Source organism: Trachemys scripta, chromosome 7, assembly GCF_013100865.1.
Source record: "Trachemys scripta elegans isolate TJP31775 chromosome 7, CAS_Tse_1.0, whole genome shotgun sequence".
In the NCBI taxonomy this organism is placed as follows: Eukaryota; Metazoa; Chordata; order Testudines; family Emydidae; genus Trachemys; species Trachemys scripta.
This window is the reverse complement of record NC_048304.1, coordinates 92,792,350-92,916,050: the sequence shown is the minus strand read 5'-3', so window position 1 is coordinate 92,916,050 and position 123,701 is coordinate 92,792,350. Positions and strand designations below refer to the sequence as shown.

General features: G+C 41.9%; 1 protein-coding gene across 1 annotated transcript; it reads right to left on the bottom strand.

Annotated features, from left to right (window-relative positions):
- Positions 1 to 46,925: 46,925 nt before the first annotated feature.
- On the bottom strand, positions 46,926 to 122,636 carry KIF20B (kinesin family member 20B). Its single transcript, XM_034776859.1, has 31 exons — positions 122,546 to 122,636; positions 121,925 to 122,035; positions 115,819 to 116,003; positions 112,234 to 112,288; positions 111,173 to 111,367; positions 109,458 to 109,569; positions 108,820 to 108,891; positions 108,582 to 108,728; positions 107,145 to 107,307; positions 105,868 to 106,185; positions 104,894 to 105,033; positions 103,409 to 103,559; positions 101,982 to 102,207; positions 96,799 to 96,860; positions 89,103 to 89,222; positions 86,217 to 86,382; positions 81,401 to 82,619; positions 77,831 to 77,969; positions 76,864 to 76,986; positions 76,267 to 76,327; positions 74,752 to 74,877; positions 74,319 to 74,455; positions 71,878 to 72,033; positions 69,333 to 69,509; positions 64,889 to 65,050; positions 62,001 to 62,126; positions 60,462 to 60,665; positions 57,782 to 57,880; positions 55,817 to 55,964; positions 48,547 to 48,689; positions 46,926 to 47,114 (listed from the first exon to the last, which is right to left on the bottom strand). Exons 1-31 carry the CDS (start codon positions 122,634 to 122,636, stop codon positions 47,037 to 47,039), a joined length of 5,412 nt encoding a protein of 1,803 aa, XP_034632750.1. The 3' UTR covers positions 46,926 to 47,036.
- Between the last annotated feature and the right edge of the window lie 1,065 nt (positions 122,637 to 123,701).

The window sequence follows — 123,701 nt, the reverse complement described above, 5'->3', positions numbered from 1 at the left end:
GGCGGGGGGGGGGGGGGGGGGGGGGCGCAAGGTGGAAGTTTCGCCTAGGGCGCGAAGCTTCCTTGCACCGGCCCTGCAGAGAGAGAGAGAGAGAGAGAGAGAGAGAGAATATAATGTATTAATTCACATAGACCGTGAACTGATTTCCATGAGAAATTACCTCTTTAAATAGTACTTTCCAAAACTCTCGCATGTCAGTCTTGGATTTATAGTAAAATAAAGTCTTTACAAGTACAATACATAGTAATTCATTGGTCACAGCAGGGAAGAAAATTATACAGTGTTCCTGAAGTTATTAGCATAAGTATCTCCAAAACTATTGTTATCTACCAAACAATAGCTTCTATTTCAAGCAAATACCAAGACATTTTTTATTCAGACTGTTTCAAAAAAACAAACAATGATGCATCCCAAGAAAAGCATAAAGGCCTTACACTTGTATCTATTAGTGTGATTTTCCAACTAAAATCAGCTATACAAGTTTCTGCTGTATTCAGCCACAGTACAAACCAGGTTCTAAGGAGTATCAAAAAAAGAAAACCAAAATCCTTGGGGGAAAAAGGGTTTGGAATAAGTGTAGGAGCAATGTATGGCAAGTGTTGCTGTTTAGAAGCTGCTGAGGGCTCAGATCAGATGGCGGTTTGATAGTCACAGACTCATAAGAGTTAGATATAGAAGAGTTTCTTCAGATCAGTAGACTGGTCTACCCATGCCAGATTGTTCAACAGGGAACTATTACCAGTATTAAATTGAGGCTGGAGAGCAGAAGTCCAGTCTAGTATTAAATGACCACCATGATAGAGGTAAGAGATGTCACGGTCAAAGATTTATGCAACAGGGCAAGTTTTCCCATTTCTTAATTTCATCCTAACCTCTTGTACCACCCAAATAGATAGAAATTGTAATAACCAATTAATCATGCACTACATATGTAAATCTTAACCATTTCTTGTTCCAAAACACTAGTACTTAAATCAACATCCAATTTCAGTCATACTAGAGCTACCACAGATACTATTGCTTCCCTGTGGGCCCCAGAATTTTCTCCCTGTGAAGAGAACAGGAGTACTTGTGGCACCTCAGAGACTAAAATTTATTTGAGCATAAGCTTTCGTGGGCTACATCCCACTTCTTCGGATGCATAGAAGTGAACATATATTGAGGAGATTTTTATATATATATATATATATATATATATATACACACACACACACACAGAGCATGAACAGGTAGGAGTTGTCTTACCAACTCTGAGAGGCCAATTAAGTAAGAGGGGGAAAAAAAAAAAACCACACACCCCACACAACTTTTGAAGTGATAATCAAGATAGCCCCGTACAGACAGGTTGATAAGTGTGAGAGTACTTACATGGGGAGATAGATTCAATGTTTGTAATGGCTCAGCCATTCCCAGTCTTTATTCAAACCTAAATTCATTGTGTCTAATTTGCATATCAATTTGAGTTCAGCAGTTTCTCCTTGGAGTCTATTTTTGAAGCTTTTCTGTTTAAAATAGCCACCTGCAGGTCTGTCATTGAATGACCAGACAGGTTAAAGTGTTCTCCCACTGGTTTTTGAGTATTATGATTCCTGATGTCAGATTTGTATCCATTAATTCTTTTGCGGAGAGACTGTCTGGTTTGGCCAATGTACATGGCAGAGGGGCATTGCTGGCATATATCACATTGGTAGATGCTCCCTGTGAAGGTACTTGTACAGTAGCCTCACGGGCTTCTGATAACCTAAACAGATTGACTTTTCAAAGCTCACTCTCCAGCCTTTGAATTGTGTGTGGCTTTTTTCTGCACTCTAAAACTGATGTCAGGGAGGGTGTGGCAATTGGAGAATGTGGATACCAGTACTCTCTGCAGTATTCCAGCACTGGTCTCACCAATGCCACATAGTTAATAGGAGCAAGGAGGTGACTGGCCTAACATCTGTATATAGCAGTGGTAATCTCCTTACTCACCATATGGCAATGGTGAGAACAATGCTGGAATACTGCATGCGATTCTCCTGTTTATGTATTGAAGCTTTACATCAGCACTGAAAGCTCATGTTGAGTAGTGTCCATTATTGAAATCCTGTTCAAAGTCACTGCTATCCCTCATTCTGTAGGTATGGCCTGGATTTCTTGTTTCTAAATGTACAGCTTTGTAGTTGGGTGGATTAAAATGCATTTTGTTTGAATAGGCTCAGTTTATCAAGCAACTGAGATTGCCCTAGTCTCATTGCTACTTACCACTCCACCAAACTCTGTCTAAGTCGTTACAGCAGTGATTTTATAATTACTTCCCAGCAAATTGATATAAAAAAAAGTTGAATCATGTTGAGACTAGAACCAGTCCCTGCAGAACCCCATGAGAAACTTTTCATATTTGATTCCCCACTTATAGCTATTTTTTGAGATGGCATAGCCAGTTTTTAATCCATTTAACATGTGATTTAGTACTACTTTAATTTTGTCAGTGGTGCAGTATTTTCACTTGATAATTCCCCTTCACCTTCAGGAAACCAACCATTTCCTAAAATGTTATCTAAGGGCTGGCTAATTTCAAGAGCTCTGTCATGCATTTTGTCAGGTTTCTCCTCTAACTTCATTGTTGCTTAGCACTTGTGATCTAAACAAACAACTTGTGAGTGGACACAATGCCAGCTGAACACATGGACAGGATGTAAAGCAGTGAATAAATTATTCTGGCTATGAATATTAAGGTTGATTAGTAAGTCAGGAGTCCAAGGTAAGAACATACGCTTCTCACTTAGGTTAAGGTACTCACAACCCTGGGTTTAGCAGGCCAATGCTCAAACCACTGAGCTATCCCTCCCCCTCTTAGGTTAAGGTATGCATCTTTGGTTAAAACACTCAATTACCAACCAAATTCCTTGGCTAGATTAAAAAAATAAAATAAATCACAGACAGCTTCCACAGTGACAGGAGACAGTTTTTTTACCTGGCACAACAAAATGCAAGAGTGTTAGGGGGCTCTGGAAGGGGGGGGGGGGACAAAACAAAAAAAACAAAAAACAACCACCACCACCACACTAGCTCTTTTATACTCCATAAAAGAAAGTCTCCTTCTCAGGGTAATGTCCTATTATATAGTAGAGTATGTGGGTGTAGAATAAGCCCATTTGTAGATTTAGGCATACAGCAGACCTAAGACCACCTTACATAATAAACCCAAAAATTACACACTGAGTACTGCTTATCTCTTCAGCTACAGCTTATGCTTTGCTATTACACTATGGAGTTCTGCAGACATTGACAGATCACAGGCCTTTCTTACAATTTATATTTCCTGGCAATGGAAGATTTAGATCTGAGGGATCTACCATGCTTATAGCTAAGAACAATCAGGTCCAGCTCCAGGCACCAGCTAAAGAAGCAGGTGCTTGGGGCGGCCAATACCAAGGGGCGGCACTCCGGCCGATATTGGGGCAGTACGTCCGGGTCTTCAGCGGCGGGTTCCTCAGTCCCTCTCAGAGCAAAGGACCTGCCGCTGAAGAGTGGAGCGGTGCAATCGCGCTGCCTCAGCTTTTTTTGGAGGGGAGGGGGGGAGTGGGGAAAGGGGGGCGCTTGGGGCAGCAGAAAACCTGGAGCCGGCCCTGAGAACAATGGATGTACAAGTCAAAGGTCTATCACCTTGAGTAATGAGGAGCATCCAGGAAAATGGAGATCAAAACGGCCTGTAACAAGCTAGATTTGGAGACAGGATGGTGGGGAAGCCTCCATAGGGTAGTTGTGGGACAACAGCATGGGGGACAGATTATAGCATTTGCTCCAGACAATATACCTGATTAAATAATCCTCTGAAAGTATTGCTGTAACCTCACCCATATACAATAATGAACAACTGGACTTGATAAGTAGGTAGGTGAGGGACAAATTTCTTTTGGGTGATAAGAAGAGGCACCAGGTGGATTTTAGATGCAGGGTTATTTCCTCTAACTAAGCTAACAAAGCCTATCTCCTTGGGCTTTGCAAAACATTCAGATGAGGGAATGTGATAGTTTATTTTACTAGTATTTAGCACCCAGAAGAGACAAGAATCTGTCTCTAGAGACACATTCAAAAGTAAAGGAGAGCTGAAGCCTCACCCCCACCCTCAAGATCACAGCTGGATGGGGGACGGGCAGAGCTGTTCTTGCCCCATGAGGTATTAATGCAAAGGGCTGTGGCAGGCAGACAAAAAGGCAGAAGACCAAGGAGGAGATGGAAGTAGGCAGGGGTACAGTACAAGGTAAGAGCCACATCACATATAGCAAAGCACATAATTGTACATCTTCTGTAGGCCTAACAGGTTGCGGTACACACCACTAGATGGTGCTGCCTCCTGAGGATTCTTGGGATTAGCTCAGTCAAGCCAGTGCCCCTTTCAGCATTTACACCCTGTCAGTTTCTCTCTCTCTCTCTCTCTCTCTCTCACACACACACGAACTGCAGTTGTCCTCTTCATGATGCAGCCCTGTAGCCAAGTCACCATTGTGGTCTCCCTTTCTGAGGGGGAATGGAGTGCATAGAGGTTCTCTCTCTCCAGCAGTCTCAGGGAGTCTTCTCTTCACAGCCTGACAGTGCCATTCCCACTGTGGCTAGCAGGCCCATTCTCTTCTCGGGGTTCTGGGACCCTCTAAACAGCAGCAAAGTCCATCCCCTGCACCTTACTGCTTTTCCCTTACCTGCTTCCATACCTCCCAGCCACCCCCCTCCTCTGGGTTTGCCAGTCTCTTCACTCCCTCCTCCCTGGGAGGGACTTTAAGCAACTTGTCTCTGCAGTCCCTCAAACAATCTAGCTGTCTCCTACCACCTCTTCTTCTTCCCATTTCCTGACTTTTGTAGAAGCCCTGCCTGTCCCTCACAGGAGAGCTTCTCTCTAATTAGCTGCCTCCAGCCTAAGACTCCCCCCTTTGCAGCCTAACTGGCTGATTGGGTCCACCTGGCCTAATTCGACTCTTGTAGGGCTAGTGTGGGGAGCACACTGAATCAGAGGGCCCTTCAAAGAAAATTACATAGTCATCTGAGACTTTTAGCATATTTTTCTAGCAAAAGATACAATGAACATGAAAGGGGTTTTCCAGCCAGAATAAAGAACATTAAAAAATCAATAGAAAAGAAACAGAACAAATAATTACATGTTATGGGAACAAGGTATATGCAGGTTATGATCTCAAATGTTTATTTTGGAAGAGTTTGTCTGCTTAGTTTCCTCTGTTTTTCCACTTCTGTCTGTTTAAAGTGCACTAGAAGTAAGGTTAGTTTGAGTCAGTTACCTGCATTTCCAATGGCACAGAGACTTTGTCAGAGACAGACAGCGCAGAGAGCAAAAATGCAATTTGCAAAAGGCCATTTTATATGGAATGAAAAGAAATATCTGTATTCTTCCTCTGCCAGCTTTGCATGATATGGGCTCCTTTGTACTCAGTTTTGGCCAACTGTTACCAGGTGTGCTCCACAGGACAATGAGTAGATCTTTGACATTGAAACCAACAGAAACCCACACAGAGCATATTATACAAACACTCACATGGTCTCCACATAACTCACCTTTTCTGCAGCAGGTACCAATCTCAAGTGATTTTGCAGGGGAAGGACCAATTGTACACAGGGATATTGTCTTAGATCCAATTGAGCCAAAATCAGCAACAGTGCAATACTGTATATAACGAGGTATAGAGGTTAAGGAAAACGAGTTATGGATGTTAAGGGCAGGAAGCTTGGCAAGAATATCTATAATCATCCTCTTAACCAAGTAAATTGCAAAACAGAACTAGAGCCTGAGTCCCAATCTAGCTGCTTCAGATCTGGCTCCTGGGTGTTCCTTCACTTCCCATTCCATTCCTCCTAATGGGAAGGGAAATCCCTTGATGATATAGGCTGGTAGAGCCAAGCCCCACCCCAGTCACAGCCTTGGTAGGCAGCATGTCCAAGGGAAAGTGAGTTTAGCCCCGCCACCACTGGCCGTCACCTACTGGGGCTGTGGTAGCTGGGCATAATTTAGGTCGGCCCTAAAGCTGCTCTAAGTTATGCTGGTAGGTCAGATATCCCCAGAGTCATGGTACCAGAGAGGTGGCCTAAAGCCAGGTGAACATTAAAGGGATGTTAGACACTTGAGTCAAGGTGTACTTCCTGATATACTCAGTACTGAGACCATAACTATGCTAAAACTGAAGTCCATAAAATATTTAGAAAAACAAAACAAAATCCACATTGTTAAAGGCCCTACCGATTGCCGTGTTCTCAGAACTAACTTCAGTACTATGAGAACTGTAACATTTTCAGCAGTAACTTTCCTCCCTCGCTTTCACATCTTCAAGTGTGAAAGGAAGAACACAGAATTGATATTAAAAAACCTCACAACTTGGATTCTCCCAGACTCTTCAAAGCTGGTCTCAGGAGGTATCATATAAAGCAACTATGAACTAATTAATAAAGATAAAGATCCTTTTGAGTCTGGCACTTTCATGCCATGATGCACCCCCTGTAACACTTCCCAAACAAAAACACTAAAAGGAGTTTGGTTACAGAAGTAGAATTTTTCTATGTTTTCTAGTCGCTAGATGTTCAACTTGTATGCAGGGCTGACATACAAGTTGTACATCGGGGGGGAGGAGGGGGAGGGAGGGCGCGGTAAGCTGGTACAAATTACCAGGGCCTGTCCGTCCAGAAGAGGGCCCAAGGCCCGGCTTCACCCCCAACCCCCTCGTTGGCCCTGTTTAGCCGGTCCACCCTTGCTGGGGGGCTCGAAAAAAAATTTTCACCGGGGCCTGAACCTGCTCTCAGCGGCCCTGCTTGTATGCACTGAGTTAGAGTTAAAGTGAAGCTAAAAGGCTCAGACTCCATCTTGCTGTAAGGCAGAGATAAAGTAGACATTGACAGGTAAAATTGTTTGTACCATTACCCTATTTTATACCAGCCAGTGCGGGAAAAGGGAAATCAAGCTAGTTAAGATAAAGGAAGTGTCATATGATCTCTGGCAGAGTATTACTTGAGAAAGTGGGCCAGATTCAGACTTAGATTACAGTATACTCGTACAACTTCATTTAACCAATGGGATGTGCTCCAATGTAAGTGGGCAGAGATTGTTATTTTGTATTTCTAACCCCAAACACTGATTAAATGACCACACTCATGACCTTTATTGCATAGGATGTCAGCAATATAACTACTGTGTTCTGTTATTTTAAAATAGCTGGAAGACTTATCCTTTGCAGAACTCAACAGGATATCCACCTCTTCCCACACACAAGTTTGATGGCTCAAGAGACCATTCTTAAGCTGTGGACAATGTAAATCAAGCAAAAGCCACCCCCACTCAACCCCAATATGCTGCTCATAATCACATTTGTCAGATTCCAAATACACAGTCAGCAAGACACTAGAAAACAGGCAATTGCCACTTACTGTATCAAGAAGAATGTCCCTTGGGTGTCTAACTATTCAGAGACTATTAGTTACTCAGACATGAGTATTCTAGAGAGTACATGGCTACTCTAGAGAGCTTACAGTGGCAACGTAAGCAGCTGTGTCGCTGTAAGCTCTCTAGTGTAGCTGCTTTAAGCTGACAGGAGAGAGCTCTCCCGTTCATTTAATGTATCCACTCTCAATGAGTGGCAGCAGCTATGTTGGTGGGAGAAGCTCTCCCGTTAACATAGGCTTGTCCACACTGGTGCTTAGGTCAGTGTAACTTATGTTGTTCAGGGGGGTGGCTTATTCACACCCCTGAGCAACATAAGTTATACTGACATCACTGGTGGTGTTGACATGGTCTCCATGCTCATTTGGTTTCCACAACATTGTTTATATCAACTTTCGCCTTGTCAAGGACCAGAGAGAAACTATTTAAATCTGCATTCTTCAGGGCATAAGCCAGCCACCTACTGCCTGGGTTCAGAAAGACTCTTCTAACTATGCATAGGACCTATGTATTCGGCAACTGCACAGCCATGGAATTTATTGTAAAAGTTATCCCTTTCCACAGGTCTGTGCTCCAGAACCTACCTCCCCTCATAATGAAGCTTCTAGTCCTTATTATGAAGATTACACTCAATTTACATTTTAAGATAAACTGAGGCTGTGTAGTCTACATGAGTCTGCAGACAGCCTGCAACAGCTCTAAGAGACGTGTCTTGCCCCATTTATCTCTTTAGGTTTCAGAGTTAACGGTTCAAGTAGCAACACTGTAGCTATTTCACTGCTGCTCAGTTTAGCAGAAACATCCTGCTAATGTTCTTGTTCCACAGTCCCAAATTGCTCCCACTGGTTCCCAAAGCACCACAGACACAACTGTTCATTTCACAGCAGCAAAACTCTCAGTTTCTGCTCTGCCAACCCCATGACACAGTTTGATTTATACAAAAATCTGAGGCATACAGAAAACTGAACCTGCTAGGACAGCAAAAAATAGATTAACATCAGAATATGTAACACTGGGGCTACTGCACTCATTGTACTTGGCATTTCCATATTCAAATTGGTTACATTAGTCTCTTTTTCCATTTTAAAAGAAACTGCTGTGCCAGGTTATCTCAGGTGCCAAGATAGAGAGGTACAAAGACAGAAAAGAAATCCAGGGACAGTTGGCCACAGATTAGATGGGGGCCTTGCCTATGGGCAGCCTATTGCTTTTTTAGAGTCTTCCTCTACAACATCTGGTGCTGGCCATTGGCAGAGGTCATCTGCCAGATAGAGACTCTTAAACCAATTCTGAGTGGCATTTTTTAACCTAGCTCTTCTATGCCACTTTTCATCCCTAGATTGTATGGCACTTTACAAAAGGAGATAAGCATCATTATCCCCATTTTCACAGAGTAGAAAGTTGAGGCATAGGGAGGTGAAGTCACTTTTGCAAGGTCACTCAACAATCCAGTGACAGAACTGAGGACAGAAGCCACATCACCCATGTCTAAGTCCAGTGTTCTACCCACTAGGCCATGTTGGTTCTCTGGATTGTTCACTGACATTCAGCAATATTACTCTCAATTCTCAATGACAGGAGAACAGTGAAAGGTTTATCCTTTTAAAGAATAAGCTAGCACATAACTCCCAAAGCCTGCTTTATAATGAGCACAAGATTCTACATGTCTTGATCCTCATTTTACCCAGCTGAAGTATGACATTTTTGCTCTGCCAACTCCTGTTAATCAGCCTCTCTTCCACTGAGGACAAGCCCACAGGGAGGTGGAGAATTCCATTTGGGGGATCTCAAGATCCACAGAGGAGGGGGTTCGCTGTAAGCTGCTGTGAAATTGCATTAAGTCCCCTCTGAATGTTCCAGCAAGGGAATGGGGAAGAGACCTGCCATTGAGAAAATTTAGTCCTGAAACAAGAGGAGGGGGGATGGGAAAGCTGTATCACTCTGCTGGCTTCAAACCCAACAAAGAGAGGATAGAAGGCAGGAAGAAGGGGTCTGTAATCGGATTCACTCACCACTCCAGTACCTCACCATGGCCAATACAGGAATTAGCTCTGGCAGCCAGTGCGCCCTGCTCTGGTGGAGCGCCGCCTATCACTTCTACTCCTGGACCCACCTCCCTCTAAGGAGCACGATATCCACTTCAGTGGCACAGCCCTCCAGCTATGCCACACTCTATGCTCTCCCCACTTCCAGGAGACATCTCTGCAATCCCTGTCCAGCCACTTCTCTCAGTGGCAACTGCAATCTACTGTCTAGCCACTTCCCTAGTGGCAAGAGAGAAACCATGTAGAAAGCCACTGCTTGCTGCACCCCCTCTGACTTCTCAGTAGATTTCCCTGGGCCACTTCCCCACACCCTCTTTGCCCTTGGCTCAGTCTACAGATCCCTGCAGCCCACCAGGAACTGCTATTAGCTCCCTAGGTCTTTGCCTGCAGCACTGCTCTATCCAGGGTGCTAGCTATCTTCAGCCTGTAAAACAGCCAGCCAGCCCGCCCGCCCATCCTCATCCTTCCTCAAGCTCCAGAGAGTGACTAAAGCTACTTTCCCCTGCAGATCCTCTTATAGGAGCCTGCTGGGCCCCGATTGGCTGCTCCCCTCAGCCCTTCTCTGATTGGCTGCCTCCATAGGCTCTATTAACCCCTTAGAGCCAGGTGTGGGGCAGGTGCCCCATCACAGGATCATGGGGCAATTCAGATTCAGAACTCAGAGATTGCAGTGTCAGGGCACCATGAGATCTTTATTCCAAAATATCTTCCTTTTGGAATACCACAGCAAAGACAGGACATAAATCTGTGAGATATTCACCATTAAGAAGGCATCTGAGTTCTTATCAGAAGCTGTTCTTTGCATACATGGTACATAGGCTGTTGATTGAGATTTTTCAAGTGAGTAACACTACTAGCCAGAACTGCTGTTAATGAAGTGGAAGTTCAATGTGTTGTCAGAAAACATGTGGGTACACTGTTTGCTGAATGTTTATCACTTTCTGTTAAAATGAACATTCATCTTAAGTTTTATCTGCTAGCATTAGACAACTGACTAAAACAGTTTGCAATGATTTTTATATACAGTTATATTTAGTTTTACACAGAATGAGAAATTCACCTCATGATCAAGTGATTGTTTATGCTCATTTACAAATTATGTGTAGTGTTTTATACATCACAGGGGAATTTGGAATCAACATTATTTCCCTGAACTTTTCCTCATAAGTACATAAAACTCAGACTACATAGGAGAAATACTTCTCTCAGAGAAATACTTTTAAACTTCTACTGAAAGATCAAAGGCTTTGATTAAGCAGAAAAGTTACCTTATCCAACTTTAAAAATCATGTTAGCCAGGCCTGGCAACCCTCAGATGATATGATTCTCCTCATGCCTTCATTAGCTTGTTCTAGCTTCCTCACACCTTTTAGGGAGAAGACACTCTTGGTATAGGGCCTCTATTGTTAAAGAAGCCTCATCTATTCCACAATTAAAATAATTTTCTCCAAAAGCCAATTTAGACAGGCATATAAAACATTCCTAATATATGCTGTGCTGCAAGAATACTACACCCTCTTCCAGAATCTCCTACTATGACAGAATTACTAGAGCCATATATCTCTCAAAGGACAAAGCAAAGAAACTCCATGATCTTGCAAGACAGCTTCAGTCATCTGATCTCCACCTTTCCCATTGCATTTCTATTAGGGATTCATTGAGATACCATGCACAAAATTAAAAGTTGTTTGACATTTATTTTTTTCAGGATGCTTAACACCTACATGATTCAATTTAGCATGTATTCTTTTGCAAATGAACATGGCCTTTTGCCACCTCAGTAAAGATACATCTTTCCACAGTAGAAAAGGTAAGCAACCGCTCACCCCAAAAGGAGTTTGTGAGAGAAGAAATCAATTTCTGATGCAGAGCCCATTTTAACAGTTTCTTCCGCAAAGACGTAAAACTTAACGGATCACATCTAAAGCCTCAACAGTTTGGAAGAGGGCCATTTTGTTTAATTATCCCTAATAAACATCACACCTTAATGCCAAGATATTTTCAGTCTTTTTGAACTCATTTAAGTTTGAAGGGGGAAACATAGCAGGTTAAACTCACATTAATATTAAAACCTCTGTTTTCAATCAGTTTAATGTAGAACTGGAAAATACACCAAGATCCTCCATGAATCTGAGTAGAAAGGATCACTTCAAGCAATAATTTGCAGGCAGCTTTGCTATAGAAGAGATAAGGTTGAAAGTGCATTTCAGTTTCAGTAGGGTCCAGCTATCACCCCAAACTCTTTATATTAAACTCTTTATACTAGTTTCTACACTTTTTAAAGCTCCAAGCAGAAGAACATTTGGAAATGAACTGCTATAAGGTATCCAATCTCCTCCTCATGCTGCCTTACCATTCCAATTTACATTACCCCAGCAAAGACAATTTTGCTCCTTGAAGTTTGCAAAAATATATGCAAAGATTAGAATAAAAACTGAGCAGGCGAATCCTTGAATAGGGAAAGGGAAATGTATACCCTTCTACCTGGGCTAGGCAATCTCTTTCCTTTCCCATCAAGACTCCTCCCTCTGTATGCCACTGGCTCCTTTTTATAACCCTGCTTTAATTACACCCCTAGTTAGCCCCTTCCCTGCCTACCTTATTGTGGTGTGTCACAAGCTGTTTGGTCTTTTCATTATATAGCTCTAATTTCTAATTCTAATTGCAGCTTCTTAATGCACCTACCCACCCACCCATATGCTCTCTAAGAGTATGTCTACATTGCACTCGTGGCTGGCCAATGCCTGCTGACTTGGTTTCATGGGGCTCGGGCTAAAGGGCTGTTTAAGTGCAGTGTAATCGTTTGGGCACGGGCTGGAGCCTGAGCTCTGGGATGTCACTAGGGAGGTGGCTCCCAGAGCCCAGGCTGCAGCCTGAGCCCAAACATCTACACTGCAATTTAACAACCCCTTAGCCCAAACCAAGTCACCTGGCATGGAGCAGCCATGGATTTTTAATTGCAGTATAGACATACCCTAAGAGGCATTTCCCAAACACCAAAACAAGTGTGGAGTTTCTAAGCCAAGTTGTTTCCTGATTTGTACAAAGCGTCACAGAAAAATATCTACCCTGGTTTGAAACACGACATAGGAAAGGTTGGTTGTTTTGGGGGAGAATTTGTGGAGGCAGGAAGGAAAATGGGTTGAAAGGCAGGCTAACAGAGGGAAGTTAGCTCCAGCCTAAGCTATGATACACTATTCTTTGTGCTCCAGTAATCTTACTCCTATTGAGGGTCACACCTAAGTGCTCTGCGGGAGACTGCAGAGGCTGTAATGAGGAAATTATTTCCCATCGCTATTTTAAGAAAAATATGAAGTTAAATAAAAATGAGAAATTCTTCTCGATGATGGGCTAGCTCAGCCAATCACTGCCTGGGACTTGGATCATTCCCCTCTGCACCAAACCTTCCCCACTTTCCTTTGTTCAACCTCAGGGCCACATTGTTAAGCTGGGTCAAAGGCTACCATTAACAGAAGTAACTTTAGGCCCTAGAATAGTAACATAAATGAAGAGGCAGAGATAAGGTAGTTTGGGTGCTCTGTGTGGTTTCTTGGGTCCAGATCCTCAAAAGTATTTAGGTGCCTAATTCCCATTGATTTCAATGGGAGATAGGTGGCTAAATACTTTTGTGGCTCTGGGCTTCTGTTCCCAAATAGGTTGATGCTACAACCTTGAATAAGATGAAGTTAACACTAGTTTGTTGACGCAAGATCATGGAACTGTGTTGTACATTATTTGGATACTGAAGATGAGGGAGGAGGTTATTTTCCTTTTGTGTCATGGTTTTGCTTAATTCATTTTGGTTTTCATACCTATATATCTGTTCAGAGGGGAATAAAGAAATACAGACATTTAAATGTTTGTGGCGCGTTTAACCTTTACATTTTTACTGATAGAGAACACAAAATTCACATATAATTTCTTAAATTTCAACACAGAACTTTCTGTAGTTCACATCTCCTTCAGTAGTCCAAGAAGTATCACTTTGCTTATGAATGCAAATTATTATGAAATTGTAGGGTCCAATTCTGCCCTACATGCAACTGCCACTGAAGAAAACCAAGCTTGTGCAATTCCATTTGAGGACAGACTTTGGTCTATTGTGTGTTGATCATTATAGCAGTTGTTAGTGCAACTTGAGTAATTTGGCAGCTAATATACATAAAGCAGCAGGGAACACATTCTGTTTATCATACAAACACTGTTTATTCCAATTCAGTTTACAAACTAAATCTGTCTTCAGGCTGTAATACAATTCTTTGTCAATAAGTTAGCACTCACATCAAAGTGATGTAACCTTCTCTTTCCACTTCAAGTCTTTAGTATATATATATGATTCACAGTATTAGAAAGCCAAAGCTCAAGTCATGAAAAATAACTATGTTGTACAGAACTAATAATTGTTACACCCTGTAATCAGCATTCTTTCTGCAATTCTAATGTTCCAGTATAATGATCCAAGTACACAATGTTCTACGGCATGTCTTATTTTTAAACATATTTTTGATTCTCAGTACGTTTGATTGTATCATGAACTGTTCCAAATTTGCTGTAATTAGTCTTACTATTATGTAGGCTCTCATTAACAAGCATCTACAGTTTATATAAACAACATTTTGACCAGGGCTGGCGCCAGGTTTTCTGCCGCCCCAGGCGGCAAAAAAAAAAAAAAAGCCGCAGCAGTGCGACTGCGCTGCTCCACTCTTCAGTGGCAATTTGGCAGCAGGTCCTTCATTCCGAGAGCGAGTGAGGGACCCGCCACCGAACTGCCGAAGACCCAGATGTACCGCCCCAATAGCGGCCGGAGTGCCGCCCCTTGGTATTGGCTGCCCCAAGCACCTGCTTCTTTAGCTGGTGCCTGGAGCCAGCCCTGATTTTGACAATGAATCATATATACATCAAGAATATCTGCCTTTAAGAGAATATTGTAAAAGGCAGTTTCAAAATTCTATGTCCATAGTAAATACATCTTCCAGAAAATAATAGTTAATTGGTTTTCATTCCGTTGAAGATTGAGATTTTAAAAAAATCATACTTAGTGGGTCATTGTATCTGATGCATGTAGATTTTTGTGTGTGTTTGATTTCAATTTGATCTTTTAAGAATGATCTTGTTTTACACCCATTGCATTCAACAAAATTTGAAAAGAGGTGTTCAAAACAAAAGAAGAGAGAACTGCCTTTGTGCAATAAGATTTCTGTAGATAAAGTTAAAATTATCAAGGCTGGTTCTTCTGGTCTTCCACCGAATAGGCTGGGGCAAGAACCCTAAAGTGCAAAAGGATAACTGACAGTCTTCATACTATTCAAAGAGAGGTAGATAAAATGTTACGGCTCTCTCTAGTGTTTTGATGCAAGACCATGCTTTCTTAGACTGTAAAACTGAAATACTGGTGAATAGTATAGCCCACAATGAGAGTGCAAATAGGGAATGTCCTATAGAAGATATTGCCTCTTTATCGAAAGCTATGATGAATTAACAAAATTAAGGTTCTCGTGAGAGTGCTGAAAGACTTTTGTAGCTTTTTGAATCGAACATAAATATTGATCTCTCTTAGGATTTTCTATTGAGCAAATCACTGCAATACCTAAGTGTGACATTATGAGTTTAATAATGAGTTTCATTGAAAGGTTTCAGAGTAGCAGCCGTGTTAGTCTGTATCTGCAAAAAGAACAGGATACTTGTGGCACCTTAGAGACTAACAAATTTATTAGAGCATAAGCTTTCGTGGACTACAGCCCACTTCTTTGGATGCATAGTCCATGAAAGCTTATGCTCTAATAAATTTGTTAGTCTCTAAGGTGCCACAAGTACTCCTGTTCTTTTTTCATTGAAAGGTGACACAGGGCCAGAAAGAGTTAATTAACTCACAGACTAACATGACCTATGGCCGAACTTTAAAGACTTGTTAGGAAGATATGTAAATAAATAGAGCTTTGAAATGCAAGCCTGCATTGTTAGAGATAGAAGGGTAGATGTTTGCTCGGGTCTTGTGATGTAAGCAAACAATTCTTGTCTATTACTATGGCTTTGATTCAAAGATCAAAAAAGGAGTATTAACATTTAGGAAGACGCTTGAGTGAAATAGTATTATTGTCTATATATCTCTTTGAAGGTTGTGGTAACATGTATCTGAACTGTTTAATAGATAAATTACCCTATGCTAATTGCCACAATGTTTGGGAGACAGAAAGTTAAGCTTATTGTTTTCTCAGGCCAAGAGGCTGCTGGAAATGTATAAAAACCTTGGGACACAATCCTTCTTCATCTCAGATCTGCTTTGGGTTTCAAGAAGGAGAAACTCTAAGCCATAAGAATTGAGATCTCCAGTCACTGACTGGAGTCACCCTGAATATGTACATTGAACTATAACCTATGGACTATTTCTAAAAACTTTTGGCAACTACAAATGCACCATCTCTGCTATGTAACTGAACCTCAAGAAATTGAACTCAAGTATGTATGTATATTGATCTATTTTATTTTCTAATACATTTTAATTTAGTTACTAAGAATTGGCTATAAGCATGTATTTTGGGTAAGATCTAAATTATCATTTGACCTGGGTCTGGGGCTTGGTCCTTTGGGATCAGGAGAAACTTTTTTCTTTCACTGGGGTATCGGTTTTCATAACCAGTCATCCCCATAACGAGTGGCACTGGTGGTGATACTGGGAAATTGGAGTGTCTAAGGGAATTGCTTGTATGACTTATGGTTAGCCAGTGGGGTGAGACCAAAGTCCTCTCTGTTTGGCTAGTTTGATGTGCCTCAGAGTTGGAGAACCACCAGCCTGGGGCTGTGACTGCCCTGCTCTAAGCAATTTGTCCTGAATTAATACTCTCAGTTGTGTCCCACCAAAGGCAGCATCGTTACACTTAAGTTCTCTTCAGAAAAATAGCTCTACATGGTAAGGTCCCTACTGGATATTATGGAGTTTTCTGTTCTTCCCCATCCCTCCTTTCTGCTTGTTGATGATTATCACTTTGAAGAATGCAGGTTTCTTGACTGGTGGTTCTGTTGATAGGTTGCAGGGTCAGATTTGTGCCTCAATAACCAGCCACAGGTAGGGCAGATGTATTGTTGTCTTGGGTGTGGCTGGATTAATGGGCCTCTATCACACCAATATTCATTCTAAATAGTTTCTCTCCATTTACTGTTCATTGTTAATTAGCCTAACTGACAACTAACATTAATTCCCAATATTTGCCAGTTATTCTTTTTTTCAGAGGTTACTCACTCACTCCCTCTTTCTACGACAGCAGGAAATAATATTGTATATACAGCATGTTCCCATTCCTCCTCCCCATCAACAGGTGTAAAGGGCCCTGAACAGAGTGAATCCAGTGGTCCTACTGCCTGGGTAGAGAGAGGCGGGATTTGGGATACCCATAAAAAGGTCTGTAACCCACCCCCCTCTCACACACACACACACACACACACACACCCCTCCCTCCCTCCCTTAGAGCTTTTGCTTGGTGAGGTCTCCCTGCTCATTAGTGTGCAGAGAAGATTTAGGCAGGGGAGGATTAGTGAATATATGGTTATTCAGCTCAATCAGACTTTTTCCTGACTTGGAGAAGGGACATAGCAGTTATGGAGACTACTTCAGCCCTTAGTCCATAGAAGCTATTGCTTGCTGCAAGTGGACAGAATTTCTGAGCACAAGTCATAGCCTGGTTACTCAAGACAGTGCTGCAAACAGTATTTGACCAGTGGACTGACTTCTTGGAGACTGAAACACAGCCAAGAGATCAAATGCTATAGGCCAGATGTGTAAATCTATCTGATGTGGTGTAAACTGGTGCAGTATCATTGACTTTGATTACACCAGCTGAGGATCTGACCTTAGAAGTCTTAAGGAAATAAAATAGTAAATCTCAGGGCTGATCTTGAGCCACTAATTTTACTTAAATCCACTTTAAAACTGCAGCCACATTTTCCCACAAAAATAAAGGCATTTTAAAGTTATATGTAACATTGTTAAATGTGGTGCTATCCCAGTTGGAGTTTTCATCCATTATTTATATCACACTGACCCAGATAATCAAGAACGGCAATTTAACTAGTTAGAAAAAAAAATAAGCAACTAAGCTACTTCAAAATGCCTCACAGTAATGTAACTGCATGTGGGTTTGAATGCATTGTTTTTTTAAATTGTCTCATCTTTTCCATGGTTGGGGGGGGGGAAATGTTTGTGTAAATCCTGTTCCCTAAGACTTTTATATCTGTGACATAACCTTTCCCAAATTAACCTATCAAATTCAAGTCATATTGCAGCTTCAATTTAATATATACTATTTATTCTGCTAGGTCTCTGAAGTCCCCTTCCAAAACCATTACCCTCCACCTCATTTAGCTTTTATTCTCACATGGTGCCATTTCCCTTTGCTATGGCTCCTCTTCTTCCTCCACAAACCCTCTCTCTTGTTCTGATTGATTTGTGCCGTTTTGCTCCTTTCACTATGGAGGAACAGGCCTATTTCTTTCTCCTGCATTTGCTATATAATTCACATTGTATGGCAGAAAAGTGGGTCAGACTATCATCAGCTTCAGGCACCTGGGAGCAACATTCTGGTCCTTAAATAACAGCGCTTTTTGTTTATCGCTACAATGGAGCACTCTCTCCTTAGCTGGTGAACTACAAAACATTTCGCTCCGTGAGCAGGATCAGGGGATTTTTTTCCAAGCCTTATTTTGGTCCAAATATATAGATAAATAAAGCTTTCGGTGATAATGAACATTAAACATTTTTTATTAGCAAAGTGTGGAAAAAACTTCAAAGTCTGCTGAAGCGTTGAAAAAAATAGGAAGGGGGCTGTTTTGCAGCTTTCAACTACTGTAAGTATTCACACTTATCCAACTGCTTTAAAAGCAGAGTGCATTTACATAAAGAGCACGTGTGAACCTTGAGTGCAGTTCAATGACACTAAGGCCCAAATCCTCAAAGGTATTTAGGTGCCCAGCTCCCACTGATTTCAACAGGGTCAGAGTTGAATGCCTAAATATCTTTGAGGATCTGGGCTTAAGTCACTAGAAGATTAGGATGGCTGAATGTCTAACCTTTCAGTTGTTAAAAATTAAAGCTGGCTGAAGAAAAACAAACACTCAGCTCTTCTCGGTAATAAAAGTATTGAGTTAGTTGCACTACAATTCGTGCAGTCACATAACTCCCAACTATTTGAATGTGTGCTGTGTGCCAGGGAAAACATTCATGGGTTATGGAATTTGTTATGAATTTAAACATTAAATAATGTATTCATCCAAAAAATTGCACCAGCAATTCTCAAGTTCTTTGTGATATTTCTGTTCAAAATGTTTGCCATCCAATTGGGATAGAGAAACAATACCATATGATTCAGGTAACTAATCAGAAAAAAATATGAAAAATGAATAATCAACATGAGCAGTTTGCAAACAGCCCAAAGCCTGAAAATTATTCATCAATACTATTGATCAACTAAATATATTAGAGAGACAAGGTGGGTGAGGTAATATCTTTTATTGGATCAACTTCTGTTGGTGAAGGAGACAAGCGATTAATGAATATTGTTTTAAACATTAGTTCCACCAGCTTTATTTAAATCTTTATTTTGAGAATTACTTAAAAATGTGGTTTTTTTAAGCAGTGTGCAAGAAATTGGCTCTTTACAACATATCTGCTTTAAAGTAGCCTCTATTGAGAGGAGCAGAGTAAAGAATCCACTTCCGCTGAAAGGACCAGCCTGGCAGATAGGCCAAACTTTTTGGGCCAAGAGCCACATCTGGGTGGGGAAATTATATGCAGGGCCGGGGCAGGTGGTTGGGGTGCGGGAGGGAGTGCGCGGTGTGGGAGGAGGTGCGGTGTGCAGGAAGGGGCTCAGGGAAAGGGATTGGAGCAGAGGAGGGGTGCGAGGTGTATGAGGGGGCTCAGGGAAAGAGGTTGGGGTGCAGGAGGGGTGCGGAGTACAGGAGGCAGCTCAGAACAGGGGTGCAGGAGAGGTGCAGGGTGCGGCAGGGAGCTCAGGGCAGGGGGTTGGGGTGTAGGAGGGGTACAAGGTGCGGCAGGGGGCTCAGGGCAGGGGGTTGGGGTGTACAGGGATGCAGGGTGCAGCAGGGAGCTCAGGGCAGGGGGTCGGGGTGTAGGAGGGTTGCGGACTGTGGGAGGGGGCTCAGGGCAGGGGCTTGGGGTGCAGGAGGGGTGCAGGGTGCAGCAGGGAGCTCAGGGCAGGGGTTTGGGGTGCAGGAAGGGTGCGGGGTGCAGGCAGGGGGCTTAGGGCAGGGAGTTGGGGGAAGAGGTGCAGGAGGGATTTGGGTCCTGGAGCCGCTTTAAGTGGCTCCGGGGTGGCAGTGGCACGCACCTCCCTGCCTGCCCTGTCCCCGGCCCCGCACCCGCTCCAGAAAGCGCTGCGGCCCCTGGGGGAGGAGGAGAGGAGGGCTTTGTGTTCACTGCCCTTGCCGCGCCTCCAGGTACCTCCCCCAAAGCTCCCATTGTCCGCGGCTCCCTGTTCCTAGCCAATGGGAGCTGCAGAGGGTGGTGCCTGGAGGCAAGGCCAACGCACCACATCCGGTGCCAGATGCTTCTGAAAGCAGCGTGGGGCCCACGGCGCCATGGGGGGCAATCCCGCAGGCTGGATCCAAAGCCCCGAGGGGCCGGATCCAGCTCACAGGCCATAGTTTGCCCACGCCTGAGATAGGCCCTCAGCTCCACGCAAGCCTCTGCCAACACAGGCAAAACTGCCGACACAAAATTTAAACCTATAAATATAACCCTGATCAAAGCTAGGCAAGCCCTGCTGACAAACAAAAGAGCTGAAAGAGTTCAAATGACCAAATTTGAGTTTAAAAAATATGAGATATATTAAATTAACACTGGTTAGCTAAGCTACCTCATTATTATCATGAGATTGAATTGTTATCTATAGACGTTTGTTAACAGCAACTTTTAATTCCAAGAAACCAAGTCTCCTTCAAGACAAACTGAGGACATTTTAACATTTAAATGCTGCTTCATTGCAAATACACCAAGCTAGAGCTTCTCTCTCTCTCTCTCTCATTTCCAGTAGTGTGTAACACACACATTTATCAATTTATGTAAGAGACAGGAGCACGTATCTATGTATAGAACAGAGCAAGAGCACAGGGAGAGGATGATATCCCCCTCACACCCCAAGCCAGTGTACTAGGAAAATCATTTCAGTGGGGAAATGTAAAAGGTCTAGGGTCACCTCAGCCCTCATTTGTCAGGGAGACAGATGCTCAGCTGGAGGAGCCCAAGTGAGGGAGAGAGACAGGAGGATGAAGACAAAACTAGGGAAAAAAATCTCGTATGACCCACAAGCCAACTAGAGACCACAGCCAACTAGGCACGTATGACCAGCACTGGACAAGAATATGCATGGGAGATCATGCCTTCTACTTTCCACCAGCCTAGTGGAAGAAAGGTGGGGACTTTTGCATTCCCCTCCCCACTACTACACACATACTTTTGCCATAATTTATCCCTATAACTTTTACCAACATAATTTATCCCTAAATAATTTTATTTAGAAGATCTGTGTTTAAGTGTTTTCTCTCTAAACCAAAAGTATTGTGAAATTAATTTATTTCGGGTAATTCTGCACTATTCTCTTTTCCTATTAAGTTTGTATTTGATTTGGAAATGCAAGGACTAAATCAGGGAATGTTGTCAGATAAAAAAAGCATGTGTGCCATGTTGATTTTGTATTGTTCTAGTTTCTTAATCAAAATACCATGCGGTACAAATCAAATGCCTTATGGAAGTCCAAGTATATTATATTAGCACTATTACCATTATCAACCGAATATCATTTGTAATAATATAAAAAATGTGTATCAAGTTAGTTTGACAATATTTACTTTTCATAAACCTATGTTAATTAGCATTAATTACATTATCCTCCTTACATTGTTTATTTTAAATGTCCTTAGTCAGCCATTCCACTGTTTTGCCCAGGATTGATGTCAGACTGAGAGACTTATAATTTCCTGGGTCATCTCATTTAACCTTGTTAAATATTGATACAACATTAGTTTTCTTGCAGTTCTTTGGAACTTCCCCAGTGATCCAAAATTTATTTAAAACCAACATTATCAATCTAGACAGATTGGTCAGCTCTTTTAAAATAGTTGGCTATTAGTTCTCTGGACCTGCTGATTTAAAATATCTAACTTTAGTAGCTGCTGTTTAATATCTTTCTGAGTTACTGTTGGAATGGAAAGTATTTTGTCATCATCATTGTATGATATGGTTACCTGATTTGTCTTTTTCCCAAATACAGATTAGAAATATTTATTGAACATTTTTGCCTTTTCTGCATTATTACTGACCATTCTATCATTTCCATCCACTAATGGACTAATGGATCATTGTAAAGGTTTCTTTTGTTTTTAATGTACTGTAAAACTCCTTATTGTGCTTAAGTTTCTGGCCAGAGATTCCTCAGTGTCCAGTTGCCGTTTTGCTTCCCATATCAACTTTCTACAATTCCTAGCTTCTAATTTACATCTATTGATATCAACATCCCTTTCTCCCTCCTCCCCCAATTGTTATATACATTTAATAGCTGCTTTCACTTCCCCTCTAACTCATGCTGTTTAAAAACAAACAAAAACAAACTAGAGTTGCTTGCTTTTTCAGTTGTGCTTTTCTCCACAAGGATTTTTACACATGTAGTAAAATGTTCTTAATAGTTCTCAATCATCATTCATAGTCTGTTTAAATTCTTTCTTCCAGCTGATTTGACTTATAGTTGGAGAGCTTTGTAAAGTTGGCCCTTTTAAAACACTAATTGTATATATTATTAGTTTGGACTTTATTCAGTTTGCTCATAATAAATATAGACAAGAATGATTACTTTCACCTAAGCAACCGCTAATTTTTAGTTTTGTGATCTATTCGTCTTGATCTAAGGAGACCAGACTGCAGAATTCCCACCATGTTGGCAGAATGCAGAATTCCCACCATGTTGGATACAACACTTGTTTAGATAGGAAACTGACATCTATAACTTTTAAAAATTCAAAGGATGTTTCAGTACTGGCAGCACGAGACCTCCATTATATGTAACACAGACCAAATTACACTAACCCCGTGATATTTTCTTCCCCTCACTGTGATATTGCACTTTTATTCCTACACATGATTGGTGCTTAAGGAGACAGTCATTCTGGTTCCTATTATGGTTTGATGGCCTATAGCAGGCAAAAACTAGTACAGTACTCTATCTTGTGCTTTATGTGTTAGAGCTATGTGGAGAACAGAAATTCTGTTTTGAGGAGGATTTTGAGATTTGTACATTTGTTTTCATTCTGATTCTAAATGAAACCTGAAAATTTTGAAATTCTCTATGATCAAATATTCTGAAAAAATTCATTTCAAATCAGTTGAAAAGTTTAGACAAAATCAAAAGTGCACCTAGCCCTCTTGGGTTGTTCCATTCTTATTTCAACTTTTTTTAAATTGTATATGATAGAATATTATACAATTTTAAAAAATAATTGTAATGAAAAGTTTTTTTCAAAGAGACATCTAAACATCTTATTCCAAAAATGCTGAAATGGTCTTTCCCCTCTCTCTCTCCCCCAGAAACAAAATTGGAATCAAACATGATTTTGCAAAGCATTTCAATTTTGATGAAATTGCCTCTGATGAAAAATTGTTCTGCTGAAGTTTTCCCAACAAGTTCTACTTAGTGGAGTAGTCAAAAAACCCTACTTTGGACAGGCTGCTAGAAAGTATTCTGCTTCATTTGAGTTGTGGCTAAGTTTATGAAATTTAATTTGCTAAGATGAGAAGGATAACTTTCCTCTTTGACCATTTATATGCTATTAACAGAGAACTCTCAAATGAAATACTGTGTGCCAACACATACACACACTGGGCCCCATCCTTCAGTTTTTACTCAAGGAGAATTCACTGGACTTCAACAATAGTTGTGCCTGAGTGATGGTCCATAGATTCAAGCACATTGTCAATTGCCTCTTCATAACCAAGAAGCTCAACAGTCAGTGTTTCCAAAGCCATTTTTCCAGTCTTAAGGTGGGGTCTTGCAAGGTGCTAAGCATCTTTAACTGAAGTCAGTGGGAACTGAGGCTATGCAGTATCTTGCATGTTGAGCCCTTAATTTGGCACTATGTTCTTAAAAAGATTAGGTAGATATTATTCAGAGTGTTTACTTCAGAATTTTTGTTCAAAATGTCTTAAGATTAAAAAAAGCAATAATTGTAGTAATGGAACAATTTTGTGTATTTTTTAAAATCTGTATGTCGATCTTTAAGAATTCTCAATAACTTTGTCAGAAGTCCTGTAAGTCACAACTGGTAAAAAAAAAAAAGGCTGTAAAAACTGAAAAGTTGTGTATGTTAACAAGTTTCAATTACTTTTTTTGAAGTGAATCTTTTTTTCCTTGACATTACATTCTGAACTATGAAGCTGCAAACACATAAGTCAAATCTAAGACCATCCAAACATTGCATGTGACATTTTCCAAATGTCAGTGTTGCAGCAGCAGTATACCATATTAAGATTGTTATAGTAAACATACTGGTACATTTTTCTTCACAAAAAAAGTCAATGATTAGATAGGTGTCATGAAAAGACAAGTTACTTTTAAAAAGAGTAACTTCAAGAGGTAACAACATTTGTGTTGTGAAAAGGTATTTTTGCTTGATGAAAACTGCATTTATGCCTGCTTGGACAAATTGTGCAACATCCTCCCTCCTATGCGCTTGCCTCTAATGGCACAAGGGTCAATATCGCCAAGTCTTCTAGCACGGCAATATCTCCTCTGCAAATTATAGTTATTCAAGGTCAGCTTCAACTTGTGCACTCAACATTTTAAACTATTTTCTGTTTTATTTTTGCAGTCATACAATCTGTTCACAAGGGATTCTGCTCTATTTTTGATGCATGCACCATTGACATTGGAAGGGGAGAGCAGACCTTATTAGATTGGATTCTTCTCTCTCTTTATACAGCCATCTCCACCGTGAACATCCATACCCCTTTCCTTGCCAGTTACATGCCCCACTCCTTCCCCCAAAAGGTACCTGAATGCTAGTTATCATTAATACTGTAGGAGAGCTGCATTTAAGCACTTGGTTTTTGTAATATTTTTGCAGAAACATAACTGGGTAGATCATGGATGCAGTGCCTAATACTGATTTCTGAAAATAATTAGTTCATACAATGTATGTTCATACAGTTTGTATGAAGGGGACTAACCAGCAGTAAGGACTACATGGTCAAACACAGGTGGCTGGAAGTCAGCCCTCTAACTTGTATATTTAGAAGTGGCCTGACCTTGGTGGGAGCTACAAATGCTCAGCACTTCTGAAAATAAGTCCACACATTTAGATGTCTAAATATGGATTGGGCTGGCTAATTTTAGGCACTTAAACTTCCAAAGGATGGCCAGAGTTTTGCGAGAGCTCCTTGAAGATGAATAGAAAGCATTTGTGAAGTTTTTTTTAAAGTCTAAGATTCTAAACAATTAACAAAATAGATGTAAACTTAATTAGACACGTGTTTCTTTTGATATTTTTCCCCAAATAATTTGTCCAGAGACATGAGTCTTTGGTAACTAGACGGGTGAAAGGTATTTGTATTACAATGAACGCCATACTTTGCCTTCCTCCAGTAAGTATAATTGTAACTGTCCTACCTGGCTATTTTTAATGTAGCCACACTCACTTGATTAGCTTTTTATAAGTTTTCATCCTTTCAGCAATTGTTTACGTCTATATGAGATGCTGGACAAGATGTTATGTTGGAGCACATTGCCAGATGTCAATCATCCAATTTGCTTTGCTGGATATGGATTGTGGAATGGTTTTAAGAGCTGGGGTCAGGGTGTTAATTGAATATCATTTGGTTTTATGTAGACCCTATCTAATTGGATATATTGCTGCTTCAAGGCACTAACAGATGCTAAAGCAGAGTTACCATTTTTAAGAACTGTTGACCCTTGTCTCTTTCTCTAACAGAAGTTGGTCCAACAAACAATGATGATATTACCTCACACAGCTTGTCTCTCTAATATCCTGGGTCCAACATCACTACAACACTTCAAACAACATGTTAATTTTATATTGTTCTAGATTTTAATCAAAATGTCATGCAGTGCCAAGTCAAATACCTTACAGAAGTTTAAGTATACCACATCAATAGTATTGCCTTTATCAACCAAACTTGTAATATCATCCAAAAAAAAAAGATATTCGTCTCTCAGAATAATTTGGTGGTTAAGGAGAAGTGTTTAGGCGCCATCTTGTGGGGCTTTACTGACACCTGAAAAGATCATACATAGACTAGGTTGTCTGGAGGGTTAGCAATATTCATATTAGCCTGAGTAAGTACATTTCATTAAGCCCATGAAAGAAGAAAAATTGAATGGGTTTAACTAGCAGGTTTCAGAAAGACCAGAGTGCATGTACATGGCTCTCATCAGTAAAAAAAAAATTCTGTACTTTCCCTCTGGTGAAAAATGCCCCTACATGCTCTGCTCCCATCTCTCATTGTCCCCCTCAGAAGTTCTCAAACTGTAGTTATGGAGTACCCTCTTGTGGTCTGTAGTGAGGTAGCTGGTCACATGATCCTAATTCACCTCCCTGTTTCCACTTACTAAAGTGCCTTAAAAGAAAAAGAGGTTACTCACTGTGTACAGTAACTGGTTCTTCAAGATGTGTGTCCCTATGAGTGATCCACTTCAGGTGCGCATGTACCTCTCAAGCCCTTGATTGGAGATTTTTCCATTAGCAGTGTCTGTTTGGCCTGTGCATGCGCCTCATGCCTCCTTGTGCTCAATACCAAGGCTATATAGGGGTGTACAGATGAACTGACCTCAGTTCTTTCACCACACAAACGTCCTGTAAGAAACAGTCTGAAGCAGAGGGGAAGGAGGACACATCTCAAAGAACTGCAGGTACTGCACAAAGTGAATAATCTCTTCTTCTTTGAGTAGCATCCCTATGGAAGTCTCCCAAAGAGGAGCACCCAAGCAGTATCTCCAGATGAAGGAGGGAACTTTGGAATAGAGTCTGGAACTGAGTATAGTAATGCAGAACCAAGTGCCACATTGGATGTGACAGCATGGATCAGGTAATTGTAACGTTTCGACTGGAAAAGGGCAAATATAGTGCCCATCTATAAAAAGGGAAATAAGAACAATCCGGAGAATTACAGACCAGTCAGTTTAATTTCAGTACCCAGAAAAATAATGGAGCAAATAATTAAGCAATCAATTTGTGACACCTAAAAGATATTAAAGTGATAAGTAACAGCATGGACTTGTCAAGAACAAATCATGTCAAACCAAACTAATAGCTTTCTTTGACAGAGTAACAAGCATGGGCGGCAGGTATAATAGGCCAGGAAAAGCCTTGCCTGACCTGGTGCTGCCGCTGAACCGCTTCAGGACACCTGGACCATGGTGGCCCCAGCCCTTCCCCAAGACGCCCACCACCTCCTCCACTCCACACACCCCCGTCCCCGCTGCTTGCCACGTCCCTTCTCCTCGGGTGTTGGGGCTGGCGGCTCGGTGGGGCCTTCAGGAGTGGGAGGGCTGGCGCTGGAGGATGGACTGGTGCTAGGGGGCTAGCAGCTTGGCCTGGCAGGCATTCACGGGCCAGGGAGGTTGGCGGCTCAGTCTGGCGCTGGGGGAGGATGGTGGCTCAACGCAGCCCAGCGCTGGGGCCGGCCCGGCGCTGTTGGTGGGGGGGCAATGGCTCGGTTTGGCCGGTGCTGGGGGGGGGGGCAGTGGCTCGGTTCAGTGCTCAGGGAGGATGGCGACTCAGCCTTACCCGGTGCTGGGAGAGGCTGGCAGCTCAGCCCAGTGCTTGGGAAGGCCTGAAGCTTGGCCCGACTCTGGCAGGTGCAAGGGCAGTCGGGGGGCAGGGTTGGTAGCTCGGCCTGGCAGTCGGGGGGAGCAGTGGGTCAGGGGGCCATCAGCAGCAGCTTGGCCTGATGTGGCTGGGGCGGGCAGGTCAGGGTTCCTCCCGTCACGGAGGCCCCTCAAAGTCAGGGCTTCTCCTTTTACAGCATGGGGGGGGGGGTTCGGGGCTCTTGCATCTGGGGGGCGGAGCCTTGGGTGGAAGGGGCAGGGCCGGTGAGCTTGCTTCCCCAAAGCAGGGTTCACCCGCCGCCCATGATAACAAGCCTTGTGGATAGGGTGGAAGAGGTAGATGTGGTATATCTTGGCTTGACCTTCTCATAAACAACTGGGGAAATACAACCTAGATGGAGAGACTATAAGGTAAGGGCATAACTGGTTGGAAAACCACTCCCAGAGAATAGTTATCAGTGATTCACAGTCATGCTGGAAGGACATAGCGAGTATGGTCTGGCAGGGATCAGTTCTGGGTCTGGTTTTCTTCAATATCTTCATCAATGATTTTGATAATGGCATAGAGAGTACACTTGTAAAGTTTGCAGATGATACCAAGCTGTGAGGGACTGCAAGTGCTTTGAAGGATAGGATTAAAATTCAAAATGATCTGGACAAACTAAAGAAATGGTCTGAAGAAAATAGGAAGAAATTCAATAAGGACAAATGCGAAGTACTCCACTTAGGAAGGAGCAATCAGTTGCATACATACAAAATGGGAAATGACTGTCTAAGAAGGAGTATTGCGGAAAGGAATCTGGGGTCATAGTGGATCACAAGCTAAATATGAGTCAATGGTATAATACTTGCAAAAAAGCAAACATTCTTGGATGTATTAGTAGGAGTGTTGTAAGCAAGACATGAAAATTAATTCTTCTGCTCTACTCCACGCTGATTAGGCCTCAACTGGAGTATTGTGTCCAATTCTGAGTACCACATTTCAGGAAAGATGTGGAGAAATTGCAGAAAGTCCAGAGAAGAACAACAAAAATGATTAAAGGTCTAGAAAACATGACCTATCAGGGAAGACTGAAAAAATTGGGTTTGTTTAGTCTGGAGAAGAGAAGACTGAGAGGAGATATGAGAACAGTTTTCAACTACATAAAGGTTGTTACAAGGAAGAGGGAGAAAAATTATTCTCCTTACCTCTGAGGATAGGACAAGAAGCAATGGGTTTAAATTGCAGCAAGGGCGGTTTAGGCTGGACATTAGGAAAAACTTCCTGTCAGAGTGGTTAAACACTGGAATAAATTGCCCAGGGAGGTTGTGAAATCTCCATCGTTGGGAGATTTTTAAGAGCAGGTTAGACAAACACCTGTCAGGGATGGTCTAGATAACACTTAGTCCTGCCTTGAGTGCAGGGGACTGGACTAGATAACATCTTGAGGTTCTACAATTCTATGAAAAATTGTGTATTAAAATCCATGTAGCAGCCCTACACATTTCACATATTGGTACACTCTTCAGTAATGCCATAGATGGTGGCTGTGATCTGGTTAAAAGAGCTTTCACCCTTTGAGTGGTAATGAATGCCGACAGCATCATAAATTGATTAATACATCCAGATATGCATCACAATGGTCTCTGAGTAGAGATTGAGGATCCTGAGGATCTATCCACAAAAAGAAATGAAGAGCCTAGGAGATTTCCTAAATTGATTAGTCCTATCTAAATAGAAGGCCAAAGCCCTTCTAACATCCAGGGTATGTAAACAGGACTCCTGTAGAGAACTGTGTGGCTTCAGGAAAAACACTGGTAGATGAATGGATTGATTAAGATGGAACTCTGAAGGAACCTTACGTAAGTATTTAGGGTGTAGACATAAAGAGACCTTGTCTTTAAAAAACACCATAAAGGGGTGATCGACCATCAAGGCTCCAATCTCCCAGACTCTATGGGTTGACATAATGGATACTAAACAGTGATCGCCATAGATAAATGCAACAGAGAACATGGTTCCATTGGTTTGAATGGAGGTCTCACAAGGTAATTGAGTACTAGATTAGCCATAGTCACCAATGCACAGAACCCAGTCACAGTAGGGTGAGATACTAGTTAAGCAGTCATAGGATAAGAGGGAAGGTCCTCTCATGAATCAATAACTGGTTAAAAGATAGGAAACAAAGGGTATGAATAACTAGTCAGTTTTCATAATGGAGAGAGATACATAACAAGGTTCCCCAAGGATCTGTACTGGAACCTATGCTGTTCAACATATCCATTAATGTTCTAGAAAAGGGGGTGAACTGTGAGGTGGCAGAATTTGCAGATGATAAGACGGTTACTCACCGTTGTAACTGTTGTTCTTCGAGATGTGTTGCTCATATCCATTCCATTAGGTGTGCGCGCGCCGCGTGCACGATCGTCGGAAGATTTTCTACCCTAGCAACACCGGCGGGTCGGCTGTGGAGCCCCCTAGAGTGGCGCCTTCATGGCGCTGAATATATACCCCAGCCGACCCGGCGCCCCCTCAGTTCCTTCTTGCCGGCTACTCCGACAGTGGGGACGGGGGGCGGGTTTGGAATGGATATGAGCAACACATCTCGAAGAACAACAGTTACAACGGTGAGTAACCGTCTTTTCTTCTTCGAGTGCTTGCTCATATCCATTCCATTAGGTGACTCCCAAGCCCAACTTAGGTGGTGGGGTCGGAGTGAGACATTGCTGTGTGCAAAACCGCTGATCCGAATGCAGCATCGTCCCTGGACTGCTGCACTAGTGCATAGTGAGCTGTAAACTTGTGGACTGATGACCAAACCGCCGCTCTACAAATGTCCTGTATCGGAACATGTGCCAGGAAAGCAGTCGAGGAGGCTTGGGCCCTCGTGGAGTGAGCGGTGAGGTGCGGTGCTGAGACACCTGCCAGGTCATAGCAAGTCCGGATGCAAGACGTAATCCAGGAGGATAGGCGTTGTGAGGAGACCGGTGAGCCTTTCATTCGGTCGGCCACTGCCACGAAGAGTTGCGTCGTCTTTCTAAAGTGCTTTGTGCGGTCAATATAGAAGGCCAGGGCCCTTCGTACGTCCAGGGAATGCAAACGTTGATCCTGTCGAGTGGCATGTGGTTTAGGATGAAAGACCGGGAGAAATATGTCCTGGTTGATATGAAAAGGAGAAACCACCTTAGGGAGAAAGGCAGGATGTGGACGAAGCTGCACTTTATCCTTATGAAAAACTGTGTAAGGGGGTTCAGAGGTAAGCGCCCTGAGTTCAGAAACGCGCCTTGCTGAGGTGATGGCTACGAGGAAAGCTGTCTTCCAGGATAGGTACAGAAGTGAACAGGTGGCCAGTGGCTCGAATGGAGGACCTGTGAGCTTGGAGAGAACCAGGTTGAGGTCCCACGTCGGGACGGGCTGACGTTGTTGAGGGTACGTCCGGTCTAAGCCCTTGAGGAATCTAACGACCATCGGGTTAGAGAATACCGAGGACGCGAGTTCCCCTGGGTGAAAGGCCGATATAGCGGCCAGGTGAACTCTAATGGAAGATATCGCCAACCCCTGTTGTTTTAGGGAGAGGAGATAGTCCAAAATGAGAGGAATGGGTGCCTGCAACGGGGATGTGGCTCGTTGTTCGCACCAACAGGAGAACCGCTTCCACTTGGCCAGGTACGTGGTCCGTGTTGAGGGCTTCCTACTGCTCAGCAGAATCTGTTGTACAGAGTGCGAGCATTGCTGCTCTGCCTGGGTGAACCATGGAGCAGCCACGCCGTGAGGTGGAGTGATTGCAGGTCGGGGTGACGCAACCGGCCGTGGTCCTGAGAGATGAGATCCGGACACAACGGAAGCGGGATCGGTGTCTGAACCGAGAGTTCCAACAGTGTGGAGTACCAATGTTGTCTCGGCCACGCTGGAGCGATCAGAATTACCTGTGCCTGGTCTCTGCGCAGTTTGAGCAGAACCTTGTGGACCAGAGGAAACGGAGGGAATGCATAAAACAGGTGGTCTTTCCAGGGAAGTAGAAAGGCATCCGAGAGGGAGCCCGGAGCTCGACCTTGTAGGGAGCAGAATACATGGCACTTCCTGTTGTCTCGAGATGCAAACAGGTCTATCTGGGGAAACCCCCACCTCTGGAAGATGGAATGTATGATGTCCGGACGGATAGACCACTCGTGCGTCTGGAAGGACCTGCTGAGTCGGTCCGCTAGAGTGTTCTGGACTCCAGGGAGGAACGATGCCGTGAGATGGATTGAGTGGGCGATGCAGAAGTCCCACAGGCGAGTGGCCTCTTGGCATAGAATTGACGAACGTGCTCCTCCTTGCTTGTTGATGTAAAACATGGCCGTGGTGTTGTCGATGAGAACTAACACACAGCGGCCACGTAGGAGATTGAGGAATGCCTGGCACGCCAGGCGTACCGCCATCAGTTCCCGAACATTGATGTGCAGGGCTAACTGGGGTGCAGTCCACAGGCCCTGGGTATGATGTTCGTTGAGATGGGCACCCCAACCCAGAGATGACGCGTCTGTGACCAGGTGCAGAGAGGGTTGTGGGGCGTGAAATGGCATCCCCTCGCAGACTACATTGTGATCTAGCCACCAGGTGAGGGAGGCCAGGACCGAGTTCGGGACCGTGACCACCATGTTCAGGCTGTCCCGATGTGGACGGTATATTGATGACACCCAGGTTTGAAGCGGGCGAAGCCGAAGTCTGGCATGCCTGGTTACGTACGTGCAGGAAGCCATGTGACCCAGCAGGGTCAGGCACGACCTCACCGTGGTAGTTGGGAAGGCCTTGAGCCCTTGAATGAAGTTCGTGATGGTGCCAAAGCGGTTGTCTGGCAGGATGGCTTGTGCACGTCTGGAGTCTAGAACTGCGCCGATGAATTCTATTCTCTGGGTAGGCTCTAGAGTGGATTTGTCCTTGTTGAGTAGGATGCCCAACTCGTTGAATGTGTGCACTATTCTGTGGACATGAGCTTGAACTTGCTCCTTGGTGCGACCGCGCACCAGCCAGTCGTCTAGGTACGGGAACACCTGTACCCCTTGCCGACGAAGGTACGCTGCCACGACAGCCATACATTTCGTGAACACTCTTGGGGCCGAGGATAGGCCGAAGGGAAGGACTGCAAATTGGTAGTGCACCGTGTTTACCACGAATCGCAGGAAGCGTCTGTGAGGCGGGTAAATTGCGATATGAAAGTAAGCGTCTTTCATGTCGAGGGCGGCGAACCAGTCTCCAGGATCGAGGGAAGGGATAATGGCCCCCAAAGAGACCATGCGGAACTTCAACTTTACTACGAATTTGTTGAGTCTGCGCAAGTCCAAGATGGGCCGCAGACCTCCTTTGGACTTGGGGATCAGGAAGTAACGGGAATAAAATCCCCTGCCCCTTAACTCTATCGGAACCTCCTCTATGGCCCCCATGGCAAGGAGCGTAGAAACCTCCTGTATAAGAAATTGCTCGTGAGAAGGGTCCCTGAAGAGGGACGGGGAAGGGGGGTGGGAGGGGGGGATAGAAGAAAACTGGATAGCGTATCCCCTCTCCACCGTGCGGAGGACCCAACGGTCCGAAGTTATAAGGGACCAAGCACGGTGGAAGTGGGAGAGGCGATCCCGAAAGGAGGGAGCTGGATCCTGGGGGATGACTGGGGCGCCGTCCTCGACCGCACCTTCAAAAGTTCTGTCTAGGACCTGAAGGTGGTCTTGGTGGCCCTTGGTTCTGACCGGGTTGAGGGCCAGCCCATCTTCTCCTACCACCTCGCCCTCGCCTTCTGGCAGGGTCCTGTCTCTGACGAGGTGGAGGGGGGTAAAAACGTTGAGGCTGGGGCCTAAATGGTCTGCGCTGGGGACCCGCAACATGCATCCCCAAGGAGCGCATGATTGTCCTGGAGTCTTTGAGGCTCTGCAATCGAGAGTCCGTCTTCTCCGAGAACAACCCCTGTCCTTCAAAGGGCAAATCCTGTAGGGTCTGCTGTAATTCAGGGGGCAAACCCGAAACTTGGAGCCAGGAGGTCCTGCGCATAGCGATACCTGCGGCCAGGGTTCTTGCGGCCGAGTCCGCTATGTCCAGGGAGGCCTGTAAGGAGGTCCGAGCCACCTTCTTACCCTCCTCAACCAAGGCCCCAAACTCTTCCCTGGACTCTTGGGGAACCAATTCCTTGAACTTCCCCATGGAGTTCCAGGAATTAAAGTTGTAGCGGCTCAGGAGCGCCTGCTGGTTAGCCGCTCTAAGTTGCAGCCCTCCAGCTGAATAAACTTTACGGCCAAACAAATCGAGCCGCTTAGCCTCCTTTGATTTGGGCGCTGCAGCTTGTTGACCGTGGCGCTCCCTAGCATTCACTGATGACACCACCAGTGAACACGGTTGGGGATGAGTATACAAGTACTCGTAGTCTTTGGAGGGGACAAAGTACTTTCTTTCCACCCCTCTCGCTGTAGGTGGGATAGAGGCCGGGGTTTGCCATATCGTAGTTGCGTTCGCCTGGATCGTGCGGATCAGGGGCAACGCCACTCTTGATGGGACATCCGCCGCGAGGATATTTACAATGGGGTCCTGCACCTCCACTATCTCCTCCGTCTGCAGGTCCATGTTACGGGCCATCCTACGTAACAGGTCCTGATGAGCCCGAAGATCTATCGGGGGTGGACCTGTGCACGACGTGCCCGCCACTGCCTCATCCGGAGAGGAAGAGGAAGATGCCTCAGGTGGTACAGGATCCAGGGGAGGATCCTGGTCTCCCTGTTCCTGGGTCGGAGCATCACCTGCCCTTGGGTCCGGAACGTCAGGTGGTGTGGATGCAGAGGCCTCCATGCCCCCTGGAGGAGGGTGAGAGATGGTGGACTCTGGGGCCCTTGTATCAGAGTGACCCGAGCGAGAGGTTGTTGGAGCCCCTTGCGCCTGGTGGTATGCCCACGGGGTCCAGAATGACCAGTGAGATGGGCCCTGGTCAGGGTCCTCTGCTCCCTCTTGCCAATGGCCTAAATCTCGCTCCCTGGCTTGTCCCTGAGGGGGGTATGCCGATCTTGGCAGGTCCTCAGAGGAGCGAGACACCGATCTCGATGGCCATGGCGGTGCCGACTGCGTCGAGACGAATCCCGTAGGATACGGTGCCGTCCGGTGCCGATCTAGAGATGTTCTGTCTCTACGCGGTGCCGGTGATCGGTGCCGAGATCGCGATCGGTGCCGATGGCCTCGCCGGTGCCGGGAGTCGGACCTGGATCGAGACGATGACCTAGAGTAAGCCCGGTGCCGGGAGCGGCCTCTCGAAGTCGAGCGTCGATCGTACCGGTGCCGAGAGCTACGTCTCGACGTTGATCGGTGTCGACGATCATAACGGTGTCGAGATGTAGAGCGGTGCCGCGATGATCTTGGCCGCGAGTACGACCGGTGCCGAGGTGATATTCGGTGCCGGGACTGCGAGCGGCGTGGGGACCTGCTTCGGGACCTGGATCGGTGCCGAGGTTCCAGCCCTTGCGATGGAGGGCGCATCAAGGCAGGTTTTCCCCTAGAGTGGACCGGGCGAGTCAACGGTGCCGACGGTGCCGGTGGTTGTGGCGGTGCCGGCTCCGTGAGGGCGATCAGGTCTCTCGCCGTCGCGAAAGTCTCCGGTGTCGACGGGAGGCACTGTATCACCGCCGGTCACGGTGGTGACTCTGTCTGCACCGGACTCAACGGCCTTGGAGCCGGAGTCGACGGTGCTGGAGGCACCTGTTTCCGGTGCTCTACAGGTGGACGCGGCTCTACCCCCGGCACCGGGGGAGCCGGCGTCTTCGGCACTGAGGTCCCCGCCTTATGGGATTTTTTATGTCCCGGGGATGATGAACGGCGCCGAGGCACTTGTTGTGAGTGCGGTGCCGATGAGGTCCGGTGCCGTGGAGGCTTGTCTGCCGTGGTCGGCATGGTCGGTGCCGCTGGGGCACTACGCACCGAGGTGCTAGGTGCCGGGGCCTGGCGCGCCGATGGAGCGTCCGGGCTAAGTGCTGCCTCCATAAGGAGTTGCCGGAGTCGAAAGTCCCGCTCCTTCTTGGTCCTCGGTTTGAAGGCCTTACAGATCTTGCACTTATCTGTTTGATGGGACTCTCCCAGGCACTTCAAACACGAGTCGTGCGGGTCGCTCGTTGGCATAGGCTTAGCGCAGGAGGCGCACTGTTTGAAGCCGGGAGCCTTGGGCATGAGCCCGACCACGCGGCCGGGGAAAAAGGGGGGAGATAACCCCCTTAATCCCCCTTTTTAACTATATAACAACTATAAACAAGTGAATAACCAACTATATAACTATAAACAACTAGAACTACAACTATAACTGTGAATAACTGGATAAGCTAGGGAGAGTGGAGAACAGCTACGCCGCTCCACAGTTCCAACGACCGTCAGGGGCGGTAAGAAGGAACTGAGGGGGCGCCGGGTCGGCTGGGGTATATATTCAGCGCCATGAAGGCGCCACTCTAGGGGGCTCCACAGCCGACCCGCCGGTGTTGCTAGGGTAGAAAATCTTCCGACGATCGTGCACGCGGTGCGCGCACACCTAATGGAATGGATATGAGCAAGCACTCGAAGAAGAAACAAAATTACTCAAGATAGTTAAGTCCAAAGCTGATTGCGAAGAGTTACCAAGGGATCTCACAAAACTGGGTGACAGGACAACAAAATGGCAGATGAAATACAACATCAATAAGTGTAAAGTAATTGTCACAGGGTCCAGTCACTGCTAGGGCACATCCTCCTGGCTGCTCTGGGGATTAGCTCTTTCCAGGTCTGATGCCCCCTTCTGCCACTCATTCACATGACCTGCCACCTCTCTCTCTCTTCATGGGTTGGCCTTCTGGGTTGACCCTCCAGCCAGGTCACTACGAGTTTTTCTCCTTCCAGGGTATCAAAGACATTCTCTAGAAACTGTGTCACTGTCCAGATGGGGACACTTTCCCAGTGGCTGGTAGGGAACCTGGGCTCACCCTCTACTCTGAGTTCCAGCTCAGGGACCCTAATTAGCAGCTAAACATCTGCACCATCTTAAACCTTGCTGCCATTTCCCTGAGTCTTTTCCTCCACCCTCTCCCCACAGATTTCCTTCCTTCCCTCTCTGATGTCCGAGAGAGGCTACAGGCTCCCTCGCTGCAGTCTCTTTCTGCTGCCAGCTTCCTGGCTTCCTCCCCCTCCCCCCCATCCCCCTTCCTTCTCAGCTTGGCTCCATCATCATTTAGGGGATGGGTTGATGTAATGGATACTAAACAGCTATCACCATAAATAAATGCAACAGAGAACGTGGTTCCATTAGTTTGAATGGAGGTCTCACAAGGTAATTGAGTACCAGATTAGCCCTAGTCACCACTGCACAGAACCCAGTCACAGTGAGGTGAGATACTAATTAAGCAGTCATAGGATAAGAGGATAATTCCACTCAGCTATGGCCTATCCAGTTAATTGGCCCCTTCTCAGCCTCATTAACCCTGTCTAGGCTAGTGTGGGGTGAACACCCTATCACAGTAATGCACATTGAAAAACATAATCCCAACTATACTGATAAATGTTGGGGTCTAAATTAGCTATTTTCACTCAAGACAGAGATCTTTGAGTCATTGTGGATAATTCTCTGAAAACATCAGCTCAATGTGCAAGGGCAGTCAAAAATACTAATAGAATGTTAGGAACTGTTAGGAAAAGGATAGGTAATAAGCCAGAAAATATCATAATGCTGCTATATAAATCCATGGTACATCCACATCTTGAATACTGTGTTTAGTTCTGGTCACCTCATCAAACAAAAAAAGTTACTTTAAACTTCAAAAAGATGAAGAGAAGGGCAACAAAAAGTATTAGGGGTATGGAACAGGGACATTAAAAAGTCTGGGACAGTTCATCTTAGAAAAGAGAGAATATGATAGAAGTCTATAAAATAATGAATAGTGAGGAGAAAGTGAATAAGGAAGTGTTATTTACCATTTCACATAAACACAAAATTAGAGTGACAGGTTTCAGAGTGGTAGCCATTTTAGTCTGTACCAGCAAAAAGAATGAGGAGTACTTGTGGCACCTTAGAGACTAACACATTTCTTTGGGCATAAGCTTTCGTGGGCTAAAACCCACTTCATCAGATGCACACAGTGGAAAATACAGTAGGAAGATATATATATACAGAATGTTCTCTGTGTGTATATATATATATACACACACACACACACATCTTCCTACTGTATTTTCCACTGCACGTATCTGATGAAGTGGGTTTTAGCCCACGAAAGCTTATGCCCAAATAAATGTGTTAGTCTCTAAGGTGCCACAAGTACTCCTCATTCTTTTTTACAAAATTAGAGGTCACCCAATGAAATTAATAGGCAGCAGGTTTAAAACCAACAAAGGAAGTTCTTGACACAATGCCCAATCGTGGAACTTGTGGCCAAGGGATGTTGTGAAAGTCAAAAGTATAACTGGGTTCAAAATGTATTAGATAAGCTCATAGAGGATATATCCATCAATGGCTATTAGCCAAGATAGTCAGGTGCACAACCCTATGCTCTGAGTGTCTCTAAACCTCTCCCTGCCAGAAGCTGGGACTGGACTACAGGGGATGGATCACTTGGTAATTGCTCTATTCTGTTCATTCCTTCTGAAGCATCTGGCACTGACCACTGTCAAAAACAGTGAGCTAGATGGACTATTGGTCTGACCAAGTATAGGCAAGTATTTTTAAATGGCAAATATTAGAACTCCCTAAATGAGACATCCTACACACATGCCTCTAATAAATTAAGGTTAAAAAGCTCTAGACTAAGACTTACCAAGACCTCAAGTGTCAGTAGAAGCCAGCAGGAGTAGTCTTCTTGGCTCTAATGTGTTCACTTCCATGGAAGACTTGAGATTTTATATTCTCAACATCTCAACCTTGGAGTGTTTTAAAGCAGTAGAAGTATCAGAGTGGTATATTATCCAGATAAAATGCTTAGGGTCCTGCTGGAGAAGAGCAGCAGGGATAACAGCAAGCTGCCTCCAGCCTGGATTTTGGTCTGATTTAAGAGGATTCCCACAAAGAAGTGAGGTGAGAGTGGATGTTTGGAAGTAGATAATTATTTCACTGTCTGCTTTTAACAGATACGTAAAACATTAATTAAATTCTAACAGTAAAATTATCACTGCTCACATTTTATCAAAACAAACCCAGCAGACCTTTTTCCACACAGGAAAGTATTACATTCAAATTGTATTATCATAGTCTGTCATGAAGAGAAACCTGAAGCATGTGGGGTTGCTAGGTACTCTCACACACTGTCTTACAGCAGTCCAAGAGCAGCTGGAAGAGCTCTGGAGTCTCTTTCATTTTGTAAAGCCTTTGAAGCATAGAGGAACAAAACAAAATTAGTTTAAACACCAACAAGCCTTATTGCTTTACTTAGTATATTTTTCTATTTATTTTTCAAACAATATATAATATATATAATTTTTAAAAGATAATTATTGTACTTTTATTCTTATATTGGAAGTAGAGTTGGCTGAAGATTTTTTCATGAAAACACTTTCATCAAAAACTGAGGTTTTAATGACTTTTTACAGAAAATTTTCATTTTCATAAACATTTTTCATTTGTTGATAAAATTTTGCAACAAAATGTCTACAAAAAAATTCTTCTTTTTTGTTTCAAATGGAGGGGGGGAGAGAACCATTTTCTTTCACTTAAAAAAAAAATTCCTCATCCTTTTTAAAATAAAAAGACAGGATCTTTTCCCCACCACAACACAATGGAAAAATTAAAAAAAAATGTTTAGAATTTTTTCTTTGAAAAATAAATGTCAATGAAAAATATAGTCTGTACAACTGCTGATGTGTGCAATCCCCTCTCGGGGGTTGTACTGATAGCAGCAATACCCACAGTAACAATTTCCAGAAAGAACCGTTTTTCATATACTGTCCCAAATATATTGAACAAAACTGATGAACTCTAGCCATAAATATGAAAAGACTTTAACCATTCAAGTCAGAGGCTGGGAATATGGAATAACATACAGCTGAGTAGCTTGACTGTATACAGGTTTGCACTGACCTAAAACTAAATTGTCATTTTCCCCCCACTGAGCAACGAATTAAATTAAAATCTTTAACACACACATGTTGCTGTCCCTTTAGTCGAATACTCTTTCATGGTATCATTAGTTACTCACTTTGAAATTTTATATTAAAGAGGGAGAGTGGATTAAATGGTCTTGATCAATCAGCAGTTTAACAAAAATGTCACATGGCTGAAGTATGAGACATTTCTATCATTTTCTATATATTTGAATCCACAAAGAAATCAAGCATAGAACAATCAAGTAATCCAGCATCTTTTCAATACTGCATTTACCTTGCAAATGATTTTGAAGAAGAGCCATAGGCCCATTTGATGATTTAATGATAAGCAATCAAACTGTCATTCACAGCAGCATGATGGCATATGAAATTCAATGTAGTCAAGTGCAAGATTATGCACAATGGAAGGAACAATTTGAACTAAGCATATGCAGTGCTTGATTCTAAAAATTAACTGAAAGCACTCAAAAAAAACCCAAACCTAGGGGTCATTGTGGACATCTGAATGAAAATACCTGCTGAACGTGCAAAAGAGGTGTGAAAAAGCAAACAAGATGTTAGGCTGTATTAAGAGATGGATAGAAAATGATACTGAAAACACTATACTATATATATATATATATATATATATATATATATATATATATATATATNTATATATATATATATATATATATATATATATATATATATATATATATATATATATATATTGTACCCCCTCTCCTGGTGTATGAGGTCAGATCTTCGAATGGCATTATCTGTGTAGGCCATTTACTTCACTTACACCAGCTGATGAAGCCCACTAAGTTCATTTGTGGTTATCCCATCTTGCAAAGTATATAGCAGAAACAGAAAAAGTCTAGAGAATGAAGATGAAGATGTTTAGAGGTAAGGACAGATTTTATGAAGAGGAATTAGAATGATTAGGATTATTTGATTTACAACAGAGACAAAAATAAGAGGTGACGGGAAAGATTTATCTCAATTATAAAATGAAAAGTGAGAGAAAAGGTCATTTTGCTCCTAATTTCACTCTCAAAGTAGAAAAGAGCTATCCAATAAAATTAAAAGGCAAAAGATGTGAAGCTAATTAAAAGGGAAAGAAACCATCCCAATGCAGGCAAGGTTTGCAAGAGGAATGTATGGGTGAATGCTGTAGTCAGTTGAACCTTTAGTTTGAGAGTCACAGCCCTGTGTGGCAGGACTCCACAGTGTGGTACATACATGCACACTATACCCTAAAACACTTAAGTCATACATGCTGAGAATGTGTCACGATATCTATCGGATCTGGAAATATTATGAAACAGATTAAAAGCTCTTAAGAGGTTTGATTTATGTTTGAAAAATACCTTCTCCTGCACTATGTCCTTGCACTAGATTTCTAAATGAGAAAAAAAAGGACAGAATTAAAGAAGTCATGCAGTAAAATAAGTGTCTCTCACCTTGCTAATTGTTTCCTGACTGTATGATGTAACAACACTAGTATGGCTAAATGGTAAGTCCTCCTCAGTCAGTCAGGGAGTAGCCAATCTAGAAACAGGGTTTTTGCGCCGAGTTTCTCCTCCTCACAGCACACAGGGGAGACTTCCCCAGTTTAGAACTTTTTCAGAGTTGGAAAAAGTTAGATGTAGTCTACACTAGCTGGTCACTGGGCTAGGCCTGATTGTCCACTGGGTGTGTTGGAAGAGTATCCAAAGTGCCCATATTGAGAGGGAGTTAAGACAAATTAGATTTTCTGTGATATGGCTGCCACTAGCATCTATCTAAGGTATTTATACGGCCCCTGGCACTGTAGCACCTCAATCATGTATTTTTATTCTCAACACCCACGAGGAAGGGCAGGGCTATTATCCCCTCTTTGCAGATAGAAAACTGAGGCACAGAGTGGACTAAGTGACTTGCCCAAGCTCACAAATGAAGTCTATGGCAGAGCAGGGAATGGAACGCTGGTCTCTCAAGTGCTAGGCTTGTGCCCTAAACCTGCCTCTCTAGTCACCTTGCTCATAATTTCCTGCCTCTCTTACAATTAGCATGAACAAATGGCTCTGACTAGCAGTTACCACATCCAAGAAGTGAAATACACCTCTACCCCAATAAAACACGACCCGATATAACACGAATTCGGATATAATGTGGTAAAGCAGTGCTCTGGGGAGGGGGGGAGGGGGGCTGCGCACTGCGGTGGATCAAAGCAAGTTCGATATAACGCGGTTTCACCTATAACACGGTAAGATTTTTTGGCTCCCGAGGACAGCGTTATATCGAGGTAGAGGTGTAGTAACTATGATAAAACTAAGATGAGTGAAGCTGAAGAACTGGAAGAGGAGAACAGCTTAGGGCAGAGGTGGGCAAACTATGGCCCACGAGCTACAGCTGGCCCGCGGGGCCCTCCTGCCCGGCCCCTGAGCCTCTGGTAGCTAGCCCCCGGCCCCTCCCCTGCTGTTCTCCCTCCCCCGCAGCCTCAGCTCACTGTGCCGCTGGTGCAATGCTCTGGGTGGCAGGGCTGCGAGCTTTGCTGGGTAGTGCAGCTGCAGAGCCGCGGCCTGACTCGATCTCTGTGCTGCATGGTGGTGTGGCTGGCTCCAGCCGGGCGGTGCAGCTGCCTGTCCTGGTGCTCTGGACGGCGTGGCTGTAGCGCTGTCCACCACTGGTGCTCCAGGCACTGTGGTGAGGGAGCAGGGGAGTTCGGGGTGGTGGTCAGGGGGCGGGGATGTGGATAGGGGTCAGGGCGATCAGAAGGCAGGGAACAGGGGGGTTGAATGGGGGCAGGGGTCCCGGGGGGGAGCAGTCAGGAATGAGAGGAGGGGTTGAATGGGGCAGCAGGGGGGCATTCAGGGGCAGGGGTCCAGGGGCGGTCAGGGGCTCCAGGGGGGCTATCAGGGGGTGAAAAGCAGGAGGGATGAGATAGGGGGCAGGGCTGGGCCACACCTGGCTGTTTGGGGAGGCACAGTCTCCCCTAACTGGCCGTCCATACAATTTCAGAAACCTGATGTGGCCCTTAGGCCAAAAAGTTTGCCCGCCCCTGGCTTAGGGCTTGTTGAGCTCTTCCCCTAGAGAGACCTTTCCAAGAACTTGTCAACCAAAGGAGATATATTCAAATGCAGCTGACAGTGCTGCAAGGTTTGGACCAATTGCCAGGTGATGGGCTGGCAGAGCTCATCCCTGAAAGCCTTTCCATGCTCTGCTCAGGAAGTAGTTACTACTTGGTTAGAGTGAGCTTCTCTAGGCAGGAGAGTCCTGGAAAGCATGTATACGGACACATTCTTCCCATTGCAAGGCCCTTAAAATAACTCACAAGGAGGCTAGACTTGGAAGGGTTTAGTCTGGGGTAGGTAGATTATAAGCAGATATACAGGAAAGAAAAGTGAGCCTTAAGTCTGGTCTTGGTGCTAGGGTAAAAGCTGAGGAGCAAGATCTCCTGATTAAAGTAGAAGGCTTAGACTACAAGGGCACTGCACTAATTATCTTACTGCACCGGGTCATGTCTCTTGTCTAAATTTCCCCTTCTTGGCTCCATGATGAATGTACCCCCACCCACCTGGTTTAAATAACATCCCCTGCTTAAGGTCTGGTTCATTTGAGACCCAGTAAGTACCAGCAGTTCCTCTTCTTGGACAACAGGCTTAGTCCTTTCTTTCCCATGGTCTCAGGAACCTCTAGCCCCCAATAAACTGTTCTCTCTCTCTCTCACCTAGTGCAGTGTCACAGTCTCCTCCACCCTCGCGTTCTGTAAACCATCAGCCCTATGGTAAGCTTGACTCAAATAGGCTCTCAACATCTGATACAGAGTTCTCTGCAACCCTCTTCCTAGGGTTCATAATGCAGCCACTCTCTGGGCTTTATAATTCACTAACAGTCGATCTGGCTACTACAGGGACTTCACTACTTTGACACCCTGCCCATCCACCTGGCCCCCAAAGAGAACACATGCCCAGCTCCTTCCTGGAGCCTGGTGACCTGTCTGCTGCTTCTGCCTGAGAGTCAGGAAGCCTTAGATCTGGTTTCCTTTAAGTCACATGTGTACTCCTAGTCATGTGACCTGCAACTATAGCTTCCAATGTTAAGAGGCCAGGATCTATGACAGATGCACAGGGAGCTTGCACGCATGCACTCAAGGACCAGTCCTTTGTTCAAGGACACAGTAGTTCTCAAAAATGCCTGTAATAAAAAAAGTTATTCACAAAAAAGGGAGTCAAGTCAGGGCAGAGAGTTTCCCACGTCCCTGAGCTAATGTGGTGGCCGCCTTTCATCCAGGACAGACAAGAACATGGAACAATGATGATGGTTTCATTTAGGTTCAGAGACTAATTGCTCTTCGGGAGAGCATGAAACTTAAACAGGAGGCTTAAGGACAGAGATTGCTTTAAAGAACCTAGTTATGAGGTGATGAAACTCCAGTGGCAACCCCTCGACCCTAAAGGAAATGGAGGCCTTTCTCAGTTTCATCCTGGAATAATTTAAGAATGAGAGGATAATGTATTTCCTGTCTGAGTTCCGGTAGGATCTGTGCCAAGACTAAAAGATAGATCACAGTGTAAAGAGAAAAACATCTCCTTTCTTTTGGGAATGGGACAAACACCACAAGGACCTGGGCAGAAATTCCCACACAGTTCCATAAGGGGGAGGAAAGAAAGTCCTTTGTTTCTGGTAGGTGGAGACTGAAATGCTGAGATAGCTGTAGGTATGTAAATTAGACCAGCTTTAGCCAGTCAGGAGCTAGGAGAATCAAAACACAGATTCCTTTTTCTCTTCCTTCAGAGCCTGCCATATCTGGGTAAATTGCATTTTCAATGTATTATATTTTTCAATTAAAGATAGCAACAATAATTTAGAAAGTCACATTTTATGTTCAAGATCTCGGATTTTTAATATCTTCTCTCTAATGCTTACTGAAAGGTGTAAATCCTCTTGGACATCACATCTGATGTTTATTATGCTAATACAACAGAAGACAAAATAGTAACAAGGGAGAAAGAATTAGGACAGTGTTATGTATAAAAGTAGTAGTCACATTTGAAAGGCCGTAAGATTACAGTATGTAGCTTCAAAAGGAAGAAAAGTTAGCTGGCTGGGAAGTCTGAATCTTGCACTCTTCAGAGCTTAGTTACTGTTCTGATGGGCTAGCAGTGATTTGAATGACAAGATGTTCCTTTCTCTGCTAGAATTTGAGAGGATACCTTCTAAAACATTGCCTACCCCTCATGTCTCAGGCTGAGAACAAGACACCAAGGCAATCCCCTCGTCAACTTATTCCTGCATCTTGTGAAGCTTTCCTAGAATTCTTCCATTGAGAAAGGAGGGGAGGGATAGACCTGGGAAGGATTTGATTCCCCACAATGTTGGCCAAGTATTCTACTCCTTAAGCCCAAGAAGCTTAGATGATCCACAGGCCATCCACATGAAGGCCTTTTGTCTCTGCACTGCTATTGGCCTCCACAGCTACCCCCAAGGAAGGAACTGGGAGTTTGCCAAACTGTGGAGGGATAAATAGGCAAGTCAACAGTAATTTACCAAATGACTCTCAGATTCAGGAGGAAAAACCACCTCCTCTGTGGACATCCTCCAGCTCCCAACCCTAGATCCTCCATGTTGTGGATCAGTCAGAAGGATTTTCAAGAATTCAGGGAACAGGAGATGGAGAATGCCACTTCTGTGATATTTCCTCCCACATACATCCCCGGGTCAGCATCTGTTGAATCCCAGGCCCCTCACCTAAGGATGAGGATAGTAGCAATAAGACCCCAAGTTTGGAAGTCAAACTAGTGTCTCCTGCAGCACTGAACTTACCAGTAATTAACAAATTTTCTCTTGTTGAGCCAGCGCTAATACAGTTGGTTATAGATGGAGTACTAAAAAGGTCAGAGTGTCTTTCAAAAACTAACCTCTCTTGCTTTATCTATCATGCAGACCGGTTTCTCCTTGACCAGGAGCAACAGACCATGTGGAATTTTTGAAAGAGCTAAAGGAATTTTCCCCACATCTCTGATGTTTCTCAAGGGATTTTCAAATTTGGTTTTCAATTTTACTTGGCCATTCTCTTTGATCCTGCTCCATAAATCTGTGTTTGTAACATCACTGTAACATGTAATCATGGAAATAATTAGGATACATAGTAGCTGCTAGCCAGTTTCCAACAACCTCTTCCTCCCCACATACTAGCCTAGTCCTGAGGAGTGGTGAAGGAGGTGGTTGCTCTGGGATGGGCACAATGTGACCACGTGTAGTGGGGTGGTTACCCCACTCCGGCCTGAGGGGTTTAAAACAGCCCTGGCAGAGGGCTGGGGCAAAGGGAAAAGCTACTGGGCTGATTGGGGAAGTAGCCCCAGCTGGGCCACGCCCCAATCAGGCCCCAGCTGGCCTGTATAAGAAGGCTGGGAGTCAAGAGGTCAGCAGTCTCTCTCTGCCTTCAGAGGGAGAAGGGCCTGGCTGCAGCAAGCTTGAGACAGGGTACCTGTAGTGGAGCAGGGCTGGGGAAAGGCTGAGGAGCTCCAGCCTATGCCCTAGTAGGAGACCAAGGGGTATGGGGGTTGCAGAGGACAGCAGGTCCAAACCCAACCTTGCTGATGATGAGTGGCCTATACTGCAGTCTGCCCCAGAGAGTGGGGGCTAGTTGGTGACTGGCAGTGGCCTTATTGTGAGGTGGGGTTAGTGGGTGGGGGTTCCCCTGGGAGGGGAGACCTAGCATGTGGGTGGGTACTGCCAGGGGGGAGCACCCAGAGCAAGGGGCACTGGGGTCCTGAGAGGGACACAGGGGCCAGAAGTAGGGACAAGGTGTATCACCAGCCTGCAGAGGGTGCTCCAGAGGCTGGTGAGCTAATTCCCAGAAGTGACCAGCAGGAGGCGCTGCCGCAGGGGTGAGTCCGCTCCTCTACACCAGGAGATTCCTTTAGTTTGGTTTAGGAGTCAGGGAAAAGGTTATCATCCAAGTCTGAGAATGCCTTCTATTGGCTTCTGGCATATGCTAAGAATGCAGGGGAAAGACAGAATAAGGAGAAAATGTGTTATGAATTAGTGAATAGTAAGGCATATGGAGCTGGGTGTATGCAACATTAATTTGTAGCATACTGAGCACTATCTTGGCACAAACAGTAAAACTTTGAAAATTGCTTAAGTGACTGAAAAGAGTAAAGATTCTTCAGTGTATTGTGCTTATACCTTATAGAGGTTGTGTGTGTGTGTGTGTGGTTTTTTTTTTTTTTTTAATATATATATATATATATAAAACACACATAGGGATTACATGGTTGAGTACCAGATATACTCCCTATATAACTTGTCTTTCCCAGAAGCTGGGAATAGGTGATTGGGGAAGGATTACTTGATTGCCTGTTCATTCTCTCTGAAGCACCTGGCATTGGTGACTGTCATAAGACGGCATATTGGGCTAGATGGACTATTGGTCTGACCCAGTGTGGCCGTTCTTATGTTCACTTAAGAGTGGCATTCCTGGACCCTTTTAAAAAGACATCGAGTTATAAAACAAGTCACAGATGTGTAAACTTTTTTGAACTACATTTCAGCTTTAATGGATTTGTGATTTTATACAGTACTTCTGAAGGTTTAAAACAAAACTATACAGAGGGAATGAGAGTACAATAAAGGAGCTACAATTTATTATATACAATCAACTGAAAATAATACAATAGAAATATGACCTGATTAAGAATTATATAAACATGCTTCTACATGACCATTTATCTTGCTGTTTTTGACCGCAGTCGTCGCTTGATGATTAGATGATCGCTTTCCTTTTCCTTTTGATCCATAACAATCTAAAAAAACCGAGACATTTTGAAAGTTATTTTTGCTTTTCCTCAGATAAATGTTTAATATGGAATCATATGTCAATGTCATTCATGCAGTTAGTTGCATAAAACACCCACCAATTTTCTAGTGTCCCTGAGCTGTATTCATAATAAATTGCACAATATTGCTACTAAACTTTTTTTAAAGGATCCATTGTAGTCTTAGGTCAATGTACAGAACTCCCCATAAATTTCATGGGGGGGGGGGAGGAGAATTCCCAGCAAAGACTAGGATGTGTCAGACTATGTTTGCATAGAAATTAATGTGAGACTAAATTGTGAAACCATTCTGATTGGAAACAATTTCCATTCCTAAACTTCGAGTACTAACGCACCAAAAAAAAAAAAGTGAGACGCGGTGAGTGAAGTATTACCAACCACCTTGTCTCTCTAATACCCTGGGACTGACTTGGCTATACCACCACTGCATACAATATGTAAAACAAAAAAGTTTAATCTTCCCTTGACCTTCCCTGGGTTGTCCAGTGTCTTGGATCCTATGCAGTCTAGTTTCTGTGCCCCTCTTCCCCCCCCCTTCAGACTGCTCTCACTAAAGTTAATGGGATTACTCATTTGCATCAGAATTTGTAGGATTGAGACATAAGAATGAGATCCTCACTCCCTGCTCTGGCCCCTTCACAATGGGGAAAAGGACCAGAGCAGAATAAAGGGGTCTTAAAAGCCCTGCTTCCAGCTGGTGGAGCATTCTTCCAGTGCAAGAACTTCAGAGAGCCATATGACTATCCTCCAAGGACACTCTTGCAAGCCTTGGCATATGGGACATGTCAGGGACTGCACTAGGAGGGATGTGTCCGTGTGGTGCCCAGCATGCAAGGCTGTGGAGCTTCTAGGTATTGCTCCAAATCACAGGGCAGCTCCAGGAGACTTCCATAGCTTGGACAGGCCTGTGGTCTTAGTGATGCAGCACAGAATCTTATCCTCAGGGTTTAAATCAAGCATTTTCCTTATTCATTAATTAGTTATAGGTATCCATTTCCATTTATCATTTTCCTTTTACATTTAAATTGATGCAGTCAATTGAAAACAAAAATATCTTCTTGTTAACTACAATAGCTGAAAACATTTCTGTTGCCCTACCCCAAAACGATTATGACTAGAGAAAGGAATGGGTCAGTTTGTGCATTTGGCAGCACTTTCACTATATCCCCTGTAGAGCAACTCAGCTTCTCCCATTTATATAGATCTTACAAACAGCTGCCAAGAGAGGAGAGTCAAGAGGAGAAAAAAGATGCGTCTGTAAAACCATGAAGATTGGCAAAGTGGAGTTGGGGGAACTGAAGTATGTGTCACTATTTTTAACTCATTTTTGTAAATTGACTATATCTCAGGTTGACTTAACTTATCTCACTGCAGCGTGTGTGGAAAGTATGTCACTTACCACATCACCAGGAATGTCTAAAGGAAAGGAAATGTCAGTTGAGTACAGCTTTCGCTTAGTTCGTTTCGGCTTGAGCTCCTTTGCTTTGTGAGTTTCCACTTCTGTAGTTTTGGGGGAGCTTATTGTTGCAATCAGCTTCTTTGCTACAAGACATTTTATTTTGATCAATATTATTTTTAAACAAAAAGAGCATTTATTAGAAGGAATCAAGGGAATATTTAAAAAGCTATAATATATTCCTCTAATCACAGCTGAAAAGGTTTTTAAAGAGGAAATAGTTTGAATAAAACCTTGCTTTACTATATACACATTTGATTTTTAAGAGATTTAGAAAATATGGATTACAGCATACCTGCATGTGCCAAATAAATTAAGCGAAATTAAGTAACTTTTTCACTTCCTAGGAAGGGACAGATTCGGAGTTTGAGTCCGCTGTCAATTGTACAGCAATCCCATTGACTTCCTTGAAATTACTCTTACCTATCCAGGTGAAATAAATTTCAGAATCATGCCCTATTATAAACTTAATTCAAAATGGTGAGCATTATTGTTCTGAAAAATTTATGCACATGCAGAATTTTTTTTTCCAATGTAGACTCTCTTTTTAAAGCACTTAAAAAAAAAATCCCTTAGAGGACTCAGAATAATGTAATGACATTAGAGTACAAAAAGTTAGAAGTTTATAACTGCTCAAACACAAGTTGTCAAAATCACACATCAAAATATAAACCAAGTAAATAGCCTTAAAATCAAACCCTAATAAGTTCTCAAGCTGCATTTTTCTTATTTTGCCTATCTGTAAATTTCGATTATCAGCAAAAGAACTATTTTGTCTGTTTGCATTTGTACGGTGAAATCAATGTTTACTGACATTTATCGATACAAATCTAATCCTTCCAAGCCTAGTTATAATCTTGTCCTCCCACCACACTGTTTATCTGTTACATTTTTACTGAATCTTAGATTGAGAGTTCCCTGGGGCAGAGACTGTCTTTTTTGTTTGTACATTGCCTAATAAAATAAGCGCTGATCACAACTACTATAAGAAAAAAACAACAAAGAATGGCAAATACTTTATTCATCTTACGATGCTTTATTGGGCAGTAATTCTGTTTTTAAACTAGAAAAGCTAAAATAAAACAATAGTTGTGCTTTTCATTTACATCCAACACAGCCAAACATAGGATAGGCTGATAAAGTATGCTCAAGAGAACAGAAAATTTCCTACCAAAAGTTTCCTTTCTGCAAGCAGCGTCTCCCACAATTCTGGATGTCTGGGCTGCTCTCCTTTCTCTGCAATTTACAGAGGCAGATCAGCATTCTGGCACTACATGGTCTGGCCATGCCTTCTCTGCTACTGTTTGCTGCCAGATGAGTTATTCCCGAACTATAAAATTTGCATAACATTAACAAATATTCCAGAGATAAAACTACTATGTACATTAGACCAAAGAAGATGGTCATATGCTAACCCTTCCAATACCTCACCCTTGACTCATGAGCCGTCCAGCGTTGGCAGTATTGTGGAAGATGCTGCTAGCAGAATGGAAAATCATCAAGAAGAAATTTATTTTGCTTCCCAGCATCTCCCACACTTCTGGATGTTTGGGGAGACGCAAGCAGTAAAACAGATGTAGAGAGGGTTATGAAACAAAAGTTGGTAGGAAAGAAATACTCCTTTTTGTCAGCTTGTTCAAGAGTCTGTATTATTTCTGGGCCACCACCTGCAGCACCTTCCTGCCAAAGGAGGCCTCTGTAGAAGACAGAAGGTCCACCTTGTAGTTCTTAATGCTGGAGACGAAGTGGCAGTTTTCAAATTTCTGAAGTGACACACTTGCTCGTTTTGCTCTTGAGGTTGTTAAGGATCTTGTGGAGTGTGCCTTGATCCTTGCAAGGACAGAAGCCTCTGGTGATTTGTAGGCTTCCACAATAGGACTTAGAATCTGAGTCCCTGGCATTTCGGATCGAAAGATACAAATAGGGAACCTGATTTTTCTCATGGATTCTGTTTACTTCAGATAGACTTCTGACATCTAAGGTGTGCCATGCCTTTTTCAGTTGGATATTGTGGTTTTGGGCAGAACAACGGAAGCACAACTTCTTGAAGTGTGGATGGAGGAATTTACCTTCAGAAGAAAGGATTCTGATGTCAAAAGCACCACTTTTACTCATAGAACATGTGTACGGTTCTTGTATAGATGTCTGCCATCTCCAATACTTGCCTGGCAGACAGGACAGCTACTAAGAAACCAGCCTTAATGGATAAATTAAAGGCCTACACTGAAGTCAGAAGCGTGAAGGGATGGCTTGTCAGGGCCCTCAAAGCTAGCAGAAGATCCCATTGCAGATCTGGCTACTTTGCTTGAAGGAATCTGGTTACCTGTGGACTGTTTGCCAGGGACCCAGAGGATCCTGAAAACACACTACTAAAAGCAGACATCTCATGCGCAATGGTCCTGGGCTGAAGGCCTCTGACTCTTCCTTCTTGAAGAATGTCCAGAATGGTTGGAATTCCTGGATTTCTGGGATTTGCATTGTGCTCTTGGCACCAGTTGTTGAATCTGGACCAGAGAGAAGAGTATGCTTTTAGTGTGGATACTCTCCTAGACTAAAGCAATATTTTAATGACACTGGAGGACAGACAGAGACCTTCTAGTGATTCCCTCTCAATAGCCAGGCTATTAGTTGAAATCATTTTGAGTTTGGATGAAGAAGAGGACCTTATGAGAGGACATCTGATCTTCACAGAAGGTGGAGTTTCAGCTCCATCAGGTCTGAGAACCAAGATCTTTGACCAATGAGGAGTTACCAGTGTTACCGTTGCCTGTTCTTGTTTTAATATTTGGACTTCCTTTCCTAGTAGTGGAAAAGAGTGAAAATGTGTAAAGTACGACCTGTGGTCAACTGTGTCATAAGGCATCTGTCCCCATGGATCTGGGGTCTGCCTCCCTTGTGAAGTATTTTGGCCTGTTTGCATTTTATACAGTTTGCGAGCAGGTTGGGGAGGCCGAACATCTGAAGGATGAAATTGAAAACCTCCTGATTCAGGCACCACTTGGAGTTGTTAATCCTGGGCTGGCAGAGCCAGTCTGCCTTTTGGTTCAGGTTAGTTTGATGTGGATCACTCGAGGGAAAGGAGGAATTGTTCCACCCACCCCATTAATTTCCATTGCTTCTGCGTGTAATGCTGGACTCCTTGTTCGTCCTTGGGTATTTAAATAGGTGACCGTAGTCATTGTCTGATTGAATCAGGTAATGGTTCCCCATTAAGGTGGGCTGGAACGTCTGCAGAATTAGCTTAATTACTCTCAGCTCTAGGAACTTTATGTTGTGAGCCTTTTCCTCCTCACTCTAGATGCCCTGGGCTGTTTGGGTCTCCAAATGAGCGCCCGAGCCCTCCAGGCTGGCATTGGTTCCAAGGATTAAAGGATCTAGAAGGCAGACGGGCATGCTTTTACAGTCACTGTTATAAGGCAACCAACATTATAAGAAGTCGAACATCTGTGTTAGAACCTGTACTTGATGTTCTGGGGTATGGTCCCACATCTTTAGAAGCTTTCAAGCATTCATACTAATGCGTGATTGTGCCCATGGAGCGTCCCTATGCACAACACCAGGAATCATAGCAGTTGGAGGAATAGTGCTCTAGTAGGCCTCCTGCAGCTCGGGAGTAAGAAAACAAATTCCTGGATGGAACCAGAGAACTTCTGTTGGCACTGATGAAGCCATGCTCCTGGAAAATCCTGTGCACTGCTGACTGTGATGGAGCTCAGATCATGTAGTCATCAAGGGTACTGGTGAATTCCCTGCAACCTGAGTCTCGCTATTGCCACCACCACTCCCACCTTTTTAAAAACCCTGGGGGACGAACACTCCTACTTGGCCTGTACTCCGTACTGTTAATATTTCCTGCTGCAGGTGAACCTCAGAAATCTGTGGTGACAGTCTGATGGGGATATGGAGATATGTGTCAGTTACATCTACTGAAATCAAGAAGTGCTCCTGGGACAAGGATGAGACCATAGCCAGGGTCTCCATCTGAAACTTTATTTTGTTCCTCCACTTGAGACTTTTGAGGTCGAGAATGGCTCTGACACCTCCCCACCCCCTGTACTTCTGTACAATGAAGTAGATGGAGTAGAACCTGGGGAATCTTTCTTCTGAGGGAACACTATAACTCCCATATCCAGAAGCGGATATATTTTGTTCTGGATCAGATTGTTTTACAGGGTCGTTGAAGCTGGGTGACTGCAAGAAGGAAAAGATGGAGTGGAGCCTGCAGCTCGATGGTGTATCCCTGGCTCACTATCTCCCTGACCCACTTGTCAGTGATGTATGAAAACCATTCCGCTAGGAAATGGGAAATCAGTCCCCTTAGCTTCAGCTCTGGGAGGAAGCCTATGTGATCTGTCAAAGTGGATTTTATGTGTGGCGGACGTTCATCTGGACTTTCCCCCGGACTGTGATTCCACTGTTGTCCCTTTGGAAATCTGTTGCCCCTTTGCTGGCACTTCTGTGCTGACAAGGGAAGGATCTCATCTGTTTGAAGGCTGGACTATAGTGTCTCCCGAGGATGCTTAGTGGTGAGGAGAGAGATTGTCTGGATTTGCTGCATTGTTAACCACCACTGTATCCGAGCTTTTTTCCTAAAGGAGGGAGCCTGTAAACTTGGCCAAGCTTGGGACCTGCTTAGAGTGAATATCCACACTCCGAAGTGGAAGCCATGGCTCAGTTGGAGAACTTCATTGTATCCATTGAGGCTTCAGCTACAAATGCTGTGGGTGCTAGAGAGACTCTCTTTAAAGTGGAGCTGAAGTTAAGGAGAAAGATCACCCTAAGGCTTTGAGATCTTCTAGCCAGAAATGAGAAGCTTCTGCAAAGCAGGTTGCTGCCAGGGACACACAGGAGGGTAGTGAAGGTGGCTTCAGAGCCCTTTTCAAGAGTGGGTTTCATCTTTCTATCCATGGGTTCCTTAGGGTAGAACTCCCCTTCGGAAGGAATAATAATGTCCCTGGTCAGGGATGCTATAGGAGCATCAACCTTTGGTGTCTCAGCAATAGAGCTCTTCGGTTCTTGAATTTTATAGACCCTGAGATTGCTCTTGTTAATAGGCTTGCCTTTATCCGTCTGGTTCTTTGAAGGAGGAGTGAAGGGATACTGCAGCCTAAGGGGAGGATTTTGAGAGGAGAAATTTACACTGAGGCTTACAGAAGGCTGTTCAGGTTTCTGAGCCAGGTAACTTGCCTTCCTCAGTAGAGGAGAGGGAGGAGTCAAAGGACTCGTAGCTCTGGATTATTTGGGTTTTTGCTTTCCCTTTTTAGTTTTTAATAATCTTATTTGCGTGCTTTGGGAATGCAGAAGGTCTCTATGGCTTTGGTGAGGCCTCTTGTGGCTTTACCTTCTCTAGGGCCTAGAGTCCTCTCAAGAGGTCTGTCTCAGAATCCTCCCCTGCTGGGAGGGGAGTGGGAATTCATTATCCAAGCCATCCTGGCTGACTTGGGAGGGAGGTTGATTAAAAGACCTGTGTGTTTTTTGTGTGGTGTGTTTTCCCCCCACCCCCCCCAGAATGCTCAGGACCCACTTTAAGACTTGAGGTGGGAGGGAATTGTGGCCCCACAAGCCTCCCCTCTTTATTCTGCAGGGGTCCCCTGGGACATACTTCCTGAGATAAGACAGTTACCTTTTCGTAACTGGTGTTCTTTGAGATGTGTTGCTCATGTCTATGCCACAATAGGTGTGCATGCTCACCACGTGCACTGGTGCCAGAAGTTTTTTCCCTAGCAGTACCCGTGGGGGAGCGTCCCCCGCATCCCCTGGAGTGGCAACTGCCTGCCACAGTATAAGGGGAACTGTGCAGTCCCCCCACCCTCAGTTCCTTCTTGCCAGATAACTCCAATAGAGAGGAAGGAGGGCAGGATGTGGAATAGACATGAGCAACACATCTCGAAGAACACCAGTTACCTTTTTGTAACTGTCTTTTCTTCTTCGAGTGATTGCTCATGTGTATTCCACAATAGGTGATTGCAAGTGCTACCGTCCGGAGGTGGGTAGGAGTTCACAAGTTCTCGGGACGAAGTACAGCCCTGCCGAACCTGGCATCATCCCTGATTTGGGAGACTATCGTACAGTACGAGGTGAACGTGTGAACCAAAGACCACGTGGCAGCCCTACAGATGTCCTGTATAGGGATGTGGGTGACTAAGGCAGCCGACGAGGCCTGCGCCCGGGGTCGAGTGCGCCCTCACAATGGGCGGTGAGGGGACACCTGCCAGCTCATAACAGGAGCAGATGCATGAAGTGATCCAGTTGGAAAGCCGCTGAGTGGAAATCTACTGGCCTCTCGGGCGCTCAGCCGAGGCGACGAACAGTTGCGAGTACTTTCTGAACAGCTTGGTCCGCTCGAGGTAGAAAGCCAGAGCCCGCCTCACATCGAGTGTGTGGAGATGGCGCTCCTCACTAGTCGCATGAAGCTTGGTGCAGAGGACTGGTAGAAAAGTGTCCTGACCCATGTGGTAGGTGGAGACCACCTTTGGGAGGAATGCAGGATGTGGGCGGAGCTGGACTTGTCCTTATGAAAGACTGTATACGGCGGCTGCCTTGGTGTGTAGGGGACTCCGCCCGCCTGCCTGCCTCACAGCCCTGGGACCTAGCGGAGTTAGGGACGGAAGGTTGAGTACAGGCTGGGCACAATTTGGTTTCTGCCAAGCCTGGGAAGGGTTCCTCACATATAGAGCACCGCTAGGATTTAACTCAGTACTTTCTTGGCTGCTCTGCCATGCCTGTGAGGGGCAGAGAAGCCAGAAGGGAGACACTGCAGCAGAGGCTCAGGGAGGATTAAACCCCTGAATGGTTAACTGACCCAGGGAGAAGGAGGAATATCAAGGAGGGAGAACAACTGCTCCCCACTGCCCAAAAATCTGGACAGAAAAGTTAAATTAGAAGAAGGGCAAGAGCAAAAGAAACTGTCACTGTCCACTGCTGCGGCAGCAGAGAATCTAGCAGCAAGCAGGAGCAGAGAGGGTATGGCCAGACCATGCCCAAAATGTTGCTCAACCTTTGTGAGCTGCAGAGAGAGAGGAACGTGGCCCAGATGTCCAGAATTGTGGAAGAACCTGGGCTGCAAAACAAACAGCTATACATTGCATTTGTGAAGCAGTTACTATGCCACATTTGCAAGCCAATATATTACATTAGCCACTTGGCCTCTTTCTACATTTTTCTAACAGGAATCACAGAAAAAGAGAGGTCTTCTAGTTTGCTCTATACAAACCTTTGGAGTGAATAATTGTAGGAGAACTTTGAAAGAAATCTCCAAGCTTTTGTAGGGTTCCATCTTTTTTCTGAGTTGACTTTGTACTTGAAGTTGATACTTGTTTTCTTAAGGGGTATTCCTTTCTAAATGATTGTGTAGTGGCCATCTAAACAGAAATACTAGTTAATATTTTAAGTAGAGAACCACAATTTCACTTATCTTTTAGTCCACAAATTAAGTTTGATAATCAGGTGGCTCATTTTTACTTTAACATTACATATGGACTGCAGTTATTAATTTATACCTAACCCTGTACCCTTTGAGGGCTAAGGACACTCGTGTATGTACTAATATGCATAGCAAAGTCAATCTGAATATTCAGGCTGCAACAGCGTTTAACAAAACAATGTTTTGCAACACAAAAATCCACCAAGGTATAAACATTACAAAAACCAGGGGTCCTGGCCTCACTGAAATCAGTGGCAAAATTCCCATTGACTTCAAAGGGGCCAGGATTTCACTCCATGTATTGTGTGCATGTTGATACTTACTCTGTGAAAGCTTTAAAACTACACAATTTTGTTGCACTTCAGAGGATTTCAAAGTATCTTCCAAACAATTTTTGGGACATACATGGATTGTTTCACCCTTATATATGGTGGGAAATGGTGGCAGTTTAATAGCACTCAGCAACATTAAACGATTGTAAGGCAGAACTTAAAATAAATAAATCACACTTGTCTGGAATTACCTGCTCAACTATGACTGAAAGATTCAAGGAAGTTATTTGTCTGCTATTTTACTGTTATTGGGTATTAGGCAGCATTGTGCCTAGTTAGTTTCAGGGTTTCCTCTGAACAGAACATTCCCCTCTTTTCTCATTTGTTGTTTCTTGACTTAATTTAGGCCCGGATTCTTCTATAGGATCATTTAGGCACACCTTTGTGTCCATGGGATCCCTTTTAAAATCAGTGGGGCTCTTGCTACGTAGCTACAAAGGTTGGTCTACACAAATCCAGGACTAGGTGTGACCATGTATAACTATGCCTTTGCACAGCACCTACCTCAAATGCTCCTAGCTTGACATGATTTGGGCCAGTAGATGATACTTCATTACAAATACCATTACTAATTTAGCCAACCAGTTTCCTCTGTTTATGAGAATTCTTAGCACAGCAACAGTGGAGAGAAACTCATTTTATAAACAGAAAAAATTGATAGGAGAATCACAAAAATTGTCAGAGGTACTGAGGGGCATGTGTCAGCTGGCTGGCCACAGGCAGGGCAAATTCACCCTCTGTAAAACCTGTAAGTGCTGCCTCATGTCAGGGGCACTGCTTAGATTTAAGTCAGATGTTTGCAGGACAGCTCTGCCATGCCTGAGTAAGGGCAGAGGACTCTGAAAAGGTGGTGCTCCAGCTGCAGATCCAGGTGTTTTAAATCATTATGCTGCTATTTACCCAATCCAGGAAAGGAGGAGGATTAAAATCACAACTGCACAAAAATGAATAAAAACAAAGGTTTTAAAACCAAGTGGCTGGGAGAAACTGAACCACCAACTTGTGCCACCATTGGAGGCAGAAAATCTGGAGGGGCCTGAGCTGAAGGACAGAGCCTAGTCCTGGAACCTCTAGCAACAAGACTGGACCACCTCCAAGTTCCACAGGTGAGGGGCATTAGCCCACGAGTAATGAATGAGGAGAGAAGCTGTGCAACAGAATCACCTACACCACTACCTGTAGCATCCAGGTATTCCTTAAAGATCTCCCTGCCTAATACATATTTACCATCTTTAACTAACTTGCAGAATCTAATGGGATGGCACCATAAGCTGGTATGGAGGCCAGACAAGTATATACATAAAGTGAAAATACTGCTTAGGAAAACCAAAAAAGTTCCTTTTCAAAGCCCCTTAATTATTTGCATATATCTATATTCACATAAAAATGTCCAAACCAACTTGAAGAACAGAATAAAACAAACCATTTTCTTCTTGTTGATTTTAGCAGAACCGGACTTTATAGGTGAACTAACATCAGCTGTAGGTGTGGCATTTTTCTTGTTTTCACTCTTGACAAAGTCCTAAGAAAATGAAGTATATGTAAACTTCAACTGCAATTTGTATCTAGGTTACAAAATTTCTTCTGGGAGAAGTAGCAGTGTTATGCATATTAAAGAAGCAACCAACATCTGAAGTGCTATAGTCAGACATTAATGAGCTACTAGCCAGCATTTCCTGAGTGGTACATAATAGAGAGATTTATTCACACCTAAATCAAAGTCTAAATCTTCTGAATTAAAGGCAACTGGAAATAATGGTAGTTATCCCATTCTGACATTTGCTATTTTTCTTCTCCCCCATTTCATCTGTATGGGTGCTCTTTTGTCAAATATCTTAAAACTAAAGTTGGAAGTCACTCAATAAATGAATGTAAATTTAGCTTTCTGATGTAAATTCAGCATTTTACCATTGTTGAGCTGTCAGTGTTAAGGCATCTTCTATTTTGGGATGTGATGTCACTTCCATGTATAATAAACTTTTCTTTAAAGATCTGTGTAAAGCAAGATTGCACGCTGACAGTTCAACCAAAAGATATAATCAAATATAGTAGTTGAAAATCCTGGCATGGGATTTTGATAACACTTACTTGTGGCTGGGTTCTTTTAGAAAGAGAGAACACATAGGAGTGATTTCAGGTACATGGGCTGTCAAGCAAACCTAATTGTGCAGGGAACGAAGGGCTAATAAGGTGAAGAACGAAGTTACTGAATTAAACATGGAATCCTCTGTTAAACGGTTAAATTTGAAATGTTAAACCTGCTAAATAAGTATCAACTAAAACCAACCCTCACACATGCACTTTTTAGGTGTCTAAAGAGTTTTTTCCTTCTCCTCCTCTAGTCTTAGTGCTGAAAATATGTTACCACCAGTTATGCCTGACATTTATCCACTAATTTCAACCTTGTGTCTTGAAAGACATAGTTTGGAAGTTTCAGAAAAATATAAACAAAATAATTCAGTACTTTTAACTCTGATATTCAGGTTTGTTGAAGACTCTTTTTTGGTTATGTTTTCCTCTGTGGTCTGTGTCCAATTTAGGGAAAAAAAATTGAAGTATATTAGAATAGAAAATTGTCCAGACTTAAAAAAAATAGGTGGTAATAAAATTCAGATAAGAAAATAGTCCTAGAAGGTACTAATTTTAGTTCAGTGGCATTGCAATGTTATTGTGACTTATCTAAACGCTAAATGGGGTATGAAGAGGGAGTATTTCAGTATAAAAGTATCTCTAAAGTACTCATCTACAGCACAAACAACTGTTAGATGAAACCTGCTCATCTATCCCAGACAAAGAGGTTCAATACCTGACCAAGGCCTTCAGAAGTATGCTTATTTCTACATCTGCTTTTCCAGCAGCTTGAAAGCATATTGCTCTTGAAGAAAATTGGTTGAAGAAACAGAAGTCATTTTAATAGACAATTGTGGATGTTCTCTTTCCCAAAATACTTTATAATGCAGAATTCCTGTTCAATGTTCAGTTATACAGTCTTCAACAGTTACTTTTTGCACTTAACTTTTGAAAACAACAAAATACAGAAATTGTGATTTTTAATACCATTTCCAAGGTCGCTGAACTGAAGTCTCTACTTTCCTTACCTACTTCTCAGTGTGCTGAAACAAGCATTTTGAGATTCTTGGATGAAAGGTTCTAATGAAGCACAAAGTTTTCTCTTTTTTCAGGAAAAAAGCCTGCTTCCACCCACAGCCATATTTTATGAGTGGTGCCCCTCCTGCCCACCAGTCAATCCCAAGACTCTTTAGAAGTGCTGAGAGAGACCTACATCAAACTCACAAGAAAGGGCTGCCACTGGCTGACGGGTACCAGGATATTGCCCCAGGGGTGTGTGGCCTGGCTCTCATATTACAATCTGGCACTAGCTTTAACAGACGGACTCTTCCATTTTGGCATTATTTCACAATTGCTTCCGACTAAAGTCAGAAAGGAAAAAGGCAGGTTGGTTTCAGGAAATGAAAGTCGGGTCAAGCCACCACTCTCAGGCTTTAAGTAAATGAAGAACAGAGTCAAATACTTATACAAAACAAAGGACACTTTTGTGTAGCTGATCTGCATAGCTAGAGACCATTTTTATTTTTTGTTCCACCCGAGAAGATAAGCCGCCACAAAGGATGCTCATCCAGAGCACTAGATACCGTTGACATATTTTTAAAGCCACAGTATCGGAGCTACAAAAAAAACAAACAAAAACCACAATCCAAAGCAGTAACACCTCTCCTTACCACCCATTTAATCACCAGTCGTGTGTACCATACAGTTTTAAATCACCACTGCACTTCCCCACCAGACAGAAATCCCACCATCAACTGCCTCAGCATAGCTAATAGGAGTTATACAGTACACAAAGATTTTTAACACCATGTTACACATTTAAAGTCATGTTTTGGGCTAAATATATCAAAACGTACAATTAAGAATATTTTTAGCTGGCTCTAATACGAATCAGATACACAAGGGACAATGTGTTTCAGTTTTAAGATAGGATTCCACTGCCAGTACAGTAAGGTACACAAAAATCGATCACGGTAATAGGTCAAATTGTGTACTGTAAATTTTAAAAAGCTTGTGTTCAGTTTAGGACTTACCTCATCTAGCTCATTACTCTTCCTTTTCCTTCTTGTCTTGGGCATTTTAACGGTCACTGGTAAGGCACTGCCCTGGTGTTTCACTTCCATTTTATTGGGATGCAGAGGTGTGAACTGAATCTCCATCTCAGGTTTAGGAAACCTGCTACCTCTCCCATTTTCTGTAGATACTTCAGAAGAGTCCAGAACAGTGTCTGAATGGTCCTGAAGACACATGGGGTGAATTAAAGAGAATAAAAATATTGTTGAACAAGCTTTAAAATAACTTTGATATGAAAATTAAAAAATTAACATAGCCCTTGAAAAAAATCTACACACTCAGTAGCTATTGGCATTTGGGAAACTTGCCATGGCATGTGAGGGAGCCTACATCTTCAACTGTTGTAAATTGTAAGTTGTGTTTTTTTTTTAAACAAAAAAATTGTTTCTAGCCTTCATGGTTGTGAATATATTTCCAAATATGAACCCCATGCAGTGCTTTCTTACTGAGTCATCTCCTCGGGGATACAGACAACTCCAGCTTTGCTCTATAGCTGCTTACTGCTTTCCGAAGCAATAGTAGAGAACAAGTAATATCATTGGAAAGTTTGTGCTGCTGATGCTCAAAATCCTGCGGGCAGCAGCAAAGCTCATTGGAATCACATCAATTTCACTCTACTGCTACTTGGAAATTAGCCAAGGACAGGGGCTATTTAGGGATAGGACAAGCTGAAAACAGGCTAGAGAAGGGATAGAGTAGCAAACCCTTCCACACCTCTATATTAGCAAAGATGGTAGAGGTGTAGGGTACTGAGACCTTGCTCCCACTCCAGCAGCAAGAAAGCCCAGAGGTTGAGGAAAAGAAGGAAGACAGTTAAAACTCCTTCTTTCTAACAGCTCCCACTAGAAAATGGAGCACACATCCAGGAACAGTAGTCTAGTGAGAATCCCTGTACCGTCTCATTTCCAAAGCTAGGGGTGGATCTATAATGATATCACTCATCATGTAGATGTCATGTTAGTAAAGAGTTCGCAGTTTAAAGGGTCAAGTTAAATGAGAGTTGGGACTTTACCCAGCTTATAGACCTTCACAGGGAGCTCTGATCTGAAGAAGGCATATCAAACTTGCCTTAAGGGTAGCCCATTTAAAGTGCCTTTAATAAATAAAAAGTCTCATCTAAGACTCACTCATTTTGCAAACTTAGATCCCATGAAGTAGGATCTTCTTTTATAGACGTGCAAAGGGGTAACGGGATTCACTAAGTCAGCGGCAGAGCCGGGAGACTGCCCACCACCACATCTTTCCCTCCCTTTAGCATGGCTCTTTTTATTGCTTTTTCCAGTACAGCAACAGACATTAGTGAAAAGCCTGGGTACCTCTGAAGCAGCTAGAAACAAAGAACCAGCACCAAGTGACCTGTCAGTTCTCCGCAAGCCACCAGGAAGAGGCCTGTGGACTACAGTTTGAGAACTGTACAGATAATTTCTTTAGCTTTACTGTGTCCATTAGACAAAAGCTTTATCATCACATTATCACCTAAAAGAAAGTTATATACCAACCTCAGTTTCATCTAATGAAGACACACTGCTTGGACATTTTGATAATAGATTGTCTTTAACTTCATTGCAGCTTATTGGGATACTTTGTCCAGCTATAGGATTATTCTCTCTCTGTTTTTCCTTAAACTGTAAAAGATTTAGAATGAGTCAAAACAATGCTAGAGTGGAAGCTTCAAAATTAGGTTTGAGCTACCTACATGTTCCAATATAAAAGCTCAATACATTTAAGTTCATGAATGTTGTGCAGGAAGACAATATTAAACCATTTCAAAAGACCCATGCAGTTAATATCCAAAGATACTTATTTTTGTAAGAAACATTTCACTATTACTATACCATGAAAATATTCAGACCTGATAATTTTCTGTTAGCAGCTTCTCCCCTCATTCATAACAAATGGGACTGGCACCTGGGGAATTTGGAGGTGGTTTTATGTTGTTGCTGGAAGGTCCAGGACTGAGTCCTGCTTTTCAGCTCATGCTACTAGAAAAGTTCTTCCAAAGGTGTAGATTCACGCCAGCAACCAATTAATAGCAATAAGACAAGAACTTGAAATTACTGAAACCAACTTTAGAGCAACTGTACGTGAGAGTCTCCCTTCAGAGGAAAAATAATATTATTTTTACAAGTTGTTTTACAATCATTTACCAAACAGATTGGATTCAATGAACCAGAAGCTGGTAACAAAAAGAAAATAATCAGGTAAGAAATTTCTCATTCTGCTGCCGAGCTTCACTCCTCATTTAAACCAAATGGACTGTAGCAAGCAGCAATGCACAGAAGTAGAGAGGGTTAGTGAGTGGAAGGATAAAGCAGAATTTAAACTATTGTTATGGTAGGCAGAAATAGGAAGGAACAGGAAGTTTCCATGATATAAAGTGAAAGCTTTGTAACTTAAAGAATTATTTCGGAACAAACCAGTAGCACCTTCATATCAAAGGATGCCTCTGCAGAGGTATGGAAACCTGCTTTGCAAGTCTCCCTCAGATGAGGCTCAGACACTTTCTTCCCATAGTGCAACTGGAGGGAACCTTGATTCCCTCAGTGAATGGTTTCCCAGATGAGTAGCGTGCCAACTGGTGCAGGATTTTACCATTTTGCCTGTGGCAACTTTGAGGTCCTAAGGCATTTTGGATATAATCATGAAAAGGGTACAACTGGCATATGTACCTGCATGCCTGAGATATATCATCTTTAGAGCTCTAAGAATACCTTCTTATGATACAATCTTCAAAAGGGGTGTTCAAGATTGGAACAAAATGATGGGTGAACTCATATTTCCTATGAATTGTGGGAAGAAGAACTTGCCCTGGGCCAAAGGTTTCTGAAGTTATCAGAATAAGCGTTTCCTTAATAGAGTGGTTCTTATATAGACTGAGGAACTAATTTCAAAATTGGTCTTTTAGAAGTAATGGCAACTAGAAAAGCTGACCCCAGGCTTATCTAATCTGAGAGTTCTGATAAATCTTGGTACCCGAGGGTACTCAGTTGGGAAGTCCAATGTGCCTGCATAAAAGAAAGCTGCTAGGGATGCAACCCACTTTTCTAAAGGTGCTTGGTTGTAGGGTTCCAGTCAGCCATCCTGGAGAAACTCTAGCGTAGCAAAGATATTTTGTGATTATTGTAAATTATTTGTATTATCGTGGTACCTTGTGGCCCAGGCCCCATTTTGCTGCACACTGTAGAAACATGTGAGGTATTCTCTGACACAAAGAGTTGACAGCTTTCCTTCACACCAGAAATTTGACCAGTTCAATGAATGAAATTTTATTGGCGGAGTTCTTCTGGATACCAAAATGTATCAACAAGACAGAGAGAATCCCTGCAGAACTACACTTCTTTAGATACCCAATTGGCCCAGCTCTGGAGAGGTATTTTGACCTTAGAAAAAGCGAGTCTGTATAAGGAGCTCTTTGAGGGAGAAATTATTAGCAGAGCACTGCAGAGGCACCGAGGCCACAAGTGTGCTCTTGGGTGGCTGCTAAACCTGTTACGTAGATGTAAGAGGAAACTTCCCCTGTGGCCAAGTTATTTTGAAATTCCCACTACTGCATTTCTTGCACTTCCTTCTGAAGCAGCTGGTGCTGGCCATCATCAAAGAGAGCATACTGGACTTGATGGACCACTGGTCTGGTCTTTTATAGCCATGCCACTGACACAGGTGTCAAAGTAAACTAAAGGAGCATGCACTCAGACTCTGAAAAATTGTACAGCACAGGGTGTGAGCTAGAGATACTTTCCATTTTCCAGATGGGGGTCCATAATCCCAAGGTTGTCATGCTACACTAATGCTCTGCAAGTTGCACACTCGTCCAGTAAATTTCCAGGTGGAATTTAAAGTACTGGTTTTATCCTATAAATTCTGTATGCTTTGGAACCTAGTGATCTGTAGGACCATGCCTCTCCCTGCACCACACTGTTAGAGTTCAGACTGACAGAGGTGCTTGAGTTGGAATTCCATTGACACAGACCTACAGAAACTGGTAGAGAGGGAATTTGGTCTCCTCAGCTCTTGAGTATGGTTCCCTTTTTTGGTCCTCCAGAGTTTCTATTAGTTAACTATCTAGGTAGGTTCTGAAGCACCACTTTTCTCAGAGGCATTTACAGAGATAGGGTTTTCATAAGTGGAGGAGAAGTTGATATTTTATTAGCTTGAAAGTGTCTTTGATGTTAGTGGGAAAATCTATGAAGTAAAAGAATTTGTACTTAGAAATTTGGTTAATTAAAGTATATTTGAAAGAAAAAAAAAAAAAAAAAGATTTTCTACCTATGTTAAATTTAGGGAGGTACTGAGAGCCACTGGGATGGTTGCCAGTGAAATTAGAAAATAAACTATTTGTAAGTAGTTTCTGATATTTATAGAAAGTGTTTGCTAAACATAAAGTTACCTGTTTACTATGGAGGTATTCATTCCCTTTATTTTCTCCTTCAGCTAATGCAGTTACCCTTAAAGTTTTAGGATTTTCATGACAAAGTTGTTTTAGCTTCTTTATAGTGTCATCTTTTTCAGCCAACTGTCTCCTTAGTTCTTCTATTGCAGTTCCATAATCCTGTTTAACATGTTACAAATCTAACTATATACACTGGAAAAATACAAATTTGACAGGCATACTTACAAAAAAAAAAAAAAAAAAAAAAACCACACAGTAAAGAAATGGGCTGGACTCACATGTTTAACAATTAAATGATTTTTTTTTTTTTTAAAGGCAACTTAATTCTCTGTATTAACTTGATAATCATAGAAAGTACCTGTGACCAATGCCAGCTGACACAGGGGCACAGAGGGCATACATAGAGGTTACAGGGATCTCCCAAGCTTGGTATATACATTCTAGTTCACCAAAGAGTGTCATGTAAGGTCTCTAACAACAGCTTACGTGATACTAATTATGAATATCATAATCATATGTATGTACTGCTACTATGTAAAAAGTTATGTGTATATATAATGAAAATATGTTCTTATAGTTTGCAATGAAGAGGTGAAAAACTGGTTTCCTGTCAGACCAGAAATGTTTATCCATCGGTTGAAATGTAAATTGAGTATTGTCTCATTAACAATCACCAGTCTGAGCTCAATACGAATTGTGACATGGCAGATCAGGTACCAGCTCATGCCAAAGCCCATGGGCCTCACTGAACACTGACAAATGCATAGCTGGAAACCAGTCTGACTCACCTGTGCGTTAGTGTTGTCAAAATAGATAGAGTTATAAGAAAGTGTATAGTGGTTATACTTATAAAATGCTTGTAGGATGTGGCATGTATTAATATTAGTTATAATATCTGTATCCCACATTATAAAGGTAATATTTGTTTGCTCTGTAACTATAAAGTGTTTGCTAAAACTGTAAAACCCCACAAACAGGAAAGAAGCATTACCAGTTTACAACAGAGAGGTTCCTCTCCTCCCCAACAAAAGAAGACCTATGAACACCAGACAAACCATTGTGGAACATCAGAGGACAAAAGACCGATTACTTCCCCCTCACCCATGAAGAGGGTATGTGCACAAGCCCTTGTCCCATCACATCTTGAATGCCTGGGGAAGAGCATAAATATCCCTATCAAGGAGTAACTGTGATCACTATGCCGCTTGGAATGCGAGAGGGCAATATTTCTAAGCATAAGCAAAGGATCCCCAAGCTGCTTAGCTTGGGTTAGCCCTAAAGAACCTATTGCATATTACAGCAGCGCCTGTTACCTTTTTTACTTCTGACAGAATTCTGCACCCCTGCGGGGGCACAGAATTCATATGGCCCACATATTTCTGTGCCCTCCATGCAGAAAAATGCAAAAAATCTGGCGGGGGACATGCGCCTCTTCCCCAGCAGTCCAGGCAGCACGTCTGTTCCAGTGTCTGGAGCAGCCAGAGACAGGGGAGGGGAGCTGAGCATGCGTGCCTGATCACTGTCAGGGGGGCGGGGGGCACTGGGCGTACGTGCATGCCAAAAAAGCTGGGGGGGTGAGGGGGGAGAGAGAGAGAGAGAGAGAGACTCTGTCCCTCTCGCTTGCTACTGCAGCTTGCTGGCATGGAAGGGTAGGGCTTTTTATTATACACAAGGCAGGCATGGAGGCAGAAATGTAGCAGCCTGTCTGCTAGTTAATTGATCTCATTCGCTGAGGCAGAAATGTAGCAGCCTGCCTCCATAGGAACATTGTTAATGTTCCTGTTAGTTAACTGTTCCTATCCTCAGTCAATTCCCGCAGGAACATAAAACCTGTAAAAGTTTTAAGGCCCCTACATTGCCAGAGTGATGTAAAGGAGCCTTATTATAAATGACAGTAAGGGAATCCTCAGCTAGGAAGATCAATGTTCTTTCTCACTTTTTTCCTGTGCCAAAAATGGCACAATGGGGTTGGATTACAGCTCAGGATTTGTTTTACTTACCCTTCTTTTTTTTTTTTTTTTTAAATTAAAAGACTTTGAGGGCAAATAAAACATTTACCAAGCAGTCAATAAAATGTTAGGACAATCAGAACCAAGCACTTCCCAAAGTATCCAGCCAGGTTTAGGACAATGGTTAGGAAAACTGTACGACTTTCATGTGTGAAAGTCTGAGCAATTTAAAATTACATTCTTTATTTATTTATTTATTGCTGTTTGGTGTTCTATATGTAATTTAAATTAAAATCCAGGATTATAATTGGAATGCAGGGTATTAGTTACCAGGTTTTCGTAACTTAACTTTCATGTGTTTAGGAAATGCTGAATAGTTATTGTGACTTTACTCTATTGTATTGTTTTGATAATTTCTTTAAACTACAATTGAAACTGGTGTGATTATATTGCATTAGTTTGACAAATAAAATATGCAAAATTTTGAATATTTTGGCGCAGAATCCCCTCAGGAGTACTTTTTTAACCTAAGACTAACTCGTCTGTGTGTGTATGTTTACCTGCTTTAATCTTGTAAATAACTCTTATTTCTTTTTCCTAGTTAATAAATCTTTAGTTTTTTTCAAGGGTTGTCTTTGATAAGAGATTTAAGGTGCAACTGACCTGCTGTACTGAGAGTAACCTGAATACTACTGTCTTTTTTGGCATAAGAGACGATCTAACACAAAGGCAGGCCTGCCTGGGTGGCAAGATAGACCAGAGTGCCAAAGAGGACTGTTGGACTTCATGTTAAGGCTGTTATAGTTATTTAGGAGTTCACACTTCTTACTTGGTCGGTGAAATCTAATTATAGAACATACAATCAGTTTGGGGTTTGTGCCTTGTTCCTTGACAGTCTACTCTGGGTTAGCACTCGTGCTTGTGAACTGCTCTAGACAACTTGACACAGATGAAGGACTGTAAGAATTAACAGGAAGAGAGAAACAGCACAGGGAAAAGAGTGTTATCTGGGAGTACACTTCAAAACATTTACTGGGCTATAGTGGGGGGGCAAGGAAAACACCCTGTTATCCTGCACCTAGGAAGTAATAAGTAATAAGACTGCTTTAGACAGGAGGTTAGCTGTTAAATTAAGTTTAGTCTCCAGAAAGCAAGTGTTGATTTTGTTTTATATGTAACCCTTCTGTTTCCATTATCCTTACTCAGTATCTGTTAAATATCAAAAATCAAGAAACTTATGATTGTTTTAACTACAAATATAACTCAGTGTTATAAGGAGCTGATCCTGAATTGAATCAAACGAGCTGGTGAATACCCTGTTCCTTTGGGAACTGCAGACCTGGTAGTACTGTGAGTGTTCAGAGGATAAAGGGATGAACACAATGAGGGGATACTTCAAAGGGGCTCAGGAACTGGGGTGCACCTATTGTTAACCTGCAAGGCAAAGTAAGGGCCGGCATAGCCCAGAGGAAATTGTTTGGGTGGCTAACAGATAATTGGGTGTCTGCTCCCCGACACACCTCCAAAGCACAAGCAAGTCTTCCTCTTGCTAGAGACAGGGGGGGTTAACAAGGTGATTCAGTCCTGGGCACTCGAGATCTGTCACAGTACCAGAAAACACATACAGCATGGAAAGAAGCAGCCTAATCTTTCTCGTGCTATTCTGCCTATGCACTTCAATATTGATAGAGGTTTCCCCCCTTGAGGTATAATGAGTTCAGTCCCCATACCCATTCATTCATAACCTCTCTGCCAGGACTGCCAATATAGGTAATAATTGTGTTGGTGGTTTGTGACATGAATACCTGTCCTCAAGAAACTGGACTGAGACCCCATCAATTGATTTAATAAATCACCAAACAGCCATCAAATGTCAACTAATTTAGTTTCCACAATTAATTTTTAAGACTTACAAATGCATTGTAACAGGGTTTGTTCTGTTTCTGACACTGGCCAAACCAGGAAGTTGGGAAAGTGAAGGAAATAACAAAAATGTTTGAAAATTTTATTTTGAGTTTAATTTGAAATTCAGGTTAACTTTTTCGTTTGTTTTTTGCTTCCCCCCCCCCCCCCCTTGTCATGCCACTGTGCCTCCTGGTCTTGGCCTGGACCAGAGATGGAAATGAAAAGTCAACAAAGGCTATTTCTCAAGGAATTTTCAGGATGGCTAGTCCAAGAAAATACTAGAAGTTTCATAAGAAAGCCTGTTTTGAAATTTCCAGTCCAGTTTCTTTATCACAGAGTTCAAATAAACTTCAAATGCTTTTCTGAACCACTGAACCTTTTGGAAGTTCACCCACCACTAATGCCAGTTCATGTCCAAAGCAAGCTATGGGGCTGTTTTTATTTTTTAAATTTGCTCTTAAAACACTGAAATGTTGAAAATATTTGAAGCTTGCACAGCTCTGAAACCAAAACTGCAACAATATGATAATGCTATGCAGAACTAATAAATAACAAACCAAAATGCACAGGAGGAGGATTAGGCTGACCTTTCCTGAACCCGTTAATGTGGTATGTTTCAGTTCCTCTATTTCTTTCTCTTTCTCAGTGTTGCTAGAAACCAAAGTACTGAGCTGTACTTCCAAAGCTGCTACTAGCTCATCTCTTTCTTTACGCCACTTTTGCAGGTCATTATCCTTTTCTGCCAGCTGTGCAGTAAGCCTCTCCTAAACAAAAAATGGAAAGTGATTAGAAAAGCCCTGAAACACCTTCTATTTGAACTATCCCGACTACGTGGGTTTCAAATGATTAATTATTATATTTATGCTCAAAAAGGAAGACCCTAGTAATCCTGGAAATTAAGCCAACGTAAATATTCTATTTTCACAAAGGGAGACAAGTAATTTAGTTTCATTTGCAAGATTTGACAGTGTATAAAAACACTATAAAAAACAGTGTATAAAAAAAATAATAAATCTTGTTCTTGCATTCGCTTTTCAAGAGCAGCATTTCAGTAAAAAAAAAAGCCCCTCCAACTATTGGTGTAACTAACCTGACTGTTTGTCATGAGTATTTTACAAGCTAGCCAACATAAAGTTGAAGAGTAAACTAAGGGCTCATCTATATTTGAGCTGGGAGATGCGATTCCCAACTCTGCTTGAGCTATCATCTAAAAATAGCAGGTGTGTCCATGGCAGCCCAGGCTGCTGCCTGAGTACTACTGCATCCGACCCCCTAAGTACATAGTCAGGTGGCTAGCCTGAGTGGCCACCCACGTTGTGGAATAGTATCAGCCTTATCACTAGAGCTTATTTATACAATGGGTACCACAGCCCTGCTGTGAAAGTGGTATGGATGGAGAAAACCGTGATTTTCCCCCCTCACTATCACAAACTGCATTTTAAACCAAATAATATAGATTTTGCTCCAAACCTAGGCTGAAAAATTAGCATATCTTCAACCTTCCAGTGTCTCTCTCCCACCATGCCCTTTATAACTGATTTTCTTTTAGAAAAGTTGTTTCCTAAATGGGAGTTCTCCTCAGCCCTGTTGAGGAATCAGTACATTTTCTTAGTAAGGACTCATTTTAGGACTTAACTCAAGAGGTGTGGCTCTGAGTCTTTGTGTTCCTTGTTCTCAGATATGTAACTGGGGAGGTAATAATATAGGAGGAACCAACATAGATTCATTTCCTGTTATGCCTAAAATGTTTCTTAATAGTTATGGTAAGTGTGTGATCAGGGTGGATAAAAATCAATGATTTAAAATAAATAAATAAATAAAAATTCTGATTTTTTTTATTTAAATTGGATTTTTTTGATAAAATGTTTTTTGAAGAAAAAACACCTATCTAAAGATAGTTTTAATTAAGATACATTATAGCTCAAAGATATCTCATCATGGAATAGAGATTATAAATTCTAATTCTATAGTATGAGACAATATATTCATGTAATGTTTAAGAAAAGTTTTGTAAATGAGTTCCAATAGTTCATGGATTAGGGACCCAATCTTATGGGGTTCCACAGGCTTCTGTATAGATTATATAGGTTAATCTTCCTATCTACCCATCAGACTCAGTGTTCAGTCTAGAAGATACCATCAGAGATGCTTAGTTTTGCAGTTCTCAAACTGTGGATTTGTCTCTCCAGATGTAACATATTTGTTAACAGCAAAAATGTTTTAAATAAATAAATAAATAATATATAGAGGTGAGAAATAACAGACCTCAACTCTATTGTCCCTCTGCAAATTTGTATACACATGGTCAACCCCTTACTTCTCTCTAAAAGTGCAAAGTTTCAAAAAGTTCAATGAACAGAAGATTGTTGGGGGCGGAATAGATCTGGACAAGGAGAAGAAGTCTGGAGATAAATCTTAGAAGCGAGGGACATATGCTTGTTTTGTTAAAATATTATATGTTTGTGGTTGAAGAAAAAAATCCAGACTACTTAACGTTGTTGTTTTAGTTAAATAAAACAATTTAAATGTCTGTCTGGTGATGTTCTCCTCCTAATACAGCATGGCAAGAAAATCCTCCAAATATTAATGATTAACCTGTTGAATTGGAGATAGTTCACCTCCCAATGACTTAATAAATATCTGCTTCAATTACCTTTGGTAAATGAAATAACCAAACAATCATTCATTTTCTGATATAGCTATAAAACTAATCTGAAAAGTTTTCAAAATAAATCATTGTTTAAAAATGTATAGCGTGTACCTTCTAAAAATGAAACCTACATCTATCTCTGAGTTGTGAAGAATATGTATTAAGGTTATAAAAACCAACAAGAATGCACTTTTCTGTAGAAAACCATGATTAAATCGAATCTTTCTGACTAATGATTTAAATCAAATCCACCCTACGTATGATAAAGAACACTGCAACCTGAGCACCTCCCATCATGACTTTCCTGTAAAATGACAAATTAAGAAAGAAGAACTCAGTCCTCTGAAGTTCCAAATACCCTCAACTTCCAAGAGGAGTTAGGATACTGCACAGGAAGCACGCTGCAGGATCAAGCCCTTTAAATTTTCTTTGAAACCTGTTTAAAACATCATGAAAATTAGAATGGATGGTCTATTACTCACCACTTCTGTTTGTTGCTTTACGTGACGTTCTCTATCTTCAGCAAATTTTCTCATCTCTCTGTTTCGGTGATTCTCAGCTTCTTTTACTTGAGTTATAAGCCCCATTTTTTCTTCCACCCATTTTTTTCTATCAGTTCTACACTTTTCTTCAATTTCCTGTGTTAAGTAAGCAAAAATTTAGAGAGTCAGGTATAAATCTTTTCTTAGCCAGGGAGAAGGCTCTCCAAGGTTAGGCTGATGTTAAATTGACAATCTTTGCGTATTGTAGGGAGGACACCCAGTTAGGTTTGTCTGTCTTCTCCAAAAAAAAAAAAAAAAAAAAAGTAACAGTAAAACAAAAAAATATCAACCAACCAACAGGATACCAGCATATTCCTGAAATAAACTTTTTCTTTTATTTATAAAAATAGCACAAAGTTTCTAAAAAAAGCCTTTTGGAATGGAATTATGGGATAAACATTTGTGTTTTGATCTACAGCAGTGCACATAACTTTGGCTAATCATAGAATCATAAAAGACTAGGATTGGAAGAGACCTCAGGAGGTCATCTAGTCCAACCCCCTGCCCAAAGCAGGACCAACCCCAACTATATCATCCCAGCCAGGGCTTTGTCAAGCTGGACCTTAAAAACCTCTTAAGGATGGAGATTCCATCACCTCCCTAGGTAGCCCTTCCAGTGTTTCACTATCCTCCTAGTGAAATAGTTTTTCCTAATATCCAACCTAGACCTCCCCCATTGCAACTTGAGACCATTGCTCTTTGTTCTGTCATCTGCCACCACTGAGAACAGCCTAGCTCCATCCTCTTTGGAACCCCCCTTCAGGTAGGGGAAGGCTGCTATCAAATCCCCCCTCATTCTTCTCTTCTGCAGACTAAATAAGCCCAGTTCCCTCAGTTTATGAGGAGAGGCTGAGGAAAATGGTTTTATTTAATCCCAGATACCAATCAATTTGTGCTAAAAATTTTGCCAGCAAGAACCCTTGTTCCTGTCCTCTCCTGTCCCTACCCCTTGAATTCCCTGCTCTGCCGCAGAGTGAACTGCGGATGCATACTACTGCTTCCCCAGGGCAGAAGGGCAAAGAACACTACCCCATATGACTACAAAGGCAGAGGCATTGAGGGAAAGTGATGAACATGTTTCACTTGAAGAATATCACTTCAGCCAACAAACTTTGCCTCCTTTACCCTAAGAACCAAAATGACTGTCCACAAACCTCTTTGCAGGACATTCTCCCATATAACTGGTCAGCTTCAGACAGGACTGAACCAGCAACCCAGGTAACTACAGAAACCCAGGTCCACTAATTTCTCAGAAAGTCACATAATGCTATTTCTATCTTCCCTGCCAGATATATTTTTCCTCAGAACTAAGGTATCTGTAGAAGCCAGGATGCAAGCTGAATCCTAGAGCAAGGCAACTGGTTGCATTTCTCAAGTATGCAATATGGTTACCTGGCTGTCACAGCACAGCTAGCCTTTGAGGCATGGGAAGCCCAAGGCCCTGGCTCTTTCCTCATCACCCACCTGGTTTTGGCAATCCATTCCTCTCTGCTGTAAATTATTTTTTAAAAGAACTTTCCACTCCTGGCTCCTTGTGAAGACAGCACTGAAGATGTAACACATGGGCTGGAAGTCTATTACTGATTTTTTCTTATGTCACAGATTTGTGGTCCCATGGTCTGGCCTTAAAGAACCTCTGAAATGGGAACTCCCATTTTTGCAGACATGCCCAGACCAATTTACAGCTGTGGGAGGTCATGCTGCCTGATCTTCCCCCAACTCCCTTCACAGAGAGCTGCCTGGTGCAGAACCAGCTCCTTTGCCCAAGGAGTCAAACATAGGTCACCACCATAAGGGGGTGGAGTTAAGGGTCAGAAGGCAAAGTTCATTATCTGATGGACTAAGCATGGGACAGAGCAGAGGTTCTAACTGCAGGTTTGGCATAGACACCTTCCATGGCCTTAAGCCTTTTTTACACTTGCATCGCTGTTAGAATTGCACATTGTGAATGTTTCACATATGAAGTGTTAAATGTTACCATCTATTAAGAGGCTAGATTTTGTATTTTCTAAATAGTTGTGGTTATTAGAAACATTATGAATAGGATGTGGGAAAACTAATGGAAGAAAATGGCAGGCAGAAAGGTAAAGAAAGTGTTCAAATGATTTAGTGGTTTGACCAGAGCCCAAAGAGAAACTGACTTTTTTGTGGAGAAAGGATAAGGACTGGTTAGACATGTCATATATGCTGCACAGTACTTAGCAGTTATGGAATGGAACTTCATCTTTCAGAAGGAAGTTCCTTTACTAGTGTAACTCAGTTCGCTCACACGCTTTTATAACATGCCCTACTTCTTTGGTGTAACAAGAAAAAGGTGATATAGCTACTTGCCTGCTTTAAACTGAATGCTCTGTGTTTCAAGTTAAGTCACCAAATTTTACCTTAAGTCTTTCTTGCAGACTGATTAGTTCTCCACTAACTGCATCTATGTTTTTGTCCTCATGTTTGTTTATTTTTTGTTGCCACTCTCTATTACTCTTCTCCAGCTCTTTATATTTCTGCTTCCATTCTTCCAATTCTAGTCAGAATACAAGAAGAAGAAATAACATGGTTTGCATCAATTTCAAACTTCTTACCACATTCACACCCTTCTTGTAGTACAGCTCTCACGTTTATCAGACACAACTACTGCCGGAGCAAAGATATGGCAGAAATGCCATCACTAGGCCAAATCCTGCAGTCTTTAAACAAAACTCCTATGATGTTATGGATTTGGTCCAATATAATAGTTACAAACTCAATGATAAAAATGGAGAATTGTTCCTAAGCATCTAAAAAGTATGTTTTTGCTCCTCTTCTAGATAGGTAGTTTACCAGAAACTAATCTCTCAGTCTCTTCTAATTTGGCCTCTAGCACTTGATCTTGTTCCAGCTGAGTCTGTTCCTGTTCCTCTAATGTCAGTCGCATGTCTTCAATTATTTTCTCTTTTGCACGCAGATCTGAAGATTTAAAAATAGATTTAAAAAGGAGGCTCCTTTTTCTCCCCGCCATTCTCCCCCAATTTAGGGGGCCCATTAAAAGCACTGGATCTAAAGCTCTGTTACAAAGTTCAAGAACACATTTACACTCTGCTGGCCAGCGTTCTCAAACTTGGGTATCCCCACCCACAAGAGTAACAAAAACTAAAATCCAATCCACCAGCAGCAAAGGGCTTATCCCAAAAGGAGATTTGGAGGAAAAGCATTTAGTCATTTGAAAGTTTCCTTGTGAGTGTCTTTTTCCAATACTACATGAGAGGGGAACCATTGTTCAACTGAGGTACATTCATCAAGGCCGCAACATGTAACTATCATTAAGGCTAAGTTTTTGTCACGGATATTTTTAGTAAAAGTCAGGGACAGGTCACGGGCAATAATGAAAAATTCACAAAAGCCATGACCTGTCCGTGACTTTTACTAAAAAAACCCAAGACAAAATGGGTAGGCTGGGCAGCTGGGGGGTAGGGAGACTAGGAGCTCCAGGGTCTCCCGCTGCGGCTGGGAGCTGCCGGGGTCCTCCTACCACCCACAACAACTGGGAGCTTCGGGGGTCCCTCTTGCCTCCCATGGTGGCGGGGATCCCCCCTGCAGCTGGCGGTGGCTGGGAATGGTGGGGCCCTCTTGCCGCCTGTGGCAGCTGGGAGCTCTGTGGATCCCCCCTACCACCCACGGTGCATGGGAGCTGCGGAGAGTCCCCCTGCTACGGGGTCCCCCATGCTGCCTGTGGCGGTGGGGAGCGGCGCAGGTCCTCCCGCTGCCCGTGGTGGCCAGGAGCGGCGGGGGAGCTGTGGGGCTCCTCCCTGCCACCCACAGTGGCCTGGAGCTGCAGGGATACCCCACAGCTCCCTGCCTCCGCAGGCAGCAGGGGACCCTGCAGCTACCAGACGGCACTGGATGAAGTCACTGAGGTCTTTGGAAGACACGGATTCTGTGACTGCCATGACCTCCGTGACTAAATCGCAGCCTTAACGATCATTAACCAGTCAGCATTTTAATCTTTGAGATTTTATTAAAATGGCAGCTGTCATACCTTCTCAGACTTTTAAAATATTATGAGTGTGACTATAGCAAACCCACAATCTGTCTCCAAAAATAAAATGAGAAAGGAGTTTGGGATTTATATCCTTTGCATCATCTTCTTGCTTTCTAATAGACCAACTGACATGGGCTAAACAAAACTGCAGCTCATTACTTGAATGTTTTAAATACTAGATTTGGAATTTGTTCTATCCAAACAATATTTTTAAAATGTGAATATATTAAAACCCTTTAAGCAAATTATTTACACAACAAGAACCCATTATGCTGCCATTTCATGACAGGATATGAACAAAAGTGGCTATTGCTTACCTTTACATACATTCTGGTATTGTTTTGAGATTTCTTCTATCTGCTCATTACCCAACAGTTCCTAAATAGTACATCAAAAGGAAATTAGTATTAAAACATTTGAAAACAAAGATGCACATTGGCATTTGGTAAGAGTCTGGAAAGTCTCACTCAGAGCTTTATTAAAGTAATGAGCTGATACTTAAGAGTGAAGAAATCTGGAATATGTAGCTTTTCCATCTACCAAAGAGGGGCATTCTCACCAGTCTACTGGTGAAAAAGAGAAGGTGTAAACTGAGGCACTTCAACTATTTATCCAGATGCTTCAAGTCAGAATAAAAACATTTGCAGATCAGGTCCTTGGCCCATTCATCTATATATAAACTGGACACTTAGTTCTATAAAAGGTAATTTGATGAGGCACTATTATGAGAAGGTCTTTTAAAATGTTCTTGTCCATTAAGTTAATTTTAGCATGGTTAGTTCTATTTTACCCTATTTCTGGTGACTGCCTTACTGCTTAGAAACCTTCTTATATCACTAGAAACGGATAATTAGCAAATGACAAGTGGAGGGCATATCAAGTCATTTATAAAACTTAAGAAATTTTTAAAATACCTTTTTAAGTTGCTGGATTGTCCGCTGTTTCATATCTAGTTCCTCAGCAAACTGGTTTTTAGTTTTCTCATGTTCATTAACTTTGCTTCTCAGTAATTTCTCCTCTGAACGCATTGTGCACACCTGCAAAGCAGTCCATGTCGTAAAAGGATAAACAAAAGTCTACAATTAATTGTCCTATGTTTGTTTGGTTTTTAGATTTACATGGCATAAATGGATTGTATTTACTAATGACAATCTTTCAAATAATTAGACGATTCTCCATTATTCTGAAAAATGCAGGTGCAATATACTACATTTTCATCTTAATTAAGAAAGAGGTCTGATCACTGCATAGGAAGATTTACTGTATTCAACAGATATCAATGCAGGTAGCTTTGTCAAGTAAAAATTTCAGCTATATGTATAAAACTAAGAAGCTAATCTTTTAATTTTAAACGGTAGAGTTTTAAAAAAAGAAATTTTGGTTGACATTTGATCTCAGGCCTTTCCTGACGCTTCACAAGTGGTTCAGCATTAAATATTTAGGATGCTGGTTAGATGAAGGACAAGAAGTGCTATTATCCTGGGCAGACAGCAATACATGTAATTAACCACTAGTGCAAGACTCCACACTTTAGCCTCTATTTAAAATGCAAAATGGCTATTTGCTTGCAGTAAGCATTCCATTTTAATTATGCTACTGCTTGGTAGTTACATATTAGTCACAAATACAACTAGAAGTTATTCTCTTTCATTTCCTTTCACAGATCAATGGAATTTGTAACCTTCATTTTTACCTTTTCATTTTCAGGTTCACTTTTACTCTAGGTTCAGAATTCTAAATCTAAAGACGTTAAAAATATTATTTTAATATTAAATGCTTTAACAATTCATATAACCAAAGATATTTGAGAGCAAATATTTGATTAGCAGAGCCCTACATTTAATCTGCAAAAGAAACAGGTTTCCTCTTATGATTACAGACCTCTTTCTGTACTTGCTCAATTTGTTTCTTAGCATCAGCTAGCTTTTCTTTCAGATCTGTATACTCCTCATCTTTCCTCTGACAATCCATTTCCAGACGCTGTATGAAGGCAGAACTCTCAGAGAGTTCTTTATTTAACCTGGGGGTGGAAGGTGGGAAAGAGAAGGAAGGATTAAATATCATTAAGGAAGTTAAAAGAAACTATTATAGAGGAAGGAGTTTTAAGCTGCAAAGTAATGTTTAATTGAAAATCTTCAGTGTGTGTCTTGTTTTTTGTTTATTTTTTAAAGGACACATTTCTATTAGGTTTTACACTTTTTTTTTTAACTCAAAAAACCCTGAACTTTGGAACAAAGCTATCTTAGAGAGTTCCTTTAATGTTCCATAAATATAAATGCAAACAAAAACATATAAAATGGAACTTCTACCCTGTGATTTAATTAGGGAAGAGGCCTTTCAGCATTTTACAAACTTAGGGCCCAATTCTGTCATCCTTACATTAAGTAGTACTTTATACTTCATAAGCCCCTTTGATTTAAATGGGACTACTTGATCAGTAAGGTGCTACTTACTCAACATGAGTAGACTCAGACTTGAAGGCCAGATAGGACCATCATGATCACATAGTCTGACTTTCAGTACCTTGCAGGTCACAGAACCTCACACACCCTCTCCTTTAATAGACCCCTAACTGCTGGCTGAGTTACTGAAGTCCTCAAATCACGATTTAAAGACATCAAGTTACAGAGAATTCACCATTTACTCTAGTTTAAACCTGCAAGTGACCAGTGCCCCAGGTGCAGCGGAAGGCGAAAAATCCCCAGGGTCTCTGCCAATCTGACCAAAAGGAAATTCCTTCCCAACCCCAAATATGGCAGTCAGTTGGACCATGAGCATTTCAGCAAGAACAAATGGCCAAACACCTGGAAAAGAATTCTCTGCAATAACTCAGAGCCCTCCCCATCCACTGTCTCATCACCAGCCTTTGGGGATATTTGCTATTAGCTGTCACAGATCAGCTACATGCCACTATAGGCAGTCTCATCATTCCATTCCCTCCATAAATTTATCAAATTCAAGTCTTGAAGCCAGTTAGGTTTTTGCCCCCACTGCTCCCCTTGGAAGGCTGTTCCAGAACTTCACTCATCTGATGGTTAGAAACTTTCATTTAATTTCAAGCCTAAACTTGTTGATGGACAGTTTATATCTATTTGTTCTGGGGTCCACATTGGTGCTTCACTTAAATAACATCTCTCCCTCCCTGGTATTTCTCTCTCTGATGTATTTATAGAGAGCAATCATATCTCACTTCAGCCTCCTTTTGGTGAGGCTAAACAAGCCAAGCTCTTTGAGTCTCCTCTCATAAGGTAGGTTTTCCATTCCTCGAGTCATTCTAGTAGCCCTTTTCTGCACCTGTTCCAATTTGAATTAAACCTTCTTAAACATGGGAGATAATTGCACACACTATTCCAGATGAGGTCTCATCAGCGCTTTGTATAATGGTACTAACACTTCCCTGGCTCCATTGGAAATACCTGACCTGACGTGTCCTAGGATTGCATTAGCCTTTTTCACTATTAAATTTAATTCCATTTCTATTACTCCAGTTTTCTGTACTATACTCCACAAACTATCCCAGGTGAGCCTCTGGTAGCCTTCTTCCCCAAAGTCATTTTGATCCAAACAGACTGTTTTATGCATTCCATCACTTCTGATTTTTTTAGTGTACTTCATCATTAATATACAATGCTACTCCACCATCTTTAACATTATTTCTCTTTCCTGAATAGCACCTACCCTTCAATACCTGTACTCCTGGCATGACTACTATTTCACTATGTTTCTATTATCTTTATAATATTTGGATTCACTTTCTGCACCAGTAGTTCTAGTTCCTCCATTCTGTTACCCAGGCTCCTTGAATTGGTGTACAAACATCTTAGTTTTGTGTGCTTGGCTTTACCCAGACTCCTCATCCGATTAGGTAGTCATTCTACTGCCAGTATCGCCTACCTGTTAGCTTCATTGGAACTTTCTCCTACACACTGCTGTTCTTTTCTCCATTGCTATATTCTCTTTCTTGATTTTCCTTCCGGTCAATATTAGAATCAGGCGTGGAGATTACATGAGCATCTCCCAACCACTTCCCCCAGATTCCTAGTTTAAAGCTCTTTTAATCAGTTGTGCTGACCTCCATCCCTGAAGTCTATTTCCCTCCCTACTCAGGTGTGAAAGAACTGTCCTTTATCCGTGAAGGCCTCCCAGTGGTCAAACATTCTGAAGCCTTCCTTATAGCACCACTGCCGTAGCCATCTGAGGATCATCATAATCTTGTTTTATCTTCGTTCTCCTCCTCCAGGGTCAGGTAAAGGGGGTGCAATTATGCCTCAGGCTGGTTCCACTCTCCTACACTCATTTCCTGTTTAAGTTTTCATACTACATCCATCACCAAGTTATCACCAAAAATTGCTGTTATCATATAACAATTATTTACATTTTAATATTTTGGACCTAGGTCAAGAGTTACCGGCTTTAAAAAAATTGCCTTATATGAAGCTTCTGCTCCAACATTTGCACCTTCTGCTCCAAAAAGCTTATTTAGTATCAGGATTTCTAACAGGTAGGCTTATATAAAAAAGTTTTTCTTGCCTATGGTTTCCATACAAGAAGTAGATGAATATTAACAGAGCTCAAACTGCAGAGACCATTTTAATACAGGAACTACTTTAGTTTACAGAAAGATTGCACACAAGCGTAGTCTACAATAATTAGATATACTCCACTGTACGGTATTAAACTGATGCAGGAGACCCTAAACATACCAGGCTCCCCTTATTCACATTCTGAGAGTGTCTTAAACACAAGCTCTTTTCTAGAAGACACTTGAATCCAGTGGATAAAGTGAATAGAATAAATACTCATGATTGTACCATATTTACTTAGATGCTTAATGATTTTTCAGGCTATGTCCATTTCACTAGTGGAGATATAATTTATAGTTAGAAATAATTGTTATAATAAGGGCAAAAAGATGCGTTATCATAATGTGCAAAAAACCTGATCAGACAATCTCCACCTGACAAGATATTCTACTGTGACTTTTAGAGGGGAACCAACCCAAAATGCAACCCAATAAAAACCCCAACCCCAAAAACCCAATTTACTACACAAGGTAGGAACATTGTAGAAAATGTGGAGAAGTTAGAAATAGTTCCCTATTGAAAACAAGTTAGTACACTTGGTACGAGTATTACCTTGTAAAATGGATTGCTTTTACTGCTAATTACAAGTTTAATTGCAATGTTGACATTTGTACTCATGTTTCCTTCTATATATTGGTGCTACAGGCAGGAATTTACTTACTGGGTTTTATACACTATCAAGACATACAATTAAACAAGTGAAAAAATGGCCAGTAATGTGTACAAATGATTTTCAAAGAGAAATTTTAGTATCTAAACTACTTCTTAGCAGTTTAATCTGGATGAGTACCTGAGTGTTATTTGGAACTGTGTGGGTGCACATTCAAACTAGGTTTCATATCAAGTGTCTATTCAATGCTGTACTTACTGTTCTGTAACTTTTTTTGATTCTTCTTCTTCTCTCTCCTTTTCCTGAAGTGAATGTTCAATAGTTTTCAAGTTATTCTTCAACTGTATGACTTCCTCCTTCAGTTCTGTTTCTTGATCATTTAAATCTTGGATTTTTATTTCTGAATTCATACATTTCTTTTCAAGGTCTTTTACATCGCTTTCCATCTTTAAAATGATAGAGTCTTTTTCCTTAAGTATTTGTTCTAACCTGGCTGCATTGTCATCTTTAGCCCTATGAGACTCCAAGAGGCATTCAAGTTCTTTTATTTTCTCCTTGTGACTGGCACTTTGTTTCTCAAGTTGGGTAATTGCTCTTCTATCTTCAGCCCCACGTTTTTCAGACTCACAATTTTTTTCCTGTAATTGTTCTTGTAACTGATTAACAAGGTTCTCCTTTTCCTTTATGGACAAATTACTCTGATTTGTAATGTCATCCAATTGTACTTTTAGTTGTTTGTTCTCACACTCAGCCTCACTGATGCTCTTTTGTAAATTTTCAACTTGTTGAAGGAGTTCTTGGATCTGATTACTTTTTTGGGAAGAGGCCTTAATAATTTGCTTGCACTCTTTCCAAATGCCTTCAATACTGCAATGGAAAGAGCTCTCTCGCCTGACATCTGCAATATTAGATGTTTGGCACTGTGTGTTTAAGGAATGCATCTGAATTTTCCCTGGTTTATCTTTTTGAGAATCTTCCAAAAAATCCTTTAGATTGGCCAGATCAACATCTACAGTACAAGATTCTAAATCAAGTTTATGCAACTCGTCTATCTTTGTCTGCATTGCTTTTATTTGTGACACTTTGACTAAGATATTTTGACTAGAGGCTTCTACCTCTTTATTCAGTTGTTTAATCTTCTCCTCTTGCTCTTTATTTATAGCTTTTTGTGTGTCTAATTCAGAAGCTATTTTCCTATAACTAGCCTGACACTGCTGGAGTTCCTCACTTAAACCAGAAGCCCTTTCTTTTGAAGAAGATAGCTCCAGGCACAAGTTTGCCATCTGTCTACTGAACCCTTCTTTTTCCCTTTTTTCATTTGTAAGTTCTTCTTTAAGTATAGCTAATTGACAGTCAAGGTATTCACTTCTTTCCTGTAATGCTAGTATTTCTGCCTCTTTTTCTAAAATGTTTTGTTGCATTTCTTCAATTTTCTTTTGCTCTATTGCATCACCTTTACATGCACTTCTAATGGACCCTATAAAAAGAAAAATAAGTATCACTTTATTGCTCTTGAAAGCAAAAATGATAATAAATTATACATATCAAGAAGTAATTTTCAAAACTTTGTGGGATATTTTGGCTGGTTTAGTAAACCTTAAATACTCACATTATGCAATACTTTGAAGTTTGGCCTTTAAAAGTGATCCCAAAACTTTGAAGCTACTTGTTTGAACAGTACTACAGATAGTATCTGCCTTAGACTTCCAGACAGGGTGTGCGTTATCTAGATTTTCAGTAAGCCAGAATATGAATGGCTTGACACGGATTTGTGCTCTGTTCAGGTTCCCAATCTGCTGCAGTGATGGTAAGACTTTGTGATGTCTATTGCGCAAAAAAACCTACCTGCCAGTCAACCATCCCCCATTCCACCTTAGCTGGTCCAACAATCTTACATCCTATAGATACGCCCATCCGCCAGATGCAGAGAGAAACTAGGAGTTTGCTGGATTGTGTAAACTGTCCACAGCTCTGCCACAAGCAACAACTGTCTGCTGAATCTTTAAGTAAATGGCATCTAATGCCTTTCCACCATGTGCTGAAGGTTTGCTTTCCCAAATCTGCTTCTGATTTAACACAATGGCAGCTTAAGGGTTAGTAGAGAAGGTATCTTAGAAACTCAAATTTGTGTGCAGATGGAAGTAGAGAAAGGAGGCCAAAATAGTAAAACAGATTTCTGCACTGCCTTCCTCACACATGTATGAAGAAATATTCCTGAAGACAAAATGTTGAGAGTTTTGAGACCTCAAAAAACTTCAAGGGTACACACAGCTCTCAAAACACACACACAGACTAAGCTCCACCTTGAAAATATTTGTGTTTTTATTACACTAAGGCTGATTAACTCTAACAATGAGCAACTGCTACTCCCATTGATCTCAGTTAGAATCACTTCTGAAAAAATTGGGAAAATTTTCTAGTGCAACCACACAATGCAGTGTTGGGGTGTAGTCCCCTGGTCAAATACATATGCTTATTGCAAATGTTAATTTATATTTAGAAATTGGCAGGGAAAAGTGTTTTTACAGAATATAAAATCAGTGTAGAAAATAGTGCAGTGTGCAAACACAGTAAGTTGGAGGTAGACTGCACAACTACCATTAGTGTACTTTGTAAATTTATAGCAGTACACCTTGAGGAGATACTTCTGAACTAACATCAGTCTGTGTAGACACACACATGTGGAAGTAACTTTCATGTGCTAAGTTGAAGCAGCATTGATAAAGTGGACTATTATGCATATCTATGGCAAATAATTCATTGACCCAAGACTGGTTTATTATAGAAGCCTTAATAACTTTAATCGGCCACCTTAAAAAAAAAAAAAAAAAAAAAGTTTTTAGGGGTCTATTTCCTCCACCCCACCAAGAATTACTCCCGCAGGACAGACAGGATAAGCAAGCAATAGCTTTACTAACAGAAGTGTCATGGCTTTGGAGTCAGACCTCGCAAGCCAGCAGTGGATAGAAACCAGTATTAGAAACACTGGAAAGGGAAATGGCCAGTTTCCTGTTGAGACCCAGCACTCTTTCCTTGACTGGGCCCACGAATCAGACTTTTAATATAGAGAATACATGATGGTTTTTATATAAGTTATGTAATAAAATTATACTACTGATACAGAGAAAGGTGTATGTGGCTTATGTTCTCTGAATGGAATGGATAAAAGAAAAGGCATAGTCCAACACCCACAGTATTACTGTGACAGTTTTGTATGTTAGAGAAAGCCCTAGAATCAATTTCAAATATTTTAGGTGCTTTATAATTGACAGCTAAGATCATTTGGGGAACTTTGTTTATATTGCTGTAACAGGGTACATGACTTCCAACCTAGACAGCCAACCTGCATGAAGAGAATTTCTTAAGAATCTCTCATTTATTATAGGAAAGGCTGCAGGATAGTTAAAACTAAAATTTGTTTTTCACCTTAAGTCTTTATTGCTAAAATTTACATTCTCTCTCTGTGAAAAGGTGATTTTTTAAGCAAAGTTTGAGGAAGATACAGTTGGCCATTTTTGAGTTATGTACTTAAGGAGAAGCAAAAATTCTCCAAACACTTTTTTGAGACAGTCAACCAACTGACCTTTAAGATTTGACTGAGTGCTCTTTAAAGAGAGTACCCAAGACTAAGTTTTGTGTTTTGAAAAGTTTGCATTTCCTGACTGTACAACTGTAACAGTAGCATTAATGTACCATTTTGCATTCTATCTGGTTTCCTGTTCAATGCTAAAAATTAGTATTTATAAAACTGTCATCAGGCATGAATACCAAGATTAAAGCAGGTATCAGATACAGTTTGCTATAGGAAGGGGCTTAATGTTCACTTAATTTTGTCATCACCTTCTCCCCTCTTGGCATTTACATGGGTTGCTCCATAAGGTGGTTCCATGCAGAGCCAAGGTTGGCCCTAACCAACATGTGTGAAGGTCTTCACAGGCATATCAGTTCCTTCTCTTGTCAGAGAAAGCAGATCAGCAGCTTGCTCACCTCCTATGCGCTAGACCTATGGAACTTGCTATTACCACTCCTCCTTTGTTCAACATGGCCCTGAAGGGAGTGTTCTTCAACAGCTGTTACTTCTCAATCCCATGGTGAGGCGGGGCTACCTGCACCTCCATGTTTTGCTTCCCATTTTACCACCAGATAGCAGAGGCTAGGTAGCTCTAAATCTATCTCCACATGTTAACTGGGGAAGCCTTTAGATCCTTACTTGAGGGAAGGAAAGAGGAAAAGCCTCTGGGCTACCCCATTGCCTCCTTTCCTTGATTCTTGTTTGGGGTCAACATATTCCTATCTGCAATCCCCACTCAGGCTGTGTAGATGCTGCACCGATTATTTGAGGCCCCTTAGCTTGTAGAGAGGCATCTACATGATTCTTGACAGTCAGAGTCCAAGCAAGCTTAGGGAACAGGGGGACTTTAAAGCTGCAGCTACTGAACAGCTATGTAGATATTTGCCATACATGAGTTGAATGCCTACTTAATGCAGTTTCCAGCAGTAAAGAGATGTTTATGAGAAACACCAGATCCCAAAATGAATTTGAGTTTCACCGTTATCAGCTTTACATATTGTATATAGATTTTTACATGTCTCTGTACACTGACCTAATGAAACACCTTGCACAGAAGTGTGTACAGCACCTACATACTATATGACAGAATAGATCATAGACCACATTGACACTTCAGACAGTTTTAAAAAGAGCTTAGGCATGAAAATGCTAAGGTTTAAGAAGGTTAACAGCAAGCTTGGCAGAAAAACAACAGTTAAACATGCCAGTTGTAGGTAAAGTCCACTCTAACAGAAATATCTTGACTACATCAGAATTTGCAAATGTATTAGTAGACATAGCAAAGGGGAAGCAAGCCATCTAAAAGCAGTTTTTATTTTAAGATTTTAGAGGCAACACACAAGACAATGAAAATAAACAGTTACTTCCATTTAGCATTTAATGTTGCAGACTTTCTTCTCCTCAGACGATAAAGTTTACGAATTGCAAATTTTTGCTTTTGTTCTGGCATTGGAATCAGATTTTTTCGGAAGGCTCCCTGTTCGGCTGTGGTAGAAATGGTACCTTTCTTTGTAGGTGGCTCTTCCTCTTGGGTAGGCTTACTTTCAAAACAGCGTTTTCTTCCTACATCCAACACTTGCTTCACACTTTCACTAGACTGAGTGCCTTCTATTGTCCCATTGCTGTTGTCCTTTGCCATTTGTCTTTTAATGGTAGTTACAGTGTTGTCCTGTGTTTAAATAAAATTAGTTACCACCTGCCATTATACAAAACAAGCAGCCAACATGTTACAAGCAATAAATAATCTCAATTTAATATGAAAACAAAAAATGAGACAAAGCCATATAACAACATCTTCCTATAAGGATTTTTGTTGAAAAAAAGTCAGCTATGGGTTGCCTTTTCTGTGGGCAATAAAGAGGTGTACAATGTTTTGGAGTACAGAACACAGCACAAAAGGGGAAGAAAAGAAAAAGTACTAACAGATAATACACATGAATCAGAGGGATTATGTATTCCATTAAGAGAACAGTAATATGTGTCAAAAGCTACAGAAACCGTTTATTCCTTCAGAAAGCATTTGGGTGACTTTTACAAAATTTTTTTTACACTTTCTGTCATCTTCTCAAAAGTGAAAGTTCTTAGCAACAGTCTTAACCCTTCCTCCAATCAACAGTACTCTATGTACTTTCTAATTAGGTTAGAAGTGCCCATGATAAATATTAAGTCCAAAGGATAGTTTGGCAAATGCTTTAATTTCTGCTATGTACTATAAATTTGACCAAATATTAAGACCAGGCTGGCCAGAGAGTAGATATGTTGCAGTCTTATCTAAAAACTCCATGTGGTTATAGCACTTCATCTTCACACTATCATGTCATTAAATAAGACTGGTGGACAGACAAAGTTTTTTTTTTTTTTTTTTTTTTTTTAAATAGTTCTATACCTGTAGATCGGTCAGGTGTGAAAGCATGGTATGGACAGTTCGCTTTGGGGAAATTAATTGCAGAATGAGAAAATGACAGGAGCCATGTCTTGTGTAATCCTAAGAAGTTTTGAAGTTTAGGTATAACCCTCAAAAGTGGTCGCACTACTGAAAAGCTGAAGTGCAGGAATAAGATGAGTCAGTGTTAATTCGCATCCCCTAATGTACTTTATGGAATAAATCAAAGTGTGGAACTTGTAGAAAAAGTGGATGCTTATACATAATATAGCTGCAAACATAAGCTCATTTTAACATGCACATTGTATTTCTCTGGAAGATTGTTTCAGGCTAGTTGACAATTAGTGTGTGCATCAAAGTCCAGTAAGTCACTACTACCAATGTACTTATAGGCCCATACCATCCCAAAGGTATTCAGTGGTTATAGCCATTGTACATCACTACTAAGTCAGTCAACCATTTCAAAGGCAGGGAAGAAAAGAATGGTGGTGTAGAATGGGTAGCCAGGACCAATCTCATTCTGTATCTGAGTGGAGGGATGGTGATCAGGATACCTCTGGAATATCTGCTTCATCTCCAAACATTTCTGACCTCCTCTTCTCCTGCTTCCTCTACCTACATGCCCCCACTGAAACTTGGCTCTCAGTGCAACAACGTCTCTATTACTGCTCCTTCTCTCCCACACCGTAATCAAAAAGAATGACAGTGATGGTGCTGGGGGCTGCTGCTTTCCCTCCGTCTCTAACTCATTTCTAGCTATGTGCTTTTTCCTCTGAATTGCTCACCAAAAAAATCTCTTAAATCATCTATTGCTCCCCCTCCTCCCAAAGCTTTATTTCTTCTTCATTTCAGTCTCCTATTTAGTCTGACTTTGATAAAGTCATAACTCTAGCTTCCTGCCCACCACTTCTTTCTATCTTCAACTGTAGATTCATTCTCCTAAACAAAATGGCCACTCCGCAGACCTATCCCTCGGCCATCTTGGCTAATAGCCATCGATGGACCTAACCTCCATGAATTTATGTCATTCTTTTTTGAAGCCAGTTATACTTTTAGCCTTCATAATATCCCCTGGCAACAAGTTCCACAAGTTAACTGTATGTTGTGTGAAGAAGTACTTCCTTTTGTTCTAAACTTATCACTTTCATTGGTTTGTGTGTGATGTGAAGGGGTAAATAACTTCACTATGCACTTTCTCCAAACCATGTGTGATTTTATAGACCTCTATCATATCCCCCCTTTCTAAATGGAAGAGTCCTAATCTTTTTAATCTCTCCTCATATGAAAAGCTCTTCCATACCCCTAACCATTGTTGTTGCCCTTTTCTGTACATTTTCCATTTCTAATACATCTTTTTTAGGATTGGGCAACCAGAACTGCACTCAGTATTCAAGGTGTGGGCATACTATGGATTTATATAGTGGCATTAGGATATTTAGCATTGTATCTATCCCTTTCCTAATGGCTCTTAAAATTGTCAGCTTTTTTGACTGACGCTGCACATTGTGGATAATTCTTTGAAAACATCTGCTCAGTGACTCCAAGATCTCTTTCTGAGTGGTAACAGCTAAGTTAGACCCCATCATTTTGTATGTGTAGTTAGGATTATGTTTTCCAATGTGCATTACTTTGCATTTATCAACACTGAATATCATCTGCCATTTTGTTGCCCAATCACCCAGTTTTGTGAGAACCCTTTGTAAGTCGAAAACAGACTGCGAAGAGTTAACTATCTTGAGTTAAAAAAAATTTGTCTGCAAACATTGCCACCTCACTGTTTGCCCCTCTTTCTCCAGACCTTTTATGAATATGTTGAATAGCGCTGGTCCCACTACAGATCCTTGGGGGATACCGCTATTTACCTCTCTCCATTCTGAGAGCTAATCATTTATTCCTACACTGTTTCCCATCTTTTAACCAGTTATTACAAGCATTAAAAAAAAAAAAAAAAAAAAGAGTCAAATTAAGTTTTGTACATTTTAAGAAATGAAGAGCCGAAAACTTACATAGTCCTTTACTGTAGTTTCTAAATGGGATATTAAGTCCTGTAGTCTACTTATAACATCATCTTTTTGCTCCACAATGTGCATTAGCTCTTGAATCCGTTTATTCTGTGTCGTCATTTTCTTCAAGAAGAGAAAAGTTACATTTTTACTAGGTTTTAGATAACAGGAATCCATTGCAACTAGGGCTATTGATTAATGGTGTGATTAAAAGACTGCAATTAATCACAATTAATTTTGAATTAATCGCGTGAGTTAACTGTGATTAATTGCAGTCTTTTAATCACACCATTAAACAATAGAATACCAATTGAAATTTGTTAAAGATTTTGGATGTTTTTCTACATTTTCATATATATTGTATTCTGCGTAGTAACTGAAATCAAAGTTACTATTACAAATATTTGCTCTGTTAGATAGTATTTTTCAATTCACTTCAAACAAGTACCATCTTTGTCGTGAAAGTGCAACTTACAAATGTAGATTTGTGTTACATAACTGCACTCTAAAACTATACAATGTAAAACTTCAGAGCCTACAAGTTCACTCAGCTCTACTTCTTCAGCCAATTGCTAAGACAAACAAGTTTGTTTAAAATTTACAGGAGATAATGCTGCCCTCTTCTTATTTACAATGTCGCCAGAAACTGAGAACAGGCATTTACATGGCACTTTTGTAGCTGGTATTGCAAGGTATTTGTGTGTCAGATACGCTAAACATTCATATGCTCCTTCATGCTCAGAGGACATGCTTCCTGATGCTCGTTAAAAATATAATGCGTTAATTAAATTTGTGACAACTCCTTGGGGGAGAATTATAGGTCTCCAGCTCTGTTTTTCCTGCCTTCTGCCATATATTTCATGTTATAGCAGTCTCGGAGGATGACCCAGAACATGTTGTTCAGTTTAAGAACACTTTCACTGCAGATTTGACAAAAATGCAAAGAAGGTACCAATGTATGATTTCTAAAGTATAGCTAGAGCACTCGACCCAAGGTTTAAGAATCTGAACTGCCTTCCAAAATCTGAGAGGGACGAGGTGTGAAGCACGCTTTCAGAAGTCTTAAAAGAGCAACACTCCGATGTGGAAACTACAGAACCTGAACCACCAAAAAAGAAAATCAACATTCTGCTGGTGGCATCTGACTCAAATAATGAAAATGAAAGGACAGTTTCCTGTTCCATAACTGGCATTCTTCGAGATGTGTTGCTCCTGTCTATTCCACAGTGGTGTGCGTGCTCACCACATGCACTGGTGCCAGAAGTTTTTCCCTTAGCAGTACCCATACTGGGGGGGAGCACCACGGTGACCCCTGGAGTGGCGCCTGTATATTGCGCTATAAGGGGAGCCACGGGCTCCCGCCACCCTCAGTTCCTTCTTGCCGGACAACTCCAACAGAAGAGAAGGAGGGCAGGACGTGGAATAGACAGGAGCAACACATCTCTAAGAACGCCAGTTACGGAACAAGTAACTGTCCTTTCTTCGAGTGATTGCTCCTGTGTATTCTACAGTAGGTAATTCCAAGCAATATCTGTTGGAGGTGGGTAGAAGTTCACGATGATTCGGGACGAAGTACCGCCCTGCCGAACCCAGCGTCATCCCTAGACTGGGAGATGATCGCGTAATGCGAAGTAAATGTGAGAACTGAGGCCCAAGTGGCCGCCCCACAAATGTCCTGAATGGGGACATGGGTGACGTAGGCAGCTGATGAGACCTGAGCTCTCGTAGAGTGTGCCCTGACGATCAGTGACGGGGAAATCCCTGCCAGATCATAGCATGTGCGTATGCACGAGGTGACCCAGCGGGAAAGTCGCTGGGTGGAGATAAGCTGCCCCTTTGCCCGCTCGGCCGAGGCAATAAAGAGTTGAGAGGATTTCCGAAACGGTTTTAGTCTGGTGCAGTTAAAAAGCCAACGCCCTACGCACAGCGAGTGTGTGGAGGCGGCGTTCCTCATTAGAGGAGAAGGGGGGCTTAGGGCAGAGCATGGGGAGAAAGATTCTCTGCTCCATATGGAAGCAGGAGACCACCTTCGGGAGGAATGCCGGGTGTGGGCGGAGCTGGACTTTACCCCTATGAAAAACCACATAGGGAGGTTCTAAGGTTAAGGCCCTGAGCTCCGAGACACGTTGGGCCGATGTGATCACCACGAGGAAGGCCACCTTCTACGAGAGGTGCAACCAGGAACACATGGCCAGGGATTCAAAGGGGGGGCCCGCGAGACGGGACAAGAGCAGGTTGAGGTCCCATTGCGGCACGGGGAGCCTAGCGTACGGGAACAAACGGTCAAGACCCTTCAGGAAACGAGAAGTCATCTAGTGGGAGAAGACCGAGTGGCCTTGCACCCGGCAGGTGAAAGGACGATATTGCCGCCAGGTGCCCCCTGACTGAGGCAGGTGCCAGTCCCTGGGCCCTAAGGGATAAGAGGTAGTCCAGGATAAACTGGAGAGGTGTGGCGGAGGGGGAGACTCCCCGCTCACTCATCTACCTGGCGAACCCGGATCACTTTGCCACGTACGTCTGACGCGTGGACGGCTTCCTGCTTTTCAGGAGGACTCGCCTTACCTGCTCCGAACACCTATTCTCCTCATTCAGCCACGGAGCAGCCATGGTTAGGTGAAGCGCGGCCAGATTGGGATAGAGGAGGCGCCCCCTGTCTTGAGAGAGAAGGTCTGGGCGGAGCAGTAGCGCCCTCGGGGGGGCTGCCAAGAGGCATAGGAGGGGCCTGTACCAGTGCTGGCGGGCCCACGCCAGGGCTATGAGAATGACTCTCGCCTTGTCCGCTTTCTCTTTCTAAAGGACCTTGGCGATGAGGGGGAACGGGGGAAAAGGCATAGAGGAGCTGGCCCAACCAGCTCAGGAGGAACACGTAGGAGATCGCGCATTCCCCCACCCCTCCCCTGAAGCAGAACGGGGGGCAATGCCAGTTCTGGCGGGTTGCAAAGAGGTCGATCTGGGGAGCTCCCCACTCTTGGAAGAGCCGGTGAGTGACCTCCGAGTGGAGCGACCACTCGTACTCGGGGGAGAAGACCCTGCGGAGGCAATCCGCTTGCATATTGCGGACGCCCGGGAGGTGAGCCGCCTTCAGGGAGATATTGTGGGCTATACAGAACTCCCATAGGTTCAGGGCTTCCTGGCACAGGGCTAGGGAGTGAGTCCCGCCTTGCCTGTTGATATAGTACATGGCAGCGGTGTTGTCTGTGAGGACTCTGACCACCCTGCCGCGGAAGTGCGTGAGGAAAGCCATGCATGCCAATGGTACTGCCCTGAGCTCCTTGACATTTATGTGAAGGATCAAGTCCAGGGTCCACCACGTTCCCTGGGTTTGCGAGTCCCCCGTGTGGGCTCCCCAGCTGAGGTCCGAAGCATCAGACATCAGGTCTATGGACGGGTTGGCTTCCCTGAAGGGAACCCTTTGCAGCATATTGCTCGGGCAGGACGACCATAGGAGGGAACCCGGTATCGGGGACGGAACCATGAGGACCTTGGGAGAATTGGGAGGCCAGCCATATCTGGAGAGGCCTCATATGGAGTCTGGTATGGCAGATCACGTAAGTGCACACCGCCATGTGTCCCAGAATCCGAAGACACGCCCTCACCATGGTCACTAGGAAGGCCGTGACCGAGACGATGAGATCCCTTAGGGTCTTGAACCTGTCCGGGGAAGAGAAGCTGTGGCCCTCGAGGAGTCCAGAAGGGCCGCAATGAATTCTATGCACTGAACGGGCACCAATATTGATTTGGTCTCGTTCACGACAAGGCCTAGATCAGTGCATGTCAACAGGAGCAGCTCCACGTGGGACTCCATTTTGAAACGAGACTCTCCCTTGAGGAGCCAGTCGTCCGGGTACGGGAAGATTTGTACCCCCTACCGCCTGAGGTAGGCCGCCACCACAGACATACATTTTGTGAAAACTCTGGGAGCCATAGATAGGCCAAAAGGGGAGGACCGCAAATTGGTAATGGTCCATCCCTACCATGAATCGGAGGAAGCAACTGTGCCCCTCGAAAATATGGACGTGAAAATACACGTCCTGAAGGTCTAGGGCCACGTACCAGTCCCCCGGGTCCAGGGAGGGGATAATAGAAGCCAGGGACACCATGTGGAACTTGGAACGGGTTAGGAACCTGATCAGGTTGCGCAGGTCCAGAATGGCCCTGAGACCCCCTTTCGCCTTCGGGATCAGGAAGTATCGGGAGTAGAACCCTTTGCCCTGGAACTGAACTGGTACCCTTTCCACCGCCCTCAGGACACAGGAGGCGGACATCGTCCGGGTTCCCCGGGGCCATCACGGAGGGCGGGTGATTTGGTGGGGGTGAGGTGAACTGCAACACGTAGCCCTTGGAAATGGTACGGAGGACCCACTGGTCCAAAATTATGTGGGACCACGCCCTGAGAAAGGCAGACAATCGGTTGCAGAACACAAACTTTATTAATTGGGGGAGGTCTCCCTGGCAACAGGCCCTTGTCAAAGGCCACCTTGCAGACCTTGCCTCCCTGCAAATAGTCAAAACCGCCTCTTTCCCTGCCTCTTGCCCTTAGAGGGTCCAGGCTGAGGGGCAGAGCCGGACTGCCGCTGAGACAGACGCTTCTGGTCTCTGGGTCTTTTGTACGGGGGCTCATATCTGCTCCTCGCAGGTTGAGCCGCCAGAAGTGATTTGGCCTTGTCCTTAGCCGGAAGGACAGAGGCCCAAGGTCTGCAAGGTGGTGTGGGAAGCTTTCATCCCATGCAGCCTGACGTCAGTCTGCTCCGCAAAGAGTGCCTTGCCATTGAATGAGAGTTCCTCCATCAGAGATTGGGCCTCCGTCGACAGCCCGGACAACAGGAGCCACGACGCCCTGCGCATGGCGATTGCGGAAGCCATGGAGCTGGCCGCCATGTCAGCAGCATCTGACACCGCTTACAGGGCCGCTTTAGCTGCCGCCGACCTCTCTTCCACCAAAGCCTTGAAGTCCTTCCTGTCCCGGTCTGGGAGGAGCAGCTCAAATTTAGGCAGTGACTCCCACAGGTTGAAGTCTTACCTGCTCAGTAAGGCCTGATGGTTGGCTACCCGAAGCTGGAAACTAGCAGACGAATAAAATTTTCTGCCAAAGGAGTCCAGTCTCCCGGTGTCGGTTTTTGGGGGTGGGCGCGGGTTGGCCCTGACGCTCTCTGTGGTTTACCAATTCCACTACAAGCGAGTTGGGTGCCTGGTGGGAATAAAGATATTCGTGGTTCTTTGCCAGCACAAAGTATTTCCTCTTGGCCTTCTTGGAGATTGGGGCCAAGGGGGCGGGAGTTTGCCACAGTGAGTTCGAAATGTTGGCAATATCTTGGTGCAGAGGCAGGGCCATGCGGCCCAGTGCCAAGGGAGATAGGATGTTAAAGAGGGAATCAGAAGGACCCTCCATCTCCTCGGCCTGCAGCTGGAGGTTGGATGCCACCTGCTTTAGCAGGTCCTGGTGCGCCTTGAAGTCCTCCTGCAGGATCGATGGCGGAGGCACCACTATGGTGTCGTCCGGTGCCAGGGAGAGGGCCCGCACGGAGCCGGGCGCCTCGGTTGGTGTCAGGGCATCGAGACAGAGATCAGAGTCCTGGCGTGGGTCCGCCAACTCGTGACCTGCCAACTTGAACGGGCCTCCATTTGGGCTGGCACAGATGGCCGCGGTGCCCACTGGCACCACTGTCCTTGCCACGGGGTCCCCTGCCATTGGCTCGGCTGAGTGCGCGATAGTAGTATGTGTCCCGCCAGAACGGTGTGGACAGAAGATGGGTGGACTGGTGCCGAGGTTGCCGAAGAACGCTTGGTGCCCCGGGAGTGGTAGGAGCAGTGCCTGTGACGTCGTCTCCCTCGGGACGGGGATCTCGACGTCGAAGAGCGGTATCCATGCGACGAACTGCTTTGGTACCTGTGACGGCGACGTGAAGCCCGGTGCCCGGATGCTGAGGTACCCAGTGTGGAGCCTCTGGCGTGATGTCTAGTCGAGCGGGAACTGGGACGGGAACACCGACATCTGTCCCATTGAGAGCGGCTCCATACCCACGCCTCGCAGGTGAGTGTTCCTGGTGCCTCTCTCGGTGCCTAAGCTCGCTGGCAGGTGGCGTAGAGGGTCCCCGCGACTCCCGTCCCGACGGCGGCTTGGACGGTCTGGCTGGCATCAAGGGTGGCCAGGAGCTGTCAGAAGGGCGGCTGCTGCACGCCAAGCGGTGCGGGGAGCGATCCTTGGAGCGGGAACTGCAGCTGCCCGGAGAGGTCTGGTGGGCACCCAAAGGCGTCGACGGCATCCGTACTGGTGGGGATGCCTGGGCTGACGGTACTGGGCTGCTCTGCTCCACTCCACGAGAGTCGGAGCTCTTGAGCCCAGGGATCGAGGGCTGCCCAGCACAGGACCAACCTCCCTCTTATCCTTATCGTGGTGTTGTTGCAAGGCCAGGCCCTTCCCTTGCTTTTTGGAGGGAGAGCGGCGCCGACTGGTCGAAGGGGCCTCGCTACGTACCAACGATGCAGCAACTGGTGCCGAGTCCGATCTGCGTACCGGCCTTGGGGCCAGCACCGACTCCATCAGGAGAGCTCGAAGTCTAAAGTCTTTCTCGTCCTTGGCTTGAATGACCTGCAGCTCCTGCAACGGTCACTAATGCGAGTCTCACCCAGGCAGCGAAGACACTCAGCGTGAGGGTCGCTCCTGGGCATAGAACGGTGACAAGAGTCACACTACTTGAAGCTTGGGGCACGGGGCATGCCCCGAGCCCACTCTAACAACTGAAGAATAATCCACGAACGGTACCACCAAGATCGAGAAGAAGGGCTGCAGCAAAGCTGGAGCACAAAGTTCCGACTACCTTCATTGGTGGCAAGAAGAAACTGAGTGTGTGGGGAGCCCGTGAATCCCCTTATAGCGTGACATACAGCACGCATACCTACTGTGGAATACACAGGAGCAATCACTCGAAGAAGAACATGCGTCAATCCGCATTGCTTTGGATTGTTATTGAGCAGAACCAGTCATCAGCATGGACGCATGTCCCCTGGAATGGTGGTTGAAGACTGAAGGGACATATGAATCTTTAGCGCATCTGGCACATCAATATCTTGTGACGCTAGCTACAATAGTGCCATGAGAACGCCTGCTCTCATTTTCAGGTGACATTATAAACAAAAAGCAAGCAGCATTATCTCTTGAAAATGTAAACAAATTTGTTTGTCTGAGCGATTGACTGAACAAAAAGTAGGACTGAGTGGCCCTGTAGGCTCTAAAAAAATTATGCAGTTTTGTACATAATTCTACATTTGTAAGTTCAACTTTCATGATAAAGAGATTGCACTACAGTACTTGTATTAGGTGAACTGAAAAATACAAAAATTTGTTTACAGTGCAAATACTTGTAATCAAAATATAAAGTGAGCACTGTACACTTTGTATTCTATATTGTAATTGAAATCAATATATTTGAAAATATAGAAAACATCCAAAAATATTTATATAAGTAGTATTCTATTATTGTCTACGGTGCAATTAATTTTTTTAATTGCTTGATAGCCCTAATTGTAACATTACTCCAAATCTTTTGCACTCAAAACATGCAATGAGAAACAAACCATAATAGTGCTAGGTCTATTCAGTTAAGCACACTATGAAATCAGACATTAAGCTATTGTAATTTTGTATGTTAGTTTCAGTGAATTTATTTCTCTTAAAAAGAAAAAAAAAAAAAGGAGTTACCTCAGTAGCTTCTTCAAGTTGTTGAGCAGATTCACTTAATTTAATCACCTGCATTTCAAGCTCTGTAATCAAATAGAGAAACTGGTTTGCATTACATAGACTGCAAACTAGTAGTTCATTCACTAAGTTGGAAAAGTCTTTCTATAATAAGGTTTTAGTCATTTGCCAATAATTGAGATACACTGAGACTATTCCCCACAGTTTGATTTAGCAATCTAAAATATTTTTTGATTTTCAAATGAATAATTTAAATAGTTTGGAAAAATAAATGCATATATTTCAACCAAAACGATCCAATAATTGCACTTTAAGCAAAAGGGTGGCTTCTTCCTGTAAGCCTGCTCACTGAGCCCTGCTCAAAGCAATAACTTTAATATCAGAGACCTTAATACATTAATGAGGATTGTAATTTTTTCACTCTCCAATATAGGAAAGCTACCCCTCCGCCATGAAAAAGGCCACCAAACCCACAAGTGGTTAAGTGAATGAAATCCAGATGTATGTGTTTCTCACACACACGCGCCTTTCAGTTCTGGAAATAGGACCCAATAATAGAGTGTGGAGTCAGCTTAGATAAGCCCACTTGTGTCCTGAGATACTGATTCGCTTGCTTATTTGTTTTTCCAGCCTCTAACCTGTTAGGAAAGTTTCAATAATACCAAGTGTGCTGAAAATACATTACTAATGCTGATGCAAGCTAGACAGGAATGAAGGTTTTTTTTTTTTTTAAAAGGACAAAGTTATAGATTTCCACAGATTTCCTCTATTTTGATGCAACCAACAGGAGCACAAACTCCTTCACAAGCAGAGATTTTAGGGTAGATATCTGAATCCACAATTTTAAAATGTTGTAAGAGAAAGAACCACCTCAATATTAAAACCAACATCTTTTCACCCTCTTCCTCACAGTTCAGCTTTTCTGTCTTGATTATTCAGGTTGACTAAACAATGGAAAGGTTTTTATAAAACTTCTCCAATCTCCTCCCTCCTTAGAGTGGTTCCATTTCTTTATTAAGTTTAAAACGTAGTCATTTTGGTTTTTAATGTTTAGTGCCTCTGCAGAGTGAGCCTATTGGAAAAAAATGCTATTCTATGTTGATCAGAGAGTCCTCTTGGTGCTCATTGCAAGATTTAGAATTTACAGTAGTTGGATGTAAATGTAGAAAGTCCTCCTGAAAGTGCTGAGTGTTACTGGGAAGGCAAGTCATATGTAAGCACGGATGTGACGCTCCATATTCTTTATAGACATATACGGATTGTATAAATATGGCATAATTAAGATACATGAGCTGTCTTCCATAAAATATAAGGTATCATTGGAAAGGTTACGATTTACTGGATGTGATTCTCCTATTTGTCTGCATGTATCATTTCTGTATCTGGAGTTAGGAATATTGACTATGTAACAATTACAACTGTGGTTATACTTGGAGACGCCCACCAGACAGTAAGCAAAGAGCCTTAATAGGCCATTAGGAAAAAGACAATGAGTCTTCAAAGATGTGGATCCCCCATCTTCCAGGACTTACTTCCTGTGGACACTGCAAATAAACCTGGTTTCATGGTTGCTTTGACACTGCAAGGTCAGGTGATAATGTCACCTGGTAAAAAGTACCACCTTGAACACTGCTTGTATTTTTCCACTAGAAACAAAGGCTTCCCGCCTTATGTAAATTCTATTTAAGGCTGAAGAGTAAGGCAAACAGGACTCTTCTCCATTGCCTTCCTGCCCAAGAAGACAGACAGTTGAAAGTACTTGAAGAAACAAAAGAACTGAGCTGAGGGAAAGGCAAAGGCTGAGTCCAGGCTAAGACAGGAGTCTAGTCTGTAAAGAGAAGTAACTGGAACTCTAAGCTACAAAAACTTTGCAACTTGCCTAAAAACATTTAGGGTGAGAAATTATGTTTTGTAACCAGTTTCTTGAGTGTATTAAGCCTAGTTTGCCTGTTTTGTTTTATTTGCTCAGTAATCTGCTTTGTTATGTTTGTTATCACTTATAATCACTTAAAATCTACCTTTTATAACTAATAAACATGTTTTTGTTTGTTATAAAACCCAGTTTGTGAAATTTATAATGGGTGGGGTGGGGGGGGGGGTGCAAGAAGTTGTGCATATATTTCTTCACATTGAGGGAGGGGGGAAATTTATGAGCTTATGTTGTATAGCTGTCTCTACAGCACAAGACAATATTTTTTGGGTGTACTTTCTAGCGGTGAGCTGCACTAGAGTGCTGAGCAATTTTCTAACTAAATCTTCCCATTAGAGAGCTGCTCAAAGACTGCGTGCAATTCTACAGCTGGTGCGTCCCTACCTGTGTGTGTGCTGCTAGAGGCCGAAGAGCCTGATTCAGCAAATCAGGGAGAGGGAGCCCAGGCTAGTGGAGCGGGCAAGCTCAGTGAAACCCCACTATATCAGATAGCATGCTGGACTGGGGGTCCATACGTAAACAACCTCAAGCCAACCAACCAAGAAACTGATTGTTGCATAAAAGAAAAAAAACTGAAGTTCCACAAGATGCTTTAGGACTGTGTTAAGTGTTACTTTAGCAAGTTTTAGATATGGTGCTGAACTGTCCTCGGTCATCAGTTTAGGATGATTGCACCTGTTCTGATTTTTCATTTTAGTACTCTGCCACTTGCTCAGACAGCTAAGTACTTTCTCTGCATCATGGATAGCATCTTCAGCAACTTGGACACAATATTCTATGGTTTTCTTTTCAGACACAGAATTAATAAGGTATCGTGTACTTAGTTCTTTTTGTGTTATGCTTCTAGCCATTATTGTACTCCTGGGAGAATTCTGCACTACCGCACGTGCATAATTAATGAGCCATGCATACTTTTAATGTTTTGTGCAGAAAAAAAAAAAATCTTTCTGCTGAAATGGGAGTGCAGACACAGGGCACAGAGACACATCGGGATGGGATACAGAGCCACATAGGGATGGGTAGGGGTGTGAGAGTGGGGGTGGAGGGACACATCGACAGGGGGTGCAAGGACATATGGGGTTACAGGAACACACGGGGACAGGGGCAGATATGCCTGACTGAATGGGAGAGGCTAGGGGTCTGCATGGAGACGTTCCCTAAAAATCCCTCCCCGCCGGAACAAACAAACAAAAACAAACCACATTCCATACTTTTCCCACCCATACCCAACAACCCATCAAGTTCACACCCAGACTCCTTCCCAGCAATTTACTTCCCTCTCCTTCAGCTCCTCCATTAACCCTGACTCCCCCAAGACTTTGACCTGCTTCTGAGAGGTGTGGGAAATACGGTTCTGTATTCTAGTTTAAATGGAATTACTACTCATGAGTTCTGTATTAATATGCCTAGTAAGGGATCTATTTGTCAAAAAAAATTCCTGATTCTTTTTTGTTGTCTGTATTGTTACAGACATACTTGCTGACAGGTATTTTGAAATAAATGACCAAAAATAATTGAAACTGGTGCGATTATATGGTGTTATTTCGACAACTTAAAAAAAAAAAAAAGAATTTTCAAATATCATGCGCAGAATTTAATTTTTTTGGCATAGAATTCCCCAAGAAGTAATTATATTCCTCATTTTCGTTCTTCCTTTAAAATTTTCATTTATTGCTTCCCTTTGCAGCAGTCAGCAATAGACCTGCAAACTCAAATATGTTTGCTTTGGCATATTTGGGGTGAAATGCTCTAAATTTCTCATGATGTGCCACACTGCAGGTGATAGCATAAAACAAACGAAAAGATTACAACTTCCCAACTTTCTGGCAATTCTTGATTGCTCTTGCCATTTTGGGAGCAAAGAGAATCAGATACTGCTTAACAGAGCTATGTTGAATGCTGGTGAAAAGCCCAGAATTGGGACGGAAAAAAATCAGACACTACATCAACATTTCAATGACAAATTGTGGCAATGAGAAAATCTCTACCAAGTTTCAGTAAAGGGCATATTGATCTTTAATCCAAAGTAATCTCTTTTTCTGTATTTTGTTCAGAGGATTTGTATCCTTTTGGCTAACAACTATTTGTTTCAATGTTTTATTTTGAAGAATTCTATTTGCATTGTTTGTGGCTACGTAATCACGTGTTTCCAATCACATTCAACTTTAGAGCTGGTGAATTAGTAGTTCACACACTGATATCTAGTAATCATTAAATATTAATAATTGGTTTCCAGTATATAATCAACAGCTTTCATATTTACTAGTTAGAATGAGGAAGTAGTGAATTCACACCAAGAACTGAGAAGATAAGCTAACTAGATTTATCATTAATATATGCCCTACATACAATCCAGAAGCTTCTAGAATTTAGCAAATCAATTCCCCCTAACAGTTTATAAACTCCCCATCTTCAGCATTCAGTGAGTTGATTCCACCCACTAGCTAGTCACTCCACTCATTTCTAGAGGAAAAATAGTACTTTAGACAGTTTTGTTTCCCAATGGCAGGCATGTACTCAAGCTTTTATTTATTTTTTTTTTTTTTGGGGGGGGGGGGGGAGAGAAGAGAAGTGGGGGAGGGGCGTTAATTTTTTTTCCATTCAGGCTAAAAGTAGACAAGACAAAAATCCCCTCAAATAGAGATTGTGGTCAAGTAATTACTTCAATGACAAGTTGAAAAAACTAAACATGATAAAAAGTTTTAAAGCCACTAGATTTTCTGGAATAAAAAAAAAAGTTTCATAAACTGGATTCATACTCTGAGAATTCTACTATACTTATATTGCAAGGCACTAGTTCTCTTGTGAGATTATTCCTCATTGAAAGGTAATTGAAATTACTGTATTTTATAGGTAATTAGAATGTATGCTGTGCATGCTCTTAAAAATGTGAAATCAATAAAAGTCATATTAAAAAATTCATCCTACAGTTAGAAGACATTTTAACTTGAATAAGGCTGCATCTTTTCAAATTAAGTAATAACTGAACTGTTCTATAATTTTTAAATAATTGTTTTCTTAAAACTAACAGTTTGGTGGTTTGGTTGAGCTTAAAATAATGTAATAAAAATGAAGGTAACATCCAATTTGATCAACTAGAAAGATCACAGTATGGGCAGATGGTAACTAGTTTGTATTAAAGTGTAAATATTAAACTTAAGCAGGTTAAGATATCCAGTCCACTTAATTCGTTAGGACTTAACATATTTTCCAAGTCTCCATTAGTTTAGAATCTCTCTTATTTTACCCCACTCACCTTTAGTTTTCTGTGTCAGCTCTTCTTTGATTTTAGTTAGCTCAACAGTAACTTTTCCCAGTTTTTGTTCAAGCCAAGCAATAGCTTCTTGTGGGTCTTCTAGGGATAGAATATACCTGTGAGCTTCTTCTGCCTGCTTCTTAATATCAGTGACATCATCTTGCAGAAAATTAATAATGCCCTCGAGATCAATACAGTTCTCAGGAGCTACATTATTGCCTCCTTCCTAGAAAGGAAGTGAAAAGTGCTTTATGGTTATTTAGCAATGGCCTAAAATTGCTAAATCAGCTTGTAACTGCTATAATAGAACCCTAGGTTCTCTTGGCAAGTCTTAGTATAGCTATCCTTCCTATGGACAGTTGGAAAAACTCATGAAGTTGTTCATGAAAGATAAAACCTCGGAATTCCCAGATTTTAATCCCGACTGATGCCATCTTGCACTTTGGGGATAATATCTGCCTTCCTCTTTTTTTTTTTACAGCACTTAAAAGCAAGGGTAAAATTTTCTGTTATACTGATATAAATCCAAGTAACAGGAGAATTTTGCCTATAAACCACAAAGAAGTATTGTATCTTGAGTTGGGAGAATGTGGAATATAAACACACCAAGTGAACAGTCTGTCAATTTCTGAATTATTATTAACTAGTGTCTGGAAATCTTAATATATTTTTGTAAAAAGGTAAAAATAGAAGAGTTAAAGATACAGCTTTTTTAAAATTAAGGTGAAAAACAAGGGGAAGTAGAGGTTAGAATAATAGGATGACAAAAAACTTCAATATCCTGTCTTGTGCCAAAAAACAAACATCGGGGCCTAATTATACCTTAGACACATATGCTACTCCCATTGCTTGAAATGTGCACACAAATCTTTTTTGAAAAGATTTTTAGGTTCTTATAAATATTCAGTGTGAGTAGCCTAAAGTCACCTGAAATAGGTATGTGACTGAAGTTAAACAAAGTTAAATTCATATTAGATTCTACTATAAGCTATAAACGCATCCAACTTTTTAGCACACAAAGCCCAAATTTTAGAACCTGAACTACTTACTTTTCATCTTATAGTGCACATCTCTAAATTTTCATCCCTTGAAAAATCCCCAAAATAGATCTTGAGAGTTCTTTAATGACAAGCTAAAAGGTACCGACCTCTAATATAAGAAATAAGGTCTACCCTACTTGGAACAAGAATTCTTGAAGTCACCACTACATCCATTCCTCTCCATCATTGTAGAGACTACTAAATAGTCTCTACAATGATCACAAATACTCTTTTAATGCTTTTATACTACATCCATTCCTTGGCAACTGGAGTCAGTTTATATTAATATCCAACCATGAGAAGTGCTCATCCCTTAACAGTAGGTTAGATACAAGTACAAAGCCAGATTTTTCAACAATGTAGGGGTGGGGGTGGGGGGAGAATTACCAGCATTCCAGCTCTTTCATTACAATGGGAATCTTTTATCTCCTGTTCTTCATCCAGGTTTTTGGCACATTCATTTACCAAATCCTTGTAGATTTCCAAGCGTTGTTCAGAAGCTTCTTCTAGCAACTCTCGTTCATGAGAAAGGCATTGCCTGTATTTAAAGAGTTCTAATGCTAGAAATTACTTTAATTATTATAATAAACAAAGAATGTTAATGAGTCTGACACTACACTTTGACTGTCAGAACCTGGGTATTCTCCCATGCTTGTTCATTTTGTGAACTAGGTTAATTTTACGTTACAGCTGCTCTTTCTAACAAAGATCACAAGTGTATATTAGCCTTGCATTCAGAAACCGTTCGGTAACTAAAAATTATGAAAAATATTTATACAGATCAAGGATTTCACAAGGTTTTCTGAATTGTGCATCTTACTAGAGGTAAACTGTACACTAAATTTGTGTATATTTTTCATCAGACATTCAAGCAGCTTTTGAGCCTCACATACCAAAATTACTTATAGCGTGGTAGTGCACTCTGTATGCCCTCCTCTTGCATGGAACATATCTGCATTTGATACAGGGATTGGAATTTACAGATGTCTAAAGTCTATCCCAAATCATGTCAAAGTTTCATTACTTAGTTCCAGACGTCTAGAATTGACACATTTTATTGTTCTGGAAAGCATTTATATTGGACCATCAACTAGAGTACATTTGCAAGAGGTTTTCTTCCTGTAATTTTAGCAGACAGTGCAACAGGCAGCTATATAGCTAGAACTTTACATCTAAAGCCACTGAAAACATTCATCATCTTCCCAATTAGATGGCATTCATTTTTTGCCTAGATAGTGTGAGAGATCTTAGGACTTCAGAATTGTCATTTGTCTTTCATTGTTCTCACCTTTCAGTGGTTTAAATCAGTCAATACAGAACACTGGGTTTTTTATTTTTGTTTCATATAAAGTTTAGATACAATACATGTTGCTTTCACAGCAAGTGGTTAATGTCAACTTGGGTATGGGGTTTGACCTAGCTTTGGCAGGTAAAAGGACTTCAAAGTAAGAAAGCTGAGGGGAAAGATCAGAGCAGTCAAAAAGAATTTGTAATTCTTTCCTTTTACAAAGAATCTTAACCAATGTAATTTTTAAGAGAGGTGTGGGGAGGAGAACTCAATTTTATTTGAGCAAATCCAGTTTGACATGTTTTCTGAGAATGGGTTTAAGCTAAAACAAAGAGTCACTTATATTGGACACTGGAATAAGAGTGTCCACACAGGGTGGAGGTGCGGGAAGGGGCAGCTATGTTAAACTTCCCCAACACTAAGTATTTGGCTTTTATTTTATTATTTCATTTTACCTGCAACTGTAAAAGATACAAAAAATATTTACAACCTACAGGCTAAGATTAAACAGGCTAAGATTAACAACAGTGTTAACTATGTACAACTAGAAGACTATAAAGAAACCTAAGCAACTGATAACTTACCTGAAATCTGTTTCCCGTTGAGCAAAATACTGAGTAAATTCTTGTGTGACTTCTTCACGAATTTTTAATTCCAGGAGTAACTTATCTTTTCTCTCATTGATCAACTTGCTTTTCAAGTCTTCTATTATATTTAGTAGTCTCTACAATGATCACAAATACTCTTTTAATGCTTTTATAAAGGAAAGTTTTCAGAAAGATTATTTCTTAATCACTGCTCCAAGAATAAAAGGTTCTTCAAAGATGAGAATGTTTGTTCAGATTTCTTTTTGAAATGTGAGCAACTATTGTGTCCAATTCTGCTACCCATTATCGGAAAAACAGGAGGATTGATAGATAGATTAAATGTTGGTAAATTGCTGTATCAGTGCTAACCATCAATATTGTATATGTATGTACACAGAACAAGCATGTTCAAGAATCCAAAGAACATTATAATGTATTATATCAACTGTTAGAAAAATTTTCTAAGAAAGATTGGAATGATTTATCTGTTCAAAACAAGATTAAAATCTAGAGTTTTAAACAGTATATTTTTAAAATAGACATTGTTTCTCAAGGAGCATTAGTTGGAGAATATATCACAGCACAATACAACCCAATGCAAGAGTGGTTTCCAAATCTAATATTGTCCCAGATTAAACCGATTAGCATGCTGAAGCATAGAAGAAAGTTTGCTTCCAGAGATCTTGCATGCATAGAATAGAGGCATAAAGGATTTTTTATATTACTGAAGTCTACAGCTTGCCCATGCTATAAATACAGTACACTGAGAAGAGTTCCATTTACACAGACTTTCAGTAACGGGTGCACCCAAACTAAATTATGCCCAAATCCGAACTTAAAAAAGCCATTTTTACACAGTTTTCCGCAACAGGCAGCATGCTTCAGTCCCCCACAAATATATTATACCAAGGATGCCACCTACCCATCAAAAGTTATATTGTAATGACTCTGAAAGCATTCCAGGTACATACCAGATACTCTTCTTTTCCAATAATTACTTTATTTTCCTCCTCCTCATTTGGCATCTCTTTTGCCATATACTCCTCCTCCTCCTCATTTGGCATTTCTTTTGCCATATCATGTTCCTCATGTGTCTCATTGTTATCCACAGTTAAATCATCATCGTCATCTTCTATCACGTCTTCCAGGCTCCTGTCCCAAAGTACAGTGGCTCTTTTTCTTGCTACCTGCATTTTAGTGTCAGCATTATTTATGAGAGACACTTCTCTTGCAGACTTCTGGACAAATGGCTGCTCTTGGGGAGCATTAGAAGTGTCTAGAACACAAATCTGTTGAGGGAAAGAGGTCGTCAATTATTTGTTAGACACTGGTTTAGAGAATACTAAGCACTTATGGAGGTAGCCTGCAGCCATGGCTATCAGTTAGCATACAACTGGGGGCTGTACTTCATTCTGTTGGCATGCCCACTTGCAGTTACCACACCTGAAATTTTCTGCCACACTACAAAACAGGAGTACTTTTGAAGTGCAGAGAAGAGCAGGAATCATGCAGAAACTGCACTGTTTTGAGACCCAGGATTCTCCTAGAATGAAGCACTGGAGACTGGCTAGAGGGACAAAACTACTTCAGGAGTGGGGTTGCTAATTCCTTTGACATAGAAGAACTGCTGCTATGTTATTTTGTCCAGAACAGTGGGAGACTGTCTCAGGAGCCAAAGGCAGCTTGTCCCTTTTGCAGAGTCAGACTGCAGTTAGTGCTGGAGAGTAAGTAAGTAACTCCCCCCAGAGATTGGAGGAATTAGAGAGGGAGAAAAAAAATCTGATGTACTTCTCACCACATGCCTGCTGAGAACAAGTAGCTTATAATCAATAAGAACAGGGTGAGATGTTTGCATTATAAATATGAATGTTTAAAATTTCTGTATCAGGTCAGAGATAGGACGAGCCATGTGTGTGAAGTTTGGAATTTCTAGGGATTATGGTTCTCTAGCTGGCAGAGCCCAAGAGAGCATTATAATCACAACAGCTTTTTGTAAAGATTCTTTTTTTTAAATGTTTCCTTCCCAAAACTATTAAGTATTTCAACCAGGAAAGATTACAGAACATTTAATTTGATCATGAGAAGACAAATTTAGAGACAAAATTCAAAAAACCCACTGAAGTATGATATGGGATGGATTTTAGAGACTTGCAAGTCTAAATTGTACAGATATGGAACTACTAAATTATCTCCATAATGTAACTTTGAAGATTTTAAAAATAAAGCTACGAAGTTATAGTGCACTTACTTTTTGGGCAATTGCTGAGAACTTTAGAACATTGAGGGTTTCGTCATATGCACCAGCACACTGGCTGATGTTTACTATCATATATACCTTCCCTTTTCCACTAAAAAAGCCTTGAAGGAAGTGAGTTAGTTTACTTTCCCGAAATGGTATGTGCAGCTGCAGCCTAAAAATAATACCAAAGTTAAATACATTCCAGTTCAGTAGGGGAAAAAAAAAGCCTCAGTCATAACATTTCAATCTGCAATTCCTGAATTCTTTAACAGTATAAAAACGGACCACATTAGGTCTTAGAAATTTAAGCATTAAAAATGTGTTAGAATGATAGTAAGCTATCACACTTTTAAAGATTCTACTTCATACAGGTATTTTTAGTACCTCTCCCATTACTGTAAAATTAGAGAAGGATTCTTGGTTTGCTGCATGTACTGGACAGCACTTTGTATTTAGCCAGTTTCACTGTTTCTCCTGTGTAGTCTGGTTGTGTGGATCTCCCACACGGTAATGAGGATGAGCGTGCGGAGGGGAAAAAAAAAAAAAAAAAAAAAAAAAAGAGTTGTAGAATCACAAGAGTGCAGGATGCTCAGGAGCAGGTGTATCATCTGAAGCTTTTTGTGTGTGTGTGTGTGTGTGTGTGTGTGTGTGTGTGTGTGTGTGTGTGTGTGTGTGTGTGTGTCCTTTAAAAAAAATGGCTGGATTTCTAATTGATGGTGTCTCCCTAGTGCAGAGCCAACATGAGGCCTATGCACCACTTACTCCCTAGTTTGAGGGCGTATGAGGAACTTAAGTGGTACACGGGCTTTATGCTAGCCCTTTAGATAAAGAGTAATGGATTGATGTAAAACCATTGCAATGTGGTATGGTGTCCAGAGATATCTATTAATTATAGCCACAGCTGTCCAAGGGCAGCTGCTCTCTGCACTGTCCTAAGGTTGAAGATTCCTTTCTATATTTAGAATTTGACCTACTGCTAGATGCAGTCCTCCCCCCAATCCATCTTCTCTGCTGAGAACATCTGGTGCTTCACCAGCCTGGCCTGTACCTTAATGCTGGTCCTAACTTCCAATATCCAAGCACCAGCAGACAAGTGTACAGCTCGGGAAGAGTGTAGGGGTTTCCTGCCACAAAGCTTGGTTTACAAATAAATCAGTCAGTCATGGAAGACTAAGCAAGTTTATTCAAATTCCTACATATTTTGAATAATCAGAATGAACAGGAAAAGGTCTGAAAAGTGTATTAACTGGTACATTTTCAAAAACTACTCCTTAGTGTGTTTAATCAGACTTCCCAGAAATCTTGCACATTTGGGCTGAAGAGTGGGAAATTTATCAAACTGCTTTTTCTACCATAACTACAGTTAACATTTGTGCTACATGTAGAAAGATAAATAATTTGTGGCTTTATAGAACAGCTAAAGGTAACCGTTATAGTAGCACCTACTTTGACTGTTGACTGTTCTTGAGTGCATTGATGCATTTGCCTAGAATCAGTAAAGAGGTGTTAATATTTCCACTCTCTTTCAATCTATCACCTTCATTGCGCGTCTTGGTACATCTCTCTGAGCCAGCAAGATCACAGAGCGCCAATCTGAAAATACAGATTAATAGTTATTTTGCTTTTCAGGCGTTTTGAAGTCAGCAAAATTAGTGTTAGCTTTGAAATAAACACAATCACTTACTCACTGACTCGTGTTACATTAGGTGCTTCGGAATCTTCAATCTTTAACATTTTAACAGTGAATATGCTGTGACTAAAAGATAGATACAATTTTTAAAAAAACTGGACTAATTTCAATGCTACTTAAATTCAAAATATTTTAGTCTCTATAATGCCTGTGTGGGGAGAATTTCATGATTGAAGATATACTGTAACATGAAAAATTACCTTAACACCCTGAATGTGTGTTTATGAGAACATACACTTGAGACCTAAATGCAGTCTTTTTTTAATTGTTCAAACAGGCAAAGGAGCAGACTATCCCCACACCCAACATTCTATTTATTATTAGAAGCCTGAGGACTTTTCAAACCCCAAATGAGACTGGAATATAAAGGCAAACAAACTTAACAGCTAAATGCCTTACCTTCAAGGAAGGCATTTCAGCAAAAGGTGCTTAATTCTTACGTAGGTCAATCTTATTGCAAGATTTGAGCGAAAATTGCAGTTTTTGTTCACTATTACAGTAGGTCAAATCCAGAAGATAAAAGTCTGGACTCTCCCATCAACACAAGCTCCACAGAGATTTTAAAAATTGGCCCGCGTGGTTTTTGTGTTCTACTACCGTATATTGAACAATATCAATAACAGTTCTCTCACCTTCTGCTGGAGTAAGTATTCAGTTTTGTGCAAGCAATACTCTGGTGCTTCAACCCGAGCTTCAGAAGTTTAAAAGCTTCTTTGGAATCAGAAACCTGAATCCACTGTAGATCTTGAAAGGAAATACCAAGACATCATATTTAATGGGCCATACATTATTTAATACATATATATTTTGATTAGCACTAGAATAATACTTTCATTTAGACTGCGTTTCTGCTTTAGCAGGCCCTCTTGTGAAAATGGCAATCACACTTGACAACTCTTCGCAATCAATGGAATCAATCTTGAAAAAGTCATTGATCAGTATTTTGAGTCTACAAAATAATGAAACCCATATTGATAAATGCAACAGTCTTTGTGAAATCACCACAAGAGAACTTCAAGCAATATTAAGATGGTAACTTCTGTTAACTAAAAGCATGGAAAAAATACAATAAAATTACCCAGCAATAGCTCTCAAAGTAATGCTGGACTGTGACAAAAATCAAAAGTTAGATCAAATTTTGTTTTTTGTTTAGTTTATGCAGCCTTGTATTCTTGAGATTATGTAGTCCTCAGTGTAATGGTATGTACTAAGGCATGTCTGTAAGACTTTCTGATCCTGTAGAAAATGCATGTTTAGAATCTCTGTAGATAGGAAGTGGCTAAGTGGCATGTACACCAGTTTAACTAACTTTTTAGGGTAGGTCTACACTGCAATTAAGACACCTGCAGCTTGCACAGGCCAGCTGACTTGGGCTTGGAGGGCTTGGGCTAAGAGGCTGTTTAACTGCAGTGTAGACGTTTGGGCAGACCCTCCTACCTTGCAGGGACCTAGAGCCCAGGTTCCAGCCCGAGCCCAAACATCTACACTGCAGTTAAACAGCCCCTTAGCCTGAGTCAGTTGACATGGACTACCCAGGGGTTTTTAATTGCAGAATAGACATACTGTTAGGGTCTGAATCTACACTTTGCAAAGGGGGTGAAAAAAGCTCACACCACCATCATGCCCAACACCCACAAATAAAACCTTATTGGGCCTTCTAAACTGGACCTGGTTAGGTCTATTTGCCTGTATGAGGTCACAAAACTTATGCTGGGGTGGAAGCAGGCAAGTCAGCCCTTATAGAATTTCCATTAATAATTCAGCCTAATTGTGACCAGTGTAGCCTGAGAGATTTGAAGACATAGCTCCCTTCTTGAGAGAAGGGTATCATAATTGTGAGGCTGAGCTTCCACCAGATAGAGAGATATTACATTGCAAGAGACTCTTCCTATACTTATCAAAAAGCAGAACGGTCTCTGGAATTCTTTTGTTAAAAACAAAAGACACTACATAAAACCAAACAGCTTTCTTCAGTTTTGTTTCCAACATTCATGGTATCAGGAAAAAATATGACTTGGGGAAAAGAATTTTCTACAGAGAAAATTAGGGAATGGGATATAGGACTCTACGAAGTGCACTCTGGAAATTAGGGGAACATTGTGAAAGACCTCCTAATAAAGTGCATGCATATATGTACACATCCCCAAATTTAAAGTGCTAGGGTAAGTGAAAACTTGGAACCATTAATCCATTCTGAAAATGGCACTCACGCTTGATACACAAGGTAAAGACATTCCTTATTCTACTACAAAGTTAGTTCACATTCTTCAATGCTGGCACCAGGATGAATACACCTGAAATTCAAACAAGTTATCATAACCAGCATAATAAGTGGTATTTGAGTTACCTTTTACATAAGAGCAGCCTTTGATGTCTTGAGCAAGACGTAGCACCCTTCTTTTCTTGTCATTTGACACTGGGAGTAGTAAGTCATAAATGCACTCATTGTAAATCTCACAAAAGGAAACCCAAACAGAAAATTTCACGTAGCTTGCCATGCTCATGGTAGGTTGTTCAGGTTCTTTTATGGGTTCTTCCAAGTCTGCCAAAACATTTATTCAGTTACACAAATGCCCTGCTCAAATGAAGCCTTTAAAGCAATATGATAATTAACTTAACTCAAGTTATCATATCTCAGCACAGAATTGACAAATTAGATATTACAAAATATGAACTTGGATTCAGATCAGACTACTTTACAACAGTAAGAAGCTATTGTGATCAATAATCAAATGACATTTTTTGGTCAACTGGGAATCTCTACCTACCTACATTACATTTATCATGAGAATCACTGAAGCTCACCTGCTCTTATTCAGCGGCAATAATTGGTTTAAAACCAAGTTTTAAACAAGCTTTATTATATACTTGAACTCTCAAAGATTAACATCTTTAGAACAAACTTGTCAATTTAACGCTACTTTTAAATCTTCCCTTTAAAAAAAAAATTGAGATTATTTGACATATCTATGGGGCTTATTTTGGATTTCCCCCCTAATAGTTATAATTAAATAAACTTATTCTAAGTGCTCATAAGAGTTGCTAGGATGATAGCACTAGAAATACCACCATCACCAGCAGGACAAGTTCCCCCTACCACAGTAACATCCTACTCTGCAGTCTGCCTTAATTCAGACCTAGATGAGTACTGCAGTCTTCATACCAACTTTATCTTTGGCCTCTCTGCCAAGTCTAACAATGGGAGCGGTTTGTGTCATGAGACCCATCCACAAGAAATTATATACAAACCGATTTGTTTCACACAGCCCAACTGCTGTCAAATGACCAACACTTTCAACTACTAGAAACCTGGACTCGAACTGAGTCACTAATCTAGAGAATGGCCCTCAACCTCTTAAATAAAAGAAAGGGGGTGGGGGGATTAAATGGTTTTAATATAGAACATACCTTCAGATGATTCTGAAGTTTTGCTGTGGTTGTTTATGCTGTTTTGAGAGTCCACCTATAAAACAAGGAAAAAAGGAGGAACAAAGTTTGATTTTAAAATGCATCGTCCTTATGTCATGGTCAATATCATATTAGGTATTTAAAATCGATCGATTTTATAACATAGTACTACTGCTCCACTAAAGGCCAATCAATTGTAGCAACGATACGCCAACATAAGTTTACTGGCCACATGAAAAGTTTCCAGTGGCTGTTAATGTCACAAGACTAGAGAACAGCATCTCCAAATTTCTAATGGGCTGCATGAGAAACTAACAAGCTTAGAACAGCAACAAAACTAGAATGGTCACTTAAGAGCTTAGCTAAATGATTGTATCACCACATATGCTGTTAAGAGACCAGGCTAAAGTCCGTTTCAAGCTGAAATAAAAAGTCTTAAGATTCCGAAGACTATGGGGTACCATTTTTTGCTAAACTTATACTTGTAAATCAAAGGAAGAGGAATTCCTACTGCTAATACTTTTAAGTTTATGTATACTTTCAATATCCAGTTTTGTAAAGGTAACATATAGTATGGCTGCAAATAGCAGAAATTGAATTCATCTACCAAGAACTATAAATGCAAGTACAGTGTACCTTCAAAAGAAAACAAACATGGATTAAAAGTGAGGTTCTTTATATGCCCATGGTAAGCGGAGATCCCATCAACTGATTCATGCAACAGCCACAAAATCCAAGTGGTTAGATCACTAAAATGTCAAAGAGGATCTTTAACTTTATACACACAGGCAAAATCCTGGCCCCACTGACATAAATTGCATTTTTTCCACTGATTTCAGTGGGGCCACAATTTCAACCACCGAGCATGGGTTACAAGCCATCTCTCCCCAGTCTATTCTACTTTCTCTCCTTCACCAACCTGTGTCTGGTACTTTCCTCTACCCTATTAACTGCTCCCCCACCCAGATTCAAAAACATAAGCAAAAACATACATGTACTTTTCTGACATCTTTAAAATTTGTTAGGTGCTTATATTTCAGTCAGCACCTATTTCTTTAAAATTCAATTACAGGCTTCTATGCATTATAAATTTACCTGGTACCTTGAGAGTACCCCTTGTCTCATTAACAGCGCTGAAGCAGTAGATTGTTTAAATTATGTAGATTTTTCACTTACTCTATAGATGGTGTATTGTATAAACTGTCTTAGTTTATTAGAAATCTAGACTTAAATACTGTCTCCAAATTGTAATGGCTACACTCCAGAGAACTTTTATTAATAGATGAAATTTTACGTCTACCCTCAACTCTGCTATTACACAGGAACTTTACAATATATCGGATATTGCTGCTCATTTCACAAAGGCTCAGTAATCATACATGGGGTGGAAAAAAAAAAAGTTGTTTAATTAAACCTGGGAAGTTAAATCCACTGTCAGAGCCAAACTGTTCGCTATCCATAGACAGACACCATACTGGCCAACCCAGAAGCCTAGTGGAGGAAACCCCTTCCCACCCCCTACATTTGCATCAAGTTTCCTTGATTGCTAGTCCTCAGAAGATACCATCCAAGGGATTCAGGGAGGAATAGTTTCAAAGAGAAAACACTTGCTTGACAGTCTCAAATATCATGACTGAGGAAGTTCAGTTTTAGGTCCTGTTAAAAATCTAATCCAGTCTCATAAGGGAAAGGCACACTGAAAGGAGGGGGAGTGAGGGGAAAAAAAAAAGCCGGGGGGGGGGGGGGGGGTGTGGCGAGGGAGCGGGAATGCTGCATCTGTGGATTCAGGAATTAAACTGCAACTTACGGCACATAGTTCAGTTAGCCATTCCTGATTTTACTTTTGTGGCTTTGGAAAGATATCTGGCTAAGTTTTACTTATTGCTGTCAGCAGGAGAAAAACTCTGCACCTAAATGGTACTGCTTGTTGGTTTGCTAAAGCTGGTCATAGCAGAAGATGCAAGGTTAGATTTGCCCTGCCTGCGCTAAACCAAATTCTTGTGGATCTTTTTGCCTCCTGTCTGTCTAAGGCCTGGTCTACACTAACCCCCCAAATCAAACTAAGGTACGCAACTTCAGCTACGTGAATAACATAGCTGAAGTCGACATACTTTAGTTCGAACTTACTGTGGTCCAGATGCGGCAGGCAGGCTCCCCCGTCGACTCCGCGTACTCCTCGCGGCGAGCAGGATTACCGGAGTCAACGGGGAGCACTTCTGGGTTCGATTTATCGCGTCCAGACAAGACGCGATAAATCGAACCCAGAAGTTCGATTGCCAGCCGCCGAACCAGTGTGTAAGTATAGACAAGCCCTAAGATAAGAAGAATTATGGAGGGAACAGGAACCTTTCATTCACATCTTTATAGCCCTGCAAATCTGCAGATATGAGCAGAACACATTTGTGGATCAGATGTGGATACAAATTTTGTATCTGTGCAGGCTCTACACATCTTGGAACACACTTATGGAAGCTGGATCATTGTTTGATTCTCTTTTTTCCCCGTATCTGGTTTGGCCAGGGTATCTGTCAGGATCAAGGTGATCCAACGCTGAGACTGTAAATCCTTTGGTCCCAGATTGTGATAACTGTAGCCATAACGGTCAATGCAGTGTTGTTGAGGCTCCAGTCTGCCTGCCACTACATAAATTGCCAACTACTCTCCATCAAAGAGCTGTCCAAAACAGGGTAGCAGCCTTATACTATTAGAATCGTGTAACCAAAACAAGCTTCTGAAAATCCATATGTTGGAACTTTCTTTTAACTTAAGATTCTTGCCTGTAATCTCCTAATCAATGTTTTAGTTTAAACATCTTTGATTATTTTCTGTGCTCTCTTTACACAAGTTTGTAATCACGTTTAAGAGATTTTACTACCATCTTTCCTCCCTTTGGAAAACTTTGCTTTTAACGCAGGTTAAATATCACTCAATAAATGTGCTCCACCTCACCAAAAGTACCACCACTAGAATATCCAGAGACAGCCTGGCATTTATTTGGGTTAATTTTCAACCTGCCTTTATAAAGAAAGGGCAACCCTCTCTGGGTAGTCCCAACTTCCCACCTCCTGTTCATTTTTATTTGTGATGTTCCATGCACTTTAGAATTTTGTTTCTATATCACGATAGATGCCACTTACATTTCAAGTCACTCAGCTATTTGATGTTTATGTTAACAGAAGACTAGGCCACTTTGGAACGTCAGCATTCCAGATAATTTTTTTTTTTTTTTTTTTTTTAACCACAACCCAAGAATCCAGTGCTGCGTCACTATACTCCAGGGCAGAACAGAGGCAAAGATAGGAATAATTAGATGAAGCTCCATCAGAAAACCCATTTAAATCCACTCCTTATACTTTACCCCAGTTTACCTAAATCCCATCTTCCTGTTCCAAGTCTTCCTTTTCATTTCTACAAGTTTCCATATCCATCCAAACATTTAGCCACATCCATATTTGACTGCTGCCTCACCTTATTTTCATGAAAAGAAGATCAACCTTACCAACTCAGTAAGTCAGTATTTTTTTTAAAGTGTGTATACACATATGCTCTATGTGCACATGCGCTATACAAAAAATTCTGCCATACCTCTTTCATTAGACGAAGTATTGAATTTTTAACAGCAATTTCTTCTCTCACTTGTTCTTTAGTCAGCCTTATATAATCTCTACATCGTAGGGGTTTGAAATCCATATCTGGATACAGTTTGCCACGAATGCTTTTAAACAACATATCCATAGTTCTTGGCAGAATACCAATGTCAGCTTCTGTCCCTGTAATCAAAATACAAGAGCTATATCAAGGCCCTGTATGCTCTTGGAAAGCAAGACATTGGTGAAGAAGTTAGAATTCATCGTTCTCTTCAGGCAGTAAAAAGGAAGTAGGGGTCATTCCCCCCCCTCATATGCCATCGTAGTTACAAGGCAAGCTGCACCTTAAATACCTTTGTAGTCCCTCAAGTGCACCCCTCAGGCACAGGCTTCACTTCTCTCAAGGGTAGAAGCCCACAGTTCAATCTTGGTTGGACTGACTGACTGGGTTGCTGCCCCCCTTGTTTCCAACTGTGTTAACCCAACAGGTCCAATTGTATTTGGCACCTGCAAGCAACTTCTGTCCAGTAGACTCTGACCAGTGACTGATTAAAACAACTCAAACAGCTTCATGTATGTTTATCCAACCAAAGAGAAATGGGTTAAGACAACAAAACCTATTACACATCTGCTCTTACCTACACTTTATCCTTTCCCTGCAAGTTTATGAAGGTTACACTTAACCCAGATTCTCTCCCTCCTACCTGCAATCCCATCCTTCGCCTCAGGCGGAGACACACTGCCCTCCTGCATTCTCTGCCTGTGTCTCTCACTAGCAGCATCTAAGGCCTGGTCTACACTAACCCCCCCAATTCGAACTAAGGTACACAACTTCAGCCTCGTGAATAACGTAGCTGAAGTCGACGTACCTTAGTTCGAACTTACCGCGGTCCAGACACGGCAGGCAGGCTCCCCCGTCGACTCCGCATACTCCTCGCGGCGAGCAGGATTACCAGAGTCGACGGGGAGCACTTCTGGGTTCGATTTATCGCGTCCAGACAAGATGCGATAAATCGAACCCAGAAGTTCGATTGCCAGCTACCCAACTAGCGCGTAAGTACAGACAAGCCCTAAGGTCCAACAGCTGAATTAACTGTTTATGGTCCTTTTGATCTCTAGACTCTGGCACTGATAATACAACTGTGCGACTTTTTGTTGGTGCCTGAAAAGAACCTCTTCCCACTTGGTTGCCCACCCATTATTCCCTAGAAATTGTTTACCCTGAGAGATCTTCTAACTATTGTTTTGTTTCTTGCTTGCTCTTCCTAACCATGCCTTTTAATTCACTGTTTAGTCAGACAGAATCAAGCAGGTAAACCAAATTATATATCAATACAGATTTCCCTTGTTCTCCACATATGCCCTTTGGAATGAGCATTCAGTGGTTAGAGGGAATGCTCATGTAAGCCAATTAGCAGATGTAGACCAAAAGTGGCAAATTATATTGATAATACTTGATGGGGGAAAATAAGACCATGGCATTAATTATCAAACTCAGAAGGACAGCTCAGATCACAGTACCTTTTATTTTCTTACTTGACCAAGGAGGCTTACCCACTACAACCTCTCTCCAAATACACTTGGTAAGTGTAACATGTAAAAGATGGAGTATCCTGCCTCCAAACAGGAAGTTAAATAACTTAAACAAGTGATCTTATTTATCTCTCTGGTGGCAATTTGCCTAAGTCTCAAAACCGTAAAAAAAACAAGGAGTCTTTGCTCAGGAGAGTCTGACTAGAGCAGAATGCAAGAATACATGTGTGCGGGCAAAGCAATCTGGAAGACATTTTACTCCACTTACCTGCACTATGGTTTTTGCACCCTTTCTCTTCCACGAGCACCTTGCATTCATGACTAGTGACTAAAAGGCACTTTGTAGTGTTAGAATTCTTTTAACCAACTGATGGGATCTCCAGAGTGCAGCCTGGAACTGTGGGATCGCTTAACTCTCTCCAGCCTGGGCTGTCTCTCAGTGCCTTACTAGTGACCAGCAGCAAGCCCTTCCAGGCGCTGTGGTCACTCAGCGCCAACAGCATGTGGAGCCCCACACACCCAGCTAGATTGCATGAATGCTCCCAGAGCCACTCTGGAGTCACACAGAGAAAGGCACTAAAGCCAAATCCCCCCAGCTCCCAGCACTGTACTTCAGGAATATACCGTCTTGCACTGCTCAAGATGGGCAGTGCAGATTTAAAAAAACCACACCTCCACAAAGGGTGTGGCTGGTGCACTGTCTATACTGCCACTTTACAGCACTGAAACTTGCTGTGCCGGGGGGGGGGGGGAGAGAGGAAGGAAGAGGGTGCTTTTCCACACCCCTGAGCGAGAAAGTTGCAGTGCTGCAAATTGCCAGTGTAGACAAGTCCTTAGTTGTTTGCAACATAGGTAGGGGCAGGAGAAGGGCCCCAATAGGTGTCTACTGTGTTTTTTGTGCTTGGAAAAATACAAGTCCAGGCATGTTGTGGGGAGGGGAGGGCACTGCTGAGTCTCCAGGTAAGGTTGAGCAACTCCCCTGGTGTGGCCTCATACAGGTGAGTCATTGACTTGTAGCTCCCTTGCTGGACAATTGTTGTTGATAAGTTGTTTGAAACCCCCACCTGGGTATTGGTTAGTTTCCTTGCTGTTGCCTCTGAGGAGCTAATATCTGGCCGATTCCCCAACTTACAGCATGTTTTAGTGACAACCATACAACACAATTCTCAACTTCATATGCATTACTAATATACATATATGGATAGAGAAATTACCTCCAGCAGATCATAACCTTGCCCCGGATGCATATAAAGCAGGCCTTGTAAGGTAAGATTACGATTATATAAAAATGAGGAATATGGGGGTTACAAGACGCTCCCCCAAGGTATAGGATATCACACTGTCCATTTTAAATACACTTTAAAAAACAAAAAAAACAAAAAAAACAAAAAAACATACAGTGCAGCATTACCCTAGCAACTGTGTCTCTAATGCTGGCATCCAAACTAAATATAAAGAAATAGTGGTGATACCAAGGGGGCTACTGCTCATTGCGATATTGTAAGCGAGTTGTTACCTATAGGGATATCATTAACTTGAAATCTAGCCAGTTTAAAAGAATTTCAATGTCATACCTGCCCCCATTCTCCACCCCACCTCCAGTATTGTGTTTTTACAGGTTGGTTTTTTTTTTTTTTTTTTTTTTTTAAGATACAATTGTCCCCCTGTTGCTGTTGGAAAGGCCCTCACAAACACCAGTAGAAGCTGGCTAACTCCATTGAGAGAAGCCATTACGTGGACTATACAGAAAGTACTGTCAAACGCATTAAGTATACAGTTCAAAATGAAAAAGGCTTTACTTCCTAGTATTACAAGTAACAGAAAAATCGGAGAAAACTAAAGTTAAAAAAAAGTGATTTAAATAAATTAAATTTGGTGTACTTTTCATATTGTCTGCCAGTCTCATTCACTTTACTGCTTTGAATTGAGATCTTTGCTATATTTCGCAGCTTTTTGGAAACACCACAATACATAAGATAACACTTTACAGAAGTTAACACTGCTAAACTTTTTGCAACTTTCAGGTAATCCATTTGAGATCAGAAATCCTGAAATTAATTGTTATATGTTTGAGCAAGAGCAATTCCTGAGATTAATGACCATCTGGAAGTTGCCAGTGCTCATTAACCATAACCTATCATCTGTTCTTCAGGAAGTAATCAGTAAAAAGGTTATTACTGCTAATAAAGCAATTGGTTAAATGTTTCAATAAAAATCAATTTCACATAGCACAAGATGATCAATCAGAATAGTGCTGTCATTCTACCTGGTATTTCTGGATAATTAACACCTAATACAGCAGCCACAGTTGTTTTTGTTAATTATGATCTATGATTGAATTCACACAAGACTAGGTATGCCCTATTTTCCTTCCTTTTACAGGAAAATTTCTGGAACTAAAGGAAGGATGACATCTGCTGGTCTGCAATGATTATGATTGTTAACAGTACAAAAATATTGCACTATTGGAGCAGCATAGATTGATTTAAATCAAGTGAAAAGCCTCAATTTAAATAATCAATTGTAATCAGCTTTTCCATTTGTACTTCAGTTATTTTCTAAAAAAAATAGTGCACTCTTATTGGTTATTATAACCATTAAAACATGTTGATTCACAAGTAAATTGTGTCTTTACATGAGATTTGGTACATCTTTTTGCTACGTAGGCTGGTAAACTATACACACATTTAAGTAATTATAAAGCCTAATATTTTCAAATTCTTATTAATTGTATATTTTAGTATGTTAGAAAATAGTGAATGATATATTGCTTATTTACCTAATAATTAATGTTTTACTCATTTGTGTCAAGCCAGATTAGGATGGCAAATAGAATTAAGTAATCAAACAAAACAACATATATTTTTATTAAACAAAACCTGAAATGTTTTACATACAAACTTCTCTTATCAAGACATGTTCTACATTTATGACTAAATGATGTATTGAAGATTTAATCAGTAGAGGGATTAACTGTAGTCAGTGAATTAAACTAAAGTGTCAGGTCAGCCTGGGAAATTTTTCAAATATGCCTAAGTGAAAGTGACTGGAGCTAAAGTTCCTACTTGTCTAGGTCTCTTGAAAATGACCCATCTAAGTTACTGAGGCTATCTTTCAAATTTTTAAGAACTAATACAGCTCATCCCCTCCCTTCTTGTTTTCATTCATGGACTGGAAGAACAAGACAAGTTTTCCTGCTTTTTCAGCTCCCCATCAATAACTCAACTTTGAATAAAATTAGTCCAAATAATGAACATATTCCCTGTGCCTCCAGAAGAGGCTACTGTTTTCAAAAACTGGATTAGCAATTAAACTCTGGTTCCAGGGGCTTAGCTGGGACTTCCTTTCAATTCTGTGGTGTGGCTTTGCAAGCATGTACTGCTTGAAGGTTCACCTCCAGTCCTGAAATTTGTTATGGTTGGCATGACCGATGCATGATTATTAGATACCCATGTCATAGCAGCAGCATCTTCTTCAGCAGTTAGGCTTCTACCCTAGTATATTGGGTTGAGACTATTAGCAAGAAAATGAGGTAGAGCAAGTGCTTGATACATCTGCTTCTTTACTGCCTGCAATTTCCTTTCTTCAGTGTCTCCTTTAGTTCCTTCCAAATTTCAACTGCATCAGTGATACAGCAGTCGTCTTTCTGCAGTTTGCCCAAAGCTAAGGAAATATACTGAAATCTATCTTCCACAATTCTCTTTAGTCTGATGTTGACTATGAGAGTTCCATCAATTTGTGAAGAAAATCATGACAAAATAGTAGTCAGAATAAGCCAGTTCTTAATATGCAGCTCAAAACAGTCAGCCACTGAATTCCATCATACATCTTGGGGAAAAAATTAGTTTGGATTCTCCTTCTCTGTGCAGAGAAGCTGAAGCAAAGTGATTGTTATGGAAGTATTGTGCAGTTTCAACAACATTTTCCCTTTTTCCTGAGTAGTACTGAAGTCTTTGGCAAAGAAAACCACCTCATCAAATAAGCACTGCACTCATGGAATACATTTCAGGTTCCCTTCATTGTCTCTTCCTAGATTTTTTTCCTCATCTTTGTTACATTTGCAGCATTATCTGCAACCAAGCTACACACTAGATTTTCAGTTTTTGTTATAGCTTTTACTGCTACTTCTTCTAAGTATTCTGCTGTATGGGCATTTCCTGATGTATTAATCATTTCTGTAATATGGACAACCCCATCTTGTTGTCACACAATCACATATTACTGGATCATTGTATACATTGCTATACCCGTCAAGACTCGGATTAGCTAAAATTCCATCAATGTTTTCTGCACACTGTTCAGATTTCCTTCTCATACACTGTATCCAGCAACCTTTTAGAGATGTCTGGTTTTCTGGGTGGAGTGTAGCCTGGTCATAGTGATTGAACCATGTCAATGAAATAGTTGTCCTGAACAAGATGAAAGGGAGAATTTGTTGTATACATTAACTAAGCAATCTTTTCATCTATGGAATCTTGCTGTCTTTATTATATACTCATCCATTGTTTTACTTGATGAAGAAAGCTTTTTTTATTTATTTTTAAAGAAAAAAAATAAATACAGGTAGTTACTGTCTCGTGTATTTTTAATTGCAGCACTGCTGGTGGTACCAGTAGATGACTCTGAAGTTGTAGTCATTACAGATAATGGATGTTCATAACCCCTTATGAATAAATTGGGCCCTGAAACAAAATGAGAAAGAAAAAAGTTACTCTCACTGAGTACTACTCAATGCACTGCTTTATTAAGATTGTAAGTGAAAGATTCCTCCTCAAAGCTGTTTGTATCACAATTTATTTTAAACCCAATTTTATAGCAAAAATAATAAATAAGGATTATCTAAATCTATTTAAAACCTTATCTGTAGTAACATGCCAAACTGCTTGAAAATTTTATTTTAAATGCTAAAAATTCATAAATGCCTAATAAAACTTCACTTTTAAACAGGAAATCTTTACTTAGGATGTTTGATTATATTGAGCAATTAAAAAAAATCGTTTCAGGAGTCCAGCAGTAACAGTTTACCTTTTTTTAATTGATAAAAAACACCCATTATATTTTGAACAAACATTTTGACATTCATAAGTAATCCACCTAAACTTACATTTTCATACATTTGTGCTTATCATTTACTAGCACAGTAAGACATGGTAAACAGTTCATAAGAATGGTGCAAAAATATGTTTACTAACCAATTGATCCAGTTTGTTCAGATATGTCTACATCATCCTCTTCAAAGTCATTGCCTTCTTTCATAGGAGCATTTTCATAATGTTGTTTCATTATGATAATCAGGCTCTGCATCTCTTTGCTGCACTATTTACATTTGGCACAAGTTCCTTTTTTTAATCCAACAGTACAGGAATTTCTTGAGAATAATCCAAAAACGGTCTTTTTTAACGAACTGCAGCCATGGCAGTTTTTCCTCCTCCAGTTCCTGGGTGCTGAAATCAACACTATAGGCTGCACTCTGAAGAATCTTGTCCCTTCTTCCCACAATATCCTGCTTTGACGTTAGTGTTGCTCTTCTCTGGTTGCACACACTGCTCATTCTCCCTTGTTACATTACTCCCTGCACCACCCCATCCCCAGAAAAAAAAAAAAAAAAAACACACCCCTCCGCCCCAATCCATGACTTCAGCTGGTATAACCCACTTTTGCACTGCAGCATTTTATTTCTTTAGAAACAGAGGCAGGCATTTGAAAAATTAATGGATTTCTGTTTGTTTGTATCTGTCTGAGAGCACACGCAAAGAGACAGAGCAAGGACATTTCTTGAAGTACCCAGAACCATGGGCTGGTAGTTACTGGCAGAACAACGTTTTTCATGAGCTGGAGAGTAAGTTTCCATGTTGGGCTGAAATCATAAATATTCATATTCAAGTGAGTCAGAGCTCAGGTAAGGAGATCTTCCTATAAAATAGGAGTACCACCCAGGTGGGCTCAGTGGATGATCCTTATGAGATAGATGATGCTGTCTCTTGGAGTCAGAAGCCTGGTCCCAATGCTTGTGATGACTTTGCCAGTCTTTTGCACCCCGTAGCCCTGGGACCCCACAGGATCAAGCCATTAATACATAGGCTGACATACTGCAGGGGTGCTGGAACAATTTGTATAGTGGGGGTGCTGAACCAAACTGCAAACCATGTATACGACAGAAATTACTTCAAGCCAGGGTGCAGCAGCACCTCCAAACAACCCTAGTTCCAGCACCTATGCCGTATTGCGCCAGATTTATAAAAATTCACCTCACAAGTTAAAATCGAAGGGAGGGGTGCAAGGGGCAAGAGAGAAAGTCTTTATATATATATATATATATATAAAAAAAAACAAAGACTTTCTCTCTGT

Coding starts and splice junctions, on each gene's coding strand:
- KIF20B (XM_034776859.1), bottom strand. CDS start 122,636: ATGAAACAACATTATGAAAATGCTCCTATGAAAGAAGGCAATGACTTT. Junction 107,308..108,581: donor AAGAACAGTCAACAGTCAAA/GTAGGTGCTACT, acceptor TATTATTTTTAG/GCTGCAGCTGCACATACCAT. Junction 77,970..81,400: donor TCAAAAAAAGTTACAGAACA/GTAAGTACAGCA, acceptor TTCCACCCCCAG/GTTAAATAAAGAACTCTCTG.